This window comes from Halichoerus grypus, chromosome 10 (genome assembly GCF_964656455.1).
Source record: "Halichoerus grypus chromosome 10, mHalGry1.hap1.1, whole genome shotgun sequence".
Lineage (NCBI taxonomy): Eukaryota > Metazoa > Chordata > Mammalia > Carnivora > Phocidae > Halichoerus > Halichoerus grypus.
In genome coordinates this window covers 31,501,043-31,645,221 of record NC_135721.1, presented here as the reverse complement: position 1 = coordinate 31,645,221, position 144,179 = coordinate 31,501,043, and the positions used below count along the sequence as shown (strand labels likewise).

General features: G+C 40.8%; 2 protein-coding genes across 10 annotated transcripts; one reads left to right on the top strand and one right to left on the bottom strand.

Annotated features, from left to right (window-relative positions):
• Positions 1 to 28,131: 28,131 nt before the first annotated feature.
• On the top strand, positions 28,132 to 80,319 carry THUMPD2 (THUMP domain 2 tRNA and snRNA guanosine methyltransferase). 8 transcript variants are annotated; one of them, XM_036077369.2, is made up of 11 exons: positions 28,175 to 28,301; positions 36,315 to 36,348; positions 37,029 to 37,164; positions 38,768 to 39,177; positions 40,074 to 40,151; positions 43,221 to 43,273; positions 45,000 to 45,087; positions 52,639 to 52,710; positions 53,195 to 53,309; positions 62,982 to 63,090; positions 65,968 to 66,781. In XM_036077369.2, the coding sequence occupies exons 3-11, from the start codon at positions 37,080 to 37,082 to the stop codon at positions 66,290 to 66,292; spliced, it is 1,335 nt and encodes a 444-aa protein (XP_035933262.1). In that variant the 5' UTR covers positions 28,175 to 28,301; positions 36,315 to 36,348; positions 37,029 to 37,079; the 3' UTR covers positions 66,293 to 66,781. The 8 variants fall into 8 exon arrangements, with proteins under 8 accessions (XP_035933266.1, XP_035933260.1, XP_035933268.1 ...); XM_036077373.2 differs by lacking the exons at positions 36,315 to 36,348; positions 65,968 to 66,781 and adding an exon at positions 78,321 to 80,319 and having other exon boundaries at positions 28,132 to 28,301; XM_036077367.2 differs by lacking the exon at positions 36,315 to 36,348 and having other exon boundaries at positions 28,132 to 28,301.
• Positions 80,320 to 82,974: 2,655 nt separating this feature from the next.
• On the bottom strand, positions 82,975 to 131,400 carry TMEM178A (transmembrane protein 178A). 2 transcript variants are annotated; one of them, XM_036077378.2, is made up of 5 exons: positions 131,098 to 131,400; positions 130,131 to 130,572; positions 94,868 to 94,981; positions 92,308 to 92,445; positions 82,975 to 83,957 (listed from the first exon to the last, which is right to left on the bottom strand). In XM_036077378.2, exons 2-5 carry the CDS (start codon positions 130,528 to 130,530, stop codon positions 83,716 to 83,718), a joined length of 894 nt encoding a protein of 297 aa, XP_035933271.1. In that variant the 5' UTR covers positions 130,531 to 130,572; positions 131,098 to 131,400; the 3' UTR covers positions 82,975 to 83,715. The 2 variants fall into 2 exon arrangements, with proteins under 2 accessions (XP_035933271.1, XP_077912347.1); XM_078056221.1 differs by lacking the exons at positions 130,131 to 130,572; positions 131,098 to 131,400 and adding an exon at positions 115,804 to 116,089.
• Positions 131,401 to 144,179: the final 12,779 nt, after the last annotated feature.

The window sequence follows — 144,179 nt, the reverse complement described above, 5'->3', positions numbered from 1 at the left end:
AGACAATTGAAAATCCAAAAGGAAATAAAACTTAGATTCTTACTACAGACCTTACACATACATACAAGCATGTGCAATTTCCAGATGAGTTCAAGATCTAAAGATAAAATAAATAATAAATGAAAATAAAATAATCAAGTAACTAGAAATAGGAATGAAAAAAAATAAAGGCTTCAAAACTCAGAAAAGAATCTTGTACTCAAGTCCAGCAGAGTAGCCGAGACAATGGGGGCTTGAAAAAACAGGCATATGGATGATATCCACACGGATTGGAAAGCCCAAGGGCCTGGCCAAGTATATTGCTCTGCCTAAAAGAACCTTCCCACATCCCCGAAGGTTTAGGAGAAGAACCCCAATGATGACTGACCACAAGTTTCTCATCTCTGGGAAGGTGTTGTGAGAGAGGCATATAATTGCATTTAAAGAATATAAGGGAATGGGGCAGTTCTTACACACTTGAGTGGGGTCACAGACTCCTAACTGATAGATGATAGATAGATTGATAGATAGAAGATCAAAATTCAGATTTGATATATTTTAAAACTCCTAAAAAAACAACAAAAATACAGTAAAAATGGGTGAAGTATATGAAAAGAAAATTCACAGGAAAAATATGCAAATTGGGAATATACATATGAAAAGATCTCTCATTCATTAGTAATCAGGGAAATGCAAAATCAAACAACAATTAGACATCATTTTTTTTTAATCCATAAAACTGGCAACATCAATAACACTGATAATATACAATCTTGGGAAAACTGGCAAAAACTCTCATATGAGTATAAATTGGTACAGTCCTTTCGGAAAGAAGTTTGGTAGTACCTCCTCATGTTTTATTTTATTTTTTTTAAGATTTTATTTATTTGACAGAGAGAGAGACAGCAAGAGAGGGAACACAAGCAGGGGGAGTGGGAGGGGGAGAAGCAGGCTTCTCACTGAGCAGGGAACCCGATGAGGGGTGACCTGAGCCGAAGGCAGACGCTTAACGACTGAGCCACCCAGGCGCCCCCCTCCTCATGTTTTAAATGTATAAACTTTTTGACTCAGAAATCCACAGGTGCCTTCCCTAGAAAAATACTTGAAACCATGCACAAAAGTGGTACAAAAATTTTTTTCAGCATTATTTTTCTGTTTTTCAATTTTACAAGAAAAATTTCAATTAATATCTTTTTTTTCTTTTTTTTTAGTAGGAAGGGAAAAATGAAGGGGGGGAAATCGGGGGGGGAGACAAACCATGAGAGACGATGGACTCTGAGAAACAAACTGAGGGTTCTAGAGGGGAGGGGGTTGGGGGGATGTGTTAGCCTGGCGATGGGTATTAAGGAGGGCACGTATTGAATGGAGCACTGGGTGTTATACGCAAACAATGAATCATGGAACACTACATCAACAACTGATGATATAATGTATGGTGATTAACATAACATAATAAAAAGAAGAAGAAAAATACAATTAATGTCTTTTACATGATTTTTATATATTTCTATATACTAGAAGTGAATTTGCTGTGTCTAAGAGTATACACATTTAAATTTTTATATCAGTGAAATAATGTCCCACTGAAATGGTCTTACTAATGGGCTCTCCACCAACAGGGCTTGAGAATGCTTATTTCCCTGTTCTCTTGCCAACATCAGGTATTGTCAACTTTTACCTAACAGTGAGTGAGAGGATAATATCTCAGTTAAACAATTTGCCTTTCACTAGTTATTAGAGAGGTTTTCCATTTTTATGTGGTTAAACTTGTTTAGAGTCTCTTTTATAGCTTCTGAGTTTTAGAATTTTTTCCCATTGCTATTTATTTTTTTACCTTTTTAAAAATTGTAGTAAACTACACATAGAAAAATTTACTATCTTCACCATTTTTAAGTGTACAGTTCAGCATTATTAAATACATCCACACTTACATGCATCCAATCACCAAAACTCGTCATCTTGCAAAATGGAAATTTTGTACCTATCAACCAACACTCCCATTCACCTTTTCCCCCAGCCTGTAGTAACCATCATTCTGCTTTCTCTCTCCACGAATATGATGACTCTGGGTTCCTCATATAAGTGGAATCATATAGCATTTGTCATTTTGTGACTGGCTTATTTCAATGTAATTTATTTTTAATATTGAAAAACTGGAAACAAAAAAAACTACTAAAAAACAAAATAGTTAAACTATAATATATCCATACTTTTTATAACATGCAATTATTTGTTTGTTTTATAAAACAGATGTAGATGTACTGGCCAGGCAAGAGGTAATTATGACTTGGACAAAGATCACCATCTTGGGGGCAGGTGGTAAAAACTGGCCAGATTCTGGATATATTCTGAAGTTAGTGCCAACAGTATTTACAATTGGATTGGATACGGGATTTGGAAGAAAGATGACACTAGTGTTTCTGGCCTGTGGAAAGGGAAGATTGGAGATAGTATTTCCTGAGATTGGGAAGATGACTGGAGGAACAGGTTGGGATGGGCAGGAATCAAGATTTGATGGTGTTAAATCTAAGATGTATAATTGACATCTGCAGTTGCATATGCAAATTGTAGAATCATTTAAGAGCATTTATTTTAATTCACTGTCTCATGCCTTGAGATTAGAGCAATTTTTTAAAAGGATTCAGTAACTTCAACTGGCTGGCTTTTAAATGTTTTTTTTTTTTAACATTAAAAGAATGAGTACCATATGCAAATACAATCTTTTAGCCAAATTTGCATTTTAATAGGGTAGCCTATTATACAATACTGCCACCTGTGTAAAATGAGTCAAACATGGCTTAATAGGACTTGGCTATAATTTATAACATAAAATAGAATTATCACATTTGGTGATTATCAAAACTGCAAGCTGAATAAAATGAGAAATTCCATCTGTTACTACCTACCTTTCACCCCTACATGAAGGAAATATAAAAGGGAAGAGTTATAGGAGTTTCTCCAAGTGGTTGTATAGAATGAAAGTTCCCATTTGGCAAGGACTGTGTGTTATTCATTTTTGTATCACCCACAGTGGCTTGTGTGGAGTAGGCGTCCAATTAACATTAGTGGAATTTAATCAAAGTCTATTGAGCTGTAAAGAAAAATGTCACAGTCATTACCCAATACATTTGCACGAGCATTTATTATGGAACGTTAAAAAAAAAAAAGCTTAACTTCTGGTAACTTCAATTATCTACAACACAGATAGAAGCTAAGAAAATAAGTGAAAAAGGATTAACTACCAGAAAAACACTTGTACTTTGCTATTTGAGAGAAGCTGGTTGTCACCTATGGCCAGAAAAGGGCCAAGAACTATAAGTAAATTAAAATTCATTAATTTAATAACTTAAGAGAGTAGATTGGAAGCAGCATATACAGGAGGGTGTCTAGCTTATCTTAAGAGTCTATATAAGAAGACTTACTCTAACTGCTGACACTCAGATTCAATCCTAAAGTCTCCTAACCCTGAAGCAAACAAACTCAGTGGAAGATGTGCTCAAAATCTGGTCAGAGGATCAACTCACCTCTACTCTTGAGCCCACCACTATCTGAAAATTGATTAACTTCATAATATTATCAATTATCTCTCTTTCATCGTCATCCTCTCCCTTTCACATGAGCTCTTTTTCCTCAGCATAGAAATCTTTTTCATCTTTATGTCATCTTTTGCTCCCATGACTCTTCTAACTATTGCCCTACTTCTTTCCTCTACAACCTTTTCATAAAACATGCTACATTTGCTCTCTCTGCTCCCTCAGCTCCCATCCATTCTTCTTGCCACCTCACCAGTAATTACACTTGCCCAGGTAGCCAATGATCTCTTGCCTGCCAAATTCATTTAATATTTTTTTTAAAGATTTTATTTATTTATTTGACAGAGAGAGAGACAGCGAGAGAGGGAACACAAGCAGGGGGAGTGGGAGAGGGAGAAGCAGGCTTCCCGCTGAGCAGGGAGCCCAATGCTGGGCTCGATCCCAGGACTCTGGGATCATGACCTGAGCTGAAGGCAGACGCTTAATGATTGAGCCACCCAGGCGCCCCTCATTTAATATTTTGGCACATCTTACTTGACCACTTTTTCTCCTTTCTTGGCTTCTCAAATATTTCAATGACTGTCCATTTTACTATAAAAATTCATACTAACAGCATTTTGTGTGAGAATTTACCTAGTTTGAAATCTGTTTTTATTTCAGAACAAATGCCTAAAGGGAAATAGATTAGGACATATCACAGAGAAGTCCCAAAAAAGCTCATCATATTTAATCAGATAATCAAATGATAAATACAATTTAAGAATCATGTGGCAGAATTAATAGCCTCACAAGAGCCTTTACTCCCAAGCTAAGGTCATAAACAAGAGCAGACCAACATTCCTGATCCCTGTAGACAGGGAGTTCTCAAGGAAAAAAGGAATAGCAGACTAGGTAATTTGAACTAGTCCTCTCACTGAGGACAACTAAGAAAGCTGCACCAATAAAATAAAATAACTTACAAAATTATGTAGTTTTGCTAGGCCAAGACTAGACAAGAACTGAGAAAGGTAAGCTCAACCACTCAAAGGTGCACTTTTTCCAAAGGCAGTTGCCTGTGATGGAAAAGAAACTATGAAGCTCATTTGCATTTTGGAGTCGTCTTGAGGCAAAAGAGACAGAAATCAAAGCCTGGACACTGCCAAGGGGTGGGACTCTGATAAATTAATTTCCACTTTCAACTAAATGTGAAAAACATGCCCTTAGGATAGATGTGAACTAAAAATAAATCAGCCTGAGCAGGGATTTGTAATGTAGTCTCTAATCAGCAGGATGTCCAGGAATCTCAAACTTTGCATCAAGATTAAGAGGTCCCAGAATGGTAGCACTCCAAAACACCTAGCTGAACCAAATGAAAGTCCCCTCTGGGAGAAGACACTATCCGCCTAGGCATCAAAATATTTCCCTAAATATCTTTTAAAAACAATGTGCAGCACAGACTTAAAGATAAGCAAGCACACAAGGAAATAAACACCCTAAGCAAAAAACAGTATAAATAATAAGTAACAGAAATGACTCACATACATAGTTTACCCTTGAACAACACGGGTTGGGGGCACCACCCCCATGCAGCAAAAATCCATGTATAACTTCTGACTCCTCAATAACTTAATTACTAATAGCCTACTGTTGACCAAAATCCTTACCAAGAACATAAACAGTCATAAAGTAAGCTAAAGAAAATATTGTTTAAAAAAGCATAAGGAAGAGAAAAGACATTTACAGCACTGTATCAAAAAAAAAAAAAATCCACATGTAAGTGGACCAACACAGTTCAAACCCATATTGTTCAAGGGTCAACTGTATATGATGTATTGAAATTATCAGGCACAATACTAAAAAAGCAAAACAACAAAAACAAAAACTGTGTTTATTATGTTAAAAGAAATAAGGCCAAGACTGAAATTTTAGGTTGAAACTGAAAACTATAAAAATAACAGATAATAAGAAAAACAAGTAAAAGTCTAGAACTGAAAAATATAATTCTTAAAATTGAGAACTCAGCAGATGGTCTGAATAATACATTGCACACAGAAAATTAGTCAACTAAGAGACTGTAAGTTCAACTGAAAGGTCAAAAGGAACTAGAATATAGTACAAAAAACTCAGAAAAGAAAAAAAAGGTACCTGGAGGATATGTTGAGAAAGTATAATAAATGTTTTGTTGGCATTCCCAAAGAAGAGGAGAAAGAGGATGTGTCAGAGGCAATAGCTATCTAAAAAAGAGAGTGGCTGAAAATAGTTTCACAGTGATGAAAGACATTCATCTACAGACTGAAGAAGACAAATAAATCCCAAGCAGGATACATAAAAAGAAATCTACACCTAGACACATCATATCAAAAAGGCAGAAAACAAAGACTATGAGAAAATCTTAAAAGCAGCCAGAGTAAAAAGAGCTTCAAAAGTTAGAATTATAACTGACTTCACAATAGCAACAATAGAAGCCAGGAAACAATGGAAATCTTCAATGTTATGGGTGTGGAATTCCATATCCAGGGAAAATATCTTTCAAAAATGAAGACAAAATGCTAACATTTTCAAATTAGGAAAAAATACTAAGTCATCACCAGAAGACCCATGTTAAAGGAAATTCTAAAAAGCATACTTCATGCAAAAGAAAAATGATCTGAGATGGAATCTGAAATGCAGCAAAGGATAAAGGATGAATAAGGTGGTAAAAATATGGGGTAAATATGAAAGAATATTAGCTGTATCAAATAAAAATAATGTCTTGTGACTTTTAAAGTGTTAATAACAAAATTACCTGGAAACAATAGCATATTGGGAGGGTGATTGATGGAATTAAAAAACTCGGGGTGCCTGGGTGGCTCAGTCATTAAGCGTCGGACTTCGGCTTGGGTCATGGTCCCAGGGTCCCGGGATCGAGCCCCGCATCGGGCTCCCTGCTCAGCCAGGAGCCTGCTTCTACCTCTCCCACTCCCCTCTGTTTGTGTTCCCTCTCTTGCTATATGTCTCTCTGTCAAATAAATAAATAAAATCTTAAAAAAAAAAAAAAAAACTCTTAAGGTTCTTGGATTACCTGGGAAAAGGGTAAAAATCTTGATGAACTTAAACTTTCACAAATTATTAATTAATATTTTTGGTAATTATAAGTGTAACTTCTAATTTTGAAGGTAATCCCTAACAGGATACAATAAAATGTATAATTTTTTAAATAATAGATCTTTAAAAGATGGAATCATAACTAAATTCAAAAGAAGGCAAAAAACACAAAGGAAAAAAAGAAACAAAGAATAAGTGGGACAAATAGAAGGCACAAAACAAAATGGTAGATTTAAATCTAAACACTCAATAATTTCATTAAGTGGACAGAAGCTCAGAATTAGAAAGCCTTCTTCAGCAAGTCACGGGAAGTGCTGAAACAATCACAGGCCTCTCCTGGACACAGATGGAGGCAAGCCACCCTGTAAATTTTGCAGCAGGGAGAAGCAGAACAAAATGCATTCTTCCTTGGAGCAACTTGGATCTCATAAGAAAGGGGAGGGGAAGGGAAATGGCCACTTCCTGTTCCCAAGTTTACCCAAGTTTACCAGGCAAATAATTAACTATCCCTCCTCCCCCAAAGAAATATATGAAGGAGCAGACAGTGGTCAAGAATATTACAATGATTGAGAAAGCTAGGGAAAAGTCAGCCCACCATTGTAGGAATATTTATTTTTCTAGTCTAGGCCACTGGTAACATATTTGTTTGAAGAGAAGTTAGGGACAGAAGTAGGGAGTGTACATATATCAGGCAAATCTTTTTTTTTTTTCATATATATATATATATATATATATATATCAAATCTTAAAACTATAAAACCTCTACCAGGGTTAGGGAGAAATAAGGAGAATGTCTCAGCTATTTCCGGGAATTATTAGGACAAAAACAAAGAACAGTAGGAGCAGATACAGATGATTAGAAGAGATAGGGAAGAAGAATTGGTAATACAAATTTTCAGATGAAATATAATTCCTTCAAGGCTATATGTCTGTCTTAACCTACATCCCTTGAAAAATATCAGTTGCACAAAAGCAGGTGCATTTTTTAACTAAAATTAGAGAGCAGTTTCAATCAAAGGGCTCAAATAGAGTTAGAAAAGATATCATCTCAATCCCTCCATCTTTAAAAATACCCCTAAACTAGCTACCTCAAAAAGATAAAAATATATTCTATATTTAAAGATCTCCAGAGAAAGATTTCACATGTCATCTCAGTAATTAATTTTAGCACTTAACACAAATTCTTTTTATCAACTAAATTATCATTCACAACTTTAACAGGAATTTCTTTTAAAAAACAAAAAACTAAATTTAACCTACATCTTAAATCTAATTTTTTTCCTCATGGAAGATAAATATTATATGAGCTCCAGAAAGCTAGTTGTAAGATGCCCTATGGAACCCTCAGGCAAACCTCCCCACAAGAAGACTTACAAAAGTAGAAAGTCGCATGAAAAGGGAAAGAATAGGAAGAGCAGAGCACTGGTCTTCATCATTTATTGCTTGACAGATCTGGTGTGGTTTGCAGGATTTATAATGCTGAAGTGAATTGCTTGACTTTGTGGAAATCAATGAAAGTAAAATTCAATTTAAACTTTTTATTAAAATAACATAAATTTTAAGATGTGACTTCCCTGTGAAAGTAAATCATCAAGACTGGTAAGGATTACTAGAGGTAGAACCAGAGAATCATCATTCAAGCACATGAATTATACCCTTGAAAGTAGAGTGTTGGCCCTTTTGGGCCCATCACAAAAAGAGAAGCTGAGCCAAGTCCATATATTACAGGCACACCATTCTTTCCATGTCAGCAGTCACCAGAGATAGTGATTGGTACTGCTAAGCCAATTATATAGTAATCACCAGAAGATTAATTATTGAAATTACTACAATTACTAAAATCACTGAAATTTGGGAAGGAGCCACGGTATACATTGTCCTTTTCAAACATTATGATACAGTTTGAGAACTGCCAATATTATAAAGATTGTACACTTGTGGCATGACATTGAACTAGCCCAGGCTGCTAGCTCCCTCTGCTGATGCCTACCCTAAAGAAGCAAAAGCAAAATAGAGCAAAAACAAGCAAAACAAAGCAAAAAACAACCAAGAAGAAATAAGATGCATTTAAAAAACTAAAATAAACCTCCTAAGAGACCCCTGGAGACACTGAAAGTGATTATGACCATGAGTGGGGAGGAAATGGCAGTCTCACCAGGAGGTTTACAAACCAGGGCCTGAGTTTCAGACTCCTCTACCTGAATACTCATTAAAAGCTAAGGTAGCAAATACCCCAGGTAATACAAGTTCAAAAGGAAAAATGGCATATGAAGGACATAAATGCTATACAACAAAAGACAACAAACAATAGCAAAAAGCAAACAAAGCTGAGTTAATGAAGGAGTAGATGAAGAATTTAAAGGAGGCAGGGGCGCCTGCATGGCGCAATCAGTTGGGTGTCCTACTCTTGGTTTCGGCTCAGGTCATGATCTCAGGGTGGTGAGATCAGGGCGCATTGGGCTCTGCACTCAGCAGGGAGTCAGCTTTAGATTCTCTCTCTCTCTCCCTGCACCCCCACCATGCTCTCTCTCTCTCAATAAGTAAATAAACCTTTAAAAAAAAAAATTTAAAGTAGGCATAAGATCAAGTATTACATGATGCAGAAATAAAAATTTTAAAGAAGAGCCAATGAAGAATCATGAAATACAGTATGGATGAAGTGGAAAACTAATTTAGTGAGCTGGAAAGCCAAGTCAAAGAACCATTCCGGAAGGATTCAGGGACGGATTAACAGAATATATGTGGAATAATATGAATCTACATAAGAGATAAGAAAATAAAGTGTCACCATCTGCTTAGGAGTATGATGGGAGAATAAACAAAAGGAAGTAAATATTCGAAGAATTAATGATTGATAGTTTCCCAGAAGCAAAGATGAAAGACCTCAGATTAAGAAGACACGTAGAGTGTCAAGAGCCAAAGAGAAGAGAGAAAAGAAAAAGAAAATTCAAAATCCAGGTATCAATGGGGAAAAACTAAAGGACTTCAAAGTCTAAGGGAAAATTCTAAAAGCTTCTAGAAAGAAAGAATAATTCAACTACAAAGAATAAAATTCAGATTTTTCCTTCTCTCAACAACTACACTTGAGACAATGGAAAAATATTTTTAAAGTATTTCAAGAAAAAACATTAAGCTTAATATTTTAAGTCCTGTAAAGCACATTTAAATAGGAGAAGGCAATAAGAATATTCTTTGCATGCAAAGCCTCAGAAGGTTTAGCACACAAAGACTTGCTGTGAAAACATTCTTAGAAAAAGTATTTTAATAGGAAGAAAAAGATAAAGTCAGATATTAAGGAAATCAGGGTAAGCAAATAATTCAATAAAGCTTATTTTGTCTGAAAAAGGAAGGGGAAAATTAATATACCTAATAATCCAGAACTAAAATAGGATGATACTAAATGGCCTTTCTTCAGGAAAAAGGGAAATAAGGGTTGTAGCCAGAGAGAAGTAAGACTCCATTTTAAAGGCGAGGAAACTGAGTCAGAGAGAGGTTAAGAAACTTGTGCAAGGACACAAACCAGTGAAAAGCAGGGCCAAGATTCAAACTCACGCCATCTGATTCAGAGTATAGTCTTCAAGGGGAAGATACAAATAGTGATAAAATCAAGAACTATGAAAGAAAAAACAAACATAAGAGTAGGTCTTAATAAGGTTTAGGTAACCATCAGATAAACAAAAACAAAAAATGTAGCTATCTAACCAGCATAAGAATATTTGATTTATTCATTGGAAAGAAGGAGAAAAAGGGTGCCTGGGTGGCTCACTCAGTTAAGTGTCTACATTCAGCTCAAGTGATGATCTCAGGGTTCTGGGATTGAGCCCCACTTTGGGCTCCCTGCTTGGTGGGGAGCCTGCTTCTCCCTCTCCCTCTGTCTGCCGCTCCCCCTGCTTGTGCTCTCTGTCAAATAAATAAATAAAATCTTTTTTAAAAATGTAAAAAAAAAAAAAAGGAAAGAAGGAAAAGAGAAAAATATCAGTCAAATGAAAGTATGATAAAGAGATCATTTGGGTAGGGGGTGGGAGGGATGGGGTAGCTGGGTGATGGACTTTGGAGAGGGTATGTGCTATGGTGAGCACTGTGAATTGTGTAAGATGATGAATCACAGACCTGTACCTCTGAAACAAATAATACATTATATGTTTAAAAAAAAAAAAGAAGATAGTAGGAAGGGAAAAATGAAGAGGGGGAATCGGAGGGGGAGATGAACCATGAGAGACCATGGACTCTGAGAAACAAACTGAAGGTTCTAGAGGGGAGGGGGGTGGGGGGGAATGGGTTAGCCTGGTAATGGGTATTAAAGAGGACACGTATTGAATGGAGCACTGGGTGTTATATGCAAACGATGACTCATGAAACACTACATCAAAAACTAATGATGTAATGTATGGTGATTAACATAACATAATAAAAAAATAAAAATCTAAAAAAGAGAGAGAGATCATTTTGTTACATGGTCTCAATAACTCTAAATATGACCATAACTAAAATAAATGTAAATGGTTAAAACTAACAAACTAAGAGAAATAGAGTATCAGATTGGCATAAAAACAAAATGATGCAAAAATAAGTTGTTTACAGAGATACACTTAAATACAGAAAAGTTGAAAATGAAAGGGAGGAAAAGGTATAATAGGTAAGTATGACCAAAAAAACAGAGAAGAAATTTTAATGTCAGATGAAAGTAAATTCAAGGCCAAAAACAGCAGGAGAAAATATGAATATGATACATAGATAAAAGAATATAAACCAAAAAGGTACAATGATTATATTCCTTCATTTAGTGCTTATCATATTCGAAGCACTATTCTGAGAGCATTAGATGTATTAATTCATCTAATCCTCAACAACCTTTTGGGGTAAATATCATTCTTATCCCCCATTTGGCAGAGAAGGGAACAGAGGCACAGAGGGTTAAGATGCATCCACAGAACACACTCAGGCTGTCTGACTCAGAGTTGACATTCTCAACCTCTATTTTCTGCTACTCTTCTAAATTGTAAAGTAACAATGGACAGGTTTTTAAGGAGATAAATCAAGAATAAAACATGAATTTATTTGGAAATTTTATCACACCCTATAGAAATTGATAGGTCAGGTAGATAACAAAGTAATAGAACATGGATCAGCAAATCATGGCTTGCAGACTGGCCACCTATTTTTGTAAATAAAATTTTATAGGAACACAGCTACACGCATTCATTTCTGTATCATCTATGGCTGTTTCTGTGTTACAAAAGCAGAGTAAGTAGTTACGACAGAGACTGGATAGCCTGCAGAGCCTTAAAGATTTACCCTCTGTCCTTTAGGAAAGTTTGCCAGCACATGCTATAAAAGGTTTAAACAAAATTAACTAGTTCAACCACTGATACAAAGAGCATCATCCCAGAGAAGAAGGTCTGCACATCTTCCACACAGTGCATCACACTCATTATTATAAAGCTCTAATTCCACCCCCCTTGCACAATAACACAGCTGCCCAAAATATAACCCTAATCACAATAGTAGAGAATAAACAAACATAAGGACAAAATAAATAAGATGAAAATCAGTGCCTTAAGAAAAGGCATTTGAATGTGACAGTGAAATGCACAGATCTTTGGTGCTAATTTAAATGAATGTAGAGGGCGCCTGGGTGGCTCAGTTGGTTAAGCAACTGCCTTCGGCTCAGGTCATGATCCTGGAGTCCCTGGATCGAGTCCCGCATCGGGCTCCCTGCTCGGCAGGGAGTCTGCTTCTCCCTCTGACCCTCCTCCCTCTCATGCTCTCTGTCTCTCATTCTCTCTCTCTCAAATAAATAAATAAAATCTTTAAAAAAAAAAAAAATAAATAAATAAATAAATAAATAAATGAATGTAGAGATATGGGCTGGTAAAATGTCTCAATGCAACTGTGAATATTAGTCAACATTTACTGCACAATTACTTGAAGCATCTACTGCACATTTCTTGATGGAGAAAGCTGGTAAGAGTCTGGGTATTGAGGTCGTGCAGCAAAAATTCTATTCTCAGTTCTGCCCTTTAGCAGTGTTGTCTTTGGGGAAGTCACTTAACCACTCTGTTCCTCAATTTCCTGATTTGTAAGATGAGGCTAATAATAATACCCTGTAACTCTGATCACAGAGTTATTGGGAGTAATAAGTGAGATAATGTAAATGAAGAGGGATTAGCATAGTTCCCAGCACATAGGGAGTTTTCAACAGATACTACTGAATGGTATCTATTGGTAAATGGGATACCACTCAATTGGTAATTGGGAAACCACCATGACTCCAGAAACAATGCGCTATGAGATTACTTCCTTTTAAGTTTTTTTTTTTTTATCTTTTTCCCATTTTAGCAGTTGAACTAGCCATATTTTGAGAGTTCAGTTTGCTATTATCCACTATTTTCTCATTTACTAAGAATATCCAAGTATAGTAGCAAGAAGGCTGTGGGAGAGGAGTCAGGGAAAGAACCTGACATTCGTAAGGGGAGAATAGACTCAAGATGTAAGGAAATCCAAGTTTAAGAGGCTATCTTTTATTTAGTTCTGTGACTATCTCCTAATAATGACTGTCATGAGTGATGGCCAAGGCAGAGATGTTCTTATGATCAATACTTTAGAAAGCAAGACATTTGTGCCAAGGTTCTCTGTGATAGGAAATCAATTTTAAGAATAGAAGGACAAAGTATATATTCTCTTAACTCTAACTCTAACCATGATGTTGTTGTTCAAAAGACTAACTCGTTCTGATCAGGGCTGAAGAGATAAAGAAACAGGGTTATTAGACTTTACCAACATTTAGGGAATCCATTTCTTAGCATACAGGCATCAAAAATAAAGGCAGAGCAAGAAAAACTGGCAAAGCTCATGACTCAAAGATCTGGTTTAAGAGCAGAACATGGACCCAGAATATGCATTAATGATGCTTGGGGGAAAGTTTAACTTTACATACCTCTAGATAAACATTTTAATTTGTATACTCAAAAAATAACCATAACCTCTATAACAAAGGAAGCCTAGAGAGGAAGATTAGAGTACATCCATTATTTTAGGTAAAGTTTCTTACAAGATTGTGAATCTCTTCTGTAGGAAATGTCTAATTGGGAATATTATCATTTATATAAATAGAACCAACTGACTCGTGGCTGACATTGTGTATCATGGGCTTCATGTGACCTGAGACCCTTTATATAAAACATGGGAATCTCCTAAGTGATCATTAGAAACCTTAAAGCCCATCTTTTTCTAAAGCCTTTTTTTCTCTTGTGCCTGTAAGTCCTTGTAGGAGAGCATGCTCTATTATCTCATCATGGCTCAGCAACAAAGATCACAATTGGTCATTTTCATTGAGGCTATTATTTAGAAATATCCAAAATAAACTCTGAAAAATTAATAGCTTGAGTTGTATCACTGTTCTTGTCAAATGTTGCACTGGTAGAATTAAAACTTGTATTTAAATAAATTATGGTATCATCTCCAAAGGAAAAATAATTAGAATGAGTTTATAAACACTCCATCTACCAATCTGCCTTTTCCTAGGGTGTACTGAAGAAATATTTTCTTTGGTTTCCAAATATTTTTATTGAATTAGGCCTAACCATGCACAAAACATATAGTTGTGCTGATTTCCAAAATCATAGAAGCAACACTAAGTAACTTGGAATTTGATAAATATTTCCTTCTGGCATTTATCTTCTGAATGTGTTGAACAGTAAAAAAAAAAAAGAAAAAAGAAAAATCACCTCATAGAATCTCATTTCGGTAGGCAGTGCCAGTGTTAATGCAATCAAGTGACATAAACAGAAAAGCACTTATAAAAAATTGTTTCCCGTGATGATTACTAGTTTTTAAATTTGTTCCTCGGGTATCACACTTCTGTTTACACCTCATCCGGGGTACAAGATTGGATGATTTGCCTCTGTCAGATATTGAAGCCTGGGTAAAATAAACAGTTTTCATTTGGTGCCATAAAACTTGAGACCAGAAGGCCATCACAATAACTCAGGGACGCAATCAGAACACAGAGCAGTCCAAACACAACATTTTCCTCTCCTCTCACTTCATAAAACCAAACTGGGCTGAAACCATGCAGCCATAAAACATCAACCAGCCTAGACCACATCTCTTGAAGGCCCTGACCTCCGGAGACTTCTGTTTGTTCTGCAAAAAAATTTTATGAGCAAAATCCTATGATTATCAGTTGCCCTAAAGAGAACATGAGGACTCCTGTACATTGCTACCATTTAGCTACAGGGAAACCATATCCCCTTTCATGGATATTTTTACAAAAAAAATAGCCTTCTCCCTGGTTTTCAGCGTTTGCTCTTTTTTTTTCTTTTTTCTTTTTTTTAAGATTTTCTATTTATTTGAGAGAGAGAGACAGACAGACAGAATGGCAGGCAGAGGGAGAAGCAGGCTCCTCGCTGAGCAAGGAGCCTGATGTGGGACTCAATCCCAGAACCCGAGGATTATGAACTGAGCCAAAGGCAGATGCTCAGCCAACTGAGCCACCCCGGTGTCCCTGTTTGCTCTATTCTTTATCCCCCAAACACATTTAAAAAAAAATACTTTTCTTTAAAAAAATAAGCCAAGGGGTAGCTAGTGAAGAATTTTGCCTACTGAGTTCCCTATAAGAACCTCTACGATTAGTTGATAATAATTAAATATCAATAATATTCAATTACAATAAGTAAATAAATAAAATTTTAAAACAAAATTTGAAGTTTTTAAAAATTTTTTAAAAATTTAAAAAAAAAAAATTCAAGCCCCGGTCTATGGAGATCTTGGTATTTCTTTGATACTAGTTTTCTACCATTGTCTCAAAAGTAATTTATAAAAACCTTTCTAAATGCTTTACATAAAAATTAATAATTTACAGAAATCAGTGGCATTCCTATACACCAACAACAAGACAGAAGAAAGAGAAATTAAGGAGTCGATCCCATTTACAATTGCACCCAAAACAATAAGATACCTAGGAATAAATCTAACCAAAGAGGCAAAGAATCTGTACTCAGAAAACTATAAAATACTCATGAAAGAAATTGAGGAAGACACAAAGAAATGGAAAAAACGTTCCATGCTCATGGATTGGAAGAACAAATATTGTGAAGATGTCAATGTTACCTAGAGCAACCTACACATTCAATGCAATCCCCATCAAAATACCATCAACTTTTTTCAAAGAAATGGAACAAATAATCCCAAAATTTGTATGGAACCAGAAAAGACCCCAAATAGCCAGAGGAATGTTGCAAAAGAAATATTCATTTCTGGAAACTGGACCATTTCCTTACACCACACAGAAAAATAGACTCAAAATGGATGAAAGACCTAAATGTGAGACAGGAATCCATCAAAATCCTAGAGGAGAACCAGTTATATTCCTTTTCTATTTCCAGATAGAACAATATGTTGCCATCACAGTATCGGCTATGTCAAATCTTACCAAAATAAACCAAAATCCAAAGGCAGCAGACAACTCTTACATGTTTATTAACCCAGAGAGGTACTTCCTTAGAAAGTGAGTTCTGTGAGCCTGGACCTTTTCTGTCTTGTTCATTAACATATTCAAAGGACCTAAAACAGACATCATTATCATTTTTAAAAACCACTGTTTTTAATTCTGAAATTTAAACTGCAGAAAATAATGCCAACTTTTAGGTTCCAAAGCTTACACACCATATGATGTCTAATGACAATATAAGATAGACAGGAGGATATATAATCTCAACAAAACCAAGGATCGATCTTTTTCCCCTTATCTGTGCTAACAGGTATAAACTTCGTTGGCCCTTTGCAGAGCACATATTGGTTATAATACATATTCAGAAAATGAGTCTAGTATTTAAGGTTATATTTCATTCTCTATAATGATGCTTGGATCTAAGTAAAGATACAGCAAATGTCAAAAGTAAAATCAATGAGGCCTGCCTTCTCCACCTGACTTAAAACTGAGTCATGTTCTTTCCTGTACTCCTGACCTGCCTTAGCCTCTTCTGTTTTTTTAATAGCACTTCCCACCTTCTGATACATTACGTGTCTTATTTATTATGATAATGGTTTCTTTGCTTGACTCACTCACCCCCCAACTAGAATATAAGTGCCACAGGAGTATTTTTAAAGACAGAAATACTTGTTTTGTTCACTGACTGGTGTTTCCCTTATGCTTAGCTAAAATCATGCCTGGCACAGAGCTGATTGATGCTCAGTAAGATTTTTTGTTTAATGAATAATACTATTTTTTTAAATTAGATATGCCATTCTAATGTTGCTTATGTTAATGACTGGAAATATAAAAACATAAATGCTAAACTGAGTAAGAATTATAGTATACCAACCATGGTCTGTTCTTTTTTTTTTTTTTTTTTTTTGCCTTTTTATTTTTTTAATTTAAATTCAATTAATTAACATATAGTGTATTATTATTTTCAGAGGTAGTGTTCAGTGATTCATCAGTCTTATATAATACCCAATGCTCATTACATCACATGCCCTCCTTAATGCCCATCACCCAGTTACCACCCCCCCAGCAACCCTGTTTGTTTCCTATGTTGAAGAGTCTCTTATGGTTTGTCTCCCTCTCTGATTTTGTCTTTTTTATTTTTCCCTCCTTTCCCCTATAATCCTCTGTTTTGTTTCTTAAATTTCACATGTGAGTGAGATCATATGATAATTGTCTTGCTCTGATTGACTTATTTCGCTTATCGTAATACCCTCTAGTTCTATCCACGTCATTGCAAATGGCAAGATTTCATTTTTTTGATGGCTGAGTAGTATTCCATTGTATATAAATACCACATCTTCTTTATCCATTCATCTGTCAATGGACATCTGGGCTCTTTCCATAGTTTGGCTATTGTGGACATTGCTGCTATAAACATTGGGGTGTAGGTGCCCCTTTGGATCACTACATTTGTATCTTTGGGGTAGATAACTAGAAGTGCAATTGCTGGGTCATAGGGTAGCTCTATCTTCAACTTTTTGAGGAACCTCCATACTGTTTTCCAGAGTGGCTACACCAGCTTACCTTCCCACCAACAGTGTAAGAGGGTTCCCCTTTCTCTGCATCCTCACCAACATCCGTCGTTTCCTGACTTGTTAATTTTAGCCATTCTGACTGGTGTGAGGTGATATCTCATTGAGGTTTTGATTTGGATTTCCCTGATGCTGAGCAATGCTGAGCACTTTTTCATGTGTCTGTTGGCCATTTGGATGTCTTCGTTCCAGAAATGTCTGTTCATGTCTTCTGCCCATTTCTTGATTGGATTATTTGTTCTTTGGGTGTTGAGTTTGATAAGTTCTTTATAGATTTTGGATACTAGCCCTTTATCTGATATGTCATTTGCAAATATCTTCTCCCATTCTGTCGGTTGTCTTTTGGTTTTGTTGACTGTTTCTTTTGCTGTGCAAAAGCTTTTTATCTTGATGAAGTCCCAATAGTTCATTTTTGCCTTTGCTTCCCTTGCCTTTGGCGATGTTTCTAGGAAGAAGTTGCTGCGGCTGAGGCCGAAGAGGTTGTTGCGTGTGTTCTCCTCTAGGATTTTGATGGACTCCTGTCTCACATTTAGGTCTTTCAACCATTTTGAGTCTATTTTTCTGTGTGGTGTAAGGAAATGGTCCAGTTTCATTCTTCTGCATGTGGCTGTCCAATTTTCCCAACACCATTTGTTGAAGAGACTGCCTTTTTTCCATTGGATATTCTTTCCTGGTTTGTCAAAGATTAGTTGACCATAGAGTTGAAGGTCCATTTCTGGGCTCTCTATTCTGTTCCATTGATCTATGTGTCTGTTTTTGTGCCAGTACCATATTGTCTTGATGATGACAGCTTTGTAATAGAGCTTGAAGTCAGGAATTGTGATGCCGCCAGCTTTGGTTTTCTTTTTCAACATTCCTTTGGCTATTTGGGGTCTTTCCTGGTTCCATACAAATTTTAGGATTATTGTTCCAGCTCTGTGAAAAAGTTGATGGTATTTTGATAAGGATTGCTTTGAATGTATAAATTGCTCTAGGTAGCATAGACATTTTAACAATATTTGTTCTTTCAGTTCATGAGCATGGAACGTTTTTAACCATGGTCTGTTTTTGATAATTTTATCCCAGTGTATTTTATGGGAAATATCACAGATGTTTGTGATAGCAGTTATATATTTAGACAAATTGTTTTAGAGTTTTAGCCAGGTCTTCTGAAAACCATTTCATTTTGGGGATTTATTTGCATCTAGTTTGAGTCTGGTTTCGGATACCCTTTGTTTCAGTTCAAAATGCTTTTGTAAGCAGGTAATTAATGGGAGGACCACTGTTAGGGAGATTACACCATAAAGACACTTACAGCTTACTTAAGAAAAAGTAGGTAGTCTGAGGGTTCAACATGTTATTAGGGATCCAGGTTCTTTCCAACTTTCTGCTTCCCCATTCTTAACTTGTTGGGTTTTTGTTCTTAATGCTTGTTGCCTCATGGTTGCAAGATGGCTACCAGAGCATGAGGCATCACATCTGCATTCAAGACAGAAAAGAGGAAGATGCTACACCATTGAGTTCTCTGGTATCTATTTCTTTTATCAGGAAAGCAAAAAGTTTTCCAGAAAATGCAGCAGAGTTTCATTGGCCAGAACTAGGTCACATGGCCATCCTTAGGGCATAAACAGCCTGGAAAAGCAAATATCTGGCAAAGAAGAACAGGATTGCCTGACAATGGTTCTCTATTCTACTGGGAGGTTTTTAAAATTCTAGTGCCTAGGCCCCATTTCAAACCAATTAAGTGAGAACCATGGAGGGGGAGCAGGAATCTCTATGTGCAGGCAGGGATGAGAGCCACGGACTGGATCATTCAAGAGTCATTGCTAGGATAGGCACTTTGTCATCATGAGAGAAATCTGGGTTTTGTTTTTTAAAGATTTTGTTTCTTTATTTGACAGAGAGAGAGAGAAAGCACAAGCAGTGGGAGTGGCAGGCAGAGGCAGAGGGAGAAGCAGGGAGCCCAACATGGAACTCGATCCCAGGACCCTGGGATCATGACCTGAGCTGAAGGCAGTCGCTTAACCAACTGAGCCACTCAGGCACCCTGGGTTTTGTTAAAAAGAGAATAAAAAAGAGGATGGGTTAGGAAAGCCAATAACAGTGCCAGCCACACCCTTCAACTTACTATTAGTCCCATAACTCTACTTGAAAAGACTCATTCTGATGTTCCTTCTGACATTCATTCAACAGACTTTTATTAAGCACCTCCTAAGTGTCAGGCCCTGGGAACAAAAGATGGATAAGTTCCATAACTTAGAGACTCGTGAAGGGGACAAACATGTGAAAAAAATCCATCAAAATCCAATAAGCCAGGGGCGAGGAGAAGAAGGAAATGGGAAGCTGTTCAGTTTTACAAGATGAAAAAGTTCCGGAGATCCATGGCACAACCACATGACTCCAGTTAACACTGCACACTTAAAAAATGGTAAATGTTATGTTATGTGATTTTTACAATGAAAAAACAGAACAAAACAAAACCAATCTGGTAAATAAATCCTAATAGAAGATTAAATCTAAAGAGCTCACGGAAGAACAGAGAATCTTTTGTTCTTTTTTTGGCGGGGGGGGATTTTTTTCATTCACCGAAATCTTTGGAAGTGCATAATGATCCAACTATCTTTTTCAGTAATCATCTGTCTCTGCCTTGTGATTTCACCCTTCCTGACCCAATCTTGGGACACCCACCTTGCATAGAAAGGTATCAACAGAGGAAACATCAGTTGCTGCCTTCTAGGAAACCCAGAATACACCATCATGGGAGAGGAATCAGCATGCCACACAGCCAGAACATCAGACCAGGGGACGTACCAGTCTCAAAAATCTTTGAAGGGTTGAGCCTGTGCCCTTTTCCAGTCCTCTTTATAAATAGGTGAGTATCTCACTAAGGATTCCAGTCATATATTTGAAAATACTTAAGGCATTTCTTAACCTTTCCTTCATTTCAGCAAGCTAAACAATTTCAACTCCTTTTAACCTTTCACACAAGATTTATTTTCCTTAGTTCCTTCTTTCATTTTTCTTCCTGAACTTCTTTACTTTCATATCCATGTCAAAATAAAATGATTATAATAGTCAGAAAAATACTATATTAACTCATAGGAAATAAATATGAAATTCATGGTCAGTTTGCAATCCACTTTTAGCAGTTAGGCTTAAAACAGCTAGATTTGGATTAAACTTGTGCCTCGCTTGTCTTTCTCCATTTTTTCCCTTGCATTTGCTCCCAACAGATTTATCTTATTATTGAGATTTTTTTTTTTCTCAAATATTTGAATATCACTCTGATGGCATCTGGGTAGAAGGCTAACCATAATTTAAAGAAGAGCGAGGAATTTCCCAATCAAGTTATCATCTCATGCAGTTTTCAACAAAGTTATGTGCATGAATGTTTTTATTTTGTTTATAACCAGTTTGAAAGAGCAAATACCATATTGAGCAATACATTTAAAACATATGGTGTCACATTGATCTGGAATTGTTTGGATTAATAATGGTTTCTAATTATTTGTTATAAGTGCTCTGTCTTCTGAGGAAATCCAACTCTTCAAAACTGTCACTGCTGTTCTCAGTCCACAAACAAAGAGTCTCTAAATTTCTAACAGCACCTCTCCCCTCCTCCAACACGCACATTCTTTCACAACTTTAGAAACCTGTCATTTAAAAGAAGCCAAGCTCACCACCACAGTGGAGAAGAATGCTGCCAACTTAAAGAGCATGTGTGCTCAGCCTAAAAAGCCTGGGAAATCCACAATAGGATCTACATCCAATGTAGACAACCAATATAACATCAAGTACAAACCACGTTCAATGTCCAGATAACAGATTTAAGCAATTCTGATTAATGTGATTAATCCCTGTTCTAGTACAAAGCTAGTACTATTTTAAATTTTTCTTAAAAAACTAGAAGAAAGTGATCATCCAAAAATATAAAATTGAGACTGTTAGGTCCAACCCCTGATTCCCTGATTCTAATCCCCCATTAGTTAACCTGCTCTGGGTTGCCCCAAGATTTCAAAGTCTACCAGTGGGGCTTAAATATTAGACACTTGGTTTATATGAAATTTATTGTTCCAGATGAGGGATAAATGCAGCTGAACCCAGCTGTCGACTGGATTTCCATCGTTTGAAATTGGCCTGCAACCCCATCCTATGTCAGTAATGACTGCAGGCCCCTCTCTGTACATTCCCTGGTAATAGACCCACACACTTAGGTTTCTCTTACCAGCTTTGCTCTGAGTTTCTGCTTCTGCTGAATTTTCTCAGATCAGAAACATCCATAGGCCATGTAAAGGGTGCTGCCTCTTTTCCACATCAAAACACCCTGATACTTTGAATCTTAAAATACCTCAGGCAAAAAGCTATGTTTTGTCTATTTGTTTTACAGAAAGTTGGGGTCACAGAAGAGGGTTCCACATGGTAACACCAGAAACAAATTTAAATTGAGCACTGAATATCCTTAGAAGTTCTTTAGGTACCATACTACACACCATCTCTCACTGGTTGTTTATTCCCACTGGCCTCAGTTTCCCACACTGCTGGCCCACACATCCCCTTTCCTTATCAGATTTTCCCTCTCACAATATTCTCTATCTCCTGTTGACTTTTATGCAGAGCAGTTTAATAATTTCTATATTTCTCTGGTCAGTGACTTGAAGCCTTGCTGAACTCCATCAAGGAAATTTCCTAAAGACTATTTTGTACCTAAGATGAATTCTGAAGCCAGCTTTTAAGATTTTTCCCAACCTGGCTACATTTAGATTTTGAAGATTTAAGATAATCTGTATGGTATAAGTTGATCAGAGTGACAGGGCAATAAAGCAACATATCATGATAAAGATACAAGTATTATCTGCCTGTGATCTAGAAACTCATCTAGTACCAAATAATTTCTGGCGTTATGTCCTATTTTGAAGGTATTTCATGGAAGAACCAAATGATGACATAACCCAATGTTGCAGGTTGCATGCTTTTATTTTGTATCTATATTGTTTTTCTGTTTAGCCAAGTAATTCATATCATTATAAAAAATCATAACATTAAATATAAGTAGTATATTCTTAACTATTAAATTTCAAACTTTCTGAAAGAACAGTGTTGAAAGTCAAGACTGATTATGTATGGATAGACATCAGAAAAAGGTTTTCAAGGGTGCTAAATTTTTTTTTTTCAAAATAGCACAAAATGTCCACGAGCAGCGAAAAATTACTTCCCTCCAACAAAAAGAAAAATAGAGATGAAAACATATAAGCTTGCTTGCTCCACAGTCCACTCTCAATTCTCATGCCAACAATGGGAGAGAAGCTGACTGAATTAAGCCAACGTGCTAATAAAATCTTCAGATTCTATTCTGCCAAATACCATTCACATTAAAACAAGGTACTCTCTATCTGTATTTCTGAAGAAATAGAATCTGTCCCTTGGTTGTTTTTGTTCATTTGTAGATCATATTTGCTTGAGTTTTCAGATGATTCTGTTTAAATTGCCACTGATAAAACAGGCAAAATAAATGACCATCTACTAGAAAGGAGTGAGTCTTACTGGAAAATGGAAGAGGGAAATATCAAAGTAAGGGAATCCTAGCTAGTTTGGGACATGTCTGGGGCTTTCCTTGTACTAAGAAATAGGAAGATTGGTAATAACAAGCCTCTAATGGAAAATAATTCATAGTAAATATACACATAAATGCAACACAAGGAAAAGGAAAATTAAAACAACAGTCTGAGTGAGGTGAACATAACTGCAAAAAGAAAATGGCTTTATTTTATTTAGGCAATATAGGTCATCCAAGTAAATGGAAGAAAATTTTCAGTCATTTGTTCAGTCAGCAAATGTATCAAAGAAATAATTTCCATACCCTCTTCCAGCTCGGACATTATAAGTATCTATCAGATATAAATACAGTTTTATGAGCTCAAAATATATTTAAACAAATAAAATCACATCAAATACCCTAGTGTTTTGAAATATGCATTAAATGCATGTCACACTTTTCCCGAAAAGCACTGGATATACTAGAGTCTATTTGTACATCAAAATAATAATGAAATAATAATTTCATGCACTGCATAACTAAAGCAAGATAATACATATAAAAGAATTGTCTCTCTAGATCAAGGCATGGAGATTGCACCTTTTGAATTTTGATGCTACATTAAAACTACAGTGACATAAACACTAATGAATAAATAATGTTCCACAGGCAGTATTTATGTACACAACGCAGTAATTTTCTGCTAAATTTTCTCTTTTCTAACTGTATACTTAAAGGAGCACCATTCAAGGTGGTTACCATGTACATATAAGTGGTTTAAATGATTACTATGTGACCAATAGCTTTTTCTCAAATTGCTTTTGCAGTTGCAGCCATAAAAATATGTTGATTCTTTCACAATCTATACTGACTTAGTTGGAATGTGTGTCCAACAGACTTCTGTGTCTGTATCTGAGGTTTTACCATGATGCTGTAACTCCACTGAATTATAAAAAATTTATAAAATCTTAAAGTTACTACCCCGGGTTGTGTGAGCAAGAGTTCACTGTATCTCCATGGTGTGTACAAACCTTGGGGAGGTGAGTTTCAGAAGATGGAGAATTGGGGTGCCTGGGTTGCTCAGTCGGTTAAGTGTCTGAGCCATGATCTCAGGGTCCTGGAATTGAGCCCCGCGTCGGGCTCCCTGCTCAATGGGGAGTCTGCTTCTCTCTCTCCTGCTGCTCCCCCTCCCCCACTTGTGTTCTCTCTCTCTCTCTTTCCCTCAAATAAATTAGGCAAAGATGCTCAGAGGGAGATGAAAAGCGACAAACATAACAAATGCTCACTGGACTTCAGGATAAGTTCATTTATTCAACTCCATTTATTTATTAAGTCCTACTATGTGCCAGGCCCAGGTGCTTTCCTTTCCTTACCATATAGCACTGTATTGTCATCCTTTATGTGTCTCTCTCAGCAATCCAGCACCATCACCATTACCACCCATTAAACTGAAAGTTTCTCAAAGGCTGGAACCTTGTCATATTAACTGATACACTGACATGGACTCAATAAATATTTATGAATGAATAAATAATAAAGGTACATAAAATATGTAAATAGAAGCATGCTAGAAAGGCAGCAGAGAGCATTCTGGAAGATGTGGCATTCTACCCGAGCCTTATAGAAAAGAAATGGAAGAGAAGATGATTCTAGACAAAGGGAACAGTATAAGCAAAGGCCTGGGAGGACGGAAAGAGTGGGCATTTTGGAGAAGTTGGCAATTGAATCCATTGGGATACAGCAATGGTTCCTGTTCTCTTGGGGAGAAGGGGCCTGACTCGCAACCAGCCCCACTCAACTGTACCAGAACATGAGGGGTGTGAGGGGGTGGGCAAGCATGACATATTGAAAAGACCCTAAAGGTCATTCTGACAAGTATTCCTAGTTAAGGAACATTATTTATAAAGTATGTGGGGAGGATAAAAAGGATGCTGAGGAAGGAGGGGAAATAGCAGGCAAAATTGTGAAGAAGTTATCTTTGGGGTCCTTCTATCCCCTCAGTGCCCTCCATTGGCCTCAATCCTCTACCCTTATCCCCATATCTCACTCACAAGGGCCCCTGCTGGTGTAGTGGTGAGGAGAACTTCCTTAGTGAGTGACCTTCCATTTAGTTATATTCCATCCAATTCAGCACACATTGACTGAGACAGGCAAGCCAGCATGCTTGTTGTGGATGCCCAGATCAATGAAGTCATCTCATCCTCAAGGATCTCACAACCTAAAGCATTTGCATTTTAATATCTAAGTACATATATCAAACACTTTTTTTTAAGATTTTATTTGTTTATTTGAGAGACAGAGAGCTGTGCTGAGAGCACAAGCTGGAGAAGGAGCAGAGGGAGAGGGACAAGCAGTCTCTACACAGAGTCTGGAGTCTATGAGGCTTGATCCCATGACCCTGAGATCATGACCTAAGCTGAAATCGAGAGTCAGCCACTTAACTGACTGAGCCACCCAGATGCCCCTACATCAAACACTTTTAAGAATTAAAGGAATTGCCAATTACACCAAAACATGGAGATCTTGAAGCAATTAATCATACCCTAAATTCCTAAAATGGTCCCACTTAAAAGTATATCTGTTGTAAAATTGTTCCTGCCAACTGCCAGCTTCCTACTTGTTGAATATGCAATATTGAAACAGCAAAACTCAGTTGGATATGCTAAGCACCTATAAGGATCAGTGGGTTTTTTTCAGTAGAGACATATTTTAATGAGAAGCAGAAATGATGGAGCAAAGAGTATTTGAGTAATGAAGAGAGAATTCCAGGCAACTCTCCTCTCAGAAAATCAATTATCTTCTCCCTAAACAGGCAAAACTCCACCTGTTTCACCTCATCTCAAGCACTGTGTGAAAGGCATTCTTGGAAGTGCTGTGCTGTAGCTAGGCCCAAAGGTGAGTGAATGCACTTGCCCCCACCCCCACCCCCAATTGCAGCAAGAGTAGCCCCTGACCTTGCTGACCAAAGGCTCCTGGTGGCAGAAAGACAAGAGACGAAGGGAAAAGAGGATGTAAGGGGAAGACTGGCTCTGGAGGATGGCAGCCTCAGCTCAGCAGTGGTTCTGTCCAGGAAGGCATGCTGCTAGCCATGGAGGAGTCATTTCTTCATCCACCTTGGGCAGCACCACCATAACATGACCCCTACCCACCTCTCTACCTTTATCTCTATCTAAACTTCCCAGCTCATATACTTATACTCTAATAACACCTAACTGATGTTGTGGCCTTCCTCTCCCCCCACCCCACCACCACAGACACACACACACACACACACACACACACACACACACACACTCACATTTGGATCTGCTGCTCCTACTACCTGAAAGGCTACACCACTACTAACACCCTCACCCCTACCCTCCATCCCCAGAGAGAGAGTCATTTAACTCTTACACAACCCTCAACACTCGGCTCATGAGTGATTTTCATCAGGAATCTCTCCCTGCTGCCTTTCTGTGCTGCCACAGCATCCTGGGCACATCCTCACTAAATCAATCTTACCGTTCTCTAAACCCCTTAAAGTCCAAACCCTTGCTTACTCATCTTAGCATCCTCAAGACTTAGTGTGAGGACTGGCAGAGAGCAGGTGTCCAGTATTTACTGAACTATGTCTGGGTGCTCACCATCTTGGGTATAGAATGTAGGAAGTACTAAGGAGGTTTCATGGGTTTCCCCAAACAGACTTGAGTGTCAGGAATCCCAAAGCATAAGGAAGTTGGAATGAGCTATGTCAACTGCCAAAAGAATGAGAACATAAGTCTGGAGGCAAAAGAAAGAAAGAAAGAAAGAAAGAAAGAAAGAAAGAAAGAAAGAAAGAAAGAAAGAAAGAAAGAAAGAAAGAAAGAAAGAAAGAAAGAAAGAAAGAAAGAAAGAAAGAAAGAAAGAAAGAAAGAAAGAAAGAAAGAAAGAAAGAAAGAAAGAAAGAAAGAAAGAAAGAAAGAAAGAAGATAAGGAAAAAAAAGGAAAGAAGGAAGGGAGAGAGGAAGGAAGAAAGGAAAGAAGGAAGGAAAGAATTTGTCAAAATGAAAGGATCTGAGAAGAAGTTTTAGGACTGAAACTTTGAAACACTTGTGTTACATGATTCCATAAGAATTTTCTTACTACTGTCCCAGTAGACCAGGAGCTGGGGTGGGGCGAGGAGGAAGAGAGGGAGTACCCGTTATTTGCCTAGGTCCCATTGGGAAGCACATGAGAGGCACTTGCCAGAAAGATAGTCATTTGTTTAATAGTTTCTATATATCTTCATATAACTACATATATGACTTCTATATAACTTCATATAACTACAGAGCTAATGTAATGCTGTCCACTTTGTAATACGGATTCTATTCCTCCCAAGTAATATTTTCATTGCCAATTCAAAATTCAAAATTAAAGAAGTCCCTTCAATACTGTTAAGAGAGCCAATTAAATCAGGTGGCCCAAACTGGATGGTGCATTCATTACCTTCGTGGTTAACTTAGTAGTACAAGAAATGTGACCTGTTCCATGAACATGAAAACATTCAGTTGGAGAATGGGAATTTCTGCTCTTGGTCCTAAGGATTCCTAGCTTTGGCCCAATTCTTGGTGAAGACAGAACAGGGCTCCTTATTTGAGGACAGTAGTGGAGCGGGATGGAGAAGAGGAGAGGAGAAAGTTGGGAGAAATAGAAGAAAGCTCATTATCCTGGTTATCAAGACCAGCCTCAGCTGTGCCACTAACTGTCCCTTGGCCTGTCTAGGGATCAACTTCCTCAATTTCAAAAATAAGGCAGATGGATTAGATGATATATATCCTTTTTGTAGATCAAATAACAGATCCCAATTGTATCCCTTCCATCTGTGATTCTAAATAGTTCCAGATGCCTAATCAGGGAAGTTACAAGCAGTTAACCAAGGAGACCCCCAGCCACCCCTCCCAGGGGACCGCACCCCCAGCCCCAACTGGGATTCTCCCTGTCCGCTGGCCTCGGGCTCCACCCCGCCCTCCGGCCCCTGCGCACACTGCCGGGAGGGCGGGGACGCGCCGCGCGCGCCCCAGGCCACGTGACCCGGAGCCGCGGGGCCGCGCGCGCGGGCCGTCATGGCGGCGTTGCAGACAGATTCCGGCTCGCGGCCTGCAGCGGGCGCCAGGTTTTTCTGCACCGCGGGCCGCGGCCTGGAGCCCTTCCTGATGAGGGAGGTGCAGGCGCGGCTGGCGGCCACGCAGGTGAGTCGGCCTCACTGCGCGCCCCGGCGGGAAGGAGGGAGGTTCTGCTCCCTCCGCGCCAGGGTCGGTGTAGACCCTGGAAAGCGACGCGAGTCCCCACCTCTCAAGCCCCGGACCCACCAAGGCGACGGTCCTGGGCCTCGGCGTTCTGACACATCCTTTAATTACTGCTGGAAAGAACCTCCAGTCGTTCTCCCCGCCACATCTATGACCGCATATCTCTCATGCCTGTAGTTTTATTAAAGGGGGGGGGGGGGGTTAAGGCAAGTTATTTCCTAGATTCTTACAAAGAAGGTATAGGATAGTGCACGTAGTTAGAATGAGACCTGTCGGAGTTAGAAGCCTTTCTCCATCCTTTAAATACAAATACTACCTTCAGGTTCAATTACTTGACTCTTGCCAGTTTCCCGATCATGATTGTGTTTACTTCATAGGATTGTTGGGAGGATTATATGATACAGGGTACCTCAAGTACACCGTAAACACCGAGTAAATAGTAGCTACAAAAGTAATACAGTCTCGGAGGCCTCACAGTCCAACTTCTGGAGGAAGTTAACAGTTGGTGGTATCTATCTGTTCATTTCAATGAAATGAACAAGGTTTTAACCTTGAGTTTAGGTTCTTTAGAACATGCTGAACTGGTTTCTTGAAAGCAGAGGGAAAAGACGTAATAGAAACAGACTCCAGTAACTTGACGGGCTCTATATGACAGTGTGAATGATGTGTTTTTGGGAAAGGAAAACTTACTAAATGAAATTGACCACGCAACTCTAGCAACCCTTACAGCGTTGGAAGCCACAAAAGGATTTTCTGCAATGAGGGAGTTGGGGGCGTGGAGGATAGAGGGGGTCATGAAAAATGGCATCAGTCTTAGATTACCAGCCATTTGTGGTTTGGGTCACAGAACTTAATAGAATGCTGAATGTAGCTAATCTAAAAAAGCAACAATGTAAGAATTGCTGACATTGAGTATTTAATATGTGTCAGGCCCATGTTCTTAGGTCTTTACTCTGTATTCACCTGCTTAATTTTCACAACAACCCCATGAGGTAGGCTCTACATTTAACAGAAAAGGAAAATGAAGCACAGGTAAGTCCAATAAATTATTCAAGTCATGTAAAGTGGCAGACCTGGGATTCAAACCCAAGCTGTCTGTGAACTCAGGCATGAGTATATAATCATGTCCAACCCAGGCAGGCCAGTTCCTGGGTCCAGTTCCAGTTGATACTGTGCAGCTGTTACATCATGCTGCACTGATTTAAAAAAAAAAAATGTTAACGTAGAGTTCTTAGTATGAAAAATAGAAGGCTTGACCCAACTGGAGTATATCTAATTAGAAAAATTATCTTCTCTGCTTGTTCTCCATCTTCTCTAAAGACAAAATGAGATACAGGAGGACTAAGGGGTTCATCACAGCAAAAAAAATTCAGTAAATTATAGGGACAAACTTCTTGGCAATGAGAGGAATTAAATGCCAAGAGATTTAGGGATTTCCATATTTTGATTGTGTATGTTTTAAGGATAGGTATGCTGGGACATCTGGGCGGTTTAGTTAAGTGTCTGCCTTCAACTCAGGTCATGATCCCAGAGTCCTGGGATCGAGCCCCACATCGGGCTACCTGCTCAGTGGGGAGTCTGCTTCTCCCTCTGCCCCTCTCCCTGCTCCTTCTCTCTCTCTCTCTTGCTCACTCTCTCTCAAATAAATAAAAAATCTTAAAAAAAAAAAATAAGGATAGATATGCTTGGAAATGGGATCTGAACAAATAACCTCTGAAATTCCATCTAAGTTTCACTAATATAAACTCTCAAAGTTAAGGCAATCCTGAAAGCATAATGATAGCATCTAACATTTATAAAGCACTTAGAGTGTGTCAGACACTTTTATGTACATTGGATATGATTTAATCCTCAAAAGACTCCTATGTGATAGGTCATTTTCCCCTCCATTTTACAAAGAAATAAAGAGAAATGATGCTACATGGTGGAGCTGGGACTTGTATCTGAAGCTTTCTTGCTTTGAAGCCCATGTGCTTTACAACTACATTAAATTATGGTGGGAAACTGCCCAGAAGCATGTAGGTTATTTCTGTAACAGCATGGAAAAGAGTGTATGTAGACTTTAGAGGCCAAAGACATGTTCAAATGTTAATCTTCTTTTAATAGATTTTTTAATTTGGGCTAAATACTCAAATTTCTGAGCCTCACTTTTCCTTGGATATAAAATGGAGATGATAATACTTACTTTAAAGGATTAGAGCAGGGGCGCCTGGGTGGCTCAGTCTGTTAAATGTCTGCCTTCAGCTCAGGTCATGATCCCGGGGTCCTGGAATGGAGCCCCACATGGAGCCCCACATCGGGCTCCTTGCTCAGCGGGAAGCCAGCTTCTCCCTCTGCCACTCCCCCTGCTTGTGCTCTCTCTCTCTCAAATAAATAATCTTTTTTAAAAAGGATTAGAGCAATCCTTGAGATAAAGATTGATAGCATGTGTAACACAATGTCTTGCAATTAGTAGGTGATCAGTAACTGTTCCCAAAGAATGAGTTGCACAGGAATACTTAAAATCATTCATGCAGTAATAAGAGAGTCTGTTAGAAACTTCGGTTCGCTTCAAGAAAATTGATATTGTAAAATCTGAATTTACAAAACAAATTAATTTAGAAATGATTGTTTACTTTTACAAATGAATCACACCTTTCTCATCAGTGTTTTTCCAGTTTTAGTGAACATAAGAATCATGTAGGGAGCTTGCTGAAAATACATGTCCCTAGTTGCCACCCCCAAAAACTTTTCTTTCAGGAGGAATGTACATAAGCCCAATCGTTTGCATTTTAACTTGCAAACTCCTCCCCCCTCAGGTGACTGATTTAGGTGCTTCCTTCAACACGCAGCTCGCAATAGAAAGTGCCTTGTGTATTCTGTTTAGCTTTTTATCCTGGAGAATTTCAAACATACACAAAAGTAGAATAGTGTGGTGAATCTCACATACTCATCAACCGGCTGCAAGAACGATCCCATAGTGAATTCTGCTCCATTCCACCCATGTTATTTTGAAGCAAACTCAAGATACCACTTCATATGTGAATGTTTGCCTATATAGTAGTTGCCCTTATCCGTGGGAGATACGTTCCAGGACCCCCAGTGGATGCCTGAGAACATGGATAGTACCAACCCTATATATACTGTCTTCTACTATATATACATACCCATAAGAAAGTTTAATTTATAAATTAGGCACAGTAAGAGATTAACAATAAATAAAATAGGACAATTATAAATATACCGTAATAAAAGTTATGTGAATGTGGTCTCTCACTCTCCCTCCCTCTCTCTCAAAATGCCTTATTGTACTGTGCTCACCCTTCTTGTGATGATGTGAGATGACAAAGTGATGAGCTGGAGTGAGGTGCGAGACCTTAGGCTACTGTTGCCTGACTTTCTGACGGGACTTCAGAAGGAGGATGGTGCTTCAGCACTGCGATTGACTTACGTGGCCTTACGCTGTTGACCTTACGTCAGAGCGGAGGTCATGTGCTTCCGGATCACGCGGTTGAGCGCGGCAAGTGCAGGAAGCAATACCACCGGTAACGGGACTACTCTGTGTCTAGAATGAGAGGACTCTTACCGCGTAGTATGTATCATATAATATAGAAGAGATAATACACGTAATGGCTCGTTTCAAAATACAAGCCACAATATCACATCTAAAAATAACTTAATCAAGTATCTAGTCAGTGTTCAAATTTCAACTTGTCTCATAAATGTCACTTTTGTTTTTAAGTTTGTGTATTTAAATGAGGATTCGGGGCACCCGGGTGGCTCAGTCCGATGAGCGTCTGCCTTCGGCTTGGGTCATGATCCCAGGGTGCTGGGATCAGACCCCACGTTGGGCTCCCCATTCAGCAGGGAGCCTGCTTCTCCCTCTCCCTCTGCCTGCCACTCTCCCTGCTTGTGCTTTCTGTCAAATAAATAAATAAAATCTTAGAAAAAATAAGGAAAGAATGAATGAGGATTCAAATAAGGACCACACATTATGATTGGCTGATACTCTAAGTCTTTTTAATTTTTCTAAGAAAAAAAAAATTTTCTTTTAATCTATAGATTTTCCCTTCACCTCTCTTTTTTCCCCCAGCAATTTATTATTTGTTAAAGAAGCAGGTTGTTTGTCCCATAGTCTAGAGCAAGGGTCGGCCAACTTTTCCTTTAAAGGTCCGGATAATAAATATGTTATGCTTTGTAGATCACATATATGGATCACTTTGTGGTTTCTGTTACACGTTCTTTGTTGTTATTGTTTGTTTTTACGTCCCTTTAAAAAGGTAAAGACCATTCTTAGCTCACCAGGCCTCATTTTCTAACCCCTAGTCTAGAGCTATGCTATCCAATAGGGCATGGTGGCTATTTTAATTAAAATTAAATTTTAAAAAATTCACTCTCAGGCACATTTCAAATGTTCAGAAGCCACATGTGCTAGTGGTGACCGCATTGGACAGCACAGGTTATAGAACATTTCGTCATCACGGAAGTTGTTGGACAGCACTGCTAGAGTTTCCCCTGGTCTAGTAGATATTGCCAGTTGCATCTCCATGGTGTAGTTTAATATGTCCTCTCTGTTTCCTGTAAATTGGAATCTTGTAAGTTGTATCTAGAGTTTGGTCAGATTCAGGTTAGATTTCTTTTTTTCCTCCTGGTGGCGGGGCAAACTTCTTTATAGGTTCCTGGGTTTGTTTAAATATTTAATTTATATTGTATAATTATATATTTTTAGGTGTATAATATATTTTATATACATGCATAATATATACTTATTTTACCTGGACTACTTTAAAGAAATACATTGGGAAAAATTAAGCTTTACTTTATAACAATGTTTAATGTATTAAATACTGTTATTTATTATAACAATAAAAGCAAGAATACTTTTAAGATAAAATCAGTAAAATAGAGGTGTACCTAATTTTTCTAGCTAGCCAGAAAGGCCCTGTCAGTGGTTTAACTGGTCTTTATAAACCCACATAGCAAAGACTTTCAACTTGGGTCCTGAACCTGAATAAGCCAGTCAATTTTTAATTTTTTAGTGGGGTCTTGGTGATAGAGGGTAGTGGGGTAGATCTAACCAGATAACCAGATAATCAGGTTATTTCATAGTTATTTTATTTAATGGGGTAATTATATAAGGTTGATATCTTTTAAGATTCTCCACATTTCTTGTAGAGAAATTTCTTGAATTTTTTTAATTAAATAAAATATATTTTTTAATTCTTATAAAATATATCAAAAAAGCTCATGTACCACCTCAACTCTTCACTTAGCAATTTAAAATTAATTCTAAAACTAGATGGCATCTGTAGAATTGGGAGAACTTTGATATCTCCCTATCTTCCTATGCATTTTTGCCTAGAGTTAAACTTTCAATTTTTGTGTTAGATTTGAATGACTGAATTCTAAAAGAAAGGCAAAAATGCTAACTGCTTAGATATGCTAGCTGATAACAGAACTGTTTTTACTTTAATAAAGACTGTTATTTCATCCTCAAAAGTGTTAGACATAAAACCAGCTGGTTTTAGACACTTGGTTATGATTTAATTCCAAATGGAAAAAACAGATTGTATATATAAATTTTCAAGTAACAAATATTTGGATGAAATATCCTAAAATGCCACATTTCTCTCCTAAGTATTGTAATTGAATATGATAAGTTACAAGCAATAAATTAAAGAAAAAGGTTAACACCAGCTTTAGAAGTTTTTGAACTTATAAGCACCAAAATTCATTCTCCCTCCTGCTTTAAGATATAATACGGTATCTTCACCAAAGGTAAACCATTATAGTGCTTCCACGATATATGATTATTTGATTTTCATAGTGACTGTTTTGCAATTTACTAAACTACTTCTGATTACACACATATTACTTGTAAAAGGAATGTAGGCCTCATGTTAATTTTGAAATAAAGAGAATAATGTTGCTTTTGGTTTTGAAAATGTATTTAGCATTTTAATGCCTCAAAACCTTCTTATAATTTGATTCCCCAAATAAATTAAGCCTTTAGTTCCTTTTAATTAACTGGATTTTCAATCATGTTCTCTTTTTTTGTTGTTGTTCTTCCCACCTCCCCAAAATGATATTTTTAGAGGAAGTTCACTGTATAAAATGTTTCCCTTCATATTCAAATAAGTAAGAAAAGATAAGATCTTTGTACAATTAACAACTACAAATTAATATCTAGATCACTGACTAGGTTAAAATCACTGGTCTAAATGTTTGCATCAATTTGTTTATAGAACTTGAATCTTAAAACCATACATTTTCAGTAAAATATTTATTTCAATTGCCCCCCATAATCTTGGTAAGGTATTTCATGTCTTCTAGCTTGTTTTGTGATGGCTTTAATATCAGCTATATTTTTATGTCAGGTAACATAAAATCTAAACTTTTAAAAGTTACTTTTTAAAACTTTGTTCTCAAGATCTAAGCATTTTGAGGTATATATTTAGTTTTGACTTTTGTGGAAAAATGTCACTTTTGTAATGAGAAAGAAGTAAATTCTAGAAACTAGAAGTTCTTATTTTTGTTACTTCCTTATCGCCTTAAATGTTGATTCTTAAACATTCTTCTCATTCCCTACTTTCTCAAGCTATCTTGGTCAGCTGCACTTTCCAGTACCCAAGCTGTTTGGGTTTTATTTAATTTGTTTTTCCAGCTTTATTGAGATATAGTTGACATATACTATTGTGTAAGTTTAAGATGTGCAACATGTTGATTTGATAAATTTCATATTGCAAATGATTAATACCATAGCATTAGCTAACACCTCCATCCAGTCACATAACTACCATTACTTTTTTGTGGTAAGAACATTTAAAATCTAATAGCAACTTTCAATTATATAATATAGTATTATTAGCTATAATCACCATGCTGTACATTAGGTCCCCAAAACTTGTTAATCTTATAATGAAGTGCTTGGGTTTTACGTGATGTCAATCTAGGGCTTCCTCAGCAGTGATTCTTCTTCATCAAGCTAGAATGGTAACCCAAGAAATTATCATCCCAAAAACTTAATTAGACCATATCAGATCAAGAGTACAAAAATACTTGGAATTCAAGTTCCCATTGGATGGCAACTGCCTAAACACGTGGGATACTCCAAATTCCCCATTACCTCAGTTCTAGGAGATAACTTAGAACCATCCCAGTCAGCCGATGGCCACCACTAAAAGGAAAATTTTAAGACAATCCACATCCATCCTGAGCTTGAGAGAATTGGGTTAATCCCAAAAGTTTTAGAGGAGTCCATTGGTATTGAGCACCATTTGCCATACCTCACCAGACTCTCTATTGCCAGTGCACTTTTTTATTTTCCTTTCTTCTCTGGTTTTTACAACATATCCATCCTGTCTCCAAAGCCTCTTTCTGTGTGATGCATATTTCTTGTTGTTGTCCCTTTTCCAATTCCACAACCAAGCGTCTCATTATTTCTACCTCAGTAATCTCCTTCTTCCTCCAGCATCACAATCTACACTTAGTACTTTATGCCTCTTCTAAAGTAATTTTTTCTGCTAGCTAGTTCAGTGCTGTCACAGCTTTCATCAAAAGTCTATAATGGTTGACCATTACCATCTGGGGTACTCAGATTTTCATGACCATTTATCAGGCTGGCCTGAGCTACACCATCCATCCACCTGACACTATCAGTCAGCATAACACAGCAAATTTTGCCATGCTGACTTACAGTTTACTTCAGCCAGGCTGTCACTCCCACCTCTGCATCTTGCCCTTTCTTCTGTCAGAATCTCTCTTCCCAAATCTTACCGGGTTCTTTCCTGAGACTTTTACTAATGATGGTTCCCTATTCAGTGCTACTTTTGTACCTTGTACCTACAGCTTATCAATGCATTTATTATATTAACTTTTTTTGTTTTCATTTGGGTTTAATTCAAGATATTTTCTTATAAATTTTACATTCTTATTTGTATGTCGGTATATAGGTATTAAATTATCATTCATCTTTAGGACATATGCTGGATGCTTCCTGGTAGACCACGAGGTAGGTGTTTAATAAATGCCCAGTAATGATGTTAACCTTGGGCTAGTCACCCGATTTGTCCTAGGAATGTGTGTGTGTGCGCGTGCACACACACACACACACACACACTTTACAAAAGGTACCATGACATAGATTATGATCTTGGTCACTGTGTGACTTCATACAAGTTATTTAACCTATCTAAGCCTCAGTTTCATAATCTAAGAAATGGGGGTGATAAAATCTACCTTAGAAGGTTGTTTCTGGTTTTTTTTTTTTTATATATATTTTATTTATTTATTTGACAGAGAGAGACACAGCGAGAGAGGAAACACAAGCAGGGGGAGTGGGAGAGGGAGAAGCAGGCTTCCCACAGAGCAGGGAGCCCGATGCGGGGCTCGATCCCAGGACCCTGGGATCATGACCGGAGCCGAAGGCTGACGCTTAACAACTGAGCCACCCAGGCGCCCCTTTATTTATTTATTTATTTGTTTGTTTGTTTGTTTGTTGAGAAGGTTGTTATAAGGATGAGAGGGAAAATGTATTCCGAGTGCCTAGGACAGTGTCTGACAAATAGTACATATTTTAGAAATGGTTGTTTTTATTGTCAGGCTAGACACTGTGTTTTAATTCATTAAGAGGGGAAAAGGGAAATGATTCTTACTCTGACACAGGACTACATTAATCTTTTGTGTCTCTAGGTTGAATATATTTCAGGAAAAGTTTTCTTCACCACCTGTTCTGACTTAAATATGCTGAAAAAATTAAAATCTGCAGAAAGATTATTTTTGCTGATTAAAAAGCAGTTTCCACTTAATGTTTCTTCTGTAAGTAAAGGTATGTAGATGCCTGTTGCTTTTACCCCCATGATATATTGTACTCCAAAGTTTTTTGCTTGATAATTAATTTGTACCCATTTCACATTTTTAAGATTCATTCATACCTATGGGGTCATTAATTATGTATTTTTCCATATTTCCTGAATATTATCACCATATTAATCATATTATCAGCTAATGTTGTCTCTTTGCAATCTGCTGCCTATTTTCTGAGCCTTAGTGTCCTAAGTCACATTTCTTCCATTTTAATTATGTTCAGACACCTTATGTAGAGATACATATGGTCAGATGCATTTATTTAGACCCAGGAGCATGTCATAACCCAGAATGCATGGTTTTATAAGTTGATCAAAACTGTCACTTTGTACATTTTAACTAATGAATTATATAATTGGAAAAAATACTATAATAAAATCTCCTGCTTAGGGGACCTTAAATTTAAGGTTTTGAATAAATTTATACCCATTTATAAAGCATTACAGTTAAAGGGGGCTTAAGAGATTCCCTTTCCACTTTCTAATTTTATTTATTTATTTTTTTAAAGATTTTATTTATTTATTTGACAGAGACACAGCGAGAGAGGGAACACAAGCAGGGGGAGTGGGAGAGGGAGAAGCAGGCCTCCCACTGAGCAGGGAGCCAGATGCGGGGCTCGATCCCAGGACCCTGAGATCATGACCTGAGCTGAAAGCAGACGCTTAACGACTGAGCCACCCAGGCACCCCTCCACTTTCTAATTTTATAAATATGCTACTAAAATAATTTAAGGATCTTAATAGAAGCAAGGGTCAGATACTGCTAGACTAGACATTGCCTTAAACTTCATTTTAATTTCTGAGATCATGTAATATTATGGTCTATACTAAACTGTGTCAATAAAGATACAAATGGCAAGAAGTCAAAACAGGTCAGAAAAGTTATTAGAAAGCAAATCCTAAGGTGTTATACCATGGGGTCAATATAATTTCATCCCAAAATTCCACACATTCTCATCTTTAGAGAATACAGTAATTACTCTTGGGTCACCTTGATGAACTTTGTTCATCAAAAAAAGATTACATTATATTGAGCATGCTGGCAGTCCCTAAGTTATGAATGGGTTGTGTATCTGAAGTATTACTTTATGAAAACTCATTTTATGATGTACGCTAATATTGTATGGTCTAAGATAGTTTCAATATTCATTTGCTCTGTTTCTGAGCTCTGTTTTGCAGTTTATTCTGTTTTTTTTTTAACTTAGTTTTTATAGGCAAGATCAGCATTATTTCAAAAATCAATACGTACTCTAGGTGTATGCATATATTGAAGGTATAGATATATATTTTCATAGGACAAATGATCTTGCTAAAATATATGATAATTCTATAGAAATTTTAAAACAGTTTTGATGTTAAGTATGGAATATAAGAATGAACTTTATTTTGCACAATATTCTTATGTTAAATTATATAAATTCCAGGTGAAGGTGAACTCACTATTCATGTAGCAGTTTAGTAAAACTTATTTTAAAGAAATAAAGGTAATGGAATTTAGGGGTGATGAATGTAATAGACTGTCTTTAAGGCTTTGGTATAGGATAAACTGAGATCTTATTTATTTAGGAAAAATATTTAATGAAATGCAAAGACTTGTAAATGATGATCCAGAAAGTTGGTTGAGTGCCATTTCAATTTGGAAAAATCTTCTTGAACTTGATGCAAAAAAGGACAAACTTTCTCAAAGAGATGCTAACCCACTAAAGAGAAAAGTAGAAGAAAATGACATCACCAATCCTAAGAAATTAAAAACAGAGCAAATGCAAGAGCTACAAGAGAGCAGGGAATGCCAACTGGAAAAGCAAATGGAAGAAGAAACAGTGGAGCAAGGAGATTTTCTCACTAGCAGAGAAAAACCTCCAGAAGCATTTCAGAACGATGTAGTGAAAGCAGCTGATACCCCAGACCGGAAGGACTTGACGTTCCGAGTTTCTTGTCGCTGCAGTGGCACTCTTGCAAAGACCTTTACTGCACAGGTATGCCTCCCTCCCAGGGTGAAGTTCCGCTTTCTGAAAGAATTAACCACTCTTTAGATTTAAAATGAGATGACAGCCTTTCACAGAATAGATAACTTGGCTAGGCAGATAACCAGGCCTAATTTCATATAATTAAATCTCTTTAAAAATGCATTTTCCTTTTTCAATTTACCTTAGATGCTTAAGAGTAATGGCATGCCATTCCATGTAATGACCTCCTTTTTTTACTTTCTCCCTCAAAGTTTCCTTAAACTCATAGATATTCTTTACATTTGGAAATCCTAATATTATTGTCCTAAGCTTTTTGGGTTTCTCTTCAGTTCTGGTTGCTCTACACTACGCCTTGCATGTATGATTGTCACCGGGACCCAGACTGCAAAGACACGAATGCACTCAAAGTCTCAACTATCTAGGGGAGAGTGAACACCACAGTGTCCTTCAAAACACTTCATCACTTGGCCCTTACAAAGTTCAGTGATATAAGAGCACAGATCTGGGTCCTTTGGTCAGCCTTAAAATCAGACCCTAAAGATTGAGTCTAATGCTATTGTTCTGGTAATTTGTAAACACATAGGATTGTCGTAGCTCAAATAATTCATCTTTAACCTTGCATCTATTTCCTAAAACCCACAATGATCATTTTTGTCGATTCATGATCTGGTTATTACAAGAATAGAGATTACACATGAGCAGACATCAATGCCATAGGATATGTTGGGGATGGAAGAGGTAAAATGCAGCCTTCTTGCCTTCAACAGAAAATGCTTTCGTGTCATATTTTAATATTGTAACCCTAAATTACCATCAGGTAGTCTGACTCATACTGTTAGTTTTTGCTTACATTTAAATGTAAAATTTTCATTTTTAGTATTTTCTATAACTCTCTGCTTTTTCAGGAAGTAGGAAGAGTAATTGGAATTGCTCTTATGAAACAGTATGGATGGAAAGCAGATTTGAGGAATCCAAATTTAGAGGTACTGAATGTTTGTTTTATTTTATATGCCTGTAACCTAATTGTTTAAAGACAAGGTCAACTATCTGTACTGTACTTCTCAGTTTTGCTTTAGAGTTTTTTAAAAAGCATGTCTCTATGGATCCAGCAGTCTGTTTTCTCTTTAGCAGTAGAATAGTACAGATAATTTTACTAGTACTTTTCACTTTGAAAATGTCTTATCCAAATAAGATGTTTTGGGATGGAATTGTTTCGTCACAGTTGAATTTTTAAAAATTTATTATAAGGTTGCAGAGATGCTGTCTGCAATCACTATAATACATAACAATCACTAAAATAAAAAATTCTAGCTAATGTTAAAAAAAAAGAAAATCAATAGTATTTTAATAGTGACTTTGTTAGGACTCTGAGATTATGTTTTTCTTTTTTTTCTCTATTTTCAAAATTAATTTAATGAGGTTACATGAGATTTTTCGTTGAAACAAAGTAAAACACTTATATGAGGAAACCAATGCTAGCTATAAAAAATATTCTTCACAGGGCGCCTGAGTGGCTCAGTCAGTTAAGGGTCCAACTCTTAATTTCTGCTCAGGTCATGATCTCAGGGTCCTCTGTGCTCAGCAGGAGTCGGCTTGAGATTCTTTCCTTCTGCCCCTCCCCCCGCTCATGTGGTTCTCTCTCTCTCTGTCAAATAAATAAATCTTGTGTGTGTGTGTATATATATGTATGTGTGTGTGTATATGTATGTATTCTTCACTTTTTTAAAAATAATTTGATAAATTTTTTTTTAAAAGATTTTATTTATTTGACAGAGAGACAGTGAGAGAGGGAACACAAGCAGGGGGACAGGGAGAGGGAGAAGCAGGCTTCCCACCGAGCAGGGAGCCCTATATGGGGCTCGATCCCAGGACCCTGGGATCATGACCTGAGCTGAAGGCAGACGCTTAACGACTGAGCCACCCAGGCTCCCCCCAAATTTATTTTTTTTCTAGAGAGAGAGAGCACACACACGTGTGTGCCCATGAGTTGGGGGGAGGGGCAGAGGGAGAGGGAGAAGCAGACTCTTCACTGAGCAGGGAGTCCGATGCGGGGCTCGATCCCAGGACCCTGGGATCATGACCTGAGTCGAAGGCAGACGCTCAACCGACTGAGCCACCCAGGCACCCCCATCTGATAAATTTGACAGGTAGTTTAGTCATTTTCATGATTCATTGACTCATAAATTTATTCTTCTATAGCTTTGAATGGAGTAATAGCTGGCCATATCAGAACATTTTGTGTTTTTATTTTTCAGTGTTTTCATTTGATATTTTCACTTTTACAAAGTAATGCCTGATGTATGTTCTTCACTACTGTCATGAAAAATATTTTGGGGGGCCTGGGTGGCTCAGATGGTTAAGCCTCTGCCTTCAGCTCAGGTCATGATCTCCAGGTCCTGGGATCCAGCCCTGGGTAGGGCTCCCAGCTCAGCCAGGAGTCTGCTTCTCCCTCTCCCTCTGCCTCTCCCCCAGCTTGTGCTCTCTCTGTCTCTCTCTCTCTCTCTCAAATGAATAAATAAAATCTTAAAAAAAAAAAAGGAAAAAGAAAAATATTTTGACCTCAAGAATGTTTTGACATGAGGGTGTCCTCCTTCCATCTCTCCTTTCCAGTTCTCTCATCTTGTGCTCTGCTGGTTCCCATCTCCCCATGTCCCCTTGGCCCCATCTCACTGCCTCAAAATTACACTTTTCTCATAGCTTAGCGCCTAAATAAGTATAGCTAATTTAATTCCTATCAGCCATTTAGTGTAATTAATAATAGCTATTAACATAATTGTCAACAGTAAAATCACACAGTAAAATTTGTGACCAAAATTAACAGAAGAATCAAACCTTAAAACAAGTTTTGTTCAGCAAAATTAAGAGAAAAAATTTTATAGTGGGAGAAGCTAGTCTTAATAACATTTGATATACAAAAATATCAGTGTATCGGGGCACCTGGGTGGCTCAGATGGTTGGGTGTCTGTCTTCAGCTCAGGTCATGATCTCCAGGTCCTGGGATCAAGCCCCGCATCAGGCTCCCAGCTCAGCGGGGAGTCTGCTTCTCCCTCTCCCTCTGCCTCACCCCCTGCTCACACTCTCTCTGTATCTCTCTGTCTCAAATGAATAAATAAAATCTTTAAAAATATCAGTGTATCTTCTCTTGAGTATCGATTTTAAATAGAAAAGAATCCTAATACTTTTGCTAAAATGAATAATCCAAAACATTGGAAAGTTTAGCTTTGATGATCAAGGATTTAAATTGACTAAATGGAGTTCATTCCAGGTCATTCTTTTCTTAATAAAAATTTGTCAATATTGGAGTAATTCTGATTAAACTATACAGTGAAAATAACCTTGGGGTCAAAGTATTAGGGATCAAATGCTCTTGAGGTCAAACAGCAGAGTCAGAATATTCCATAAACCTCATCAGACTATGAAAGTAAGATTCTAACTTTTAAAATTTAATTGAGCTACTAGTTATAACTTGAGACATTTAAATCCTCTTTATGGCCCAACAGAAGAAGGGTAGTAGAAAGGAAGAAGCTCACCTACGGATAGTAGAGAGAAAAGGTCACCCTTGCTATGATATCTTTGGCCTGAAGAAAATTTTGTTACCCTGGAAATGTAGCCTGTGATGGTCCTGTGTGACCTCAAGTCTTATTTGAAGTTAGAATTAAGGTGGGTTCAGGAAGTCTTCTCTAACCCACAATGCCAAAGAGTCTGATCCAGTTATGATAATTCAGAGAATCTCTGGGAAGAAAGAACTCAAGATCTCTTCAGAACATGAGTGTCCATATACCTTGTATACTGAATTATCCTCAGAATCTTTCTATGGAATGTACTAAAAATTTACTTTGTCTCTGCTCAAGAAAAAAATATTATGGAACATCTTTCCATATATGATAAACAAGGTCTTAGATTTTTTTTATTAAAATATAGATTATGTAAAAAATAAAAAACAAAGTAAATTTAAAAATAAAACATAGTTTCAAAATGGAAGTTTTCAAATTGTCAGTGCATTTGGTAATGCATTTCCTGTTCTGTTCTAACTTCTCTATTTGTTCTTTCAGATCTTCATACATCTAAATGACATTTACTCTGTGGTGGGAATCCCTGTGTTCAGGTAGATATTGTTCTCTAAGTTTCATGTTTGTCCCTTAGAGTTTGTAAAAGTAAGAACTTTATGTTCTTATTTATAATATGAAACATCGATATAACAGAGGGGGCTAAAGGCAAAGCATTTGAGTTCTTTACTTGAGCCAGTGTTTTCTTGGTGCTTAATGCTTATGATTTAATCTGGCCAGTTAGAGCTATAAAAGATTTGATTACAATCATTCACTGATTGTGATTCATACTGAAAATTATATCTAATTATTTCTATTATTAAATGATTTTCACAGGCCCTTAGTCTGTTGGCATCTGGAGTTTTTATTGAAATAGAAAATACAGCACAGTTCTTAAAATTCACATTTGAACATTCTACAAATTTTATTGCCATTATTCTTTTATTGTGGGAGAGTATTTTCAGTTTTTAAAATCTACTTCAGGTATCTCTCTAATCTTGCAGGGTACTATATGATAATAAATGCAAATGGTTCATTTCCTTATTCCAAAATATTTGTTGAATACTTATCATATAACAGGTACTTTCCTGGATGCTCTGGGAAGAATGAGCTAGTTGGATGAAAATAGTGATTTCCAGTTCCTTGGAAGCATGTAAATATTGTTGGCATCTCCAAAACATTTTATATGCACATCCCTGTTTACATAGTATAATGTGATTTAGATACCCTTTTTCTAGATTCTAGGCATGGAATATTTTTAAAGATTATAAAAATTCAATAGGAATACCCCATTAGCTCTAAGCTCACATTTAGGCATCTGTAAGCCAGGATGTAAAAAAGAATGCTTAAGATTATTGTAATAGATTTTCTCAAGCTTTCTTGTTCATTGCATTAGAAAGATAGAAATAATATTTTGAAAACTTCTATCAAATCTGGAAACACTGATAATGAAAGTGATGAGGTAGAGGATAAAGAATGAAGTGATACATAATGGAGGCCAGTGAACTCATTTGGGAGATGTCTGCTTCAGCTCTTCGTTCCATAAATTATTTTAGACAATGCAATGTCATGCTTCATTTCATCTTTTGAGAAAGATGCAAATGAGCAAAGAACAAATTTACAAAAGCGATTTTTTTCTAGAAAGCAGATTTCAAGAGTTAGCATCCATTCAGCCCTACTTCCCATAGTACATCCATATCACAGAACAGTGTGTTCCTCTTGATGACTCCAGATCAGCAAGAAAAATTCCCATATATTCCATATGGGAAGGCAGGAAAGTATATTAACATTTGAAAAAGATTTTTTCTACCTATGTGATTAGATTTTTATAAGTCAAACACTTAAGAGTTTAAATTTCAGTTGTCCAACAAATTTACCTTTTTTTTTTTTTTTAAGATTTTATTTATTTGAGAGAGAGAGAATACAAGTGGGCAGAAGCAGGCTCCCTGCTGAGCAAGGAGCCCAGTGACAAAGGGCTCGATCCCAGGACCCCAGGACCATGACCTGAGCCACAGGCAGGTGCTTAACTGACTGAGCCACCCAGGCGCCCCACAAATTTACCTTTCTGAAATACCACACTGGCTGGTTAGACAAGGTGCCGATTGGATAAGGTATTTTTGTAATAAGGTTAAAATATTCTGTAACTTAGCAGATACTTAGCTGTATGTTAGATGAATATGTTAAGGTGAGTCACAGATGTGAACAGGTTAATCATTTTTATTTATATCCTAATCTTCTTTACCATACAGTAATACTGGGGTTACCATCAGGTTCTTTTCTTTGTAGGGTTCCTTTAGCCAGCAGATCTTACATCAAGACAGCAGGCCTGAGATCTACCATAGCATGGGCAATGGCCTCTCTCGCTGAAATTAAGGTAAGGAAAATGTTTACATTCTTTTTAATAGCAAGGTCCTTTGCATAATCAACTGATTGGTGGACATCTTGGTTGCTTGCTTTCTTTTCCTTTCTTTTTGTTTCTCTTTTTTTCCTATCCTTTTCTTTCTCTTTCTGTTGCCCTTACATTTATGAACTGCTACAGTGATATGGTTTTATATATTGTTGAACTTCTGAGAGTATTTTGGCTATGAAAAAGCTGAGTCCAAAGATAGCTACATTTTTATCATTTCTAATCTTTTATGTCACAATCAGATGGCCTATAAAACCTCTACATAAATTTTAAGTTTTCTCTGTGACCAAGATCTGGATCAATTTTTGCAAGTGTTCTGTGGACATAAGAAGATCATTTTATTTTTTAGTCAAGGAATGTCTGCTACATTACTGTTTTACTATCTGCATAATTCTGAAAGAGGTATTTCAAAATCTCATTAGATTACTATATTTATATTTTTAAGTTTTTGCACTTTTGCTAGTTGTTGCCTTAGCTGCTGTCTAGTTTGGTATATGCACATTTATGACTTTTATTGTTTCATCAGGAATTGTGCCTTTTTATTGTAACAAAGTTCTCTTTATCTTGATTAGTGAGTTTAAACTTAAATTTCATGTCTTATTAATATTTTTATTCCTTTCGGGGCGCCTGGGTGGCTCAGTCGTTAAGCGTCTGCCTTCGGCTCAGGTCGTGATCCCAGGTCCTGGGATCGAGCCCCGCATCGGGCTCCCTGCTCCATGGGAAGCCTGCTTCTCCCTCTCCCACTCCCCCTGCTTGTGTTCCCTCTCTCGCTGTGTCTCTCTCTCTGTCAAATAAATAAATAAAATTTAAAAAAATAAAATAAAAATATTTTTATTCCTTTCTTTTTCTTTGCATTTGCTGCATTTCTTTGCCACTGCTTTATTTTCAACTTTGCTTTCAGTATGTTTTTTTACAAACACACAGCTCTGTTTTTATCCACTCTGATGGTCTCTGTTTTCCAGTGAGAGTTCAGTATTAGGACAGACATACTTGATTATATTCTTCCTATTTTACTCTGTTTATAACTTCTTACACTGTTTCTTAGTTTTATTTTTTGCTAGTTTGATCAAGTTACTTGATAATCATTTCATTGCTGTCCTTGAGGTTGGAGATTATACTTTATTGTTCTCTTCTACTAATGGTTCCTGTTCCCAGCTCTCTTGAAACACATAGAACTCTGCTGTTTCTTTAAAACAAGATATCAACTCTTTCCTCTCTCAAGACACTGTTTTTACCACCAAGACACTCTAAACTTACCCTCTTCCCTATCGTAATATGAGGCCTCTAGAGTGCTTTTCTTCTTTTCTCTTGACCCACCTTTACTCCTCCCTACAATGAGACCTTTGTAACATTTTTATACCCTTCAACTATCAACCCCCAATGACTAGATTGAACTAAATTATTTATCATGTGTCAGAATTTCCCTTGAAATATGCCCCTTCTGTTTCAAAAGTTCTTATTTAGCACTTACATTAAACAGCCTGTCCTTAATCACTAAGCTCTAATTGTGTATACACACACACTTTTCTGTAGAAATACACAGAGACATATCGCAAGGTGTATCACTCCTCCCCATTGTTCTTCACTTTGTCTTTCCCTATTTGAGGTGTCTGCTCTGGTTTATTTGTTGCTTGATTAAAGTCTTAGTCGTTAAGCGTCTGCCTTTGGCTCAGGTCATGATCCCTGCCTCGGGCTCCCTGCTCTGCAAAAAGCCTGCTTCTCCCTCTCCCACTCCCCCTGCTTGTGTTCCCTCTCTCGCTGTCTCTCTCTCTCTCTCTGTCAAATAAATAAAATCTTTAAAAAAAAAAAAAAAGTCTTAGGTAATTTCCTCAAATGTAGTATCCAAATAATACACTGTCTGAACTTACTATATATCCTCAAATTTGTTTTTCATCCTGGGATACATACCAGTCTTGGCTGGATGTAAGAGTCTTGAGTGGCAGTCCCTTTCCCTCAGAGGTCTGTAGATGTTGTCCTGTTGCCATTTATTTTCCTGTGTTCTAGATGAACTATACATGCCAGTATGATTTTCCTTTTCCTGTATAGCTGCCTGTTCTTGCTGCTGGGAGGCTTGTAAGACTTTTCTCTTCAATCCTCTACAGTTCAGGAGATGGGTTAAATGGGTGATGGGCATTAAGGAGACCACTCGTTGTGATGAGCACTGGGTGATATATACAAGTGATGAATCACAAAATTCTACTCCTGAAACCAATACTACACTATATGTTAACTAACTTGGATTTAAATAAAATCTTGGAAGAAAAAAAAATCCTCTGAAGTTCAGGAATACTAGCAGGATATACTTACATATGTGTGTTTTCTATTCAGCCCAGAACTTGGTGTATCTGACTGCCTGAGTTCTAATTCTGGCTCCACCACTTACTGACTGGGAAACTTTAGGCAAGGTATTTAATATCTCTGTGCCTTAGTTTCTCATTTGCAAGATGAAAATAATAATCTAGGGGGGCACCTGGGTGGCTCAGTCAATTAAGCATCAGACTCTTGATTTTGGCTCAGGTCACAGTCTCAGGGTTGTGAGATCGAGGCCCGCATCAGGCTCCACGCTCAGTAATGAGTCTGCTTGAGATTCTCTCCCTCCCTCTCCCTCTGTTCCTCCCCCCACCTCAGCGTATGCACTCGCTTGCTCTCTAAAATAAATAAATCTTTAAAAAAAAAAAAAAAGCTCCTAGGGTCATGTGAGGATTAAGTGAATTAACATTTATTAAGTGATTAGAACAGTGCATGGCATATAGAAAGTGTTTAAGTATTAGCTGCTGCTATGGCAATAATAATTATAATAATTATTTGGAATATATAATAATTATAAAAGTTATCATTTCTCTGGCTCAGGCACTCTTTCTTTCATTACTTATTTAATTATTATTGCCTCAACTGTTTTTGCTTTAGTGACTTTTTTACCTTACACTACTTTGTTTTCTGCTTCTGAAATTATAAACACGTTAAGCTTCCTGGAGCTATCCTCCAAGTTGCTCATCCTTTCTCACATGGTTTCCATCTCTTTATATTTTGGGTCTGCATTTTGAGTTATTCTTGAACATAATCTTCCAAGCTATAACAAGAGTCAAAGTTCTACTTTATTCATCAGAATTTTTAGCTTAAAAATCATGGTTTTTTAGTTTTGAAAAGTTCTCTGTGCACACTACATTTGAATATCTCTAGAAGCTCTTTGTTCTTTTGTTGCAATACTTATCTGTCTCCCCCAGGAGTTCTGTTTCACTGGATACATGTTTTGAGTGTTCTGCCTATTTACTCTCTAGCTACTTACGGACCTGTGCCCTTTGGATGTGCCATTATTTTCTTGGTGGCTCACTGGGACTCAACTGTGGTTATTAAGATATTTTAAATGGCTAAAATCCTATAAATGGTAGAAGGCACATGGATCTCTGCTGCCACTGGGCTTGGCAGTGTAAGGAGAATCTGTCAGCCATGCGGAAAACTTTTCTCTTTCTAGGTGAAAGCTCTTTGATTCACTGGTCTCCCTACAGATCTGTAGATCTCTGAAGACCAGGTTCTCCCCGGTTCCAATGATTTTCCCCTCTGGGCTCCAGTGCTGGTCTCTAACCCCCCACCCAGCCATGGCTGAGAGGCCCCATACCAGTTCCTTCTTCTGGCACCCGAATGAAGCCCAGGGCTTTCTCTTAGCCCCTAGCTGCCTCTACGTCTGAGCATCACTTGGCCCCAGGGGAAGATAATAGCTTGGAGTTGAGAGAAAAGAAGAAAGCTACTTTAAGATTATCATGTTCCCAGAATCCATGATTTTCTTTTTTATTTGATTTTAATCTTTAGTCCAAATTTCTTTTAGTCTAAGGAGAGAAGTTATGGTTACCAAACTGCCAGTGATCTCACCACAGTTTATATAACTATATAACTATATATATGTGTATATATATACATATTATATAAATATAAATTTATATAACCACCTTATACAAGTTTGAAATGTTACCTTTATCTTGACATAAACATCCATTTGTCAGAAAAGTAGAAAGTAAATTAAAATATCCAAAGCTAATGTTAGATAAAATGTTTCCTTACTGTGAGTTTGCCTTGTTAGAACCTAGAGTAAGAATTGTTTCTCTAAATGTGACCACCAGCATAGGAAGTCTGTTAAAGCATGTAAGAAGTAGCAGGCACAGTTGTTTTGGAGGAGTTTAGTAATTGTTACAGGATTTCTTTTCCTTTAGTGCCTGTGGTTCTTGGTCACGCAGCTTCAAAGAGTGAAGAGGTAGACCAGATGAAGAGTGGTGGGCAGCAAAGCAAAGTTTATTGAGAATAGAAAGCTTCCAAAGAGGGAGGGGACCCAAGATGTTGCCAGTTTAGATCTAGGGGTTTTTATGGGCTTGTTGGCAGACTGTTTTAATCTGATTAACCCTCCCTGCGCCTATCACCCAGTCAGGTTTTTGTCATCTACCAACCCATGAGAAACGGTGGAGGGCTCCTTCCAGGGTGGTGTAAAATCCTTTTAAGGTGGTTTCCTCTTAGGGCAGGAGCCCCTTGTCCCTGCCTGCCTTTCTTCCAACTATCCTTCGTTATAGTGACCCGCAGTGTACATGATCTCAGCATCCAACCTTGGGTATGCTGGTGCCACTAACAGTGAAATCTGGACATGAGGATGATAGATATTTTTCATGTTTACCACAAACTCTTTTCCTTCCTACATATCTGAACAAGGAAAATCAAGTTCTATAAGTCTTAGTTATTAATATAAGCATACAGAAATACTTGTCTACATCTGCCCAGGTACCCAAATGTCATAGCTAGAGAAGGTCTTGTAACATAAAGACATTAAAGATATTTAAGGTCAGATTATACCATGGAGCATGGACCATGTTGGGGGAAGGAAGAGCACAGTGTTTGACACATACTAAGATCTTAATAAAAATTAGTTCTCATACCATTGTTATTTTTAACTGAATTGTCATTTAGATCATTATTCTTTTTACTTACCACCCCTTCATGGGGCATCCATAGGATACTCTCCTTAGAATTTCCGCCCAGGGGAAAATCTCTCTCTCTCTCTCTCTTCTGAAGGACATTATGTTTCTTTCCATTAGATGCCCTCTGGCTCTGACTGAAACCTGGCTGTCCACTGAGCACTCTGCTTCCTCTGTAAACATATCAAGGGACCATGGGCCTGGAGGTGGTAGGTGTCCTGCTTGCTCCTCATGGCTCCTTCTGCCCAGAACCTCTCTGTGCGTTTGAAGCACATGCCATGAAATTATCCCAGTCACATGCAGACCTCTCTTCCTATCATTTTTATGAGAGTATAAAACACTATTCCTGTCATAGTTCTTTATGATCTCAATGTCCACTCTGTAACCTGACCCCTTAGTGTCTTGGTTTCCCTACTTCTAATGATCTACCCTAGTCATATCCTGGACCCTATCATACCCAGAAGGGTATACCTTCCAAAAATCTCAATTTCAGGAATCCTGCTCTTAGCCTCTTTTTCCTTCCTGTTCAATTCCTCTAGCACACTACCACACAGTTCCTTAACCCCTGGGGCCTCTAGTCATTTGACCTTACCATTGTCCATTACTCACCACCTGTCCTCACCCCTCCTTCACAGCTTGGATTCTATGTTCTACCATTACAGTCATTTCCTTGCTCACACTTTTCACTCTCTTGCTTCTTATTTGACTTAAATATTAGAATCAGAAAAGAACTTCAACATGTTCTCCTCACCAAATCTACCAACATATTGGAGTCTGTGCCCACATACTTTGCGTTATCATCATTGCAGTAAGTGAACTGTCCTTGTTTCACTCCGGTACTTGCTTCCTGGATTCTATTACCTCATGCCTACTTCAGGACTTTTCTCTCTACTACACATTCCCAACAGCGTGTACCCTTGATTTAATATCTTGCAATTTAAGAAAATAACCCGTTCCTGAACCCACATGCTCCTTCTCTGCTTCCCTTTACAGAAAAACTCTTAAAAATAGTTGTCCATATTTGGTGTTGCTGCTTCCTCTCTTCCCCTTCTCTCTTGTGCCCACTTCCATAAGGCTGTCATCACCAGCACTGCACTGACACTGCTCATCTGACTTACCTATTAGCACTTTGATATTGTCATCACTCTTCTTCCTGAAATGTTTTTTTCCACATTTTTTTGGAACACCACTCTAGTTCTCCTCCTACATGAGTATGTGCTGCTGTCAGTATGCATTGCTGAATCTTCATCTACCAACGTCTATACTTAGGAGATCACCAGGGTCCAACCCATAGACTTTTCTTTTTTAACTTCTCTCACTTTCTAGATGACTCATCTAGTTCTGATGCTTTAAATATCATTTATGACTAACACTGAGTGTTCCCAACTTTATATCTGTAGCCTGAACCTCTCCCCTGAACTCCAGACCCATATGTTCAACAAATCACTTGACGTCCATACTTGGTCTAACAGGTATTTCAAAATTAACATGTCCAGAACTATATTCTTGTCCTCTTCAAAGCTTCTCCTTCCCATCTCTTCCCATCTCAGGAACAGGGAACTCTTCCAGTTGCTCAGGTCAAAAACTTTAGTCATTTCTGGTTATTGTCATTCTTTAACATTCTACGTCCAGTCCATTGGCTCCACCTTTAAAATATATCTAGAATCTAACCAGTTCTCACCACTTTTACCAATACCACTCTTAATTCAAGTCACCATCATCTCTTGCCTACTTCCCCTAACTAGCCTCCCTGTTAACACCCTTACCCTTCTCTGGTCCATTCTCAGCAGAGCAACCAGAGTGATCCCTCTGAAGTGTAAATGTCATGTTACTCCTCTGCTCAGAACCCTCCAATAGTTTCCCATTCTTCAGAATAGAACCAGAATCCTTGCAGTACCTACAAGATGTGACATAATGTGACTCCCCCAGAATGGGAGTAATTCCTTTTTTCTCCAAGTTTCCTGTTTTCCCAGGTACAAGTAGGATTACACTTTCCTGACCCCTTCAAATTGTGTGTGTCGTGTGACTAACGTGCTTCAGCCAGTTAAATGGCGGTGGAAGTGATGTGTCTCACTTCCAGATGGCACCTTTAAGAGCCACTACATCATTTGTCATGCTTTTCTTTCCCCTCTGCCACAGTCATGGCAGTGCTCTGGATGGTGACCACTTCATGAGCCTGGCTTCCAGAGTAAGAAGCAGAAGCCCCAGATGCCCTACTGTGGGGATGTAGCATGAGCTGTATATTGTTTTCAAACTCTAAGATGCAGGGATTGTTCCTACGTGCAGCATAACCCAGTGCATCTTGAGACTCGCCCAGCTACCTCTCATGTGAACGCCACATTTTCTCTCGCACTCACTGTACTTTGGCCACACCAGGGACCTTCCTAATCTTCATACATGCCAAGCATACACCTGCCTTATGGCTTTAACCACCAGAAATTCCTAATAGAGTGTAAAAAGCAATCATTACTCTTGAAATGTGGATTCCTCAAGTTTTAGGTTTCTTTTATAATACATATTTGTGATAGGCTGAATAATACCAAATCAATATTTCTGTCTGTAGGCTGGTGCATTTGTTTTAGATCCAATGTGTGGACTTGGAACGATACTTTTGGAAGCTGCTAAAGAATGGCCAGTAAGTTCTAAAGTTTGATGAACCAAGCAGTATATTTACTTTAATCATTATATGTATATTCACTTCCCAATTATCTACAAGTAGATTGTCTTTTTAGGATTATTAGCTTTGATTACATGAGTTACTATTTACTGTTGTCAAAATGGATTATGATGGGTTAATTAAATTGCTTAAAATACTATGATTAAATTTAGGAAAATGTGAGCAGTTTCAGTGATTAGTCATGACAGATTATGCTAATCCCCAAATTCTTTAGACATTTGTTATTGTAAAATATGGATAGTTTTTAAAAATTAACAAATCCTTCTCATTTTTTGCTATTGAATATCATTTTAAAGAAATACTGTAAATTTGTTTTAACCTGAATTAACAAATCTATTAAATTCATTTTAATTATTTGAGAAGAAGCAAGTAGGTTTTCTTAACTACATAAAGTGTCCGGTAGTTTAATTCATACTTAAAATATGACTTTCTTTCCTCATAGGATGTGTATTATGTGGGTGCTGACGTCAGTGACTCACAGTTACTAGGTGCATGTGATAATCTGAAAGCTGCAGGCCTTCAGGATAGAATTGAGTTACTTAAAGTTTCTGTTATAGGTAAGATATTAAAAATGCAAACATTTGGGAAAATGAACATATGTAAATATATTTAGAATCATAATATTAAACAAAATTCACTTTCCATATATAAAGGTTGACTTGTTCATACCCTATAACATATCTGTGGGGCTAATCCTTGATTTATTTCCAGTAGTATAATTATAACTTATTTTTCAAAAGATTCATTATTAGTAACAACATTTATTCGGTCTCCCTAAGCATTTAAGTGAAAATACCTTTTTAAGATGTGTTTGTTGTATCTGAACCATTTCTCACATCGTAATCAGGGGTCACTTAATATAGGCATAAAATAAAGAGGACAGTATAATAATAATAATAAAACTTCGCATTTCTTTCAGATAAACTGAAATGTTCTGAATTATCTTACTTTTCCCTTGCCTCACATTGGACAGTATTCCTGTGGTATATAGGAGTGAGGCAACCAACCATCCCTGTTTGCTAAACCAGTACTTCCAATGCTAAAACTGGAACGCCTGGGGCAAACCAGCACAGTTGGTCACCCTGTGAGGTAGAGGGAAGCCTTTTACTGATGGGGAATCAGCAATAACAAACATGACTAGAAATCAACTCTGCTCAGTCCAATCAAAATAATATTTCCATAAGACCCATAGTATTTAGACCACTTTAGACAAGCCTCACATTCCTTATTTCTTTCCTTTCCTCTAGTACATCTTTCTCCCTTAAAAACTGAGCACATTTAATTCCAGCTAAGAAAATGGTATTCTCTTGACACAGTGTAAATAGGTAGTAGATGGTCCCAGTGTTAAATCTATAATCTGGAGGAACAAAATGTTTTTTTAAAATTTTTTATTGTAGTGGAAAAGTAGTAGAGTATCAAGAAGAAAATATTAGGGTGACTTATGCATAAATACGTAATAAAGCACCCCCCATTTTTAAAGATTTTTTATTTATTTTTGTGAGAGAGAGAATGTGAGTGTGCACTCTCGAGTGGGGGGCGGAGGGGGGAGGCAGAGGGGTAAACAGACTCCATGCAGGACTCGATCCCAGGGTCCTGGGATCATCACCTGAGCCAAAGGCAGACGCTTAACCAACTGAGCCACTCAGGTGCCCCTCTGTCAAGGTTTTTAATGGGACTCTGTGCATAAGACACAGGTTTCTAGAGGAAACCAATGGATGATGAGGCTAAAATCAGCTTTCATGAACTCTAATTTCTTTCAGAAAGTTGTTTTGGCAGGACTTTCAAGAAGACTGGGATGGGTTCCTCAGCTATTGCAGAGTAGTTGTTTTTCAAACCCTTTACAATCTCCAGATTGCCTCTGAGGTGTCAGGAAGGAAATACCCAGAGGTCTGTCTGACCTCTGCCACACTTCCAACTCCATTTTTATCTATTTTCGTGTGGGGGGCATTTTCCATAAGATTTCACTTAAAGTGAAAAAACAAAAACAAGCAAAGGGGTTCAATTGTTGTTGTTCTTTTTAAGTGTTGAAAACAAAAGGTTATCTACGGCACCAAGTAGGCAAATAAAGGAAGGATCATTCTAAGTGCCATGTTAAGAATAGATGATAGCAGGGAGGATGGAAACAGGAAACAAAGAAACTAGTTAAGGCTATCGCAATAATCCAGTCAGAAATGAGGTTGCTTGGGGCCGAGTGCTATTCATGGAGGTGTTGAGGAGAGGTCAGATACTTAATTTTTGAAGGTAGAACGAGCAGGATTTGTTGTTGGGTTGAATGTGCCACGTGAGAAAAAGACCAAGAATGACTCAACTTCCTGGCTTGAGCAGCTGGAGGGTGGGGTTGCCATTCACTGAGTCGGGAAAACTGCTGGGGAGCAAGTTGGAGTTCTGGGGCCTGTTAAGTTCCACGTGATCATTAGGCACAAAGTGGAGAAGGTGGCAAGTTAGGAGCCCCATGCCCAAATCTGGAGTGTAGGGGCGAGGTGAGGCATCGTCAGTGTAGGTAACATTTAAATCCAGATCACCTAGGAAATGAGTACAGCTAGAGAAGGGAAAGAGGCCTGGGGGTGAGGAGAGCACTTGAGAATCACAGTTGTGCTAGCTTACCCCAGACCAGCGGCAGCCAGCAGGGCACGTTTCCCTAAACGATTGTTGAGGCTAGATAGTATCATCTTACTGCAGCATTGCAGTCTGGAAAACTAGAAATTTGATACATTTTTCAAACTTTTCCTCAATTACTAGTGAGATGAAACATTTTTCACATTATGTCATTTGTAGATTGTTCTTTTATGAATTGTTCTCAGAGTAACTTTCTGGAGGAAAGAATAAACCATCTATTTTAAATTGTTTCATCATCCTAACCTTTTAACATTAAATTTCAGCCTAGAGGGAACCATATATATCTTGTGTACATAGGGCCCAGTATTAACTGTCTAATAATTAGCCCTTCGTTACACATCTTTACTTTAGAGGTGGACATTGTAGCTAGAGCCAAGTGTTTATTTTCTTCACTAATTCGGTTTCACCTTTAAAAGCTTTAATCATAAACACAATTTAGAATGTTGAGACCCATGAATCAGTCCCTTGTTCAACATTGACAGGTGTGAGGATCTCACGCCTTTTTTACTATAGTAAGAGCACGCAGAGACTTCAGGGTCAAACAGACCGAGTATCAATACTGGCTCCACCATTGTTTCTCCAGTGTGTGGCCTTCAGCAAAATCCTGGACCTCTGTATTTTGTCGTCTACAGTATGAAGATAATCCCTACTTCATAGAGCCTGTGGTGGAGATTTATCACATAAGCACATTGAGTACATTGCCTAACACACAGCACGGTTGAAGACCTCTGTAAACGTGGATATGTCTAGGAATTTAATAATACTCCCATCGTGATTTGTTTCTGCAGAATCACGGTCTTTGTTCTCTTTGTGTGCTTTAATGACTGTATTTTTTCTACTTTTTTAGTAAGGTTTACTTTGTAACTTTCTACTGGTATAAAAAGAGATGATCCTTTAATATGGAGAAATTGCTTGTGTTTATTCCTAAGTTTTAATTATCACGAAAGTTTGGAACCAGACGAGTATTATGTTACAGGCTATCTTAGGAACTAATTAGTCATTGGTTAGGCTTTGTTTTTTGTTAATCCACAGATATATATACATTCCTAGGATAAGACAGAGAGCTGTAATATATACAGATTTGAGCAAAAGAAACACATGTATAAGTTAATTAAAATGACAAAATTGTTGACAGGTGAAAAAAGGAATGTTTTCACTTGCAATTAGACATTATATAGTCTGTCACACATTAACTTCGGTGAGAGTTTATAACAAGCTTATTGTTAACAGCTGTGCTTTGTTCTCAGGTGTCATTCATTTCAGCCCTTGTAGGAGTAAAGCATGCTTTTTTCAGTACACCCAGAAGCTGCCCATAATGTGGTGGTTGCATTTTCTTTCATATCAGTGTGGGTTTTTTTCCAGTATCTATCCTGCCCTTGCTGGCCTGTGCCCTGGCGTTCCAGCCACATGTTGTGTGGCCCATGCCTATTATGCAAGACTCATGAAGCTGCCAAGCTGCCCATTTGGGGAATCAAGAGGAAATGTGGGAAGTGATGGGTTAGGTGTATGTGGAGTATGTGGAAATAGGGAATAAGAAGCTTACCACAGAGAGTTGAGTGTTTTTTGGTATAATGGCTTTATAGTTTGTTGTATGGTACTAATCCTTTTTAATTATTTGATAACACTTGTATTCTGTAACAAACTCAGCAGTAATAAGTTTTGTAAAGCACATGTTTAATGAGAAAGTTAATACAGAGTTTCCATTTCTCAAGAAACCTGATGAACACATTACTTAAGTAAAATGTTTGTTGACATTTATCATCCACTGTGAGGGTCCTGGTGATATCACTGATCAAATGAAACAGATCTGTTTATAGGAGCATCTAGCATTTACTCCAAAACGTAATAGTTATTTTAAGGAGACTGAGCCCAAAGACAGCTATTTATCAAATGCAGCTAAAGAAAATGTATTTAACTCTCATTCTGTGAAGCATGACTTTTCATTTAGATCAAATGACTATTCTAAATTAATTTTGCTCAGTTTCAATTCCAAGTTTTCTTACGTATGTAAACAAAATGAAGCTACAGCTATTAAATTGTTGGTTCCATTAGTAGACCTTTGCAGACAGTTAAATTTTGCCAGTTTTGCATCAGTGTTATCAGAAGCTTCAAAAAGAAAATGCATTCTCTCTTCCAGTGGTGGTTTAGCTTGTCTTTTTCCCAGTTCTTAGAAATTTAGGAAGTTTTTTCTGTCAAAGATAACATCTTTCATAATTGTGAGTGCTACTGTAAATTGAGCTCAGAACTGCATGTGTGTCTGTTTATGCAGTATTTAGTAGTAATATTCTACTAACGAAATCTATGAAGCAGAAATGTACGTGGAATTAGGCGTGGTACCCACATAATTCATAATTATCTTCAAACAAGCTCTGATATTCTATAAATGAAATAGAAACTTAAGTTATCAAAATAATAAACTTTCCAAGAAACATTTTTTTAAATATATATTGAGTAACTGACCAGCAAACTATTTGTGATGAAGATGGTTGCCAAAAAAAAAATTAATAAGCTTCAACATAACAGAACCCATTTTATTTCCTTGCCCATCATCAGATGGGTTTAAAAATATTTAAGCCTTCAAAGAATGGCTTTGTGGATTGGCCAAAGTATTCTACAATTGTCCTATAAAAGTTTTTCTAAATAAACCAATAGGCTTTATTGTGGTTGCATTTTTCAAAAAATCCATTGGAAATCTGTAATCAAAGAATTTAACAAATGCAATGCCCCAAAACTTAAGTTTTTGCAATTTTTGATGAATTGCAGTTATGAAAAACATTAAAGACATTAAAATCCCTAAAAACACCAAGGAAGAAATGAACAAATTAAAACCGAGAGCTCCATAATGCACAACATTTAATTCTGAAATTCTATAAATACACCTTGGATATCTTAAAGGAAGAATCTTCTAATGGCTTTCTTTAATTGGATAAATGTATATTCTAGAATGGAATGGAATCAAATTGAGAAGAGCTTAGATTCTGCAGCCTCTACACGTGGTAAACCAATTAAAAGAACAGTAGAGACAATTTATTTGAGCTTTGTGTTGTGAAAATGTTTGTCAAAGGCACTCTAAATGGAGACACTCTAAATGGAGGGCTGAAATATTTACACTCTCCTTATGAAAGAAATAGAATTGAGAGTATCCTCCAGTTAGCAGAATTTGCTCTGAGCTCTACTGTTACTTCAGAACCTGAAAGTATTTTCTCAAATAAAAATATTAGAGTCTACAGAGAAGTTTATTAACCATAAAAGTGAAACTTTGAAGAGTATTACAGGCAATTTTACAAAAAAATTTGAAGTTCCTATTTAAAAAAATACCACATTCTTCAGAAAAATATAATGACATGGGATTAGAGACTGATACATCGTTCCAATTTTAGTATATGTGCTGCGAAGGGAGCACGAGACTGATACATCTAAGAAACTAATCAGTATAAGAATACAGACCACAAAAAATCATTTTACTTGTTAATTTTAATGTTAAAATAATATCTTAAAAGTTTGTGGGGGTTTTTATTTCAGTGTGCCCAGATACTATTTTTCGGTCCCCTGTAATAACAAACCAATTTGTCAGACAATAAATATTTCAAAAAGTATGTAATCTTATTTCTAATCATCTTGTTCTTGAAAATGTTCCTGTTTGGACTATAAATTAAAAGGTCACCAGTTCCAGATGCCAAACTACATTTTGCATATTTAAGACTAATTATGAGCTTCTGGATTAAGATGACAGAGTGAAACTTTATTGAAGGATTTGTATTCTCCTGCACTTATTGAAAGAAGAAAAGGAATAGTAAAAAATAGAAGGAAAAAAAATCAGCAGCAGCAATCAAACAAAGAAAGGGCATAATCTATATGCAATAAACATCAAAATCTGGCCACAATGGAAAGAAACAGGAAGTTACAGAGCAGTATAGTCAATAGAATAGTGGCTCCTAAGGTTATTGACACCAAGTGTGGCCCCAAAAATATGCCCATCCAAGATGTCATTTTAGTACAAAGACATTTTCAAATATAAAAAAGTTCAGATGGGGCGCCTGGGTGGCTCAGCCAGTTAAGAGTCCGACTCTTGGTTTCAGCTCAGGTCATGATCTCAGGATGGTGAGATCAACACAGAGTCTACTTAAGATTCTCTCTCTCCCCCCAACCCCCGCCCACCGTACCCCCCCCCCCCGGCTCACAAACGTGCTCTCTGACTCTCTCTCTAAAAATAAAATAGGGGCGCCTGGGTGGCTCAGTTGGTTAAGCGACTGCCTTCGGCTCAGGTCATGATCCTGGAGTCCCGGGATCGAGTCCCGCATCGGGCTCCCTGCTCGGCGGGGAGTCTGCTTCTCCCTCTGACCCTCCTTCCTCTCATGCTCTCTGTCTCTCATTCTCTCTCTCGCAAATAAATAAAATCTTAAAAAAAAAAAAAAATTAAAAATAAAATAAATAAAATCTTTAAAAACAAAAAGTTCAGGCATCATTTCACTAATAAATCCTTTAGGGGAAAATTTTAATAAAATGCAAACATCTAAGAGATAAATCAACTGAAGAATAGAGAAAGCAAGACAAAGTGATTGATCATGAGGACTGAATCAACTTGAATATACAACTGATTTTAAACAAGTATGAGAATTACAGATACAGGACAGAACACGAATGTGATAAATCCGGACAGTGGAAAGAATGTTCAAACAGTAAGAAGTATGAGGAAAGAAAATAGAAGGGTGTGCCCAATTTTGTAGAAGACCTCAATTTATTTAGTCATTTGTCTAAATATATGCACAAAAGGGTATCTTGAAGGCTTTTAAAACGTATTGGAAGAAAATATATTAGGGCCATAATCCTGAGTTTTAAGCAGTTCTTACCCATTTTTCTCCTGGAAGGAAGGAGAAATAGAGCAGCTCTTTTGTTCAAGACACACCAGTATGTTCAATTTTTTTCATCTTCTTGAATCATCCTGCTGAGTTGTAAAAAAGAGATGATTTTTACATATTTGTTTTGAGCTATGTTTCTATTTCAGAATTTTATCTCCTTAGTTACAGGCAAACTCTTTGTTCGCAGGCAGTTCAAAAGCATTTAATAATTTAAAAGATTTTACTGTGTTGAAAGTCATGGGTCGGGTGCTCATGATTTCAGGAGTTTCCTCACCAGAAACCCTGGAGGTGGGGCCAACAGCCTGTGTGTCACCAGCCCTTCCTTTGATTCTGAAACACACTAGGTAGTAGGTTTGGGGAGTAGAAGTGGGAGAGGATTTGCATTTGTACTTCCTCGGAGATGCTGCTGCTGCTGGTAGCCCCCGATGACGCTGCGCGGGAGAGACTGAGGCCCTGAGAACCACTGCGGGAGGAAAGGAGTAGGAAGGAGGCCCGTCTGGAAGCCCTTGCCCCGCATGGCCTTTGAGGAGTGGGGGGAAGGACGTGCTGTGTCCCTCAGAGCTGCTTTGAAGGATTCCGGCACCCTGGTCTCCCCGCTGTCACCTGCCTGTACACCCAGAGAGGACATTGTACATACTAACCACACAAGACCTAACCGTTATCGAGTGCTCACTCTGTGCCAGGCACCGTTCTAAATGCTTTCCATAAATGACCTCACTTGTAAACTTCGGAGATAGGTACTCTTATCACTTTACAGACGAGGAAACTAACACAGTAATTTCCCAAAGTCCTCTAGTTAGTGGCAGAGCCAAATGCAAGCTGTCTGATACCAGGGCCTGCCTGCACTCTCACACATCCACAAAAGCTTATTTTATGTTCTACTGGACGATAGCAGTGCTTAGTTCTAGAACTTTTAGAAAGAACTATTCTGTTAAGTTCCTTCACCTTCTAAAATTATTTAAAGCAGTTTAGCAAATTATATAATACAGAGTAGGAAAGTTGCAAATAAAAATAGAGACTGACAAGAAAAAAAATGTTAACCAAACCTGAACAAATTGGGCAGCTAATTGTGTGTGTGTGTGTGTGTGTGTGTGTGTGAATGCAAAAGAAAGACGTGGGCTCAAACTCAGGAGTAAACTGTTGTGGTTTCTCATGTATAAAACATCCGATAACCCTGATGGCCTTCACTGTACATTGCCTTGAGTAGTTCTGCAAAAGGTATAGAAACAGTATTTAAATGTACATGTGCTATATCAACATCCTAAAACTAAATGCATGAAGTTTAAGTATGACTTGGGGGCACCTGGATGGTGCAGTCAGTTGAGCAACCAACTCTTGGTTTCGGCTCAGGTCATGATCTCAGGGTCATGAGATCAAGTACTGCATCGGGCTCCGTGCTCAGCACAGAGTCCGCTTGAGATTCTCTCTCCCTCTCCTGCTGTGCTCTCCCGCCCCCCCCCCCCGCCACAACCCTGCTCTCTAAAATAAATAGATAAATCTTTTTAAAAATATATGACTTGGAAAAAAAAAAAGAACTCCTGCCTGGCTTTGAAAGAATATTATCCTGAAACTTTTTCTAACAACCTATTCTTTCTTCTACTAATCTCAAGCAAGGGTTAGAACTAGGTAAGATTATCAAGTGTTCATTAGACTTTCCCAGGTAATGGGACTTTTTGTTTTGTTCTTAAATTTCCAGCCAACAAAAATTTATATGTTATTCAAAATAGTAAAGATTATTTAAATTTTATTATATTTTTACAGAATTAGATGCTATTCAAAATGTAAATTGGGACATCTACCTTATTAATAATGGGGATGCCTGGGTGGCTCAGGCGGTTAAGCGTCTGCCTTTGGCTCAGGTCATGATCTCAGGGTCCTGGGATCGAGTCCCACATCTGGCTCCCGGCTCAGCGGGGAATCTGCTTCTACCTCTGCCTCTCCTCCTCCCCCTGCTTGTGCTCTCTTGCTCGCTCACTCTCTCTCTGACAAATAAATAAAATCTTAAAAAAAAAAGAAAATTGGGACATCTACCTTATTAATATCTAATTTACATGATGGGTGGCAAGTAAAATAAGTAAAAAATGAAAAGTATATTCAGAAAATGTGGAAGTTAAGATTATGTGTACTACCTTCTGATAATCTAATTTCTGAGAAATGTAAACATGAGAAAAAGATTTAGATTTAGTAATCAAATACTATATTTAATTTTGTTAGGATAATATTCATTTTGTTGATTTGTTTAGCCTTTTCTCTGATCTTAGAACTAGATGTTCTTAACCTTTTGGGTCTCCTTTAAAATTTCAGTGAAAGCTAAGATCATCTCCCTTAAAAGCAAATAGATCTACACATGCAAAATTGTATATGTAACTATGAGGAGAGAAATGAAAGTTATAGAATATCATTTGTAGAAGGTTCTTGTAGACAATTTAATGTATTTCTTCTTGGATCTGGCAACTTTCTAGTCATGTAATATGTTTAGAGAATTCAATTTTCTGGTTAATTTAAGATTCTGCTTAATTTATGTCATTTTATCATAACAGAAAAACCAATTTTCAAAGAACAGAATATAATAACTTTACCATTTACTTTTTAGTGAAAAGCCTTTTGGAAACTTATAATTTCTTGGAAACAATGTTAGCAACCCTAAATTTTATTTAATATGCAAAAATAATTCTACGTACTTCAATTTTCTCTTATTTAGGTTGTAAATATTTGAACTTAATGTAACCAGATTCTCTGGTTTCTGTATTTCAGAATTGCCACTGCCCTCAGAGAGTGTCGATATTATTATTTCTGACATTCCATTTGGGAAAAAGTTTAAGTTAGGGAAGGACATCAAAAACATTCTACAGGAAATGGAGAGGTAAGTTGTTGAGTTTATTTTTATAATTTTTGAGTTAGGGGGCATTTAACCAAAATATATCCTAGTTCTTCAGTTAAGATTTGATTGCATCTTAGTAATTCCCCCCAAAGCTTTTGTAGTTTAATTTTCTAAGGTTTCAAATCAGAAGCTTAATATCATCTTACACTATTAACAAGTTTTATTCTGAAAAAAATACTAATTTGTCATTATTGCCTGAAATTTGAGCATCTGAAACAGTGACGTGTATTTTACTCATTGAGGTAAGTAATTTACGTATTTACTTCTAAGCCTCACAAAAACCCTGCCTCCTGTGTGTTAATCCCCCACACTTCACAGATGAGAAACTGGGACCCAGAAAGATGAACTTTCTCAAGATCCCAGGTACTAAACCATACAACAGTTCACATAAGGAACATTCAGTAACAGAGAGAGGTTACAACACTGCTGATTGTAGAATGAAGATGCAGAAGTGTTTATTCACGTCGTGGTTTCTAAGGTCGGCCTCAGGGAATCTAATTCAGTGAAAGTATTTCTTTGAGTTCAAACAGTGAGGCCTGTTTTCTGATCATTGAAGTTGAGAAAGGAGAGAACCTAGAACACATGGAGGAATAAAAAGATATGACTGAGAGGTCAGTTCATGAAATTGTCTCAGTTGGACATTTGATAGAGCAAGACAACATAGATGTTCGAGAGACTGTATATAAATAATGTCACCAATAGAAAAAATGAGCCATGGGTTTTGGGTGGAGAAAATTCAGTGTCAAGGCTGACATTCCGTAAGAAAAATTAAAGCTTGACATGAAGTCTAAGTCCAACTAAGAGCCATCTCAGCTCCATTGTGTGAATTGGGTGCTCCACACTTCTGTTTGGATTATCTTATTTCTAAGCAACCTCCTCCGCTGCACAGTTACCTAACCCTTGACGTATTATGTGAGGTCTCTCTTTCTGGGCAACACCTATAATTCAGACATTTCCTCAGCTCCTGTCCATGTTCCCCTCAAGCAGATTTTGCAACCCTGACTTCATATTAAAACCATTTCACGAGCTTTTGAAAAACTCTGACACTCATTCTCCACCCCTCCCCACTGAGGCTCCAGTTTAACTGGTCTGGAGTAGAATGTGAGTGTATTTCTTAACCACTCCCGCGCTGAGTCTGTTGTGCAGCCGGAGTTAATAACCACAGCCTTTGTGCCTAACTAGGTAATGCACCAGCCATACTATGAAGCCAGCTCATAGTGAAATACTAATATGTGTGAGCAATGACTTACATTTAGCCTGGAACTTTCCAGAAAGTATTCAGGATTTCCCCCCTAATCTGAAGGCCTCAGTAGGATCCGTGTATGTATTTGGACAGAAGGAACTTCTATGACCATGCCTCCCTGACACCTGCTCATAGCCTCTGTAGTTTGATTTTTTACTTTTTACATAGTTTGAGGTTTTATATAGGCAGTGTAGCATAATACAGTGTAGTTTGGAGACAAACTTGTCTTGATTCACTGATTGTTTAGATGAGGGAAAGCTACTTGAGCTCCTGACATCTTTGTCGGGTGTGGGGGAAATTCCCAGTAACTCCTGGCCTTCAAGCTGTCACCCGTTTCCCTACCTAGACAGCCAAACTTATTGAAAGAATAGTCTACACTTGACATCTCTGCTTCCTCACCTTCCAGTCCCCCTTCAGTTCTGGCAGACCAGCATTTGCTCCTGCCCTCAACCAAGATTGCTGTGCCCAGGTTCACTAATGACTTCTCGTAATCCTAGTCACTTGTTAGTCCTGCCACATTAGACACTGTTGAGACCATTCCCTTCTGGAAAGTGTGCACCTTTGGCTTCCATGCCATCACTGTTGTCCAGACTTTCTCGTAGGATTATGGACCCTTCCTCCTCTCTCCTCCCTTAAACGTGAAGTCTCTGTTCCTTGGCCCTTTTTCTCTTCTCACTTGGTACTGCCTCCATCATGATGTCCTCCATCATCATGGCTTTATCTACTGTGTACTATTGAAAATCTCTACCTCGAGCCCTGGTCTTCTCCTTGCCTCCAGGCTTTATATCCAACTGTGAACTGGAATTCACCCCACCCTGTTCCTTCGGTCCCTCCGCACATTCCAACAGGCTCTTTCCCTCCCTCCTCCTCCCACCCCCTCTCATTCACCCTCCTGCTGAATTTCTTTCAGTGCCTCCCCCTCCTGGAGTCTTCCTGTCTGCTGCTTTTCTGCCTCCAGCTGCCTGCCTTGCTCCAGTCCCTCTCTGTCACTTGGCCTGCCTCGCTCCTGCTTGTCCTTAACGCACAGCGCAGGTTTGGGACCCACCTAATGCGCTCCTGGGGCACCTCGGACTTGCCTGGAGCATTTGCCACCCTCCTTAACTCTCTACTGGCCTCTCTCCCACTGTCAGTAATCTCTTTAGCAACTCCCCGGACTGTGGTGTTGGTCACTTTCTCCACATAGACGTGCTCTGCAGAATTTGCTCAAGTGATTGCATCTCAGGGTCTTCCCTGTTGTCCTTCCCTTGTGCATGTCCTCACTCTTTCTGGTGATTTTCTTCTGCCAACAGCCTACTACCTCTAATATATGCTGATTCTTTAGGATTCTTTCATTTGCCTTTTCCTTTGTACTTATTAGAATGTGACTATGAATTACTTTGAGGCTTGCCTTTTAAGTAGAGTAAAAATAGATAATTAAAGCAGATTTGTGCTAGTGATTCTGTAATTACTATAATGAATATGCATTATGGAAGATACTACCTAATTATCAAAATCCTTGTGTTTAAATAGATAAAATTAAATTTCAAATTAAAAACACCAAATATTTAAAATAAAGTGGGATTGTTTGTTGTCTAAAAAGAAAGAAATACTCATTCCAATTACCATTTTTTGTCAAGAGTGCTCCATGTTGGTGGAACCATTGTGTTGTTGCTCAGCGAAGATCACCACAAGCGCCTCCAAGATTGTGAACAGAGCGGTATCCCTTTGAATTCCAAGGGCAGCCACACAGATGAACCTGGAATCGAGAAGTGCTTGAATCCTGGAGAGAAGACTGACCTATCAGACACAGTGTCATCTTCATCCGAAGCCATTAGCCAGGGGGGCTTAGACAAAATGCCACCGTTTGGCTCTTTAGTGCCGATGGAATGCTACCAAGTTAGCCTTGGAAGGACAGATGCATTCATATACAAATACAGGAAGTCGCACTCTTTGGGACTCTAGCAGGCTTGCGGGTGTAAGCCAGGGTCAAGTCGTCCCAGGGCAGCTGCTCAGCAGGGAAGGCGGTTGTCTTGGGACCCTGATAGGGCCCCAGAGTCCCAAGGAAACAGACTCCCCTGAGGACAGGAGGCGTGGCGGCTGGACGCAGGTTCTGAGTAGAGTTCAGCTTTATACCCTAAAGAGCTAAAAGTTGCCGACCAAGACCAGTGAATGAACATTTATACCAAAGGACCCTTAAACTTCGTATTCTGTCGGAAGGTGAAAAGTTCTGCCCTGCCTGCACTATTTCTGAGCAGAAGCTGCAACTTGGAACAGAGGTTTTCAGGGGTTCACATAAAGTATATGGCAGTCATCACAAGGTTAGTGATGTTTTCACGGTCAGATTTTTCTAACTGTAGAAACTTTTATGTGTTACTTCTTTTAATATTAAACTTGATTTTTTAAACGTGTAATTTTCTTCTCCATTGGAATAAAAATAATTTTTATTTGCAATACCTTTTATATGTCCCAAGTTATATAAAACATTAATGGGAATAATAACAATGTGAATCCAGCCAGTATCCCCCAACATGATGGAAAATAAAGTTTGCTCTTTTTTATAAAAGCATTAATAGGTCAAGCCTCATTAAGAATGGGAGATTGGAGCAAATATTTAAAGGACATGGAACAGTGTTCCAGGCACATGGAATAGCCAGTTGCAAAGGCCGTAAGGCAAGAGCATGCCTGATGTATCTGAGGATCAGCAGAGAGGACATCGGGCTGGAGCAGAGTGAGTGACGGGGAGGAGAGCTTGAAGAGCAAGTCATTGGCAGGTGGCAGTGGCAGGTTAGACCAAACAGGGCCTTAAAGATCGCTAGGAGACTGGCTTTGACTTAAAACTACCAGACAGGTTTGAACAAGTAGAAATCTGACATACATTTTACAGAACCACTGTGATGACTGTAGTGTGGGGAGGCAAAGGTGGAAGTAGACCAGTTGGAAGCTTTTTGCAATAATCCAGGCAAGAGAAAATGGTAGCCTGCCCCAGGGCGGTAGCAGCAGAGGTGGTAAGAGGCAGCTGGATTCTGAAATATATTTCATTTCTTAAACCAGGAGGATCTGCAGATGTGTTTGATGTGTGGTGTGATAGGTGGAGAGGAGGCAGGAGAGACCCTAGGATACTTGGCCAATTCCCCTGAGTAGGGTGCTTCCATCAATTGATAGGGGAAAAACTGTGGAGGGGGTGGGTTGGGTGTGAGATGGCAGAAGCTCATTTTTAGACTTGCTGACTTTGAGATGTGCATTATACATCCCAGTGGGGGTGTTGAGTAGGCAATTGAATACATGAGTCTGAAGTTTAAGACAAAGTTCTGCCCTGGAGATATAAATTTGGGGATTTTCAGCATACTGGTGCCATGAAACTGGATGGGATCACCAAAGGACTAAATGGAGGAGAAGAAGGAAGAGGAACAGGGCTGAGGCCCAGGTTCCTCCACACTAAGAAGTCAGGAGAAGGGAAGGAATCTGCAAGGGAGCAGGAGAAAAGCAAGTGGTTGCCTGGAAGGCAAATGAGCAGAGGCTCTGGACTAGACATTGACCCTTGGATTTAGCAATGAGGCCATTAGTGACCTTGACCATGGGAGTTTTGGTGGCGTGGAGAAGGAACAAAGCCACACTGGATTGGAATTAAGAGAAAATACGGGAAAAGCTGGAGGTAATGAATACAAACGACTCCTGATGAAAAGAGAGCGAAGAATGGAGTTAGGTTGGTGAGGGATGTGGAATCAAGAGAATGATATATTTTTTTAAGGTGGGAGAAGTCGCATGTTTTTCATATTGAAGAGAATGTTCCGGGAAAGGCAAAAAACTCATGAGGTAGGAAAAGGATAATTGCTGGAGCAGTGTCCTTGAAAAGGGGGCTGGAATACATTCCACACGTGGGGGAATTAGCGTTCGATCAGAGCATGAATAATTTCTCCATGGTTACGAGTGGGAAGGCGGCATACAGGCATTTCTGCAGTAACATGATAAATGTGCTCCTGAAAATGTTTCATTCTCAAATTCATGCACTAAAAATAACAGAATTTACGGAAGAAATACCGACCAGACCATCCCAAACCTATCCAACTTTGGAAATTGCCTACTAACAAAACACCAATTTACATAGTCTGGAGAGAACAGGCTAACATTCCTAATCAATAAATACAGTCGAACCTTTGAACAACGCAGGGGTGAAGGGGCCCTGACCCCCACACAGTCGAAAACCCACGTATAACTTCAGAGTCCCCAACAACTTAACTCCTGACAGGCTGACAGTCTCCTTGGTTTCGGCTCAGGTCATGATCTCAGGGCCGTGGGATGGAGCCCGGATTCGAGCTCCATTCTGAATGCAGAGTCGGCTTGAGATTCTCTCCCTCTCCCTCTGCCCCTGCCCTCCCCACCCCATCTGTGCACGGTACATAAATAAATCTTAAAAAAAAAAAAAAAACGGGCGCCTGGGTGGCTCAGTCATTAAGCATCTGCCTTCAGCTCAGGTCATGATCCTAGAGTCCTGGGATCAAGCCCCGCATCGGGCTCCCTGCTCCGCAAAAAGCCTGCTTCTCCCTCTCCCACTCCCCCCGCTTGTGTTCCCTCTCTCGCTGTGTCTCTCTCTGTCAAATAAAGAAATAAAAAATCTTTTAAAAAAAAAGTGAAAGTGGACCCCCACAGTTCAAACCCAGGTTATTCAAGGGTCAACTATGTATCAGTAAATAAAGGATTTCACCTTTCCAAGAAAAGGGCAAAGGCAGCTTGAGAGAATTTGGCTGCTAATGTACACAATCAGGACTTCCAAGACAGAACCTGTGGCCCAAAGGAATCAATAAGAAGATGCAGTGAAGAAGGCCTCATGCAAACTACCTTATTCTTTCTGCAGCTTACTCCTTGAGCTCATTCCATTAGTGTCTTCACATTCAGCTGCTCTTATCTGGTGGCACAAAATATTAACGTGCTGGGGGGAAAAGTTACTTATGAACCGACCCAATTTCCACATTAGAGTGACATCATCCCCAACCTAGCAATAATATTTGAGTGAATGCCTATTACAGAAACACGCATTGTAGAACAGACTGTAAGTGGGAACAGATGCTAGAGGGTGGGCGGATGTGGTGGTGGTAGACTGTGCAAGTTCTCTTCTGACTGCTTCAGTTTTCTCAGTGACAAATTATGTGGTAATTTCCCCAGATCCTGACTCTATGCCTGGAACGGTGCCCTCAGCAAATGCAGAATCCCCACAATGGCTACCAAACCACGGAGTAAGGGTGTCTGTTATTGGAGGACCAAGATCCCATCTTCCCCAGGCTCCCCCCACACCCATCCTACCAAAATGGCCAAACAAGAGGAATAATTCCTTTGTAGGAACTGCAACTACTAGTGCTATTAAGAAAAAGGCACAGATGCTTGATGGAATTCCTTGGCATCAGAAGGCAATCTATGTCACCTTTGGGTTTGTTGTTCTGACTCATTTACTTTTAATGGAGGCTTACGCAAGGGAGGATTCTCCAGCTGTCCAGGCCCACTGTGAGCAGCTCTGCATTTTTGCCCTTACGACCCAGGGGATCTCATGGTGCTCAGAATGTCTGTGAGCAGTCTGGATGCTGTGTGGAGCCTGCAAGTCCTAATAGGGGAAGTATAGCTGTAGCCTCTTTGCTTTTGGAGCAAAGCCAAGCTCTCCTGTGCAAGTAATTATTCTCCTCTTAGAAAGAACTCTTGGCTGGCAGCTGAGGGCTTGACCACAGGACACCAGGTGACTGTGTGACCTAACCTGCCCATCTTGAACTGAGAGTGATTTGATCCACCAGGCCAAAGGTCAATGAGCCCAGGCCAACAGCACATTCTCATCCGGTGGAAGCGGTGTATATCAGCACTGAGCTCCACAGCTGATGGCCCTCATGAGCTACAGGAGCAGTCAGCACCTTATCCTGCAAAGTGCCTCCCGCCCGCCACACTCCTACCCTCCCCCGAGACCATGGCCCCATGGGGGATTTCCCGATGAGCAGCTCACCAAAGAGGAAAAAAGTCCAATCTGGCTTACAGATGGTTCTGCAAGTTTTGCTGGCACCTGCTGGAGTTTAACTGCTGGGGCTTTTCAGCCCCACTGGGGCCAAGGGACAATGAGGAAAGGAAATTTCCCAGGGAGCAGAACTTGGAGAAGTCCACATGGTCCACTTCGCCTGGAAGGAGAGACAGCCTGAGAGGTAGATGCTCACCATGTCATGGCAGGCTACCAGTTTGAAAGGGTGGCCAGTGACATGAAAGAAGGTCAGGGGAAGAGGATTGGGGTGGACATCTCAGAACAGGGCCCAGTATGGGAGAGTATTTGTGTCCCACCAGAATGGTCAAGAGTAGTAACTCTTGTTCTAAGGTTCTAAGTACACAGGTGGAAGTTTGCCTGCCCTGTGCCTTCCCTTTCCCTAGCCACCCTTGCTCAGTGGCCTCATGGACAAGGTGGCTGTGGTTTCAGGAAGGGAAATAATGTACTGGCCCAGAAGGATGTGTCACCAAGTGCCACTGCCACCACTGATTAACTTTCAGCATCAGTGACCACCCCTGAGACTTGTTATGATACACATTCGGAAGGAAAAGTATAGTGGGGACCCATTCCCTTGTGGAGAGGGCGATGACTGGGCTTCTCTGGAACAACTATTCATTCTAGATTTGGATCCTCCAGGCCAGCAGCACCTTTCATGGACTTACCAAACTACCTTATCTGTGGTCGTTTATTTCATGCAACAGTGCTTCCCACCAGAGCTCAGTTACAGTGATGGAAGTGAGACCATAGGCCTATGCTCATGGGCTTTCTCACCATATACGCCACCCCCTGAACAGAAGGCCTTGTGCTAGCAGTGAGAATTCCCGGAGAGGCTGAGATGCCTCCCTGCAGGACGCTGTGTGCGCTGTGATCCAGTGACCAACAGATGGCGCTCTTTCTCCCAAAATCAGAATAAAGAGACCAATGGGTGAGAATGGGAGGGGTACTCGTTACCGTAGTACCTCTAATTAAGCAGGCAACCGAAATGGAACCCACTTTCTGGAAGGGTGGCAGAATAAGCGTCGGGTCTCAAGGGTCAGCAGGGACAGAGGGCAGCATTCAGGGTCCACCGTCAGGGGTGCAAGCTGCGGTGTGGGTGTCCAGCAGAGGCTGCCGGGGGTCCTTGTGGCAACAATCCCGTCATAGGGTTTGCATGGTGTTCCCGGTTATATGGCCAACCGGACAGATTTTCTGGCCCTCTTGAGCACCTTCATGGATTTTAAAAATGAACTCCTTTTCTTCTAAGCGACCCGAAGTGGACTGCTGATCGCACCTGGGAACCCGCACACCTAAGTTTCTAAGCACACTCATGTGCGGGTACTGTCTGTGTCAGTCTCACTGGAGGGTTTCCGGGTGGTTTGCATTTTCCCTTTCGCCATATTTTCCAGGTCTCAATTTTCATGTTTTGGCCTCAACGATTTTGAACAATACGGTATTTTTTACTCTGTGCTGAAGGCTTGCTTTCATCTTTCAGAGAGAAAAATCACATGTGGGGGTGGACATCTTTGTGTGTGTCACCAAGATGCAGCAAATGACAGATAGAAAAATGTGTTTCTTCAGTGACTTGAATGACAGCGGCAGAGATCATCAGATGCAGTGGTTCTAATTATCTTAGTGTATTTCACAAGAATTAAATCATGGTTTCGGGTTCTGCTAAAGCATCTTTTTTTTTTTAAGATTTTATTTATTTATTTGACAGAGAGAGACACAGCGAGAGAGGGAACACAAGCAGGGGGAGTGACAGAGAGAGCAAGAGAGCACAAGCTGCGGGAACAGTAGGAGGGAGAGGGAGAAGCAGGCTCCCCGCCAAGCAGGGAGCCCGTTGCGGGGCTCGATCCCAGGACCCTGGGATCATGACCTGAGCTGAAGGCAGACGCTTAACCATCTGAGCCATCCAGGCGCCCCAAAGCATCTTTAATATCAAATGCATAAGGCAATAAAGCTTTTTGAGGATTTTCCAAACTTTGAAGTTATCTTCTAGTTGTAGTATTTTATGGTATTTTCCCCCCCTTTGGTACAGGGCGTGGCACATAAGAACGATTACTATTTCTTGAACTAATTTGCACTGGCTCCTGCTAGAGAGGAGCAAATAAATGCTTGTGATTCTGAGGACAGTGGATCAAAGGGACACTCAGAAAGCCATGCAAGAGACGGACAGCTGTCAGGGGGGACACCTACTTCCTCTATGACCTAGAAAGCTAAGTCTCATCGGGGATTCAAAATGTATTAAGCCACTTTAGTTGGTATGGTTAGGGAAGACCTCTCTGAGGAGGTGGTATTTCAGTTGGGGTCCGAAAGATGAGCATAAACAGGCTATTGGGGCGCCTGCGTGGCTCAGTCAGTTAAGCATCTGCCTTCAGCTCGGGTCATGATCCCAGGGTCCTGGGATCGAGCCCCGCATCGGCCTCCCTGCTCAGCAGGGAGCCTGCTTCTCCCTCTTCCTGCCGCTCCCCCTGCTTGTGCGTGTTCTCTCTCTGACAAATAAATAAATAAAATCTTTAAAAATATATATAAATTTTCAAGAGGAACCACTCACTTGGATATAAGGTAAATATGATTGTTCAAAGAGCTATGCAGGAAAGCCTTTGGACTAAAATTAGGTGAGATGGAAAGTCTTCACAGAGAAATCCTGGTCATTAAGAAATCTCGTGAGTCTTTTTATGCATGTTATACCAACACTATATCCTATAGTGTATGTAGTGTAGCTTTTTGTATTTTCCTATTCTTTCACTCACTCATTTGCTCCTTCATTCACTGAGCTATCAAGCATTGACTGAGTACTTTGTGTCAGGCTCTGGGGATGCTCCTTGGTAGACTGGCCTTGCCCGAAATGCTGCCTTGACAGCTCTCAGGAAAGAGAGGCTGGGGCGGGGTGGGGGGAGAGGGTGCCGGCCATAAGTCTGAGTGCAGGAGAGAGAGGATTATCCCTGACCTCTGGAAATAGAGGGATGAAACCACTCCCTGAAAAAGCTCGACCCAGAAAGATGAAGGAAGTCCAGGAAAATGTTTGAGTGACAAGCAATGGATTTGTTGGGAGTTTAAAGAAACAACTGAAAACATGCCTAGGTACAAGAGCTCAGCTTTCTTTGTCTTTCAGTTAAATTCCATGAATTTATCATGTTCAAGAGAATCAGGAGATTTGAAGTATAATTTTGCCATCTGAATGCCATAATCATTTAATATTGTCAGTTTCATCAAGTTCCTTCAGCAAGTAACTGCTTTCTCGGGGGTTTAACAAAGGAGAGCAATTACTCCAGGTCCCCCCCCCCCCCGCCATCCCCCTCTCTCTTACTCATTATTTCTACCACTTCATGGTCACACTTCCGACGCCCTTTTGTGACTCTGCCCTGGACACCTGGACACCTCCACACTCTTAGAGATTGCGTTCATCTTGGAAGAGTGGGCATATTAACCACGTGTTCTGCCCGTATGCCCCAAATGCCCAGTACTGGCCTCTTGATATTGACATGGAAACCAAGGAAAATAAATTCACTGAGCCAGAAGTTTTTTGTTTTTATTTTTGTGTAACTCAGATTATACGACTCTCCTGCTCAAAAGCCTCCAATGACGTTTCATTTGACCTGGCGTCCCGATCTGCCTTCTAACCTCATCTCTAACACTCTCTTGCGTTCTGCCCCCCTTGCTGGCCCTGCAATATGCAAAGCTTCGTCCCATTTCAGGCCTTTACACTTCCTGTCCCCTCTTCGGGGACACTTCCTCCCACACCTGCATTGTTCAGGATCTCCGCTCCAATGTCCCCTTATCAGGGAGGCCAACCCTGGCCTCCCTAGCTCAATGAGCCACCACCTCACCCTACACACTCTTCTCACCAGCTCGATTTCTCTTCATAGCACCTTCCTCCAGCACAAGAGACATGTTTGTTTATTGTCTGTCTCTCCAGCTCCTGAAGGGAGTGGCTTTGTTGATTTGCTCACTGATGATCCCCTGCACCGAAGTCAGTCTCTGGTACACACTAGTCACTCAGTATAGATCTGATAAACAAATAACCACACGCAGGTTACTTTTCATGGTCATCTGCCAACCAAGTGAACAAAGCCATAAAGTTCCCGGATGCTAGACCCGAGCTCCCCTTTGCTTCAACCAAATCCACACATTCCAATATCACAAAGAAAAAAAGAAAAAATGTTGACTGTTATTCCCTGAAGGAAGATTTTTTTTTTTTCCTTTTTTCCTTTGTGACATCGGGATGTATGGAATCATGCAACGCAGAACCAGCTGCTCAGTCGTTCCTAGGTAAAAGCTTGACATTTTCTGTGACACCCTTCTTGATTATGTAGGCGTATCACAGACCCACAGGCTGATTGCTTTAAAAATAATGAAATTACACTAACTTCCATCTTAACCCATTGCTTTCTTCACTCATCTGGCTCCCTGCAGTAACTGGTATTTTTGACAAGGCTGAGAGAAGAGGGCGTCCACATGTCTGCTTGGCGCGGCTCCACGTGGTTCTCGCGGCTCTGCCCTTCAACCCAGCTCACTCCACCTCCCACATTCTTCCCTACTTTGCTCCCATTCTCTTGAAAACCATTCTCTACTCCTGTGAACACTCTTTAAATTGTTACTTTATTTGGAAAACCCTTTGTTTAAGAACCCAGCTCATCCTTTGACTCAATACTGCATTAATCACTCGTGTTATCTCCCCCAGATTACCTTTCACAGTTGGTTTAATTTCAATTCCCAAGTCCATTTTATTTGAGAAACATGTTGGCATGATAGCGATTTACTGTATCACCACAGAGGCGTATAAAGCGGAGAGGCTAGTGCCCCATCGACGTGTTTGCAGGAATACACATACTTATACAGATATGTGGACCTCAAAACCCACAGAGCTCGCTTGCTGCGGACTTAGACACCTTGCCAGAGACTGGCCGAGAGATGCTAGGTTTCCTCTACTGTCGACAGGGATGAGAGCCAGAGCCTCCACATACCTCCCAAGGCTGTCTTGACATTTTATTGTGAAGTCACTGCACAGGGACCAACCTCTCAAAGAGAAACGGAACATGACGTGCCCTCCTTGACGTGTACTAAGAAGCTGGCAAGATATCCTTATATTGACTCGGAGTCAGATAGCTTCATTTCATTGTTTGTGTCATTTACACGCTGTGCTTTTAAAATCAGTTCACATTACAAAAGATGAGTTCACGTTCAACTTGGAAAAGAATATAAAAGTTTGCGGAGGTGTTCAAAGTATTTCATGGGCTTGTTACGCATGCAGCATGGCCTACAGGAAAACCCATCAGCTCCCGCGTGTCTCCGGAGGCCCAGGAGAGATGATTGACTTTCAGGAGCACACAGCTACATAGTCACGAAACAAGGACTAAAAGTCCTGAGTCTCGGAGTTTCTAGCCTGTCTCTAACCACAAGACTATCTAGCCTTCTTTTTGGAGTAATTGCTCTTGCTTTCACTGAATAATTTTTAAAAAGCCACGAGGGATGCTTTCACAGGACAAAGTAAGGAGGATCTACCCACTTAAATATTAATCTTTGAGCAGACCCATTGACATGGGAATTTCTCAGAATGTTCTGTGGACGCAGTGCCAGGAAGGTAATTAAAATTGCTGTCATACCTTTAGGCTACTGCAGAGGACAGGAGCTCCTGAAGGTCAATCAGTAAGGAGAGGTTCTGTGCTTATAAAAATAGGTCTGGCATTCTTTACAGAATTACAAAGGGCAGTATGTGCTTGGGTTTAGAAATGCAGCTCCTTGATTAAAAACTGCAGAGCAGGGGCGCCTGGCTGGCTCAGTCGGAAAAGCATGTGACTCTTGATCTCAGGGTTGTGAGTTCAAGCCCCGTGTTGGATGTAGAGATTTCTAAAAAATAAATAAACTTAAAAAACTGCAGAGCAGTAATTTCCAAGGGGAACCACGAAAACCATGGGGGAATGTTAATCTATCTAGATGTATAAAATCTGGGGAGGGGGGGAGCTCAAATATGGTTAGAGAGGCAGGACTGGTGTTTGTGCCGGGTCTCCGGTAGGATATGGATGCTGTGTGGGAAAGTAGAAAGAATCACAACTTTGGAGTGAGGAGGCCAGAATCCAAACCTTGGCTCTGCCACTTAGTATTTTAGGGGAAGGTTATTTAATCTCTATGAGCCTTAGTTTCTTCATCCATAACATAGAGGCAATGAAAACAAGACAGAGGGGCGCCTGGGTGGCTCAGTCGTTAAGCGTCTGCCTTCGGCTCAGGTCATGATCCCAGGGTCCTGGGATCGAGCACCGCATCGGGCTCCCTGCTCCGCGGGAAGCCTGCTTCTCCCTCTCCCACTCCCCCTGCTTGTATTCCCTCTCTCGCTGTGTCTCTCTCTGTCAAATAAATAAAAAAAAAAAAAAAGAAAGAAAGAAAACAAGACAGAGTTCATGAAGAGCATGGCCCGGCACTGAGGAAATGCTGTCAGTCCTACACGTAGCATCTCATCAATGCCCAAGAGACAGGACTGGAGAGGATTCTGAAAGTCAGAACTTTCTTTTCCACTTCTTATTTATATCTAACATTTACAAGGATGTAGGAACCCTCGGAACCGAAGGAATGGGACTCCAGCACCATCCTTTTGGAATCAAGTGCTTGAAAGAGAGAGGTGGTTTTTTGAGCACCAATGGAGTCCAGAAGTAATACAAGCTTTGGTAGAAATGAGCAAACCTCAATGATCTCTGCAGTTTTCTGGGTTCTTTTTGTGCTCTTATGCTTAACAGTGTCAACCGGTGTGATGAGATGGGGTGTGTTTGTCATGTGGGGCATGAGTTTGAAGCCCACTGAAGCCACTGCTGAGTGAAGTTCAGTTCAGGCAAGTTTCTAAAGGATTTATGTACTCATCACAGCCAACTTGACTGACAGGCAAAGCCATGAGGCTAAAAATAAAAGGTATTGTATGATTCAAGAACTAAACACCCTGATCTTGACATCTGGCTGTGATTAAGGTACCTATTGTGTTCTGGGAAGGTAGGCGAAGGAGTCCCAGACCCTTCTTGTCCAGATCTAGCAAGTCCTCCATGAACCTGTTCTAGCAAGGCTTCCATGTCCTTTCCAGAATTCCCAGAGAATGTCACTTCACATCTATGCCAATATTGAGGGAATTTACCTCTAAGGTCCTGTGTAGATTGAGGACATGTCCTAAGAGCCTGAGGCTACAGTTCATCCATCCTCACAACCCACACTTAAGGCAGTGCATCATCGAAGTCTTGGTCATCCCAAATGAGCAGATCATGGGGCAGTGGTCTGTGCATCTTGTGCATGTTGGCAATGCCGGCCTTAAGACATGATAGGAAGCATGGCCATACCTGATGGTATGATGTGAGCTGAGGAGGCCAGTGGGTGACATCTGTCTTTTCCACTAACTCACAGTCACTACATGCATTCCCCTTGTGGCTGAACCGAAATCTTCACGTCACCACTAACTGATAAAATCCACACTCAGACTGAATAGTGCAACTGGCATAGACAGCTTCTGGAGAACAATTAGAAATTAAAGAGTTGAAGCTGGCAGTTGGATCAGAGAGGAGGTGCATTGGGGACCATATTCTGACCTATAGCTTTTCAGTCCTGGGCTCTACTCAGTTAAGGATAACCACCATCCTATGTGACACTGGGTTTACCATGACACTTAGTATCTCTCCCCCCTTTCAAATCCTTACCCCTTTTTGTTTTGGTTGGGTTTTTTTTTTTAAAGATTTTATTTATTTATTTGAGAGAGAGAGAGAGAAGGCACAAACAGGAGGAGTAGGAGAGGGAGAAGCAGGCTCCCCGCTGAGCAGGGAGGCCAATGCGGAGCTCGATCCCAGGACCCTGGGATCATGACCTGAGCCGAAGGCAGACACTCAACCGACTGAGCCATCCAGGCGTCCCCCTTATCCTCTTTTGAATCAAGAATCATTATTTCCTTAGTAAATAACCTAACTCTAAAAACTGCTTAATTATCATCCTTGATAATGTCCCTTTCTTCCCCCTCTCCATCCCCTTTACCAGCAGGTCTTGTCAACTCCATCTCTGAAATATATCCACCCTCTCGTCTCCATCTTCACGGCCACCTTCTTGGTCCAGGCCACCATCGTGTCTCCTGGACTCCTGCCACACTCTTCTCCTCAACTGACTTCTCCACCTCCACTGGCTTCTTCCAACCCATCTTCCATCCAGCGGCAACACTGACATTTTAAAACGACAATCAGATCACATCACTGTGCTTCCTTAAACACTCTCACTGCTTTCCACAGCCGGAGTAAAACCCAGCCTCCTTAGGGCGGCCGACACAGCTCTGCCCTATCTCTACGAACTCACCAGCTCCACAGCCCCCTTGTTCTCGCCTTTCCAGCCCCGGGGTCTTCTCTCAGTTCCTGTCTGTGGAGAGGCCCAAGCACAGCCTGAGAGAGCAGAGAGCGGGCAGTATTTTACCATACATGCTGGTGGGGAGGAAAAATAGGGAATAAGAACAGAAAAGTATCTTATAGCCAACCAATTTATTTACCTTTTATGGAAGCTACAAGAAGATATATGCTAATAGGTTTTAGAATAAGTAGAAATCTTGCTTTGAAGGTTGGCAAAATATAGGTTATATATGGGCGGGGAATATATTGATAGCCAAGTTCCCAGTGTGATGGGTTACCCTGAGCATCTGCAAGCATTTGTGGTGTCCTGGAGCAAGGACAATTTCCTCTCCTTCCAATCTAAGGACAAGGTCCTGGAGAAACTCAAATAATACAATTCAAAAAGGGCTCCTGGTCAGTATAGCTATTTGCATTCAAAGGAAGTCACGTTTGAAGCATTCCTTTCAGAATTCCAATTAGAGATTTAAAACATACCCGCACATAAATGGGAAAAGCTTTAAATGGAGGTGTAGAACCATATTGAGGTTACTAACTTAATACTGTTTGAGCCATTAAATAAATGTTCCATAGTACTTGGTTCATAACACATTTCAAGTTATGTCTGGGCTAGTTTGGGTTAATAGTCCCTTTAATTATTCTAATGAGGCTTACTTGCTTGCCAAGCTATATTCTCATTCCATTTAGCCTATTATACTACGGTATATTTTTTGATGGGCTCTCTACAATCGGTGCTAAGGGGACATCTGGGGAAGATGAAAGTTTATCTTTGTGATCTGAATTCATGCATTTATTCCGCAAAGATTTATGAGCACCTACTGTGTTCCTAGGCTGAGCGCTAGAGACAAAACACACACACAGGACACAGTTTATACCCAGGTAGGGGTGAACAAGTGATTACCATGCAGAGTGTAACTGGCAATGGGCAGGCTTCAGAGGTGTTGTATGGAAGCCGAGACCCAAGGAAAAGTCGAGCCAGGCAGAGTGGGAGTGGGAGCCAGGCAGAGTGGGAGTGGGAGTCCCCAGCAGGGGAAGCAGCCTGAGCAAAGATGGACGTGTTAGCATCCCAGATGCACCCACCTTCACTGGGTAGTTCATCCTGACCTTGTAGCCTTCTGAGTCTCTAGGATCCTAGGTTCCTCTTCATCTTTAGCTCACGTAACCTTAAAAGTCCAAGAACCTGGGTTCCTTAACTCAGGTAATTGCGGTCTACCTGTGCAGTCCACCTTTGTTGTTCTCAGTTTAAATTTCAAATGGGAAATCTTTGCGAGGCCACACCCCCCCAAGTTAAATGTACTTTTTATGTAACTGAGGATAGATTCAAATAAGAATGATATGAAGTGAAATGTACAGCCGATGAAAGTATAATTCAAAAGAAACTTTTTTTAATAACTGTATTGAATTACTTTAATCCTGGGCTTATGAAATCATTTGGGGCTTGAAAGGGTAACTTTGATTTTTACTTGTACTTTACTGCATTTTACTAGAATTTTACTTGTACTTTACTGCATTTTACTACCTGGGTATAAATTGTCTTGTTTGTGTTTTGTTTCCCGAAAGTTTGTTCTCCTTCACTGATGTTTCCTAAGGGCCTAGCATTGTGCTTGGCACCTAGTAGGCACTCAATAAATATTTGTTGAAAGGTATAGTGACTTTTATGGAGAAATTACATTCTGTGTAAGTTTCCTACATCATGGACTCTTGACTATCAAGGGTCCATAGTACTCCAATGAAAGAGGGCTTGGGGTTCCCTCAGAGTGGCCTGCAATAGTTCTAACATTGCAAACAAACCAAGGATGACATTGTTACAAAGGAGGGGACTGTGGGGCTTATGATGATCTCATTAAGGTTTTGGATAAAGCTCTCTTTTTTGGTATATATTGTCTATATATGGCAGATGGACATGACTCTTAGTCTACAATCCCAAGTGTTCTGTAAATCCACTTCCTAGCCCTATCTTGCAGGAGTTGGGGGAAATTGGCCCTCATTCATTACTGGGGACATTGACACACAGATTTGCCAATATCCCTGAGCCTTCCAAGGGTCAGACTGGCTAACACTGAGAAGTCCATTGTTTCAAGGGCCTCAGTTTCCCTGGACGCCCCACACAGCTGTCCTCTCTGTGGTCCTGATACCTTTAGGGAGTGTGCTGCCCAGCTAATCACCTGGTTGCCATAATTTTCTCTTTCAGTCTCTGGGATGCCCTTTGAGTACTTTTAGCCCACAACCTCAGTCCTCAGCCTATCCTCCCTTCTGGATCCACTGCATTCCTCACTTCAATGAGCTCAACCACCTCTGCTTTCTGCCCTGCAGAAAAATACCCAAGGCAAAGAAATACAGTCTGGGCATGGCATGCAGGTAGAAGTGGGACAGAGAGAACTTAAGAAGAACAAACAGATTGTCTCAATAAATTATTCTGCTCCATGCCATACTGAGCGGCCATTTCCATCATCCTTCATTCATAAGCCAATGAAGAAAACACCCCTTAGAGAAACCCAAGGACTGGGGACCCAATGCCTGACTTTGGCAAAGTTTGCTCACACTTCCATGACAGTAAATAGAAAGCAAGGAAGGTGGGGCATATCACTCCTTGCTCTGAGCTCACTTCGGCTGGAAGGCAAGGAGGCTCTGTTTTTGCCAGCACTCATTTGAATGTAACTGAACTCCCCTGGCTTCTGGGCATCTTTCTGGTGTGTGAACCCTTCAACCTTCTGTCACTCTGAGGCTTTCTTCCATTCTCACCTCAAATCCCTAGGAAGCTTCTCAGAAACTTCAAAAGTCACTTACTCAGACACTGCTTTGGTGGTTGGAATATAAATGTTGAAGAGTCTTGACATCCTCTATGGGGATCTTTAAAGAAGACTTCAAAGAAACAGCTCTCCTGCTTTGAGAATTTCCCACATAAGTAATAAATGAAAATAATTCCCCTTTCTATATGTCTCTGATCTCATCCTGAGCGATGGGTTTATTAAACAGGCCTGAGAGATTGCCGGGTAATCTCTCCACAGCTCTTGGGAGCTTGTGTGGTCACCGGAATCACTGAACTGCTCTGAAAAGTCTCACGTGACAATATGTGGACACTGTCATTTGCAAGTCAGGCTTTATGTGTGGGAGAGGGGCGCGGGAAGGGGTGGGTGATCCTTTCACAAGTACCAAGTCAGTCTTTATAATAAAGGAGAGGGGCCCCTGGGTGGCTCAGTCGTTAAGCGTCTGCCTTCGGCTCACGTCATGATCCTGGGTCCTGGGATCGAGCCCTGCATCGGGCTCCCTGCTCCTTGGGAAGCCTGCTTCTCCCTCTCCCACGCCCCCCTGCTTGTGTTCCCTCTCTCGCTGTATGTCTCTGTCAAGTGAATAAATGGAATCTTTAAAAAAAAAAAAAAAAAGATTATAATAAAGGAGAAATGGATCTTTCATGAAATTAAAATCTGAAACAACGTCTTACTTCTGGATGTGGCATCTCCCCTTATTCTACAGAGCATCTTTAGCACACCCTGTGTGTAGGGAACAGGATAATGTTGGAGTTAAAAGGAGAAACTTGGAAGTTAGCTGGTGCCAACCCTTCTATCTAAAGATAAGGAAACACAATGGAAGGATTTTAACCTTTGTCCTATACCCCGACATAGGAAAAAGGACTGAGAGAAAATGAAGCAAACGTTCTGAGCCTGATCCTCGGCTTCCTTATCATAAAAAATGGAATCATTGTACCTGTCTCATAGAGCTTGTGAGAAGGTTAAATGAAATCATGCCTGGAAAAAAAACCATACCCCAGTTACTGGAACACATGAAGTGCTAAATAAATGTTAACGGCTGAGGAGACTACTGCCCCTCAGGCCCGGAACAGTGGCTCTCAAACCCAGCTGCACAGCAGAACTTTCTGGAATGTTGTTTCAAAAACGCTCAAGCCTGGGCCCAGCTGCAGACATTCGGAGTCCCCTGGCCTGAGGAGGGGCCCAGTTTAGGTGTGGTTGAGGAATTCACTAGGTGATTCTTAAGGTGCAGCCAAGATTGAAACCCCCTGGCCCAGGAGATCCAGGGACAAAGGAGAGACCATGTATCCTTAGCACTAGCCTACTACCAAGCAGACGGTAAAGGAAGAGAGAGAAGAAAACTTAAAATACCAAGGTAAAGGTTTCTAGAGAAATTTGAAAATGACATCTTTTGTCAACAGCAGGTTAGTCACCAACCTAATTGAAATAAAGCAATTAGTAAGGCTTAATAAGTCTTACGGAAACAGTAGAGTTGCCCTCTGTCCACAAGGCTAAGGAGACCCATTGCCACCCCTGAAAGAAGACACACCCAAGTTAACAAGAGGGCAGTCATTTAATGCAGAAATCCAGTTAACAGAGACAGAGGTTAAACAACAGGTAAGACATTGAACAATACTGCATAGTGTCACGGATTAGCTCTCAACACGGTTGGTCTGTTTTCCTTAGGATTCGGATTCTAATACGAAGACAGAGAAGAGACTTCAGCTGAAAATAAATAAATAAGGCAACAGAAGAGGAAATCTTCCTGTTGACAAGGAACATCCACAAATAATGCACAGATATCTGGTGCTGACATAACAAGACACCCTTAGGACAAGTTCCAAAGATACCGCATTGAAAACTGAACAAGCATGGTACGATGACAAGAAAATTATACTCGCTTTGTTATGAATCCTTTTGCAAATAGAAATGACTCTCAGGTAATTGTTATATACAAACTCTCTGAAATAAATGGCAATCATACAAATTTTTTCCATTGCAATTTCCTCTTTTTTCTAAACCTAGAAATGTTCCATGGCACTGCTCCCTCTGTCTCACAGTCAAAGCATAAATAGTCATTAAAGCACTTGAATCCCCAGTAGTCTTGTCCGTAGAAAGGTATGGAGGTCTTGCATGATTTTTCTATCAGTCATCCAGAAGGGGCTGGCAAGCAACAGGTTGGAATGTAAAAGACCGTTTTGTGCTTGGGATCCCGACTTGAATTCCACCTTGTTCCTCTCAGGAGCCGTCCACACCGTGGACGGGCCACCAAGCAGTGAACTTGAGTCTGGACAGTCATACCGTGGAGTCCCTGCCAGACTTTAGATGTGCAATCTTGGTCCTGCTAATAAATGGATAAGCGATGCAGAGACCTCCAGCTGCCACAATAAACCCTAAACTGCACCAGGCGCAAAAGATGGACCAGCTGTAGCCATGTTCCACGTCATCAGGCAGGCTATAAATTAGCTTCGGGAGCCGGTTCAAATCATAGGCAATACTGGCAGCGTACGTGCAGAGGGAAATGGTGCAAAATATCCCTACAAATAAAGCAAAGGGAATAGAATGATTGGTTACAGTGTTGCCTGCTACAAGGCACAGGCCAGACAGGCCTTTGTGAAAATCAGGTCAGCCGATGAGGTGCTCACTCCAAATTAGCAAAGGATCTATAATTCTTGCACTGGAATTAACTTGAATTCATTCAACAAACACTGGCACAAACTTCATGCGCCAAACTGTACAGTAAGTATTGGAGAGTAAAGAACACAGGAGAAGACTCTGATAACTTGAATTATTCAGGATTATCTTGCTGGGATGGTATGTATATTTGAATTTATTTTTGGTTTTTGTTCTTAAAACAGCGAAATAAAAATTCTGTTTTTAAGGAAAAGATCTAGAATCACTCACACCTAATACCAAACAGTCTTCATTTCCCCTTGTTCTATACCTGATGTGACACATTTTTATATAGTTGCAAGCATCATCCAATGTCTGTTTTCCTTTTCAGCTACCATTATCGTTAGTATTCATCATGTTCCCTGTAAATAATATTTTAAATGAATATTTCATGTGCTAAATTATGTTTTAAGGTACAGAGCATGGCACATACTAGGGCCTCAACAAATCATTGTGGGTTTTTTCAATGAATGAATAAAAGCTTTTTTAAAAAATTTATTATTATTTATTTATTTGAGAGAGACAGAGAGAGCACGAATGGTGGGGAGGGGCAGAGGGAGAAGCAGACTCCCCACTGAGCGGGGAGCCCGACATGGGGCTCAAGCCCAGGACCCTGAGATCATGACCTGAGCCTAAGGCGGACGCTTAACCAACTAAGCCACCCAGGAGCCCTGAATAAAAGCTTTTAAATGATACAAATTAAATCCAGGATGTTGGAATTGACATAAAATAGCTGAGTAAGGAGATCACATACTTCAATCATTCAGAATATAGGAGACAATTTGGGTGACATAAAGAAAGTGGACAGACCCCCAATTTTACTTTTTTGTACCAACACATATATGTATAATTAATTGTCCTTCCAGAACACTAAAACCAGGACTGATAAAAATTTCCCAAACACAGTATTTTTAGTACTTAAGTGATGCTCCAAGGATATAGATGTTTCTGTTCCACCACAGTGGACCCCTAAGGATGCTCTTTGGGATGGGCAGGGGATCAGAAGGAGGCCGTTGCAGGAGATGGGTAATGAAAACAGAAATGCACACCCAATGAAGTACTGGAATGTCCAGTTTGTTCCAAATCCTCTGAATCTCTTCTTCATACTTTGGTTTATCCCGCATACAATGGAGGTTGCATCTATTGGCTGGCAAATTGCTCTGGGGATATATTGGGGATATATTGAACATCTCCATAGGTAACAGAGACACAGATTTGGGGACTAAAAAGAGAGGGCCAGAAGTAACAGATTTCCCCTGATCTTTTAACAGAGCTCTGGGGATCAGAAACACTAGCAGAAAACCAAATTCAGAGCAGGCAGCAATTGGGAGGAAATAAAGATGACCTCAGTGCCATTTTTAAGTGCCAGAATTCTGCCTGCACTCAAATCGCCTAAGGGCACATTGCCTGAACCCTTTCCCAAATGTGCATTTCGAAAAGAAATGTTTCAAATTAAAAGGACACTTGATCTGCGATAATCTGATATTTCCTACGCTTTGTCTAATTCTGTTTTTTAAAATCTAAAGTGATTCTGTTTTTCCAAAAAGGATAAAATCTTATCTTCTGAATTCCTGCTCCAGATTATTATGGCAAACATATCACTTTGAGTTTTCCAAAGATCATGATGGAAATAACTCTTTCATAAAGGAACGGACTCGTCAAAAAATAATACTCCTCTGCTTTTTTTCAAACCCTGTGAAGAGCAAATGTTCCTACATTTACATGAATGCTTTCACTGGCACCACAACAAAGACAATATTTATATATAACAAGGGCCTTCTAAGGAATGCTAGTAATAGAACAATAAGGCAGTTAGAAAAAAATTGATCTCTGGAGTATCAACAGGTAAAATATAATAATAGAACAATGACCCGATCACAGGAAAAACAACTCTGTTCTGCATTCAACTGTCTGCACAGAGCTGAATGCCTAAAAGCAAGGCTTTTTACGAGTAATGTAGTTTTAATGACCTCTGATAACTTGAGTTCAAACTAAGACTTTTAAGCATCCTTTGATGTCCAAATGCATTGAGCTGAGATGTAGGAAATGTGTATTCTGGTCCCCAGATCTACTGCTAATCACTGTGCGACCTTGAAATTACCTAACCTCTCTGAGTCTTAGTTTCTTCATCTAGGGAAAAAAAAAAAATGGGGGACTTGGTTACTGAAAACCCTTATATGTCAAATTCCTGTGATTCTGTTATTCCAAAATAAGGCATGGAGCAAGAACACTCCCCCATCCCACCCCTCCCCCAAAAAGAAGAAGAAGAAAGCCATGTATATACTATACATGCTCCCTTTGATTTTATATCAAACGTTGATTTTGTTAGCACTTCTCCCTTGCCAACCCCGTAAAGTTGCTTTTGGTGAAATGAATTTTAGCAGAACACCACCAGTTCACACGGAATAGAAAAGGATTATAAGAAATAAGCTAACCTGAGGCCTTAACCAGAAGGATGATTTTCTCTGCCCTAGGTGTCATGAAGGATTGTGCCTTCGTCTGTGGACCTCAGGGTCACTGTGCACGATGCCTCTGATAGAAACTTCTGTCTCTGACGGAGTTGCTGAAACCCCCTAAAGCTAATCGGTGGCCCACCGTGAGCAAAAGTCGGGCACTTCATGTCATGCTTTTGCCACTGACCTCACCCTTAGATCCATCTTGCCTCCCAAACCTGATTGCTCCTTTGTCTTATTTGTATCACTTATTTCTATTTATTTTATGGTGATATATATGTATCTCTGTCCCTTGAAGTTCTTTTTGGAAGAGGGCACTTGTCAAACCTTGACAAAAACCTGCCTTATTGTCTGTTGCCTTTACTCACTCTGCTCCAGGTTGGCAGGGTTATTATGAGCCCACAAACATGCCCCCATCCGCCCTTCACCCTTCCCACAGATGCCCTCATGGGGGTGCCCTTCGGTGACATTTTTAATTCTTCCAAGACGCTTTCGAAGTTATTCTGAGAAAGAGGAAAGCAAGAAGTGACAAAAAAGCATAATATGCAAGAGTTCCTCTCTGTTAGACCCTCACATTTCTCAGAGAGTTTGCACAGAGAGCTGCCACAGCTATTATTGTGGGATGGGCAGGCCTGTTTCTGATTATTACCAGGAAACATACTGAGAGGAGAGAAAGCATTGTTTCCAACTTGCCCAACAAGATTTTGTAAAAGAGGCCTAACCCACTCAAGATATTTTAAAAAGGAAAAAAAAAAAAGCCTCACTTCAAAGACACCAAGTGTGGTTTAAATGAGGAAAACATCTTTGCTGTAGCTGGATTATTAGTCTTAGGTCAATGTTGATACTGCGGAATTCTATTTTAGCTCCATATGCACATCTCGCAGTGCTCACATGTTTGCTCGGGCTGCCGTCACAAAGCACCAGAACCTTAGGTGGCTGAAACAACAGAAATTTTCTCATGGTTATGGTGGCTAGAAGTCTGAGATCAAGCTACTGGCAGGCCTGGCTTCTTCCGAGGCCTCTCTTCTTGGCTTGTAGATGGCCGTCTTCTACTTGTCTCTTCACGATGTCATCCCTCTGTAGCTGTGTCCAAATGTCCTCTTCTTGTAAGGACGCTGGGCATATTATAGGATTAGGGCCCACCCTAATGACCTCATTGTACCTTAATCACCTCTTTAAAAGACTCTGTCTCCGAAGATAGTCACATTGTGAAGTACTGGGGTTTAGAACTTCAAGCATAGAAATTTGGGGAGGGACACAACTCAGCCCATAACATCGTATTTGTGTGCAGTCAATATATGAAGTATATTTCTATTTCTTTTATAGGTCTTAGCAAGATTTTACTATTTTTAAATGTTACTTAATCAGTTATTCGGCAATTAGTTATCAAGCATCTACTACGTCCCACCCCGGTCCTGATCTTAGAGGTGGTTTAATCAGTCCTCACTGGTCACAGCTGTGATTGGTTTGACGTCGCTGTGATCAGGAACCCCAGGTGTTCTTTCCATTCCATTTCCCAGAATGCATCTCGGGGCAAGGTAGTAGACACCCCCTAGACTGAAGTTCCACACAGATCCTAGTAGTGCTGAGCACGTGGAGTCAACAAAACCTGCCAAACAAAACCTGAGTTCTATAACACGTTGAGTTCTACCAAACTAAGGATCGGGTCATCCCAAATTACCCCACGTAGGACTTACCCAGGGAGCAAGTTATTGCAGATAACACAGCACATTTGTCAGTAGCAATCCAGTTAATGCAAGGTATGGGGCAGGGTATGAAAAGGTAAATAAGGTATCGCCCTACACTCAAAAAGTTCAACATCTAATGATCCTTCCTGAAGATCCACGAGGAGAGAGGTCGCCTCTCCTGCATTCTTCTCCTAGACTCTCCTTCCCTTCTGCTCACTCCCTGACCAGCCAGGAGCCCCGGCAGCCAGCAATGATACTCTTCAGCCCAGCTTGAATCCTAGGCTGGGTCATGGTTATTGCCGGTTAGCATCTTCAAAAGAGTAAAGAGTTACTGGTTCTGAAAAGCCCTGGATGAGACTACTTTTCTTATATTAAGAAGCTTTCCACCAATATTCTTAATTAGAAGATACAAGGATTTTGCAGAATTATAGGGTTGGAAGGGATCTATCTTTTCGGATCAGGATGGAAGTAAATTTATGCAGCCATCCCAGATCATCAACCCAATTTCCTTCCCTGAACTCCTCGAGGTGCCCGTGGCCAACTGGCGAGCTGTAATTAGGGTAACTGGGCCCCCTCTTCTGACCATCCTCCTCTGATGTGCTTAACGGTGTGAAAGGAGTGGGAACTGCTTCACCCTGGTTAGCCTGCTTGATAAATAACGCAACTGCAACACCCAAAGGCATAAGCATTGATTTTTTTTTTTTTTCACTCCTTCAAAAGATGGCCTGCCCATCATCCTGGTCTCTTTGCTCTTCCAGCAAAAATGCCTCATGCTACTTTCACACAGATTGCTCAAAAAGCCATTCCTAAGTTGTCTTTCCTAAATGAATGGGCAAGAAACAGACAAAACTTTAAAAAACAAAATAGAAGATCCACAAACCGAAATTATTAAATCCAAAAAACATCCCATCTTTCCCTGAAAGATCGCAGCAATCTTATTTAATGCAAAGCCTGACCTGATGTGACATGAGGCTATTTATAGTCCTTATTGATCCTGCTTAGTGTGAATATTCATATGTTTTGCTGCAGAAATGTTAATGGATTTGATTTCAGACCCTGCTGAGGGTGTTAGATAATATAAGATCTATGCACCATATTTACCTTTCTAAAATGAAACTTAAAAATCCTGAATTCCAAAACACACCTGGCTCCCAGTGTTTCAACTCAGGCACTCAGGAACTGTGGTTTTAGGTCATAATCAATGGATAACCTCGATAATTCCATATATCTGCTATAGTGGTTTTCTTGTGTTTTTTTTTTTGTTTTTGTTTTTTGTTCATTTGGGGTTTTTTGTTTGTTTTTTTAATGCGTTGAAGCAAAGGAAGGGATAGCCGACCACGGGTGTTGACCGTCCCTGAGCTTTGCTGGGCAGCCTGGTTCCTTTGAGAGGCCCCAGGGGAGAGGAAGGGGGCGAGCACCAGCACTGCTGGTCCACATGTGGGTAATCAAGAGCTGCCTGCAAGCAATAAGGCAGAAGGAGGAAGACTGCTTCAAAGTTTCCATTTTAACATCTCAAACTGTCACATCACTGATGCTCTTCATTGAAGGTTTGGCTAATAAGTTCAGGCGGAGAATGAAGATGCCAGCGCATTAGAAGCGGCTAAGTTTAGCATCAGAAATCTGTGGGAGAGATGCTGACAAGGGCTGCTGAAGACACTTCTGCTTAATTAAAATCAATTCTTTTAACCCTTCGTTGCTCTCCTCTGCGGCTACCACACGTGAACATCCTCCAGCTAATTTATCTCAGGCAATGGATTCTTGTAGTTACCCGGTGTTTACACAGGAAAGGTAAAGGCAGTATTTAAAACAGCAAAAAATAAAACAAACCTCTCTAAACCCAACAGAAAGGGAACAGATGAGCACAACACAGCATATCCACTCCCTGCAAGAGCAAGTAGGTCTCCTCTGTGCTCACCCCGGGCTCAAAAACCACTCTCCTCTCATCTAAAACCAGACCGGCCCACGACCTTCTCAGGAACTCTCGCTAGCCCTGGCTTTTATGGCCCAGTGATTTATTTTACCGCTAATAATTGTTTTATATCTAAGAGCATCCTAAATTATTTATGCATTACCCATATTAAAGTATGTTTTAAAACCATCCCTAAGGCTTTCTTGTCTATAGCTCCCCTCATTTTCCTGACAAGGGGACGTGATGTAGGCCTTTCCAGGGTTGGGGGTCAGTGAATCTGCAGTTCTTTGATGAACACCAGGACACGAGTCAGGAAAATGGGGGCTCAGCTAATAAGGGGAGGGAAGAAAATGGACAAGATTTCTAATGACTATTATGCCCCAGCTGCGGCTTAAAGGAATCTTCTGGGCAGAAACACGCCTCTCTGCTTCTTTGCTACCCTGACCCACTCGTTCTGTCATTTGGGTTTTAAATGAGGCACCCAATGGCTAGGCCCGAGGGTTCAAATCCTCCTCCAAAACCTCAGGAACTAGAATTTTAGCCTCCTTGGGCTACAGTCCTAGTGTAGTCACCAAAATGTGAAGAGCTTACGTTGGTTTTCTGCTGAGACTCTTCGGGGGCCGTGTGATTTCCGAATGCTCCGTCGGGGTGCTTACAACGATGACCCATGTTACTCACAGGGACAGAAAGGGGCCCATGGCAGTTAGAAGGAAGGGTCTCTGCCTGTGACTTGGGTTACTCAGGCCTCAGGTTGGCTGACCAGAAAGCAAAGCGCCACCTACCTGTCAACCCTGAAAGACAGGCAGACAGAAAATGGTGTCAGCCAATGATGTCAGGTCTTGCTGCCTCCAGTTAACGTGGGCGTGGGTGAGGGGCCATTAAGTGAGAAGCGCTAGCAAACCCAGTCATGGTCACTTGAAAAACGGAACTCCAAAGAAGCAGAAATAGGCTTGTTCAAAATGGCTACATATCCAAAGTCGTATTAGCTCTGATTCTGAGTATGCTTGTGGAACTGTTCATTTGACATTCACTAATCACCAATACATTAATTTTTTTGGTGAAGGAGCAGAAGGAAAAAAGATTTCTTCCCTGTAGCCACCTTCAGTGTTAGCTGTCAGTTCAGCTCCTGACTCCTTCACTTGCTAATCAAAAAGACCCCAGTCATGTCTCCACACACCACCCCCCTTCCAATCCCCTGCTTTAAGGTCAAGTCTCTCTTCTGCTTAAAACCTCTAGGTGGTTGGGGTGCCTGGGTGGCTCAGTGGGTTAAATGTCTGACTTTGGCTCAGGTCATGATCTCAAGGTCCTGAGATCAAGCCCCACGTCAAGCCCTGTTCTGTGCTTAGCAGGGAGTCAGCTTGTCCCTCTGCCTCTCCCCCACAGTTCATTCGCTCTCTCCCAAATAAATAAAATCTTTAAAAAACCGGTGGCTTCCATTACCCTTAGATTGAAATCCAAGCCGCAATGCATCTCCCTGCCCTCCAGCCACACTGGTCTTCTTTCTGTGGCTCAAAATACACCAACCCATCCCTTCCCGTAGGGCTTGGCTCGCCCCACAGCACACTCCCAAGGGCTGGCTGCTTTTCATGATTTGGCCGGGAAATCGCCACCTCAGCAAGGTGTTCCCCGAACCCCCTAATCCACCTTGTTTGTTTTCCTCAAAGCTTTTATTACTATCACAAGTTCTTGTCTCCCCACGATGAAAACGGAGAAGGATTTTTGTCTGCCTTACTGTGTCTCTAGTACTTAAAGTAGTGCCTGATACATAGTGAGTCCTCAAAATCTATCCGTGGAGTGAAATGAATGAATGTTTTGTGTGTAAAAATGACCCCAAAGACACCATCACTAAGAGAAGTACTTTGAGTTGACTTCCAGCCCTGGGGGTGGTTGTGCTGATCTCTCTCTCACTCTCTCTCCCTCTCTCTCATGGCGAGCTCCCGATAAACAATGGCCAGAGCTTGCCAAGAGTCCCAGCCAGGGCTAGGGCCAGGGTGGAGAAACCAGGCCCGTATTAGGAACACTGTTGTTCTGTATCACCCACCAAAGCCAAATGGCCCCTGGTTGCTTTTCTCACAAGTGAAAGCAAACTGAGCAGAACGAAGCCAGCCGCATGCAGAGCAGCCTTCCCTTCTGCCCAGAGAGGGGTCTGAGGTGTTCAGCGTACCTGTCATGAGGAAAAGGAGTCCAGCCACGTGTTGGGTCAAGCTTTCCTCCCAGAAGAAACTGACCGTGGCCACGATGCAGCCACAGAGCAGGACGGCCACTGCCATGCCCAGGAAGCCGGCGGTGATTCTTCTCAGGTCTACTCTCGAAACACAGACATTCAGAATGGGAAGGAGAAACAGCAGAGTTACTGAAAACTAGAGAATGAAGAGCTTGGTGTACATGGTAAACACTAGTCAGTGGCACGAGCAGGCTTGGGGTCTGCAGGCTTGGGGTGGTCTAGGGAAGTCTCTCCCCAGGTCTCCCACCAGAGGACAGATGGGGTCAGAGTCTACCTTCTCTGCGTGCACGGACAAGTCTGGACCACGCAGAGAGCAGAGCAGAGGACGGTGCCCGGATCAACTTGGGTCATGGACAGCAAGTTACTTAGGAAACAGAGAGTGAAATATCTTCTCTTTCCTTAAAAGAGCAACGGGAATGCCGCCTACCACCGCTGCAAGGGGCTACACTTAATCTGGCTTCGGAGAAAGAGCCTACAAGGTATGCTGCAGTGAAATACAGTTTAACCGAGCGCCATGGGTGCCAGTTATCTTATTTGTCTTTGTCACAAAGACACAATCACGATCCCTAGGCCAGAAGCCCAGCCCTTCCCCCAGCTCTGAGGCAAAACCAAGATATGGACCGACGACAGGGACCCGGACATATTTTCACTCTGATCGCTACCCTACAGCAGCACTCTGATTGCCCACCCTCTGCTATTTAATTTCTTCTATTTTTCTATTTCCTTCCTTCCCTCTTTGTTTTTTTTTTTAACAAATCGAATTTTAAAAATTGTTAGCTAAATGTCTATGACCCTTCTTAAAATAGTAGATCCCAAGCATAGCTCAGCTGCCCCAGAGGCCAGTCAACAGCTCTGGGCCCACATGGACCATTCCTTTCTTTTAAAGGGGCTTCTCATTTCCAGCTCAGAGCATCTAAATGAAAGCAGAGCATCGCTGCCTAGAAGAGGAGGCACCTCAGGCCAAGGGCCAGGGGCTGTGATCATTTAAAGGGGCTGAGTTTAATGTTAAGAGGATAAGTCATTTTGCGACATCCACATCTGAGCAGAGGAAATGTTGAAATAGGTCAGCCATTGTTGTCTCAACTTCCTAAATTCCCTGTGGTTTAAGTAGTAATTCTATTGTCTACGACCATGAAAAGGCACTAGGTTCAGATATAATCTACGTGGGATTTGCATTAGTACCAGACATGTTAAGCTTATCTGGTAAACCTGGTACAGATCCCCAGATGTGACTTTCTTAGAAAGAGCTATGCATGCAAATACTGAAAATGTCTTTCTGTAAGAACCTCAAGAAAGATAAAGAGAACACTCAAATACTGTCTTGCTGGGCAAAAGCAAGCCACAGACCCCTCCAGTAAAGAGGCGAGGTTCTTTCTCAGGCTTCTATATTGATCTTTTCTCACCAGACTTAAAACCAGTGACTACGGGGCTTTCTGGACTGTTGATTAAGACAAAGAACTCCAAACACGCTCCTAAAGAATTCAGACGTAAGAACACTTACCCAAAACTCTAACTCAGATCTGCTGAGAAATGCTTGTTAAGATCAGCCAACAAGAAAGAATTTTCAGGAAGTCATACCATTAAGAAATAAACCACATTTCAGGCAATGACTTTCCAAGTCCTAAATTTGCCAATCCTAATATGTATAGCATGAGACCACTGCTAAAGCAGTATCATAAGAGCTTCCACGTATATGTTTGAGATTCAAAACAGTCTTTTGATCTGCAGAGACTTCCTCACAAAATGAGATTCTGCTTGGTTTTCTGCAGCGGCTTTGGGCACCAAACAAGATCCCCAAAGTCCTTGCTGCTTATTTCACTGGAAAATGACAACATCGACCTCTGACTAGGGTCTAGCTTTTTGCTTTCCTGAGTCATCTATCACCAGGCAGCATGAATCAACAATTTTCAGGTAAATATCGGCCCTCTTTAGTGTCACACTGCATGATCCTTTCTAGATTTTCACATTTTCCTGACAGTGAAAAAGAGCAGTTCCCATCATCGAGATATCCTCTAATGACAGACATCCTCTGAGAAAATTACAACATACACTCATAAAGATATTTTAGCAGAAATACCAAGGCCTGAGATAGACATGGTGGCTAAAATGAATATTGTATAAACAAAACAAAACTGAGAGTACCTAAGGTATAATCTCCTTGGTTTACTAAGACAAGTGGCAGAGCAGGTCCTTGCACCCGATGACTTGGTAAAGAAAAGATGCAGGAGGCCGTTTGCGTCCAGATACTGCCAGGGCAGAATCACACACTGCCCTGCCTCACAAAGCCTCAGGACTGACATTCACACATTCCCTCTGTAAACAAGTTTGACCGCAGCATAGTGAAATGACTCTCAGAGTCTCTGACCGAGTTGGATTGGGCCCACAGGCCCACAAAAGCTCAGCACAACATCTCTCGGTTCAAACCTGAGAGGGCTGGTGGGAATACTCTTTGTTCAGAAAGACACCATTTTCTCTCTGGCCCCTTCCCAGAAATACTCACGAAGCAGGTGCCATTCATCTTGCTGAATTGTCTTGGTTAAATTGAAAGGAATGTTTCGTAAGCGGATTGGCTGAGAAAAGTGGTACTTGATAGCCGTGCATCTCTGTGCAATACCTTGAAGGAAATAAGAAATGCGATTTACTAGTCTGGGCATTTGTAATACAATTCTGGAGACCTACGGCAGAGTACTGTATCCTAAACTGGGTTGAATGGGGGAAGGGATAGGAATCTCTTGATGACTCTCAGTAATACAGACAAGTCAGAGCAAGAAACACCTAAAACATGACATAATTTTTTAAATCATGTTTCACTTTTGAATGTGTTAAAATTGATAAGGATCTAAACTCTCCTAATTGTCTTTCAACACTGAGTTTGTATTAACTAAACACAAAACTCCACAAGGAGAAATGGCCTTAAAGTATAGAGATGGTTGGGGGAAATCGATTTAAAATTTTAAGTTAACCCAGATAAATTACATGTGTCTGAACTCAATCCAATCTCAAGCTCTCAAACAGGGTGCATCAAAAAGTTCATCAGGAAGTGTATTATTTGGAAACCAGAAGACATCATTCCATTAGGACAACCTTCTAGTTGGTGGTTTAGGTGGTGATTCAGTTACCAGACAAACCTCAAGAGCCTATTTAACCCCAGGGCAGCTGATGTATTTCCTTAATACGAATTTTACTGACCTAAATTCTGGGCCCCAAGAGAAAGAATAATATTATAGGTGGAGAGGGGGAAAAATAAAAATAAAAGTAGAGAGGAGAAAGAAAAAAAATCTCTCTACCTTTTCTGGTTGCATGCCCAGCCCTACGTGCAATATTTTGAAACGGGCAAGTGTACCCATTGATTTATCTGGTACCTTCTCCTACCCTCCCTCCCAACCCATGCTTTTATTGCATAAATAAATATGGGCTTATTTTTCCCCTGAAATCTCCTGAGTCCCATGATTCAGCCTGAATCCTATGATAACCCTGGCAGCAACTAAAAAAAAAAAAAAAAATCCTCATAGATGCAAATAAACCTCTAATTGATAGAATTTGATGAACTATAGAAATGAAGTGAGTTTTTTAGAAATCAGGCATTAAAAGGGGGAAACTAATATTTGAGCACAGCCTGTATCGTGAGCCCATCTCTGAAGTGAAGGCACCTATAGGATCATCTTCCCTGAAGAGTTTCTCACACAGTAGTATACATCAAGAATCAATGGGGAGCTAGTTAAAAACAGATTCCTGGATGGACCCACCCATTCTAAATCAAAAGATTTGGGATAGAGCCAGGAAGCTGAACTTTAACAAACATCCCAAGTAATTCTGAGGCAGGCAGTCCTTGAATCTCACTTTGAGAAACATTGCCCAAGACTCTCCCTGCTTTTGGGAAGCTTTTTTATTTTTTTCCTTATGAAAGCACAGATTCTCCCAAAGTTCAAAGCTCTTTTATTTTGCGTTTTTTTTCAGCATGAGCCCATGGCAGTTGTTATGTGGTCTAAGGCATAGGAGTTAGGTGTTTATAAGACAGAAAATGCCTGTGCTTACAAAGAACAAACAATCTATTCTATGAGAATAATAGCAGATAACATGCTGCAAATGTATTAATAGCTTGCATTTGTATTTTTCAAAACTGTCATTCCACTTGATATTCATCTTCAGGCTGACCTTGAGGCTCCATGTAAGCAGGGAGTGAAGGCTAAGGCAGAGTTAAAGACATGTCCAACAAACACACAGAGCCCATTAGCAAAGACTGGGACTTATTAGTTCCAGGCAGCTAAGGACATTTCTGTCCATTAGCTTCACACAAAGCTAGTCAAGCAGAGACTTCAGGGGCCACATACGACAAAGAATATAGACTTTATAGAATTAGTTAAAGAAAGACACTAAAAAACCAACAGCAGCAACACAAAACAATAACAAACCCTGGGGAGGAGGAAGAATCTAATTTCCAGAGTTGCTACATAATATTATTTTAAATACTCAGTTTTTGATAGAGAAGTACAAAACATACAAAGAAACAAGAACATATGGCCCATGCGTGAGGAAAAAAGCCAGCCAGTAGAAACTATCACTGAGGAAACCCAGATGTTAGACTTATCTGACAAAGACTATAAATCAGCTGCTTAAAATATGTTCAGAGAACTAAAGGAAATCATATCCAAAGAACTACAGGTAAGCATGAGAATGATGTCTCACCAAAGAGAGAATATTAGTAAAGTGATAGAAAGTATAAAAAGAAAAAAAACAAATAGAAATTCTGAACCTGAAAAGAACAATAGCTGAAATGAAAAATCCACTAGAGGGGCAGAAGAAATAATCAGCAAACTTGAAGATAGGTCAATTGAGATGATCCAGTCTGAAGAAAATGAGGAAAAAAGAGTGAGGAAAATAAACAGAGCTACAGAGATCTGTGACACCATCAATCACACCAACATAAGTATAATGAGAATCCCAGAAAGGAGAAAAGAAAAAAAGGGGCAAAAAGAATATTTGATGAAATAAATATAAAATATTTGATGTAAACATACATTCTTACATCTAAGTTTGATGAACTACAAATAAGATAACCTCACAGCAAGCCACACCCAAATACATCATAATCAAACTCCTGAAAGCCAAAGAGAGAATTTTGAAAGAAGCAAGAAAAAAAGCAACTTATCACATACAGGGGTTCCTCAAAAGAGTAGAAGATGATTTCTCATGAGAAATTATGGAAGTAGAAGGGAGTGAGAGGATTTATTCAAAGCACTGAAAGAAAGATAATCAATCAGGAATTCTATATGCAGCAAAGTCATCCTTCAGAAATGAAGGAAAAATTAAGGTATAAAAAATGTATTGTTTGTGCTTTTTGTAACTTTTTTTTCTCCTATCTGACTTAAAAGACACAGAGCATTAACCAATAATTATAAATCTGTGTTGAGGGGTGCCTGGGTGGCTCAGTCGTTAAGCGTCTGCCTTCGGCTCAGGTCATGATCCCGGGGTCCTGGGATCGAGCCCCACATAGGGCTCCCTGCTCGGCAGGAAGCCTGCTTCTCCCTCTCCCACTCCTCCTGCTTGTTCCCTCTCTTGCTGTCTCTCTCTCTCTCTCTCTCTCTCTGTCAATTAAATAAATAAATAAAACCTTAAAAAAAAAAAAAACTGTGTTGAGCAACCATACAATGTAATTTGTATGATAATAACTGTGCAAAGGACAGGAGAGGGAATGGAGCTATAAAGCAGCAAAGCTTTTATATACAAATGAAATCCAGTTGGTATTAACCCAAACTAGATTGTTATAAATTAAGATGTTAATTGTAATTCACAGGGTAACCATTAAGAAAATAACAAAAAATATAAATAGAAAATAAAACAAAAGGGAATTTATTTTTTTAATATATTTTTTAAGATTTTATTTATTTATTTGACAGAGAGCTAGAGAGAGCCAGAGAGCACAAGCAGAGTGAATGGCAGAGGGAGAGGAAGAAGCAGGCTCCCCACTGAGCAGGGAGCCCGATGTGGAGCTCAGTCCCAGGCCCCTGGGATCATGACCTGAGCCGAAGGCAGACACCTAACCAACTGAGCCACTAGGTGCCCCAACAAAAGGGAATTTAAAAGGTTACTAGAAAACATTTATTTAACACAAAAGAAATAGTAATGGAAGAATAGAGGGACATACAGATAACAAATAGCAAAATGGCAGTCTTCCCTTATGAGGAATTACATTAAATCTAAACAGATCAAACATTCCAATCAAAAGACAGAGATTGGCATTTTAAATAAAACAACATGATCCAAGTATATGATGTCCACAAAAGACACACTTTAGATTCAAAGACACAAATAGGTTGAAAATAAAAGTATAGAAAAAGATATACCATGCAATCACCAAAAGAGAGATAGGAATGGCTATCCTAACATCAGACAAAATGAACTTCAAGACAAAAATTTTTACTAGAGACAAAGGCATTTTAGAATGATAAAAGGGTCAATCCACTCGGAATTTATGAAATTGTAAACAAATGCACCTACCCACCAACAGAGCCCCCAAAATACGGGAAGCAAAACTGAAGGGAGAAATAGACAATTCAACAATGATAGTTGGAGACTTCAATATCCCACCTTCAATCTGGTAGAACAACTAGACAGAAGACCAATATGGAAACAGAAGACTTGAACAACACTCTAACACAAATAGACAAAATAGACATCTATAGAACACTCCACCCAACAAGAGCAAAATACACATTCTTTTTGAGTGCACATAGAACATTCTCCAGGATAGACCACAAATCTCAATAAATTTAAAATTATTGAAGTCATATAGAGTATGTTCTCTGACCATCCTACAATGAACAGAAAAAGTTTGAGAATTCACAAATTTGTGGAAATTAAGTAACATATTCCTAAACAGCCAATGGGTCCAAAAATAAATCACAAGAGAAATTTAAAAGCACCTTAACAAAAACAAAAACAACATCACAACATACCAAAATTTACGGGATGACACTAACATGCTTAGAGGAAAGTTTATAGCTGCAAATGCCTACATTAAAAAACAAGATGTCAAATCACTAACTGTCTACCTTAAGAAACTAAAGAAAGAAAAGCAAACTAAACCCTAAGCAGAAGAAAAGAGATTATATAATTACAGTAGAAATAAATGAAATAGAGAATAGCAAAATAAGCAAAACCAAAAATTGGCACTAAGATTAATAAAATCAACAAATCTTGGGTGCCTGGGTGGTTCAGATGGTTAAGCATCTACCTTTGGCTCAAGTCATGATTTCCGGGTCCTGGGATCGAGCCCCACATCGGGCTCCAGCTCAGCAGAGAGTCTGCTTCTCCCTCTCCCCTCTGCCTCTCCCCTCAGCTCATGCTCTCTCTCTCTCTCAAATGAATAAAATCTTTAAAAAATAATAAACATAAAATTGACAAATCTTTAGTTAGACTAACCATGATAAAGAAAGGGAAGACTCAAGTTACTAAAATCAGGCATAAAACAGGACATTACCAATAATCTTATGGGGAAATAAAGGAGTTTAAGAGAATACTATGAAAAAATTATATGCCAACAAATTAGATTATACAGATGAAATGGAAAATTTGTAGAATGCCACAAACTACCATAACTGGCTCAAGAAAAATTAGAAAATCTGAATAGATCTATAATAGGTAGAGATTGAGTTAGTAAATAACTTATTAAAAATCTTCCAATGCGGGGGCACCTGGCTGGCTTAGCCAGTAAAGCATGCCACTCTTGATCTAGGGGTTGTGAGTTTGAGGCCCACATTGGGCGTAGAGATTATTTAAAAATAAAATCTTTAAAAAAGAAATCTTCCAATGAAGAAAAGTCCAGGACCATATGTCTTCACTGGTGAATTTTACCAAATATTTAAAGAATTAACAATCATTCATAAAATCTTAAAAAATAGAATTCCCAAATCATGGTAGGAGGCCAATATTACCCAAATACAAAAACCAAAACATCACAAGTAAAGAATAATTCAAAATATTCCTTATGAATAGGTATGCAAAAATCCTCAACAGACACTAGCAAAGTGAATTCAGCAACATATAAAAAGGATTGTACATCATGACCAAGTGGGACTGATGTCATGAATGCCAGATTGCTTCAACATATGAAAATCAATTCATATAATAGACCTCACCAATAGAATAAAGCACGGAAACCACAAGCTCATCTCATAGATGCAGAAAAAACTTTTCACAAAAATCTATCTGATAATCACCCACAACCCTACGAACCAAATTAAGAAAAATAAAGTATGATTCACTCCATTAAGTAGGTAGAAAACTCAGAAGTTCAGAGACGTTAAGCAACTAGCATAAGGCCACAGTGCAAAGTAGTAACCGAGCTTTAACATGTGTGCTGTTACCCAACTCTGTACACTACTCACTCAGGAAAATTAGAAATCCTAATCTTTTAGAAGTGCATCTTAATTCGGTGGGTGGTTAAAACTGTAGTTATTAAGCAAACTATCAATGTGAAATGAAAAACACATTTTTTCAGTTTAGTAACAACATACGCTCTTCTGGAAACAAAGCTGATACGTAATCGAGGCTTCTGTCTATACATTATCCACACTTTTCAATAACATTATTTGGAGACTGGCTTGGCTCTATGGCTGACTCAGTAACTTCATCCTACCTACATCTCACAGAAGCTGCTTACGGCTGGAAATGGGGTGTGGACCGGGGAGAAACTGTTCTCTGAGAGTCCGAGGGGCTGGCCCCAGAACAAGTTCTGTGCTAGGGAAATGTATGGTTCCTTTTACATCGTTGCGGACATTCTCAGGGCTCCTCTCCTCGGCCCCTTGCTGGGAACAGGCATGATCCCAGGAGGAAGACAGCAGAAAGGAGGTAGGCAGCCGGCCAACGCTCTCTTGCTTCCCCAGGGGGCATCCGGCATGTGCCAGGAGTGAGGTAAGCCGCACACACAGAGCCAAATTACCTTTCCTTCCCCGCTAGGCTCCCAGGCTAAATTTAAACTGCCAAGAGCTCTGAAATAAGAAGAGAAAGGAGTGTGGAGAGTGGCAAGGTCTGGACTGGATGGTAACAAGCAGTCCTGCACAATCCCACAGATTGGGAGCCCGGTGGCGAGTCCAGAGCATCTCAGCTGAGTTGGCAAGAAAAGTCTACAGCTCCTGCGCTCCACTCCCTTGGAAGATGATTAGAGGCTTCAGGCAGAATTAGAAGAGAAAGTGGGAGTGAAGGACAGATCAGCAGCAATGTCAGAGGCCTGCATTAGCTGTGTGAGTTCCTTGTTCTTAAGGACTCGTTCCACTGCCATAGCAAAAAGTCAGATAGATTCGAAGGGGCAAGTATTTTATTAAGGTCTGGCTTCCTACAGCATACACTTTAAAGTGACAAAATGAAACTTGACAAAAATCACACAGGAAAAGACCTGGAGTTGCTTGACAGCTCGCCAAAGACAAATGAGGTCCTTTTGATGAAACGACAAGTGTACCCATATACGGGGATGGTGGTAAAGACAGAGAAGTTCCATGCGGTGTTCTGTTAAAGAGTGATACTGTGAAAATCCACAAGGAGGCATTAGATTCAAATTTTTTCAAAGCCATGCATGCAAACTTTGAAATTAACTGGCTTTCTGGGTAGAGAGAGCAGTATATCTGGTTCCCTGAAAAGGAACACAAAAAAGCATGAGCTCATAGCACCAGATGGCATCACACAATGGGGGGAAGAAACATGCAGAGGGTTGAAAAGAACAAGTTGTGATCTATATTTAGTGATTAATTAGCTTCTTAAAGGGCCAAGTAGAGCCACGTTAATGATGATATAAACCACAGAAGAAGACACATAAATATGCCGCACAGAGGTTAGGAATGGGGCTTATGGTCTGGTGAACTTCTATTGTTTCTGGTGCTTAAAGAGATGAATCGAATTCTATGCTAAGTTACAGAAACCCATACTTAGGTTAAATGAGGGAGAAACGTGAGAAACAGAAGATGCTCTAAAAAGTCACTGTGTACCAGTCAATGACAAGGCAATATGTGTGGTGGCTAAAGGCCTTGCAGTCAGTCAGACTTGGATTTGAATCCCGGCTGTGTGACTTTTGGCAAATCACTTAACCTCTCTGAGCCTCTCTTCCCTCATCTGTAAAAGAGGGGAAAGAATGGCAGATATTTTATTCTGTTATTGTGAGGAAGGAAAGAGGTCATTCAAGGACTTAGCATGGGATGAAGCCAGTCAAAGCACTCAAGAAATGTCAGCATCTGGTTATGAAAAAGCTCTTGGCATCGGCTCACATTCACCATACAGTACTATTGCCACACGCTAGGAGTCTGCACCCTAAATGTGCATCGCAGATTAACCTGAGGGTACAGAGAGAGAAACAGACACGTGCAACCCCTGCCTGAACGGAGTATAACCAAGGGTTCTCGTGTGCCCTCTCTGCTCAAGCTCAGGGCAAGACTCCCATCACTTCACTCCTGAACAGTTGACCAACTGGCCTCCTTGCCACTGTTCTCTCCACCCTCCAAACCACCCTCAGCCCACTGTTGGAGAAATCTGCTGTGTGAAGATCTGGAGCCTCCGTTGCCCATCTGTAATGGAGAATAGGAAAACCTTAAGATGTTTGCTATATCCACCTACCATTTACAGTATCGTGCACTTCATAGGTTTCTTTACATTGATCACTCTAAGTGGGACACAGTTTTACTTCCCATAAAGTAATTATGTATTTATTGTAGAATTATGTATTTATTTAAAAATAAAGTAGCCAGCACATAGTAAATGCCCCATAACTGTTTATTAGATTGCTTTAATCTATATGTACCAACTTCCACACTGGAGCAAACAGAAGATAAGAAAATCTCTGGTGGTCCCTGAGAGCAGTAAAGCCTGAGGTTTCCATCATCTGGCTCTGTCTTGCCTCGATCCAAGAACATACCGTTGGCCTCCCTGTAATCAAACCCAGGCTCTAGACCCCTGTCATTTATCCCTGCCCCCTAGCTCACTTGCGCTCAGTGCGACTGGTGCCCAGGGTTATTCCCACCCCTCCCAGACATATGCCTTGGCAGGGTCATGCCCATTTCTTTCTATAGCTATATGGCCATCACCTTGGAACAACCCCAAATCTCCTAAGCACCGCCCCCCCCAGGCTCAATTCCTTCATTCAAAATGCCTTCCAGAAGGAACACTGCAGCCCATGCAGCTCACTCCATTCTCTGGCTTTGTTGTGACGTCAGAGGCTGATCCTCCCAATCTGGCTCTAGATTACTTAGTCTTTGTCATTTCCTAATAGATCAGAAACTCTGCCTCCCTCTGAGTGTCCCAGGTTCCTTAAGAGCCGAGGCTGTGACTTCTTTCTGGATCCCTGATGTTTCAGAACTCTTTCAGCCACAGTTGCTGATAACAACAGTCTAATTGTTGCTTCAGGTTCTCCAGCAGATGAAAGGGTCAGTGAACAGTCTGCATTGTTTCGTAAAACATTTCAAAGGCAACTTGGAATTCCAAAACTGGCCCATGGGCAGAAAAACAAAGAACTCTCCCACCCGCTCTGCCCGCACACATGCCGGTCTGAAAGGAAAGATCCATCCTGGAGTCACAGGGCAGGGTAGCTGCCATATTGTCACCAGAGAGATTTAATTTCAGAGGGAATCAGGGGCCAACCAGACAAAAGAAAATGTTTTCCTCGTTGCCTCCTTTAAGGGGTATGAACAGCCCTCATTTAGATAAATAAACCAGATATAGTGAGTTCAGGGGCTGTTGTGTGACTAATGCTGACTTTTAAGCCTCAAATAGCCAAAACCAGTCCTGAAGTCAAGCCCCAAGTGCAAACCCATCATCAGATCTCCAGAATTGAGAGGAGAGAGGTACAAAATTAGTGATGGGAGAGTGGCACTGTCCAGTAGAAATTTAGAGAATTTACAAGTCATATAGAGATTTTTAAATTTTCTAATAGCCATGCTACAAAAATAAATGGGTAAGATTAATCATATTATATTTTAATTTAACATACAATCAATATTTTGGAAATTATTAGTGAGTTTTTTTAAGTTTATTTATTTTTTAGTAATCTCTACACCCAACATGGGGCTTGAAACCACCACCCCAAGATCAAGAGTCCCACACTCTTCTGGCTGAGCCAGCCAGGCACCTCTATTAGTGAGATATTCTACATACATTTTTCACACTAAATCTTTGAAATCTGGTGTTTTCCACTTACAGCACAGCTCCTTCCATGTAAGTCTCATCCCAAACGTTCAATAGTCTCATGTGGCTGATGGCCACTGTACCGGACCAGATGAAGGTGAATAAGATTCAAAGTAAAAGCAACTGAGAGCGAGTGTTTGATCTAGGAAGTACCTGAAAGGTGTGAACGTTCTGTGTTTAGACTCTCTCTCCACAATATACTAGCTTGTTCTGCTACCCTTGTCTCTTATTAGTAATGGAGAATCAGCTTCTCACTTGTATGAAATTGTATCAGTGTTCACTCCATATTCTCTTTGAAGCAAGACAGCCTGGATTTGCCTTCTGGCTTCACCACTCGCTAGCTGTGTGTCCTTAGCAAGCTTCTTAACCTCTCCGGGCATCAGTTTCCTCAGCTGTGGACATGGACAGGGGTAGTCCATTTATCTCACAGGAGAATTAAATGAGATATATCATATTGTTAGTGTTAGCTTTCATCATCGTCCTCATTATTATAATAATTATTATTACTGCTGCTACTGCTACTTCATTTACCTGAACAAACCCAGACAACTGGACTCTTCCTTAAAGGCAAGACTCTGGTGAGTTCCGTGAATGGTAAACACATGATCTCTAGGGGCCAAAGAGGGAGGGTTCAATGACAAGCCTGACAGATTCAGCCTACTGCAGAGAGAGTAAACATCATCACAGGAAGTTGAAAAGGGGAGGGGGCAGTGGGGCAAACCAGAAAGAACAGTACTCCCACAAGCATGATCCCGTACACAGGTGGAAAACTGTCATGGGGTTAAGGCAGTGAATGACCACCGGTTGGCTGAATTCATTTTTAAATTTCCTTTAATGGAGTTATGATGTTATATCTACAGTAAAAAGTAATATAATTTTGAAAAATAAAAACCAGGGATTCTCAGCTTCTCAGAGCTATCATGGCATGCAGTTGGTGATTAGCTGGTAGGACAGGGACTCATGACTGGAGATTAAAGAGAGGTTGTGATTTTATGTGGCTTATGGGGGATTTCAGCCCAGCTCAGTGCACTCAGCTTCTCTCTCCCTCCTCTTTCTCCTCTCCTTCCCTTTACCTTCTCTCTCTAGCAGGAGACAGGTTCTAGTCCTTCTTCTTCGCTCAGAGTTGCCAATGTGGGCGAGGGGGATATGATCATGCCACTGGCAAGAAGGCAGACACAGGCAAGAACCGACACCCTATCCCATATCTTGCTCCCCGGGCCCTGATTCATGTGAAACCAAATACAGCCATTGGCTCAGTGGATGCTCCAACTTAGTACACTGGGGTATTTTCCTTCCCACGGGGGATACCGTGTTACAGGGATAGGCCGACAGTTGCTGCTGGTTACTCTTGGCTCTGGTCATGACATGCTGACCTCAGAGAGATCAATACAGTCCGAACAAAACCTGTCTTAATAGTACACGAGTCTAAAGCTGTTGTTAATACACACCTGACATTCAAATCTCCTGGATTCTGGGAGGCATCCAGTCAGTGTAGGAAGCAAACCTAAGCTTTATTTCCTCTCCAGTATGACCTTTTTGATTAGTATGGACATCAATAAATATGATTTTTTTCATTGGAAGCTTAAACCTGTATATTCCCAAAGATTGGGAGAAACTTGGAAATATACAGGTTGGGTTTTTGGTTTTTTTTTTTTTTACACTTAATATGTGCTTATAAGAAGCAGCATCCAAGAGTGTAAAGGAGAATATTGGTTTTGGAACCAGCTGTGTGACTTAGAGCAATAAACTCAACCACTCTGAGCCTCCATTTCCTCATTTGTAAAGTAGAGGTAATACAATCTCACAGACTTGTTATGAGGACCGAATGAGATCATATATATCAAGTGTCCTAACAGTGCCTAGTCCCTAGGGACAGCGTCCATCCACTCCCTCTTCCTGCTCTCTTTCTACGAAGGACCAGTAAAGTGTAAGTCCTGACCTCAGGGACCGCCGCCGGTGTAACTTCACCCTCACATCTAGCATTTGGGAAAAGAATCAGGGGCCAAGTATCAATCATTACCTTTTGCCACCAAAGTCAATCACATCATCCTTTAATCTTTCTTTCACTCATTCATTTATTCGTTTGTTCAACAAACATTTATTGAGCGAGTACCTTTTAGACAGGGGACCTACTTTCTGAATCTAGAATATGGTTCCACAAAAATGAAAAACTAACAACTTGAAACTAAACCATGAGTCTGAAACAGGGAGGGTGAAGGGAGGGAGGGATAGAGAAGGAGAAAGAGAGAGAGGTCTCCCACCTGCCACATGGGGACCCATGAACTCTGATGGCTCGAGCGGTTTCCCAAAAACTCAGAAAAGAGCAACTTGCTGGAGAAAGATGGGCCATTCTGGAGTGGGCTGGCAGTGTTCCAGGGCAAATTATCCTCAAAAACAGTACACTCGTGGCCCCTTCCAGGTGGCTTGATAGACTCTTTCTAATTGAGCTACACTTTCAGAAGTTTGTTTCCTTTATGAAAATGAACCCCAGATCAAGCTGAATTGACTAATTACTAGTGTAGATGGAGATTAGGAAAGCAATGTTTGGTAGAGCTAATTTATGACGGTAGAGACAAGGGTAATAGCTCTGCTCAAACTGTGAAAAAATTTAAACATATTTGCTACCATGAACAATGTTCTTGTGTCCCCTTCACCAGATGGGCTGCTGGATTTATGATGAGACGTGTCACAGATACATATCAAGATAAATGGAAACTGGGAGCCCTTTAGAGCCAGCCTTCAGGATCTATAGAGAGCACCTGTTCTATTGCTGGCCCGATAACTGATAGAGTTGTCCTTCTGGGCTTTGGTAGGCTATTGGAATCAATTTCAAAAAACAATATGAATTGATTTGAAACAATATTTTCAATTTTTTCTAAGTAATGATCAAGCCTAAGCAACGATCAAGCAAAACTGACAAGTCCGATTTCATTTCCTTTCCCTCCCCCAGCCTCCTCATGGTTAGGTGGCCCAGCAGACACCGTAGACAAGAAGTGAAGGGGGATAAAATCTCCAAATTGAACGAATTATCAAGGACTCCCTGCAAGGAGAGCGGAGGATGGCACTCACCACCTTCCAGCGGCAAGAACCCTATGGTATAGGAAAAAGCCAAATCCCAAAGCCGTTTGCGGCAGCAGGAGGAAGATGGCAGTCCGGGCAGGACCCTCCGTCTTCGGCAGCCTTTGCCACTATTCCCCGTGTGCGCTGCCTCCTCCAGGAGCTCCAGGCATCCCTAAGTCAGGGCATAAATCTGTAGCCAGACAAGCACACTTGTGAGACCACCAAAATTGCTTTAGCGTGGTTATAGGAAAATGATCATCATGCTTTTATTTATTATGTAGCGTGTTATGCTGCGTTCAGAGTGCCTCGTCACACATCCTTGTAAGTTACATAAGGAAGATATTCTGTTCCTTTTACAAATAAGAAGAACAAGGCACAGACTACTTACGTGGCCTGCCCATGGCCACATAACTAAATGGTTGTGATAATAATTTACTGAAGCCTTGTTATATGCCAGGCTCTGTGCTCAGAGCTCTACTCACATTTCCCCCAGGAGACAGGTTCCATCATTACCTCTGTTTTACAGAGGAGGAAACTGAGGCTCAGTGAGCTTAGGTCGTCTGTCTGCAGTCCCATGGCTAACAAGTGACAGAGCTGGTATTGAATTAGCATCTCCCTCCAAAGCCAATCTTAGATATCTTAACAGACTTTGTCAGGTGAGAATCACTACGACTACACCTGATCATGCCTAATTAGTCCTCTTAAAGGGACAAGCACAGAGCAGGCAGGCATGGGTTGATGTGTGCAATTGCGTTTATCACAATATTCTTTGTATATTTCCATCCCCTTTGCTCTCACACTGCCCTCTACCCACAAGGAAATAGAAAGACTCGAGGAAACCACTGTCCAAACCTCTGCACGCGAAGATTTCTTTCCCTGCTTGCTGAGCACGTGGTCAGGTGCCTAAAACCCCAGACTAGGGCTGAGGAAAAACAGGAGGAGGGTCACAGGAGAGGCTGAGGAGAGAGATGAAGGTGGGGAAGGATTGGGGGAGGGGGTGGTAGCAGGAGGAGGACCACAAGGGGCAGAGATCAGAGATCGTATCTCTCTGTAACCCCAGAGCCCCAGATTGACAGGGTGGCGCTCAATACCTAAAGTGAGGATCTGATTGGAAGGGAAAACCTTCCCCTTGACCCAGGTGGAACTGCTGTCCATTTGGGAATCTCTGGGTGGGGAGGGCCCGCCCGCCCCCACAGCCGCACACTCCAAAGTGAAGTTCCCATTCTTCCTCCTACCAGACCTCACCCACCTACCCACACAGTTCCAGCAGTCAAAACAACCATCAGGTGCTTGAGCCTGAAATATAAACGTGCTTCCGGTCCAGCTCCAAGGACAGCGTGCAGCCGAGCTGTACTTCTCTTCTGACCACCTGTGCTGATCCCATGCAGCCCTAAGAAGCCTCAGCGGGGACACGGGGGACACGAAGAGGACAAGATAACTCACAGCTGCACCTCACCACTGTCCCCGTTGAATCTCATCACACACGCGCCCGCCACATTCCAGCCCACATCTCATCAGAACATGCCCACACTATGTTTCCAGCCCTCATTTTACATCAAGCAGCATGAGTGACAGAGACAGCCAGACAGGAAAATTTAAAAAGGGCCAATAAGCGGTTTTGCTAAGCATCACTTCAATCCTCTATTTGAGAATACAGTGTTTACAACCGGGGAGCAGGCAGGGTCTATCAGAAATCACAAAAATTAAAAATTAATGCTCAGCACCCCTCCCCATTTCACCTGGTGGGGCCAGCCACCCTGCCCCCTTGGGCAGCGAAGGGGGGCGCCCTGCAGGCCCTGACCCTCTTATCTGCTCCCCATCCTGCCCCCAGGCCCTGTGCTCAGTGAGGCCTTTCTCTCCAGCTACCAGCTCAGCCCAGAGCCTCAGCACATTAGCATTCCTGACACTCCCCACAACCCAAGGGGAAAACTTCCAGCTGCCTTGTACTTAAGCATCACCCTCGGCACCAGAAGCCTGAGCCTGTGCATAATTGACAAGGAATATGTTGATAAGGAATGGGACTGTTCCAAGTTTCTGAAGGATAACTAGGTAATTAAAAGGAAAACCTAATTTAAGAAAATCCTGGAGAATTTTTTTTTTTTTTTAAACTCTCTGGCAACATCCTTTCTGGATTATTCTCTTTTGCCAGAAGACTTCTGTTTTGCCTTTGTTGGGTTTTCAAAGCTCAGGGCTAGATATCCTATGTTCCAGGGACCCCACAGTTCTTGGCCTTCTCAGGGCAGTGACTTTAAAAACCCTTGGACTAGAAGTAGAAGGGCCACCTGTTTCCTTCAAGAGCTCCTGAGTACCTGTTTTGCCAGTCTCGGCACCTGGTGATTTCCTCCCCGGGGCTGGGCACAGCGCCCTCTGAGGACCCTGGCTCCCCGGCCAGCAGCCGCCCCCCACTTGTGTAGGGCAGTGCAAACGGACTGGGACAACACCATTCATTGCCAGGGGCTCAAATGTGCGGAGGGGAAATCAGCCTCTGCGGTGCTCCCTGCTTCTGGCGGCATGTCTTCGCCGCCCGACTGGTTTAATACCGCACGATGAGCCAGCGAGCTGCCAAAACGCAACCTGAGACACACAAAGAAACACGTGGGGCTCCACACAGTACACCAGGAGCTCCATCACTTCTTAGACCTGTCCTTCATGCTACCTTGCCTCCCCCTCCTAGAGGTCAGCTTAACATTAACTTATGGCCCTACCACCTGCTACCTTTATGAAATCCTCGGAGTCGTAGTTAATCTGTAAAATGGGGCTGATAATATTGATTTCATAACGTCTTCCAGGGACTATAAAAGAGCGGGCACTTTTATACATGGCCACCTTCAGTCCACAGCTCCTGCACTGCCCGACTAGGTCGCATCTAACCGAACCGGTCTTCTCCAGCCTGATCTGGTGAAGAGTTTGTTTAACCTCAGCTGTTGGACACCGTGATCTTCCTCCAGTCCAATCCCACCTCTAATGTGAACGAAGACGAACAGAGGCCCTGCCCTCAGAAAGCTTAGAGTCTACTGCAGGACACTGGCATTATTGAAATAAGAGCACAGGTAGATGCAAAATGACAAGCCTGACATAAAGGAGAACCCAGTGTTCTGAGACCATTGAACAGGATGCCTAAGCCATGAGGAGAAGGTGGAGGCAGTCCAGGAAGGCTGAGTTCTCAAGGATGGGCAGGAATATCCTTGTGGGGCAGAAGGAAGGGCATGGACAGGGCTTTGAAGAGGAAGGTCTGCAGTACTGGGGTGCAGGGTGGGGGGTGGGCAGCTGTCGCTAGAGAGGAAAGTGGGGCTAGACCACGGAAAGCCTGAGGGTGGGTTGAGACTTGCTCTTTATCATAAGCCTCAAAAGAAGTCTACCACAGATTAGAAATGATCAGAATTGATGACGTGATCAGAATTGATTTTTTTGGTTTGTTTTTGAAACAAACAAGCATTAAACACGTCACTCTTGCCTTAGCGTGGAGAACGGATTGGAGGGGGCCAGGACTCATTTCTGTGATGCAAATACAAGCAAGCTGCTACAGAGCCACCCAGAGAAACACATTCGTGGTGAGGGGGAGTCTGAGAGGCCATCCTAGGGTGAATTTTAAAACTGAGTCCAAGTCAGCCAGGTCATGGGTGGTGACCTTGGGGAAGAAATGAGCATTCCAGACGGAAGAAGAGCAAAAAGCAAAAGTGCAGAGGTAAGGAGCATTTCCAGGGACTGACGGACAGGAGGTTTGGTGTTGCGGAGCATAAAGTGTGAGACAGTGAGTGAGGAGGATAAGGAGCTTCCCCCCACTGCCAGGCCTCATCTGGGAAGTTATCAGGAGCCACAGAAGGGTTTAAGCAGGCCAGCGATATGATCAAGTTTTATTTCAGATACATGATCCTGTCGGTTGGGCCAAAAAAAGGGATATGAGGACATATGAGAGTCGGGAAGAATAAATTAACTAGGAGGCCAGGCATCCACACGTTAAAATACTATGGAGATATTAAAAATGATGAAAACTGCAAAATGCTTGTGGCTTAATGTTGGATACAAAGCAGTATATATTGTGTTATCTCAAATATGTCTTTGTGTATATATTTGCATAAAGACTGGATGGAAAGAAATCAAACTTTCACAGACTTATATAACTAAGTTGCAGGGTTATAAATGATTTTTATTTTCCTCTTTGCAGGTTTCTGCATTGTCTACAATGAGCATATGTTTATGAAAGTTCATAATGAGAAAAATGTAAAGATTTAAACAACATAAAGTCAGCATGAATGGTCCTATCAAACTGGTAGCGACAATTTACATTTTGCTAGTGCCTGATACCCAGTGACCCTAAATCTTCAGCCACAAGATAATATCATTCTCTCTGTGTTCACAGAGAGGAAAATGAAAAACAGGGAGGCAAAAATGATTCATCTGACGTGACACAGAGGGCTAGAGGTAGAGCAGAGAGCAACTAGGTAGATGTGTATGCTCTCTTGAGCTGGTTCAATTCTTTTTGCTGAGAAATTATTTGAACAGAGCAGATCATGCACAATCCAATAATTAAGATAGCCAAAATAATTAGAAACAGTCCAACAGACTGCATGATTATCAGCCCAAATCAATAAAGAAGAAGTCAGTCTGAAGCCTTGGATAAATAAGGCCCCACCCTATACTGTTACAGGGATTGTCATTCCAGAACCCTGAGCTCCCGTATGACAGTATTTTTCTGGAAGTGAGGAGGGGCCAGCGTTAGTCGGGAAGAAAGCAGAAGGTGCTCCCACACTGTGCCCATCATCACCCACGCTAGTTGTTAAAAAGGAGGAAAAAGCTAACACGGGGGGTACACAATCGTGGGCCAAAAGGGATGGCCCAGGCAGTCCCCATTTGTCTAAGACTGGTCATCTCAGGGCTTTTCCTCCACACCTCCCTGTCACACTATTACATACACAAGATCCTGGATGAAGCCACCCATACAGATTTTAGACCTTCCTGCTTCCCTCCTGCGCAGGATGAGCTCCCGTCCTCCACCTGGGCAAGGAAGCTGTGGTCCCAGGATAACACCAAATCTGACTGCTTTTCTGACTGCACCCACAAAACACAGCAAAGAGAGCCCTAAGAGAGACTGACCTATGTGATGCTTATTAATTAATCAATTAATTAATTTACATCAGAAAAGCTTTAAGAAACCCAGTGGTACTTTGTAATATGGCTCCTATTGCCTAAAGCAACATTCTTGGCTTTGTTGGATGGGTGAGGTGAGATTATGGGGACGGAGGTTGGGGGATATAGGAGGCTTCCCCAAATTGCCAAGCTTGCAAGATTAAACAAGTGCAAATTAGTCAGTGTCCAAATTTATGCCGAAATGGAAGATACTGTAATTTGCAAGCTAATAAAGTGGTATTTCCATGTAAATACACAGCAAATGAATCACCAATTTACATTTTCTTAATCTACTACAAGTGGTCTTGAGGATCAATAGGATGACAATTAACCAGAAGGCTGGCATCCATGGGTCCTAATTCAGCCTTGCCACCGCCAATCCCCTGTATCTGCTTTATCTAAAGGAGAAAGCAATGGGCTGTCATAGTAGAGAATGGCGGGCAAGCCAAGGCTGTGAACAGGATGACTGTGTGGGATGCCGTACAAATGAGACCCGGCCATGCCTGTCCGTCACCCAGACACGGTCACAGATCTGCCCATCTGCCCTCTCGGTGACCCCTTTCTATTTCTGAGCCCTCTTGGCATTCTTGCTCTGTCACCATTCTCAATTTCTCTGTAGGAAGAATGGTCACAAACTTGAGATCGTTCCATAAGGAGTATCTTTGTACTGTACTTTCGCAAGACTTGCTTCTTGCCACACAGAAGAGGCCCCCCCCAAAAGTCTCCCACAGTGACAATCACGTCCTGCAGAGTACCTCCTGAAACCTCACCTAGAGACTATTTGCTCTAACTTCAGACCTAATTCCTATGTGTTTCATCTACGGCTCCCTGTTCCTAGCCCATTAGAAGTAGCAGAGTGGAATATATAAAAGAGCGGCTAGAGGCAGGCCACAGAAGCAGAAGGTAGCGATATTTAGAAAAGCAGCAAGCGTTAAAAAAAAAAAATCAGAGCAACACAATTTTTTTAAAGAATAGTAGACTGTGTTATTTAGTTTTCAGGCACAGAGTTCTACACACCTCTACATTCCCTAAGGGTACCTAAGTATTATGTCATCATTCATAAAGATGACCTGACTCATGATGCAACAGTTAAATTTGGTGCTCTCTGTTTCAGAAGGCAGGAATCTGCATCATGCATTGAATAAATATATCCCTCCATTGAGATGCACAGAAAGGTAGGTTTTAGCTATATGGAAAACTCACCCTGACTTCCTGATGCTCTAAATAAATCATAAAATGTAATAATTTGGAAAACTCTTAGAAATCATGAAGTCTGACCCTTCACTTTGGAAAACAACCAACAGAGATCTAGAGAGGTTTACGTGACTTGTCAAGGTCCGACATGCAGCAGGAAGAGCCAGGGCTAGGCCAGGAGCTCCTGGTGCCCAGGTGTCTGCATCTTCCCCCCCTCCCAGGCTCCACCCCACACCCCTCGACCCCCCCCCCCCCCGCCATCATTGCATGAACACATCCCCCTCTGTATACAAATGATAATTACCAGCAGTTCCAATGTCATTCCCCTGGACCACCTAGCTTACTCAGGGAACATGTGTCCTTTTTCTCCTTGTGAAAAGCTGCTTTGAGTGATGTGGAAGGAATGTGCTATGTACCTTTAAGGTGCTTTTTTAATACTCCATGAGTATTGCACTCCTCGTCATATGGCTACTACAGAAAAATTTCACTTACCTAGTTCATAATCTCCCAGGGATTGTGTAAGACTCTTGTATAACCGTTTGTAAAAGGAAGCAAAAACAAAAATCCCAAAAGAATGAGGAAACTTTCTAAGCAATATATTCCCAAACCAAGAGAGCAAAATTAAGACCGCTATGTGATGGCTCTCCTCTCCTTCTCTATGGACTTGCTTCTCTCCCATCTTCCCCACCACCATTCAGTGTAGGTTAGTTAACCTTCCTTGAACAGGTTTATTTTCCTCCTCTTAGATTATCTTCTAAGTAAGTCTTCCAATTAACCCAATGCTTATGACAGGGGCAAGGTGAGGTGTACTACCTCAATACCCTAGACTACATACAGTCTGTCTTCTGGAAGTCACGCTCTGGCTCCCTCAATAAGAACCAGCCTGATCCTGGTGGAAACGTTGCAGATGATTGGCCTGCCTACTTAGTCTCTGGCTTGTGTGGAAAGATTTAAGTAAAAATAACTGGTCCTATCAAGGATCAGAAGTTGGGTGGCAGATCAGCCATTATAATCATTGCCATGGATGACCAAAGAGGTTATCTAGGTATATCCTTTCCTCTGCAAAGGAGGAAACTTGGGGTCAATGAAAGTCATATCACGTTCAAATTTTCTGAATAAGGCTTTCAGTAAAATTAACTACTATGCCTGTTACAATATGTGGCAAGCCACTGAAAATATCATATGAGGGGGGGGGAAAGAAATTGAAATGAATAATCAGAATTCATAATATGAATTAAATTAAACTGATCAAATATAACTTCCAGATATTTAACACAGTGGATTATTAAATTCAAAAAGCATATCTTTAAAACTTTTGAACAAAATGAAGCATCACACATAATTGTAGACTTCTCATTGACTTCACATGGATTATGAGTATTAAATACTCTTCGAAGCAAAGAAGGAATAAAGCTAGAATTTTTCCTGTAGTAACAAAAAAAAGTATATGATTTTTTTCCTTTCATCAAAATCTTTTCAAAACTTCCTCAAAGACATTTAAAAATGAGCGAGTAAGGCAAAATTTAAATTATACTATGCAATTTTCTAAAGAGTACTCCTTTTTGTTCTCTATTGTAAACTCTGACTCCAGTCCCTAAAACCAGTTCTACCTTATTATTACCAATTCCCTATGAAATCATCTAAGAAGAAAAAAAAAAATTATACAGTTGAATTCTTCCAACCAAATGGCTAACATTGCTCCCACAGAAGAGAATTCCTAGAACAATATAGAAAGTCCTGCTTTCTCCTTTGAAATCCTCAGGAAACGAAAAAGAAAATTAAGCACTAAGAAAGCCTGTCACATCCAAAACGCAAAGAAAAGACATATGGGTGAACAATTTGAAAACAAGAAAAGGCTCTCAAATTTGGATTGTCCTAATGCTTGCTTACCTGCTTCTAGAAAGAACTGACCTTCTCCTCTCCTTACACTTTGCAGAGTTAATTAAGCTGCTGTTTTCTGGGCATCCTATAATTACAGCCGGTTAACGCTGAAAGAGACCCAACAGGTTACGCTCATCCAATCTCTCTATTTACGAAAATGAAAATGAGGCTCTGGAGAGGTCAGGTGACTTGCCCAAGGTCACAGAATAAGTTAATAACAGAGTAGAGAAGATGCCCCAAGTCTCCTGACTCCCGCCCATCTCCTCAGAAAACTGCAAAATAAACTTGCTGCGAGGGAGATCACTTCAGAACACCAGCAAAGCCACTGGTCTCTTGGAGAGCCACCTCTTCCAGAAGAGCTCCGTGAGCACTCTCGTATCCCACGCGATTCTCCAGCGGACGGAGAGCCTCCCGAGCAATGAGCCGGCTGCCGCAGAGCAGCTCTGGGAAGAGCCTGATGAAGGGCAGCAACCAAGAGTCTTTTCTGCAGTGCATTCCAGCTCTTCTGCCTTTTGGCCAAAGGAAGTAAATAACTGGACTTGCAACAATTTTATTGAAAAAAAAAAAGAGTAATATACCAAAACTGTACAAAGAAATACTTGAAATGAACTTTGCAAAACACTCCATATGTGTGCTGAGATCCTAGTATTTCTAAAGCCCCCTACTAGGTCCTGTGAGAGAACGGAGACAACAGAACAGATCCTTGAAGGAAGGGACTTCCTGTGGAGATAAGCAGGAAGACAAGAAAACCGCAATAATAATATAATCCTTTAGTTTGGGATTAAGAACATTTTATGAGGAAAATCCCCCATAAAGAAGCACCCTGATTCTTTGAACACTTCAAAATCCCCCATAAAGAAGCACCCTGAGATTCTTTGAACACTTCAAAAATAAAAGCATAGCATAAATTTTTTTTTTTAACATCTACTACTCTCACTACTTTTTTAAAAATGCCAAGGATTTTGTCTTTTTTGAATTAATTATTAGAGTCCTATCCTTTGAAAACAGAATAATTCTCCCTTCTCCTTATCCTTTAATTGAACAAAAAATGATGGAGTGGGCGAGAAGAAAATGAACCAGATAGGATGACTATGATATGAGTCAAACCAATGCAATTTTTTCAGCAGCCATTCTATGGGAAGATCGCCATGTGCCAGATACTAATCAGGTGGCACCTGTCCCTGGCCTTAAGGTAGGGGGAAAAATGGACAAGGAAACAAGCCACAGTACAATGTAGGAAATACTGTCATAGAGGATATATAAAGCATACTGGGGTCTCAGCTAATAAAGCAATTAACTTCGCAGAGTGAGGGGCTGAGGCTAGGGTCAAGGAAGTAACTATGGCACAAAGCTTTCAAGGAAGAGAGCCCAGATGGACAAGAGGGCATGGTATTTCCAGCAGAGGAAACTAGATATGCAATGACACAGACAGTGAAGGGCATATGTATTGAGGGAATAGCAAACAGGCTGATGTAGCCTGATCCTAGATTTCACAGAGTGGCCAGGTGTATCACCGGAAAGGTAGTTGGAGCTACACAGTGAAGATCATTTTATGACTTTTTATGATCTACTGAGAAGTTTAGACTTACAGCTGTGAACAGTGGGAAACCATCCGAAATTTTTTTTTTTTACCCTTTTAACCATTTTTAAGTGAACAGTTCCATTTCATTTAGTACATGGTATAGCCATTTCCCCTTTTTTCAGAATATTTTTATCAACCCAAAAGAAAACCCATTAAGCAGTCACTACCCCTTCCTCCCTCCTTGTTTTCTCTATGGATTGGTCTATTCTGGATATTTCTATAAATGGAATCATACAATACATTGCTTTTTGTGTCTGGCTTCTTCCACTTAGCATAATGGTTTCATGATTCATCTGTATTGTGGCATAAATCAGCAAATCGTTCCTTTTTTATGGCTGAATAATATTTCATTATATAATATACCACATTTTGTTTATCTGTTCATCAATGCGTGGACATTTGGGTTGTGTCCACATTTTGGCTCATGTGAATAGTGCTGCTGTGAACATTTGTGTAGAAGATTTTGTTTGAGTCCCTGTTTTCAATTCTTCTGGGTATATTCCTAGGAGTGGAATTGCTGGATCATTTGGTAATTCTCTGTTTAACTTATTGAGGAAGCCCTCAGACAGAGACTTTTAATAAAAGGAAAGACATGATAAGATTGTATTTTATTGGTTTTGGGGTTTTTTTTTTTTGTTTTTATTTTAGTTTATTATGTTATGTCACCATACAGTACATCATTAGTTTTTGAGGTAGTGTTCCAAGGATTATATTTTAGAAAGATAAATGGACTAATAGATATTTAAAGAAACAAGATCCCCATAGATGGTCCTCCAAAGAGTCACTAAATAGCTGCTCATTTGTTCCTTCCTGCTTTCTTTTCTTTCCTGCCTGCTCTCTTGCTTTTTTTTTTTTTTGAACCTACAAATTGGCATTCAATCTGGTGGTCCAAATATATGTCCACCCACATACCTTGTGGCTCTACACCATCTTCTGAGGCTTCTGTGCTAAAATCCTGCTAGCTCAGCCCATCTGTAATGGTTCAGATTGTTTTCTTGCTTTGAAATTCCTGCTCTAAAGAGGTATCAAGCTTTAATAAATAGGACTCTCAGTTTCAAATGAGACACCCAAGCGGAGCATAGTAATTCCATCAGAAAATGTGAGGTGCACTGGAGTGGGTTGGCTTGAACACGCCTGATGAGATGACTGGGGTTCATCCTAACACAGTCTCCCTCCACCCCCTCCTCCAAACCCAAGATCACACACGGCCAAACAACTGCTTCCTCACGTGGCCTTCTGGGTTTACAATTTTGAAAGCAAACAGTTCTTCACAGAAATTTCTTGGCTTATCCAAGCCCTAAAAAGACACTAGTAACATGTCAAATTAGAATTGGTTAGTTTCTCAGGTTTTGGACATGGGCCTCTACCAATACATCAGGACACAGACAACAGCAGGGGGATTTGCTAATTTTCCTTCTCAAGTTGTTATAGTGATAGATGCACTTGGTAGTTGTAATAGTGGTCACTCGGTTACCCGTCCAGGGATGAGAATGAAACATGTGATTGTCACTGTTGTTTTCCTATTGGAAATGAAAACGAGTCATATTGTGGGGTGAACAGATTTTTATAAACCAACCTGGCTCGGGGTGGGGTCAGGCCTAGTCAGAATAATGATTTCCACAGAGCTCTTCTCTGGTGTGCATGGAACTTCTGTGTGTGTTGCGGGCGAGGGGAACAAATGTTGTACAACCAGGAAGCACTGAAACACTGACCTCACCAAACCGGTGTGTATCAGATTTATAGCAACTGCACTATCAGATCTTAGGATACATCCATATCCCCTAAAATGCACAATTTTAGACATTTTGCATTCCATTTTTAAAAGTGTAATTATCAATAGGCCTCCTTAGAAACAACCACAAAGTCTCTGGGTCACTAGAGATTAAAGAATCACAACAAAGGGCTCCTCACAAAGGCACCAGGCTTTCAAGACACTTCCATGTGCCCAAGAAAGGTAGCAGAATATGCTACCCTAAAATATGCCACTTTTGCATAAGGATTATTGTGAGCTGAAGGCAATTGAGAAGAAGTAGATATAAGAAAACTTCTCTGCTCTCCTCCTTCCCCTCTCTACCAGGAAGGATAGAAGCTAATCACCAGAGACAATTCTAGACACTTATCAGTGCAGAGACAGTACCAGAGGAATCTACATTTAAAAAAATAAAAATTGCTGAAACTAGTCCTTATCTATCCTTAGTTTCCCTCATATATTTGCCTTCCCACAATTTGTCAGTCCTAGAAACTCAAAGTCCTTTTCCTTTGTATGGTCTCTTCTAAAAAATGTATTATTCTTTTGTTATGTTACTATATAAGCCCAAGTTCTAACCACCACTTTGAGTTACTTATCTCTGTGCTCCCATGTATATGCACCATGCACATGTTAAACTTCTGTTTGTTTGTTTTTTGTTAATCTGTCTTCTGTCAGTCTGATTTATAAGGTCCCAACCACAGAAGCTAGGAGTGGAGAGGGGAAAAAGATGTTTTTCTTCCCCTATGCCCATCAGGGCAGGATGTGGAGAGAGAATACAGTATATTTGGAAAAGCTAGCAGAAAATCTGGGTTCTCCTCTCAGTCCTGATCTACCTGCAGAATGACCAGAGGCAGGACAGGACTGCCATTTGGAGTTCCCTGCTGTGGCAGGCACTATGATTGTATATACAACAGCCACATTTCCTTAGCTGACAGAGACCAAATCTTGTTCACCTGTCAGGCAGCCAGATGCTTCCCTGGGGAGACTGGGCGCTTCTCCAGGGCCAGGGGAAAACCTTATTGGTCTAAGGGAATTATGCTAATTCCATTCCACTTGCCAGGGATTGGTTTAGGAAGGGCCATGTGACATTGGTTTCATCAATGAGACCAGTGGGAAGTCTGCTTGGAGACCTTTGAGAAATTACACTTATTATAAAAAAGGTTCACAAAACGGGGCATGGCCTCCCTTCCTTCCCAGCCTTTGAACTGTCGCTGTGTAAGGAAGTGACTCATGGTACAGCTGTGACCAGGAAGAGACAAGCCTGAAGGCAAAAACACCCATATTGGGACTACTAAAGCCCAACAGCACTGAATCTTTAATCAGCCCGGGTACAGGCTTCCTCCAGACATCTTGTTATGGGAGATAATACATTTTCTTTGTAGGTTAAGCCATTTTTATCTGGGTTTTCTGTTATTTGGCACTAAGAGATCCTTAACTGATAAACCCACCTATATAAGTAGATGTTTATCAGGCACTTTATTAATTGCATTTTTAAAAATTAGACCCACAGCTCAAATTATAATGTTTTATACCTAATCAGAAATGCTGCCATACCTGACCTTTTCAGAAATACAAACAACTCTAGAAAACTACATATATAGAATACTTGGCTGGGCGGGGGGGGGGGGGGGGGGGGGGGGGGGGGAGGGAGTCTGCCATTTTAACCTGTAGGTAGAACTGGAAGCATGCTAAAACAAAAACACTGTCATAGTTCAGAAATAAAAACATGCTCTAAAAAGTACCCATGCCACAAATTTCCAAAATGAAAATCTGGGGCCTGTTTGTAAGAAGCACTCAATTTCCCCCATGGCATAATCAAAATATCACTGCAGAATCATCTGTATGTGTGGTTTGGAGACTAGGGAATGACTCTGTTTAATGCCTCTCAGGGGCTCTCAGACATATTTATTTCAGTAACTATGTCACATTTGGAGGGCATACAAAACTGTGACCTTCTATATGCTTTCTCCTGTCATTTTTAAAAATTTTTCCCAAATCAGGTGTGTTGGGACCAGTTCAGAAGACGAATAGGTAATGAGTTCTTTATACAGCTCCCAAGTTTCCAAATCAGTGGTGGTGTCTGGGGATGACTTTGGGGGATCGAAGCATCCATGCATACAATATCCATCAGCTCCCCTTATAACCCTCCGCCCCTAAAAAATACACAATGTAGATAAAGCCCCCACCCCACTGCCAGTCAGACTGGTGTCTCTAAGCTTCTTCTATACAAGATAAGGGAGGCTTCCCTTATCTAAATGATAGACTCTGTTTTATAAATTAAAACAAATTCAAAATGATGCTGATTACAACATCCCCTCCTTCACAGGCATTCTGATAAGATGCTTTCATAAAGAAAAGGAGGGAATTCGAGCTGGTCTGCGGGAAATTGATAGGCACTGGTAGGACAGGTGAAAATCTTCTATCATGGGCACCACAGCGAAAAAAGAGGGTGAGGATCACTGCTCGAAGTTCCTTTCAATTCTATGGATCTTTGATTCTACATGTGCTCACCCATTTTCCTCCCACCAACCTGAGTTTCCTCCAGAAAGAAAAGGTAACTCTTGAGGCAAAAAAAAAAAAAAAGGAAAGAATAACAACGTGACTTTGACGCTTCTTCGGTGGACATCTTCCGGCTGGATTTTTACTGCTGAATAGCAAACATTTTCCCTGCGTCTTTTGTTTTGTTTTGTTTCCGCACTTGAACAAAAGACACTATTTTGCAGAAACATTCATGTTAGCCTTCACTGTCAGTTTTCCTGCCACTCTTTACTTCAGCTTTTCTCATTATTCGTCAAATACTTGTGAGTTTCAGCTTCCTTCAACCAATAGTCCATTGCCTGAACACCCAGGTCTCTTACAATATGTTCCATGCGAAGAATGAAGTGACCTGGCCCAAAGGATTCTGAGGCATCAGTGGTATAAAAGAAATACTGAGCCCCAGCTGGCCTAGGATCAATTATATTTTTGGTTTCTTTCCTAGGGTTGTCTCCTGCGACATCAAACTGTCACAGCGATGATCGGTATCCTAATTTCTCAATCACGTGACAAGTGATTACTTCTGTTGTCTTTCAGGGTAACTTCACTGAGTACCATTTAATGGGACACATGGGCTTAAGATTCCATGACAACTGTAAACATCACTGTAAGCAGTTTTCAAAATCATGGGAACTTAAGAAATGGCATTTAAAGTCAAATTCACCACCTACCCAGACCTCCTTCCTCGCTGCTCTGGGTATGGTTAGGGAAACACAACCCCACAAGACAGGAAGACATAGCACCCATATGTTTCACTAAGCAGCCTCTTATCTTCAAAAGCTTTTCCTTTCCAACACTCAGTAACATTTGTTGACCGATTGTTGAGTGAAGCAAATGCTCGCATCCCCTACACCAAATAAAAATTCCTTAAAATGTAAACAAAAGAGATCCGAGCCAAATATAGCCCTCCCCACTCCCCCACTGTCCCTAGCCTGCCTGTTCCACTGTGATAGACCCTCAGTCTGCACATCAGTGCTTATTGGCAGATGGAAGCCTCGGTGTTGATTTGCAGTTGAGTGACCTGTTGCAAAGGGACAATTAAGCCTTCTGGAATTATCGATACATTCAGAATTTCCCACTTATATTTCTGGAAACTTTTCCCTGCATACCTATATAGCATTAAATTATTTGGAAAAAACCAAAAGGGAACACAGTATATCCTTTAGGTCCTTCGAGGAGAAATTAGTTGATTGATTTTTACCTGTGAACAAAATATCAAAAAATCTGAACACTGGGGGACATCTAGCAAGTTATAGAAAATAATTCCATGTGTCCTCAGCAATTTGAGGTAACAGAAACTAAAATATGGTTTGTATTGTTCCCCTTTTTTTTTCACTTGCTAATGCATTCTCTGATGGGTGTCCCCATGACATTATTGTTGTGTCTGCAGTTTATCTGGCTGCATTTCACTGCATATAGTTTCCAGTTACCCTGCAGCGAAGACCGTCCGCCTCAGATGCCGACGCCGAGTCTCTCATGCTCCAAGTTCAGTTACATCCTTTTAGTTAAAACTTGCAATAAAATAGATTAATCACTGCAATAACTCTTAACCACAGGGAAACACCGTAAGAAAGTGAGAAAAATCAACTGTCATAAATTTTACCAGCTTTTGAAGATGAAGTCCACTTTCTATTTACAGATGCCTTTATTTCGATAAAAATCTTTACAACCAGTTGTGCAAAGCTTTAGACGATGTCAATGCTGTGGTTTGTTTTGTTTTTTTTTAAATAGTAACTGTAGGAAAACTAATTTTTTTTTAAACCTGAAGCAAGTCTACATGGTTCAAATGATCTTAGCTGAACTGCCCCGAAATGGTGAGCTAATGTTTTACTCCAAAGGAGACACATTTGCTCTTTGAAGTATTTTGCCAATTCTCCAGTTTGGTTGTTTTCAACTTTTCCTTTCAATTTCACCAGTTGCTTTTGCAAGGGGGTGGCAAGTGAAGAGGATGACCAAATCTGATTATTTTTATTCTTTTAGCCAACAAATAGTACCAGAAAATAGAACTCAAGATGTCCACACAATTGAGTATGAAAGGACAGAGGAAGTTCCCTGAAAGAGAAGGTGGGCCGAGGGAATCAGGAGACAGCCACACTGAGGTCACAGCTGGCTTGGCAGAGGTCACAGATCAATAATCTGGGGTACACTGACCTTCAGGTATAATAAAGATGAAAGGAAAGTTCATTCTTGGTTAATGGTTGGGAAACCCTATGACCTGCCTGAATTCCTTCAATGTTCCCACTCCTCGTGGGCTCCAGCTTAGCATCTGGAGTCTCCCTATCTCCTTCAATGGATCTTAACGTCCAGATGCTCCCCTAACAAAAGCTTATCTCCTACGGCAATCAAGAACACTTGCAATTACCAGTAGTCGGCCTGATGGGGCTTGAGGGCTCTTTTTGAGCGATGGAGAAGAAAAATCAGTAGCTAAGGAAAACAAAAATCAACAGCAACTTGGATATAATTGGATGTGGACTTTCTATGACATAGCAAAAACTCTTCCTTTTTTCCCCTCAAAGCCATCGCTAAATGTTATCCATGAGACATGGTGGATACAAATGTCATTGGTTTTGGCAATTCTGATCCCAAACCACTTAAAACTCCATCCACTTTTGTGTTTATAAATCACTTTTAAAAGACAATTCCTATGTGCAGATGGAAAGAATTTAAGCAAGTATCTTTTTTTGAGAGCAGAGTGGCAAGTAAGAATTTTAATTTCTATTCAAGATAACCTTCAGGAGCGTTAGCAATAGAATGCGTTGAATCATAAAGTACTACCCTTGGCTATGTTCAGCCTCAAAACATTTTGCAACAAAACCACAAATCTAGTCATTAAGAGTTGTGTAGTATGAACTGGCAGGTATTTAATCAAAAAGGGCTCATTTAATACTGCGCCTGGTGTCAGAAAAGATACAGAAATAAAATGCGTCTTCTCTCCCCTGTGCAAGATGAATGTGTGTGACATAACAGTGCGCTGGGAGACCCCCGTAAAGTTCAGCCAGGATAGGAAAAAACCCTCCTTTCTTGGCTCAGATGAAAAACTTGGCTCTGCTAACGAGCAGTGAGAGATGCACTCTTCAAAGTGGAGAGTGCACATGCCAGGGGGTATACAAGCAATCTTGGAACACAGGGTGAAAATAATTGAACTTGTGTTGATATCTATTACCACCTCCCTTCAAAATTTGCTTTTGTCTGTGTTTCATGATGCATATGCTTGGTATGGTCCATGCACATAATTTTAAAATGAATAAATGGAAATTATATAGAGGGATGCTCAAAACAATTTCAGAGACCACTTGCTTTCTGAGTAAAGAAAGAAAAAGAAAGTCTTAATGATATCTCCAGCACCCCCAAAACTAAGGAATCCCTTTGCCAGCAGCATCTTCTGGTTCAAGACAAGATCTGAAAACAATATGTGAGCCAATGGGTCCAGAGAGGAGAAACAGTGTTGGCCTCTCAACCTTCCTAGATCATCTGCTCTTGGGCAATAATTATTCCAACACAGATGATACTATGGTCTACAAATGAGCTGAAGAAAAGCATCAATCTACTTCTGTGTCAGGTAGAACTTGGTGGGTCCTGTACAGACTATTAATTTCATGGAAAATAAGCAACAGGGGAAACAGATAAATCATTCGCAGAGTGAAGAACAGATCCAATGAATTCCTACCAATTTTCCTACTGTCTTTCTCTTGCAGAGAACAAAATGACAAAGTATATGTGTCCCACTGTCTTTGATATCTCTGTTTATCTCATTAGATGAAAAATGCTTCTGAAACCACAAGGACATGTTTTATTTCAAGTTTCAAGAATTCAATCCCAAATGATTTATACAAGTTAACATTGTGCATACAGAATTACTATCTTCATATTTCTGAAATTCTACCCCTTTAAATTTCATAAAAACAAAACACTGCAACATTAATTTTCCTTTTGTTTATTGCAGGCAATATGTAATATTAGAATTTGATTTACATCAACAAGGTACATATATTTGAAATGTAGTGTTAATTGTTTTTAATAAAAATTTTTAATTAAAAAAATTTAGAAAATTAAAGTGAAGGCTAATAAGAACAGTTGGAACTTTTGATAGAATTTCAATGACTAATCCCCATTCAAAATTAATTTCTCCAAAGTTCTACACAATGGATTCACAAGTCTCATCAATGTTTATTTATTAAAATCAGTGTTTTCAGTAACCGAAAGAAGCATTATATAATATTTCCAACTGAGTCTCCTTCCATCTGTCCTCCTATTTGAATGTTCATACAGTAGTTTAAACATAAGAGCTGTACTTGGAACAGAAGGGCCGGCATCCCCCAAAGGGTAGAGTACTCCATCACTTTGCACCGTCTCCTCCATCATTTGCCTACCAGTGCTAGCAGCCCTCCCCACGTGCTCTTCCCATAACCTACTAAGGGTGGTTCCTACATTACCCACTAGAAAATAACTCCACCACTTGATACGAACTCTATGAGGACAGACATTTGTATCCATTTATACACTCCTGTATCCTCTACACCTAGAGCAAGACTGACACCCAATATGTATTTGTCGAGTGAATGGATCAGATGAATGAATGAAGAACCTATCTTTAGGTCACCTCTTCTCATTTCCGGGGCTTCTTATGTAATCCATGCCATGTCCATCTGCTCTACTGGCTTTCTGTAACTTTTACATGGACAGGTTTCTTTCAAACCTCTAACAGTCCAAGTGGCACGGAGGGGCCCGAAGCTCTACGTTTTCGGTCCATTCTCTCAAGTTCCTGCAACTAGGCTCTCTCAACTTTTATGTCCTTCTGATTGCTAAGCGGAGGATGCCTTCCTTTGCATACGGTACTCACTGTGACTAGCACAGTTTCCTTAGCATCAAAAGTTAGCTGCAAGAAGGAACTATATGGAAGAATAATTTAGAATCAACTGACCGACTCAAACACAAAAGAACCCCACGTGCCACATCTTCCTCCTGACCTGGCACATAATAGGCTTTCAATGGGCATTTACTGCACTGGATAGTAAACTATGGGAATATCGTGTGAACCTAATCTGTCTAAAGCCTTTGCAGGTTATCCCAAAGGGCAAGAGAGTGAAATGTGGACTGGTCAATGCAGTGCGAGGAAGAGGACTTGCAGCTGGAAAAACAAATGTATTCGAACTGTGCTGGTGAATGGTCCTTTGTCAGCCTGGTAGAGGAGCACAGGGTTCTAGTCTTGGTTCTGAATGCATTTATCAATAACTTTACCACCATTCTTACTGAAGGTCCCGCTTGGAGGTCCAGTCTAGACCTTCTAGGGTCACTCTGGGCTAGAAGTGAACTAGAATCATAATGAAGGGTGACAATTAGAATTTGGTGATTTTTCCCAAATACTTGTCCCATCGAGATGGATGCTTTTCTGGCTCATGTGATTTCTCTTCAGTAGATAAGAAGAGATAGTCTATACATTTCATTTCTAAACTAATCTCTCATTGTTTACATGGACTGTTTCTGTCTCCACTACATCTCTCAGAAATAGTCGCCAGTAACATGAGATGCAAATAATTCCAACTGTGAGAAGGCTTTCCATATTATCAACTCACACTTTCTTCTCTGCAACTTTTACTCACCTCCAGGCTTTGCCTTCTGAGTCCTATGAAGAACAGCTCATCTCTTTTTTTCTTAAAAGCTCACTAAATACCCCCAGGTGGTTCTGGGGCCCTTGCCCACCTCACCCCACTCTCCCATCTGAGGTTATTTTTCTTCATTTCTGATGATTAAAATTTCTAAATGTTAAAACTCATAAACAATGTAATTCGGAGAAGAAAGTAAAAATAGACCATAAGACCCTAGTTATCTAAATTTTTAAATTAGATGTGATGTCAACCGCTAGATACATATGACTCATTTAAGAAATTCATACCACAGCCACTGACGTCAGATGCCGGAACAAAGGTAATACTGTTTACCTAATACAGAGGCCAAAATCAAATTATTTGTAGAATTATAGAATTGTAAAGCTGTTCATTTTGCCTATTCATTTCATAGGTAATGAAATGGAGATCCAGAAGAGTTATGTAACTAGCCCAAGGTAGGGTAATTACAATGTTAAAAGTACTTGAAGCATTTTTTGGCCATCTCCCAAACAACAAATTATGATCCTATCATGTACTGATATCTGTCATTTTCTCCAAACCCCTCATGTCGTAATAATGTCAGCTCATTAACTTCCCAGAAAGCTAAATTTACACTGTTATTATTACAACAATGTTAAATTTTAGAACTAGAAAATTCCCTAAAGAAGAGTCAGCTTTCCCAGTACCATAGACAAGAAAACTGAAGGCCAGTGAGGTCTGGACACTTCTTGGAGGATACAGAGCCCATGTCTTCTGGTTACAGCCTAGAACCCTTTGCTGTTCTGCACGAAGGATTAGCTAAACACCATCAATATCACAGAGCTGATATTGTTTTAATCTAAAACACTGCATTCATGATGAGAAAAATATAATGATTTTAACTAGTATAGGAATCTTATGGAAGTGCTAGGCTGGACAAACATTGGCCAGAAAGACTGTAGAAGAAGGGATTTTGAACAATAGGTGGGAGACTGGATTCAATGACCTCTAAAGTCCCTTTACCTTTAGGATTATTTGATCCTGGACTACCTCAGAGCTGGGCACCTCAGCTAGCCAGGGCACTTCCAGCGGTGGGGAATGTGCAGTATCCTGTGGGGGTCCCTCTCCCATTGGTGGGTTAGACTCTGCCCTGCTGTTTCAGGCATTCCTCTATATGCAATTTGCATGCAATCAATTACCCTAGGCATAGAAAGTGTAAGGCAATGCAGCTCTGTCGTTTCCAAAGACAGACTACACTGCTTAGCTTTCAAAATTGCCTTGCCTAAATGAGCATTCCATAACTGAATCTCCAAATACAGCTTTTACAGTTTGTTCATGTACTATGCTACTATCAGAATTAATTATGCAGCATCTTCATGAGGTAAAATCAGATTTGGATGTGAGTTAGGAGAGGAAAGAAAAAGGTACACCTCCCAAAGGAAGGTTACTCTGTCTTATCCCCCCTAAAAGCGCTGGAGTCCTTCCACGCACAGACAGATTTCAGATGGCAGTCCCCAGCTGAGCTAGCCATGGGAAGGAGGAAGTTGACATGTATGAGAAATGAAGAATATGCCAACTAACAAGACTCTGAAGGCCAAAATGTTATTAACCCCCTCCTTTCTATGTAATCCCATTCCACACTGTAATTCCACATAAGTCTGTTCGTTAACTTTCCTAAATGGCTACTAAATACTAAAATGCAGTGATTTTAGACTTTTTCTTGTTTCTTTTTTTTTCTTTTTTTGCAATAATGAGTCTAAGGGAAAGGGTTTTTTATATTAAGAGTGGAGCTCTGAAACTTAGAAGGAAACTTCACCAATGGGGTTGTCACTTGAATATTTTTACATGAATGAGATTACCAAAAAAAAAAAAAATCAAACTTCTGATTAACCATGCATGGGAGCCAGGTGTTGCATAGATTCCAGAAGAGCAAACTGATGCTCTACAACTCAGGACCAAAACCACAACCACAACAAAAGCAGCCTTACAAGGTATCACACACATGAGAGTCTCCGGCAAATCCAGAAAGAAGCACTTCAAAGGGCTTGGGCAGGTTCTCTCCTCCCCTCACTCACCATGGTGTGCCTAGACGCTGAGGATGGTGTGTGGAGTGACCAGGAAGGCTGGAAAAAAGTAGATGCCCTATCTGTGTTCAATTGCCTCACCAATGAATTGAGGTCTATCTGAAGTCTGAGGTCTAATCTGAGGTCTAATCAACAGGAAACCCTGCACTTTGGGGTTGGGAAGAAGGTCTCAGGCCTCCTCAGCTTCCCATTAGCCTGCCAGGCTGGGATGGCCACACCAGTTTCGTCTAAAGCCAACATCAGAACAATACAAGAAAAAGCCCCTTTCCGCCTCTTCTGAGGCTTGCACCACTTTTCTTCCAAAGGTATTTCTAAAAGGAAAGCACAACTTGAGAGGTGCCCGGTTGGGAAAGGTCAGGTCTTTTTTATTGTTACCCTCCGTAGGGGAGCAGCGTCAAGAAAAATCTACACCTGCATTCCAAGTCAGGCAGGTGTACAAAGACAGCGAAGGGCGAGGGAAAGGAAGAAGGGAAAAGGAGGCAAAGGAAGGAAAGAAGCAGATGGGGGGAGGGGGCTAAAGCACAGACTTGAGGGAAGGAGGAGAGGGAGAGCAGGATGAGAAAGAAAGAAGAGAGTCATGGAAAGAAATAAGAGCAAGAGAGAGAAGGGAGGAAGGGGGTGGTCAAGAAAGGGAGAGAAATGAAGAAAGGAGGCGGCCGGGAAGGATGAAAGACTGAGCCGGGGAGCGGAGCGCGGGGACGCGGCGGGGAGGTGGCCGCGGGGACCGGCGCGCCCCTGGGGATGCGCGGGCTGCGCTCCCCGCGCGGGCGCCCAGGGCGCAGGGCGCACCCGCCGCTCACCTTTCAGGATGAGAGTGTCGATGTCCCGGTCGATGCCCAGGAAGTAGCACTTCCTCCAGAGGCCCGAGTAGGTGGCGAAGAGCGGCCGGCCGCACTCGGCGTCCAGCCCGCCGAGCCCCAACAGCGAGCGCCAGGACTCGGGGTCGGCGCGCCCCGGGCCCCCCGGGAGCAGCCGGCGCCCCAGCGGGGGCGAGTCCCGCAGCGGCAGGTGCGACAGCGGCATCAGGCGGTTCTTCTGGTCCGGGGGGTCGGCGCCCGCGCGGCTGCGCTCGCAGCTCTCCTTGTGGCGCCGGGGGTCGGTCTCGTACCAGTGGTCGGTGAAGATGGCCGTGACGAGCAGCCCCAGGGAGCAGAGGCTGAGGCCGAGGCTGAGCGCCGTGACGAGCGCCCGCGGCTCCATGGCTTCCCGCCCCGCCGCAGCCGCCGGTGGGCTCGCGCGCCGCTGCCAGACACAATGCACTTGGCCTCGGCTCTCCTCCGCGCTCCCTCCCGCGTTCCCCCACCTGCCCCCCACCTCCCTCCCGCGGCCTCCCCGCCCTCGGCTCCCGGCCCGGCTCGCTCCCGGTCCCCCCTTCCCCGCTCGGTTCCGACCGCCCTCCCGGCCCCCCGGCTCCCCGCCGCCCCCCCACCCCCACCCCGCGCCGCTCGCACTTTCTAGCCCTCCTCCTCCTCCCCAGCCCCTCGCCTGCCTCTCGGCACCCCCCACCCGCTGGGTCCCCTCGCCTCCTCTCCACCTCCCGAGCCTGCCGTCCGCCCTTCTCTCCAGCAATCCCCCTTCCCTTTTAATCCCTCCCAGCCGCCCTCACTTTTCTCTCCTATCCTCCTCTCTCCCCTAACCCTGTCCCCACTTCCCCCTACTTTTCTTCAACTCTTCCTCTCTCTCTTCCCCACTCGTTTTGTCTCCCTGTTTGCCAACTCCGTGTCCCTTTATAGCCCTGCCCTGGACTCGAAGCTTCTCTCCACCTACCCCTGAGCACACTGCCTCCCGTCCTCTCCCCTCCAACGACCTTAGAAGACATCCACCGACATCAGACTCAGGCTTGTCACTTGTCCAAGTTGATTTTGATCAGTGTCCCGTTTTGTACCCAGAAGCAACTCCCATCCAGATCGGGCTGCGTGGTAAAATTTAACTCTTTGGAATCGTGATCTGGAGCTGAAGACCCTTTCTCTCCACGCCTGAAGGATGCAGCCTCTTAGACCCCTTGGCAGCTCTCTGTCGGTGCTCTCTCCCTCTCCCTTGCCCACTGCAACCTCTAAGCGTTCTCTCTCCTCCAGCCCCTCTGGGGGGGGGGGGGTGCGGAAAGGCACCGAGTGTCATTGGAGCGTTAGAACGGTGGCAGGGGATTTTCTCCCACTTCCCTTCATCCTGCTCGGAGACTGAGGTTTTTTTTGTTGACCATCTCTATCTCAGGGCAGAGTGACGGCCTCCTGGAATTTCTAGAAGAGCATAGGATCAATAAACCCTTGAAATGGCACCTGCTCTGTGAGGTGATTATTACATTTGAATAAAGAAAGCCCCCGGTAATAAATCAAAGTAATGATTTTCTCCCATGCAAGTTTCTTGCATGGAATGGGAGGGTCAACAAGACAGCAAAGCTACACAACAAAGTCCACATCTCAGCTCCCTTCTATTCTTCCAGGGCGCTGTGCAGTCCATAGCTGTTAATTAGGAGAATAACAGATTCACATTCACTAAAATGAGGAAATGTTAGAACCCAGGGTTACTGAAAGATTCCACTGCTTTGTGTAGTCTTACAAGAGAGGTGCAATACCCTTGTGCCACTTAATGCCCTTGGGGCCATGTCAGAGACAGAAAACCATGCTGCATGAGCCCAGGGATGCCAATTCTGTGTTCTTATGCTATAAAATATTAATGATCAAGAGATTATGAGGCGTTCATTAGATGCTAAATGTCATTACTCCATGATTTAATGGGACTTATTAATTAGTGCCCCACATCAATTGGTATTAATGGGATTTATATACTTCCCCTGGAATGACATCTGTAAAGGTGGAATGAGAATCTTGCTGGGATTTATTTTCATTGCTGTTTGTGCTCAGCATCTTCAGAGCGTATATTTCCAGACAAGGCTGTATACTTCTTCTGAGCTGTTTAGTTCACAGATAGGTCACCTAAGCAAATCCTACCGTCATATTGGACCCCTGTGCCCATATCTGCTGACCTGACAATGTGAATTATTGCTTGGATTTTCTCACAGCTTCAGCAAGATCTATGGGGAGCTCTAGTCTAATTAAGGAAGACAAAGAATTATAATTTTAGTGTTTCTCTCACCTATAAGCTTTTCCTTAACAGGAAACGCTAAGCTCATCAAAGGAGTCTTATCTGGATTTACACAAAAATGATGAGACTTAGAAGCCTTCTTTTATTTATTCTCTATAATGTGTGTAAAATCCTAGATCTTTATGGATATGCAGAGAGAAATACCTTTAACTGTAAGCCTACAGTTGATATCTGAAATTCACTCAAGTTGTCATGTGTCCTTTTATTTAAAAAACAAACAAACAAACCCACCTCTTGAGAGAAGGTGATCACAAACCTTGCAAGCCCCAAGGGTGATCAAACCTTTGGCGAGCCCTCACCCCATTTTCATACACTGATGCCCTACCAGACATAAACAGCCTGCCACATTTCAGAGCCACCTGATTATCTTCACACAATAACCCTGTCCCCCAACTGAAGCAGACGGAAGGAAACCTCTTTTTCAGGCACTTTTTGTTTAACTTTAAAGAGCGTAATGTTCTGCTTTATTTTCCTAGCCACAACTCTTTGATCATACCCTTCTTAGAAAACAGCATTATTTTTGAAGTTCATTTATGTCTATGTTTAAGACCAGTCTCAGCATATAATCCAAAGGTTACTGTATGATGGATTACCCTTGATAGTATTTCATAAAAAATGTCACACATTACAAATATGGGCCAGCAGCATGTAATGAGAGTACTGCTTCTGCTGGAGCAGCATTAACAGCATCAGCAGGGATGTGACATATGATGTGCACACAGGCTTTGCTACGGCAACTGCACGTCGCACCATCCATGTTCCTAAAATTTCTCTTTTGGATAGTTCCGACAACGAGGTGTCACCCACTAACCCCCCACTCTGTTAGGGGAGTGGGGATGCGAAGATGAATGGATAGTTCCCATCTTCAAGATGTTCCGGGTCTAGTGGCCAGAGACGGTCACATCAACTGCTCCATGGGCTCTAGCAGAAATGAGAACAAAGTGTTGTGGGAACGTGGTCAGTGAAAAAACTAACTGCCCCGGGGAGGCAGGCAGGCTATTTAGAGACTTCCAAGTTAGTTCCAAAGGATGAGTTAAACTTTACCAAGAGGATTAGATCAGAGATACTGGCATTACAGTCAGAATATACTTCTTTGATTTATATATCTACTTCACAAGCTCGGAGGCTTTAATATTTGGGGCCACCATAAAGTAAGAACTTTTTTCTGCATTTTTAAATCATAAAGCTGACGTGTTCTAATGCCTGACGACAAGCTAAATGCTTGCAGATGACTAGAAGCAGAGGTGGAAGCCAGAATACAGTCCGCGCATGAGGGCATTTAGCCCGGCAGAGAGTCAGGACGATAGGAGATCAGAGATCCCACCAGAGCCGTGTGGCATGTCTCTGCTGTGGCTATGCTGTGACCTCGACGTTTTCCAACTTAGCTGGTTCTTCGCCTGTCTTAAATTTCCTCTTTGCCATCTCCAGATCTGATATCCCCAGCGCGTCCCTCAGAGAACCACAATGTCCGAAAATGACAGGGATAGAGCCAGGGACTTGCCATCGGGGTGTCTCTCACCGCATTACTGAATCCCCCGTGTCCAAAGGCAAACTCCTATTTCCCTGTGTCCAGCTGCCCCTCCCTACTTCTCCTTCCTTGGTGTTGACAAGTCATTCAAGTCACTCCGACTCAATATTTTAGAACTATCATCTTCACAAAAATCATAGGGATTTTTCCTTTGAAATGTCTTTCATAGCCAGTCCTTCCTCCACATTTCTATCACTTGCCATGACTATGCCTCCATCACCTTACTGGGGATTGTTATTACAGCTTCCGCCTTGGCCCCCATGGTTCCAGGAGCAGCCCTGCCTGCAGTTATCCTGGATACTGTTGCCAAATGCCTCTTTCTCAAATGTTACTTTGATTATGTCATCCTTCAGCTTCCAACTCTCCTTTCTAGGCTGGAGAAAATTATTCGCTATATAACTCTAGAGTCCTTCTTTATTCCCATAACATTTAAACATCCCAACTGACGTGTTGGCCATCTTTAAATATTTAGAAAACAAAATACTTTGGTCTTCTGCAGACACACTTATCATAATATCTAGGGGCTTTGTGACATTCATTGTATTTCTCTTGACAGTCAGGAAGTTCTTAAATATTTCCTTATAAAATGCTCGTGCACGTGTGTGCGTGCATGCGCGCGCACGCACACACACACACACACACACACACAGATCTCCAATTATCAAAGAGCTATGGCACTGATTTATTGACACACCTATACTAAGCTACCCATGCCAACCATGAATATTCCTTTTTGCCCCAATGCTGAGACCAAAAGCAATATCCTTCCTCATTTCAAATATTTAGATTCCACAGGATTTAGACTATGCAGTTTAACCAAAACCACGCCCTGGCTTTCCTATCGAATGAGGATTTTTTTTTTTTTTTAATAAAATCACACGTTTTTTTAGCCTTTAACATAAGGACAGAGTCAATTATGTTGTTAATCTACAATATGTCATTTCTACAAATAACTGAGGTATTTTGGGTTAAAGTCACCATCCTACATTGTTTCCCTGAAACAATTTGATTTTCATTCAACAACATATATTGAGTACCTTCAAAGTGCGTTATTGTGCTAGGTCCCACTGGATTATGCAGAGATGAAAAACAGCACAGCCTGTACTCGCAGGGAAAGTTATAGGTCAGTGGAGGAGAAGGAGACACAAGAGGCAAGGAAGGAAGGATTGCCTGGATGAGTGCCCTCACAGAGGTTCACACAGGAAAATCTGGTACAGAGGGATTCATTTCCATGGGGAAGAACATAGGTAAGCCAAGTAGAATAGATGCTTTCTCAGTTAGGCCTTGGAGGAGAAGGGATATTTTCTATATGTGTGTCAACTCAGTCCAGGGCAAAGCCAAAAGTAAATTTTAGAAGCAGTGCCTACCACAGTGCTCTTCTCCTACCCCACGTATGTGGTAAATCATCTTGGCAGTGCCATTTTGTCACTAACTCAAAGCCTGGAACCATAGAATACCACAAAACCCTCAAAATAGATGGTGCCTGATAAGTTTCTCATTTCAGTGACACACCACAGAATGTCACCATTCTTTTTCACATTTCTGGATTAAGCTGTTTCCTTTTTGGAGCCTTTAAACACATATGGTGGGGAAAACGCACACACACACATTCAAAGAAACCCATAACCATGTTAAATCCCACTCGGAGTGGGATGTTTTAGCAGATGGTGGCTTATTAATTGCCATACGTAACTGTATTCCCCGCCTTATCTGTGTGTGTGGATCCTGGGTTTCAAAGTTGAGGTCTAATGCAGCTCATTTAGGCCATGTTTGACAACCAACATAGACTTGGATATAGCTAAGATATTCAGTCTCTCCAAGTCACAGCAGCCTGAGCCGCTGCCTGCCTGAGCAAAAGAGCTAGTGTTTCCAGGTGTCTCCCCTTTTTCTTACCCTTGAACATCCTCTCTCAACTGTGTCTGCTCTAAGGCACCAGGATCTGGGAACCACACAGAGGCGCTCGAGTCAGACCACCTGTAAATTCCAGACAACTGCTTCCTACCTGCTCACTCTTAGCCAGTTACCTAACCTCCCCAAATCACCTAAGTTTGGAAAAACAGGGATATCAACATCTACTGCACAGGATTCATGATTACCACATGTTAAATATGTTTCCTCCTACCCCCACCCCCAACTCCCTTCTCCTCCCTACTCCATTCACGTAAACATATAAACATGCTTCAGAAAACCCATAGCCTAATTATATTAAGCTCATATCATTTATATGTCATAAATACAAATGGCTAAATAAGTTATTAATGATGTGATTTTTTTCATATTATTTATATTATTCTTGTAGGGGAGGCAATCTACTGTTCCCATTTGTTCAGTTAACATTTATTGAGCACCTATGGGCCAGGGAGAGAACATCCCAGGTAGAGGAAACAGCCAGGGCAAAGGTCCTGAGGCATGAAAGAGCTTTGTACCACTGAGGTACTGAAAAAAGACCACTATAGCTAGAGAGCCGGGAGTGAGGCCTTGAGCGGTATGAGATTCAGTGGCAGGGTTAGTCAAGGGCCAGATTGTATGTGGTCTTGAAGGCCATGCTATGGAGTTTGGACTTTAATCAAAAGAAAGCCTTTGAAGAGTTCTAAGCAGGGAGGAGCAGGAGTTAATTCATGTTTTAAATGTCACTCAGAAGACTATGTGAAAAATGAATTGGGGCTGGGGATGGCAGGTGCAAAAGCAGGGAAACCAGTGAGAGATGGCAGGTGCGAAAGCAGGGAAACCAGTCAGGAGTCTATTACAATAGTCTACACAAGGGGTATTAGTAGCTTAGACTAAAGAGACAGCAGCAGAAACAGAGAAGTGGGTAAAGGTCGAAGTCACAGAATTACTGTGAGTCCAGGTGAGGGAAAGGAGAAATCAAGAACCATGCCTCCATTTCTGGTCTGTTTGAACCGTGGTATCATGTATGGGATGTCAGGCATATTTGGGGAGAAGGAAAAATTCTGTTTTGGATTTTTAGGTATGAGATGCCATTTAGAAATCTCAGTTGGCTATATGAGCTTGAGAGGAAGGGAAGGAGTCTGGAACGAAGATTTAGATTTAGAGATGTCAGCATATAGGTGTGATATGTATGTTGATATTTAAATTCTCAGGACTGGGTAAGATTGCTTAGAGGGAAGTGTAGCTAGCTGGAAGAACTGAGAGATTCAGGTCAAGGCCTCCTTGTAGGCACTCAAGCGTCAGGACGATGCATGTCTCCCAGCCAAGGCAGGGCAGTCCAATGATATGCTATGGTGACACATAGAGAGATAATAGAGTCTGGGATGTGGAGTCAGAAAGGCTTGGGTTCAAGTTCTAGCACGGTTTTTTTTTTTATGGGGAAGAGGGATTTACATAGCCTCTCCAAACCTCTGTTTCCTCATCTGTGCAATGGGGATCCAAGTAGTAAAATTCTTCTTAGGGTTGCTATAGGAATCAAATCCACTGTGAAAATAAAACACTTAATGACATAATATAAAGGCTGACCTACAGTAAGTGCTCCAGACGTGAATGGCAGCTCTTGCCATTTATCATCTCCACCAAGAATATTTGGTTACTGCTCACATTTGCAAGCCATAATCCTAGTTACAGTACAGACCATCACACTCCCAAGGATTGTGCCCTAATGAAAAGCACGGAGGCCTACCATAAGGCCCCTAAAAACATAATCATCTATAGTATTGGTGGAATGATGGGCACTCAAAAGTATGAGAAACCATTATGCTCTTTCAATAGGCTCTTCTGTTATGAGCCCATAAAAGAGGTTTAATGCTATTTTGTGAATAGGCAAAATAAGCTGCTTGAGTACGATAAGGTGTCTCCATTTCTCAAGGTCTTTAAATGGACCACATAGAAGTGCCTCTGTAGGAATGACAGCCCATAGTTATTGCATTTCATGGGTACCAATCATGTTAGAATACGGGGAGTGCCTGGACCTTCCCCTCCCTGTGCAGGGGGCGGAGGAAGCCCTGACAGGGCAAGGGGACACTAAGCCAGCTGTGGATAGCATCTGGAGGAGAGAAGTAAATGAGACAGACTCCTTATAAGGACAGGGAGAAAAGAGTAAAGACTCAAGAAGGACTCAAGACTCAGCCAAGATGCAGCCGCTAGAAGTCAGAAGGAAGTTCTCCACAAATGATGAGAAATCCAAACTTGGCCCACATGAGCTCGGTCAACGTTCCAGATTCAGACTCTCAAGACCAGGAGACAAGGATTGAGTCAGATGTGCCTGACAAGGGTGAAATCAACACAGGTCTGCAAGCACCTGCCACCACCTCAGAGAGGTCACCATCCTGGAGAGCTCTGTTTTTACCTTCCATTCTTGATTTGGATAACCCTCTTGAAAAAGTTATTTGGGTCCAGGTAATCGTTAGCCAGTACGAGAAGAGCTATCAGGAAGGAGATCCTCGGGAGAATACATAACAATGTGTTGTATTCTTTAGGGCTGTGAGCATGCCAAGGATTTCATCCGGCACTGCGCAGTGTAATCATCTGATGTGCACAGCTCTTGGAGAAACACCCTGTGCTTTTGGAAGGAGTCACCAGGCTGGCAGGACTTGGCACACACCTCCCCACAGCCGCACCTGAGCCCCTGTAATGAATGGGCGCAACGTGGCACTGAGGGTCACTCGAGTGGAGAAGCAAATGAAAGCTTGAGGACAAATTACCATCTCACCTCCGACTATGGGTATGGAGAGGTAGAACCTTGTCAGGGTCAGATTTATGAGGCTGATTAAAAAAGAGAGAGAGGAAATGCACCAATGGCCAAAAAGGAATCCAAGTAGGTGGCTTTGATGTATGAGTTCCATCTGCCTAATTTATTTAGGGTCTGCAATCTGTATGCGATCAAGAGCCTTGGACTGTGTGAATGGCAAGTCAGGGAGGGGGGTTGGCAGTAGGGGAGATGTCTCTTAGTGTTTTCCAGCCAGGTTACCATGTGCGCTTATGAATCCCGCGGAGACAAAAACACAACAGAAAGGGATTCTCTCCTAAGCATTCCAGTATTTAGCTAAAAGAAATCCCTGAAGTTTTTTAAATATTGAAGCTTAATCCCAATTTCAAGGGGTTGCTTTCTGGATATTTAGGGAAATTCTTTCATTTCTCAATTTCCTTTACTATCTGATTTTTTTGGGGGGGTTCCGAATTTTGTGGGAAGAGTTTTCATTACTTACTTTTCCCACTCTCACTCAGCACTTTACCCTTTTCCATTTCATATCAGCCGCTTTAGCCAAGAAGCTCGGGTTCTTTGTCAATAAAACGAGAACGTAAAATGGCTCTCACAGCAACATTGGTAACTGGATTTGTACCAGCACCCTTTTAAATGTTATATTTGGTAGCAATGACAGCAAACTAGATATGGAATCTGAAAAGGGGGATATCAACCCTGAATATAGCCAGCATCAGAACTAAGGCTGTCTAAGGTTCCTAGCAATTCAAAGGAAGTTTAGAAAAGAAAAACTACAGAAATTGCTCTCAAGAAACAAAGGAAGAAGAGGCGGTGATAGCAAATAGTACACAATCAAGAAATGTTACCTATGTACTATTATTCTATAAATCTATAGTAAAAGCTGCACAAAATAAGCAACATACCAAGTAGGCACAGGTCAGAGCAGATTGGAACAATAATTCCCAAACCTGGGTCAGTGTGGATTTGGGTGCTTAAAGATTTGGATGGCTCATGCTTAGGAGAATGGCCATTTCCACAATTCCCTGATCTTCTTGCCTACTACTTTTTTTTTTTTTAAGATTTTATTTATTTATTTTGGAGGTGTGGGAGGGGCAGAGGGAGAGAGAGAATCTCAAGCAGATTCCCAGCTGAGCTCGGAGCTGACTTGCTGCTCAATCTCACGACCTTGACATCATGACCTAAGCTGAAATCAAGTGGTGGAACGTTTAACCAGCTATGCCACCCAGGCACCCCTAAAGATGTAAATTGGAAGCCAACAGGATCCACATACCAATGGTACTTTAAACTATGAGACCAGATGATGTCACCAAGGGAGGGAGTGTTGGTAGAAAAGAGAAGAGGGACAAGGATTAAGACAGGGAAAACTGCTACAAGCTGAGGTCTAGGAGATGAGTAGGAGCCAGCAAAGGAGACTGAAGGGAGTAGCCAGAGAGACAGGAGAGTGTGGTGTCCTGGAAGCCAAGTGAAGAAAGTTTCAAATAGGGGACAGTCATCAAGGTCTCAAAGCTTCTGATGGGTCAAGCAAGATGAGAAAAGAGAATTGAGCATTGGATTTAGCAAAATGGAGGCCTTTGGTGACCTTAATAAGAGCATTTTTAGCAGAGTGTTGGGGATGTAAGCTTCACTGGAATGCATTCGAGAGAGAATGGGAAGAGAGAAGTTGGGGCAGTGGATATAGGTCACTTTTCCAAGGAATTTTGCCATGAAGTGAAGGAGAAAAAAATAGATACTAGGAGAGGTGGAAGTGGGATTAAGAGAGGGTTTGTTTGTTTTATTGAAGATGAGAAGATAACAGCCTGTTTGCCTACTGATGGGAATGATCCAGGAGGGATGGAGAAATTGATAGAGAAAAAAGAAGCAGAATTGCTGGAGCAAAGTCAATGAATGGCCAAGAGTAGATAAGTGGAGAGGTTGTCTTAGGTAGGTGAATGCCAAGTTCATCCCTAGTAACAGTGGAAGGAATTGAGGACATGATGACATTTGCAGGAAGATGGGTGGGTGGATGATTGGACCTTATGGAAGTTCTCTGCTGATCTATATTATGCTCAGAAAATGTTAATGTGTTCAGAGGAAGGAGAAATCTTATAAATAGAGATGGCCAAAGAAGTACTGATGAGGAAATTGGGACTTGAGCTTTGAAAGATCTATGGGAGTAAATTGGTGGAGAGGAAGAGAATATTTCAGGGATGGAAAACCATGTGCACCCAGATATAGTAACAAACAAGGTTATGTTTCTGGGACAGTGAGCATCCTGGTCCTGCTAAAATGGAAAGTTTGTGATGAAAAGTTTAGGATAAATTTGGAAATATTGATTAGATTCAGACTGTAGAGGCTTTAAACAACACTAAGATCTTAGGCAATGAAGAAAAGAATGATTGATGGAAAGAGGGAGATTAGGAATTACTCTAGCACTGGCAGTGAAGTAAATGTGAGAAGGACTTCAGATCACCCAGGACTGTGTGATAAGAGTCATGATGGTGGCATTGGACACAAAGGAAGAGATGCCAGAAACATTATGAATGAAAATGGTAAATAAGTCAACCAAAGGGGAAAAAAGAGACAGAAATGCTGGAGATTCAAGCCAAGATGACTAGGATGATGATGGATCTGTTGACTAAAATAAATAAACAACATTTAAATAAGTAAGTAGGTAAATAAATCAGGAGGGAGAATGGATTTAGAGGCTTAAGCTCTGGCCATTTGAGTTTGAGAGGACAGAAGGACATCTGTATGGAAATGTCCACTGGCTAGCTAGACAAGTAGATTTCACAAGTATCCACCTAGAGGCGACTATGCTGAGAAATCTGTGGGAGGCAATGTAGAAAAGGAGAGCAGGGGCTGTGTATGGAGGCCAGGGAGAGGCAGAGGACAAGGAACCAGGGTCTGGCAGCCTGCTGTGAGTGAGTCAGGAGAGCCACACGAGCCAAGGACAGGGGGTTTCAAGAAGGGCCTGGTCAGTGGTATCGAGAATTGCAGGCACATCCAGCAGTCAGTAGAGGAAGAGAAAGGCCTCCGTGACATGATCCGGGGCCTTCAGCAGGTCAGTGTCAATAGAGAGGTTAAGGCAGGAATAAAACTTCTGGGGTCTGAGCGATGAACAGAAGTTGGAAAAGTTGACAGGGAAGAAAGGTAACACATGTTGATTAATTTTGGTAGAACTTTGGCAGTCAAAGGAGGGAGAGGAATCATTCTATAAGTAGAGGTCAGAAAGATTAAAGTCTTTGAAGGCAGCGAATGGTCATGTATGTATGAAGGAAAGACATGGAGAAGGAGAGACCAAAGTTACCCCTAAGATGGAAATTAAAGTGATAATTTGAATAAAGAAAAAGTATGATATCATTAATATTATTATTGCTTGCCTTTTAATAAAATTTCATTTGTCACAGACTGATTTGATGTCAAATAGGGAATTTTTTAAAAAATCTATGAATATCCCATTAGATCTGAGGGAGACAAAAAAAAGGTAGATCTAAAGGTAGAAGCTTCCTTTTTCTACTTCAGTGAGGACATAAACTTTGTGGTTGTGTTAGGACAGAATAATTCCTCTCCCTGCTCTTGAACCTAAGAATGTGTTACCTTATATGGCGAAAAGGACTTTGCAGATGGGATTAAGGATCTTGAAATAGGGAGATTGTCCTGGATTATCCAAGTGAGTCCAATCTAATCACATGCATTCTTAAAACCAGAGAGAGAGAGAGGTGTACAATGAGAGCAGTGTTAGAGAAATGTATTGTTGCTGGCTTTGAACACAGAGCACGTGGGCCACAAGCCAAAGAATGCAGGAAGCCTCTGGAAGCTGAAAAAGGCAAGAAACAGACACTCCCCTAGAGCTTTTAGAAAGGAACGCAGCCCTGCCAATGCCTTGGCATTAGCCTGGCAAGACTAATTCTGGATGTCTGACCTGCAGAACTGTAAGATAATAAATTGTCGTTTGAAGTCCTTAAGGTGGCGGTAACTTGTTATAGCAGCAACTGGAAACTAATACAGTTTTCAGACAGGTAGCCTACAATTCACCACTACTTTCCCTCCTCCTTTACCCTGCTCCCTCTTGGATCATGCTCCAAGGGTCGACTGAATTCCAAAAGAGATGACAATGAAAATTCCTAACAGCTGGAGACTGGATGTCTGAGCCAATCCCCCTGAGCTCCAGGCAGCCATTTTCTGCGGCATGTATTTTGGCTGAGCACTCCTTCCCTCGCCCAAAGTGCCGCTCTAGCTGCCATCCAGGAATAGGAGAGGTTTGACAGTAAAGGTAACAGATGCCCCAAAAAGGAACAGAGAGACCTGAGTGCAAACGATTGTCTGTTACTGTCACAGGAAAGATGCATCCAGTGGGTTCTTCAGATGTGTGCAGAACCACGAGCTGTTTCCTGTCTCAAACAACCGGGAAGATCCTTTCAGCTTTACGTTGAACTCAATCATAATGGATTTCCACCTGGGGTTTAACAGAATGAAGTCTATGTAACTATTGCCCCAATTACCTAAACCCAAGTTATCAAGGCCCTAGCAGTTGCATTTGGACTCTAAATATGGACTCCAAAAAAGGACCCAAGTTTTCTGAGAGTTCCTTATAAGGCAGGTATATACTGGGTGAGCAGTATTGATCCAGAGGAGGAATTTACTGTACAGCAGGAAGGAAAGACATCAAGGGTAACCAGTAGAAATAAAAGGAGCCAAGTTAATAAACCCAGGGAAATGTGGACAGATCATGAATATTTTACGGAGAAACAGCCCAAAACAAAACACAAAATAGGAAAGAGTTCTGTATGGTGACAGACGTTAAGTACACTGATTGTGGTGAGCATTTCCTAATGTTTGCAACTGTCGAATTGCTATGCTGTACACCTGAAATAAAATTTTGTATGTCAACTATACTTCAATAAAAAAAGAATCAACCTTAAAAAAGCTATCACGAAAATAAGGAAAATAGGAAGGAGAAACCGAAGCGTGTTAATATTCTTAACACTATAAAAGTTGAAAGGTGTCAAGAACACAATTGGAATTTAGTCATAGAGCACAGGGGTTTCAACTGAAGCTAATTATACCTGCCCCGGTCCCTGTTGCTCTGGTATTGGGGCTTATTTCCCTTGTTAATGATATTGTGATAAGAAAAAAGTATAGGGGCGCCTGGGTGGCTCAGTCGGTTAAGCGTCTGCCTTCGGCTCAGGTCATGATCCCAGGGTCCTGGGATCGAGTCCCACATGCGGTTCCCTCCTCGGCAGGAATTCTGCTCCTCCCCCTGCTGCTCCCTCTGCTCGTGCGCAGTCTCTCTCTCTCTCTCTCTGTCAAATAAATAAATAAGTATATTAGTTATTAGAAGTTGGGCTACATGTGACTAATTGGCACCCTTTGGAGAGGAGATCTAAGTAGGGGGTTGGAGGAAGGGTGTTTCTGTGGCCATAAATGAGGTCATGAAAGAAAGAAATTAGTTACATCTACAGGATTAACTTGGACCCTTCCAGCAGAGAGAGCTCCTGGCCCAGAAACCTGTTGCCTCTCTGGCTGAACCAGCACATGGGCATAGGTATTTAAAAAAAAAAAAAA

Excerpts from the sequence above, each read along its gene's own strand:
- THUMPD2 (XM_036077367.2), top strand. The coding sequence starts at position 28,176 with ATGGCGGCGTTGCAGACAGATTCCGGCTCGCGGCCTGCAGCGGGCGCC. Across the intron at positions 40,152-43,220 it reads TGAGGAATCCAAATTTAGAG|ATCTTCATACATCTAAATGA; the intron begins GTACTGAATGTT and ends TTGTTCTTTCAG. Across the intron at positions 63,091-65,967 it reads ATTCTACAGGAAATGGAGAG|AGTGCTCCATGTTGGTGGAA; the intron begins GTAAGTTGTTGA and ends TTTTTTGTCAAG.
- TMEM178A (XM_036077378.2), bottom strand. The coding sequence starts at position 130,530 with ATGGAGCCGCGGGCGCTCGTCACGGCGCTCAGCCTCGGCCTCAGCCTC. Across the intron at positions 92,446-94,867 it reads AGATGAATGGCACCTGCTTC|ACCTGAGAAGAATCACCGCC; the intron begins GTGAGTATTTCT and ends TTTCGAGAGTAG. Across the intron at positions 83,958-92,307 it reads ACTCCTTTTCCTCATGACAG|GGATATTTTGCACCATTTCC; the intron begins GTACGCTGAACA and ends CTTTATTTGTAG.